The 141,482-nt window shown below is 48.9% G+C and overlaps 2 long non-coding RNA genes, 24 other non-coding genes and 1 pseudogene across 26 annotated transcripts; 15 read left to right on the forward strand and 12 right to left on the reverse strand.

Moving 5' to 3' along the window:
- The first annotated feature begins 2,424 nt into the window (after positions 1 to 2,424).
- TRNAL-UAA lies at positions 2,425 to 2,507 on the forward strand. The gene has a single exon. It is a non-coding gene; the product is annotated as a tRNA-Leu (tRNA).
- A 5,142-nt stretch (positions 2,508 to 7,649) lies between these two features.
- Positions 7,650 to 8,918, reverse strand: LOC122489138. The gene is made up of 2 exons (XR_006298837.1): positions 8,769 to 8,918; positions 7,650 to 8,395 (listed from the first exon to the last, which is right to left on the reverse strand). It is a non-coding gene; the product is annotated as an uncharacterized LOC122489138 (long non-coding RNA).
- Positions 8,919 to 13,336: 4,418 nt separating this feature from the next.
- LOC122489139 lies at positions 13,337 to 14,740 on the forward strand. The gene is made up of 2 exons (XR_006298838.1): positions 13,337 to 13,445; positions 14,480 to 14,740. It is a non-coding gene; the product is annotated as an uncharacterized LOC122489139 (long non-coding RNA).
- Positions 14,741 to 27,654: 12,914 nt separating this feature from the next.
- Positions 27,655 to 27,728, reverse strand: TRNAI-AAU. The gene has a single exon. It is a non-coding gene; the product is annotated as a tRNA-Ile (tRNA).
- A 2,072-nt stretch (positions 27,729 to 29,800) lies between these two features.
- On the forward strand, positions 29,801 to 29,874 carry TRNAT-AGU. Its single transcript has one exon. It is a non-coding gene; the product is annotated as a tRNA-Thr (tRNA).
- Positions 29,875 to 33,296: 3,422 nt separating this feature from the next.
- On the forward strand, positions 33,297 to 33,369 carry TRNAV-AAC. The gene has a single exon. It is a non-coding gene; the product is annotated as a tRNA-Val (tRNA).
- A 1,602-nt stretch (positions 33,370 to 34,971) lies between these two features.
- Positions 34,972 to 35,053, forward strand: TRNAS-CGA. Its single transcript has one exon. It is a non-coding gene; the product is annotated as a tRNA-Ser (tRNA).
- Positions 35,054 to 35,860: 807 nt separating this feature from the next.
- Positions 35,861 to 35,933, forward strand: TRNAR-ACG. The gene has a single exon. It is a non-coding gene; the product is annotated as a tRNA-Arg (tRNA).
- A 1,448-nt stretch (positions 35,934 to 37,381) lies between these two features.
- On the reverse strand, positions 37,382 to 37,455 carry TRNAI-AAU. Its single transcript has one exon. It is a non-coding gene; the product is annotated as a tRNA-Ile (tRNA).
- Positions 37,456 to 39,865: 2,410 nt separating this feature from the next.
- On the reverse strand, positions 39,866 to 39,938 carry TRNAF-GAA. The gene has a single exon. It is a non-coding gene; the product is annotated as a tRNA-Phe (tRNA).
- Positions 39,939 to 47,934: 7,996 nt separating this feature from the next.
- On the forward strand, positions 47,935 to 86,561 carry LOC122490253 (annotated as a pseudogene).
- Positions 50,189 to 50,282, reverse strand: TRNAI-UAU. The gene is made up of 2 exons: positions 50,245 to 50,282; positions 50,189 to 50,224 (listed from the first exon to the last, which is right to left on the reverse strand). It is a non-coding gene; the product is annotated as a tRNA-Ile (tRNA).
- TRNAT-CGU lies at positions 69,249 to 69,321 on the reverse strand. Its single transcript has one exon. It is a non-coding gene; the product is annotated as a tRNA-Thr (tRNA).
- Positions 77,193 to 77,298, forward strand: TRNAL-CAA. The gene is made up of 2 exons: positions 77,193 to 77,230; positions 77,253 to 77,298. It is a non-coding gene; the product is annotated as a tRNA-Leu (tRNA).
- TRNAL-CAA lies at positions 79,035 to 79,140 on the reverse strand. Its single transcript is given in 2 exon segments — positions 79,035 to 79,089; positions 79,103 to 79,140. It is a non-coding gene; the product is annotated as a tRNA-Leu (tRNA).
- Positions 86,562 to 88,036: 1,475 nt separating the features above from the next.
- TRNAM-CAU lies at positions 88,037 to 88,108 on the forward strand. The gene has a single exon. It is a non-coding gene; the product is annotated as a tRNA-Met (tRNA).
- Positions 88,109 to 89,227: 1,119 nt separating this feature from the next.
- TRNAK-UUU lies at positions 89,228 to 89,300 on the forward strand. The gene has a single exon. It is a non-coding gene; the product is annotated as a tRNA-Lys (tRNA).
- An 8,422-nt stretch (positions 89,301 to 97,722) lies between these two features.
- Positions 97,723 to 97,794, forward strand: TRNAD-GUC. Its single transcript has one exon. It is a non-coding gene; the product is annotated as a tRNA-Asp (tRNA).
- Positions 97,795 to 101,326: 3,532 nt separating this feature from the next.
- TRNAK-UUU lies at positions 101,327 to 101,399 on the reverse strand. Its single transcript has one exon. It is a non-coding gene; the product is annotated as a tRNA-Lys (tRNA).
- A 1,434-nt stretch (positions 101,400 to 102,833) lies between these two features.
- On the forward strand, positions 102,834 to 102,939 carry TRNAL-CAA. The gene is made up of 2 exons: positions 102,834 to 102,871; positions 102,894 to 102,939. It is a non-coding gene; the product is annotated as a tRNA-Leu (tRNA).
- Positions 102,940 to 108,660: 5,721 nt separating this feature from the next.
- Positions 108,661 to 108,752, reverse strand: TRNAR-UCU. The gene is given in 2 exon segments: positions 108,661 to 108,696; positions 108,716 to 108,752. It is a non-coding gene; the product is annotated as a tRNA-Arg (tRNA).
- Positions 108,753 to 115,722: 6,970 nt separating this feature from the next.
- TRNAS-AGA lies at positions 115,723 to 115,804 on the forward strand. The gene has a single exon. It is a non-coding gene; the product is annotated as a tRNA-Ser (tRNA).
- Positions 115,805 to 121,658: 5,854 nt separating this feature from the next.
- TRNAQ-CUG lies at positions 121,659 to 121,730 on the forward strand. The gene has a single exon. It is a non-coding gene; the product is annotated as a tRNA-Gln (tRNA).
- Positions 121,731 to 127,678: 5,948 nt separating this feature from the next.
- TRNAS-UGA lies at positions 127,679 to 127,760 on the reverse strand. The gene has a single exon. It is a non-coding gene; the product is annotated as a tRNA-Ser (tRNA).
- Positions 127,761 to 130,359: 2,599 nt separating this feature from the next.
- On the forward strand, positions 130,360 to 130,441 carry TRNAS-AGA. Its single transcript has one exon. It is a non-coding gene; the product is annotated as a tRNA-Ser (tRNA).
- A 1,409-nt stretch (positions 130,442 to 131,850) lies between these two features.
- On the reverse strand, positions 131,851 to 131,922 carry TRNAM-CAU. Its single transcript has one exon. It is a non-coding gene; the product is annotated as a tRNA-Met (tRNA).
- A 4,952-nt stretch (positions 131,923 to 136,874) lies between these two features.
- On the reverse strand, positions 136,875 to 136,956 carry TRNAS-AGA. The gene has a single exon. It is a non-coding gene; the product is annotated as a tRNA-Ser (tRNA).
- Positions 136,957 to 141,482: the final 4,526 nt, after the last annotated feature.

Here is a 141,482-nt window from a genome sequence, read left to right on the forward strand (position 1 = left end):
TTGTCCTTCAAGCCCTCTGAGTTGTGGCCGAGTTTGTGTCTGAGTTTGTGTCTGACAGTCCTCCCCTTCACTGAAACCTGAGCAGCACCTTCCCAGTTCCGCCTGGAAACCTCTCTAGCTAAACTGGTCCGTCGGACTGGTTTCCATTCCATGACACTGCAGGCCCTGGCGTTTCTAAATCCCCAACTGCTTCACGATGAATCCCTTTTCCTCCAGGTTCAAGTAACATTTTCCGCAGGATCCATTTGTGCCTCCTGTGGCTTACCGGGATACTTTATGGGGGGGGGGGGATCCAAACCTAAGGTTATGCCTTGTTATGGACCCCACCTGATGCCCCATAAGTTAGGATGTCTCCTCAGGAGAGCTGGTGGGAACCATCTTCAGGGCTTTGTAAGCAGCTTACTCTTTTCCAGTGGCTCCTTTCCCAGCCTCCTGGAGTTTTAACCTCCCCTCGAGAGCGTGAATCAACATTCCGCCCCGAAGGCACAGGAGGGCCCCTCAGCCAGCCGGGGAGCCCTCTCCGTGCGCGGCTTTCTCCTCTCCGGTGTCCTGTGCCCCCTGTATCCTGACCGCTTTGGCCTCCTTGAAATGCTGTTTGTGCTCCCAATGCGGGCACCCCGCCTGGCTCTGAATCACCCTCGGCCCTCGCCCCCCGCCGTGCTGGGGCTAGCAGCTGCCTCTAGGCCCTAAGCTAAAACCTTTGTGAGACTCGCCTCTTCCGTCCCCCGCTGCCAGGGATGGGGGCCCTGCACTGACAGCAAACGTCACAACTCCTGTCGGGCCCCCTTGTGGCCCACGAGCGGAGCGCGGCTCCCACAGGCACGCATCCTTCACGGGTGGAGGCGGAAGCCTGCGTCCGGTCGCCCCACTTGCCCACTTCCTTCTGGCCTTGCTGCCGTTTGAGGCTTTTCGCTGCGGTACCATCTATCTCTGTGGCCCTTGCTCCTTTGGGACAACTTAAATACACGCACCCATCATCCCGTTTATCTATCTATATTCCTCTCGTGTCCTTTATTTCACACATTCTCCATTGTAATGGAAGCAGATGCTAGAGTCTTATGTCTTTATCGACTGTGCTCTGGAAGTGGTTTAAGGTTCTTCTCCTCATAGACTTCTGGTAGCTTTATTCTTTACTTTCACATTTGGGAACTAAACTTCCCAGCTGATTCTACTGGGTAGCCCGTGTTCAGAACAACAGTAATGGAATGTTCTGGGAACCTCTGTGTCTGTCTGTCCATCCCTGTAGGATGCTCTCTCTGATCTGTGTTTTTGTGGAACCAGCAGTCGTGTCCAACCCCGGCCTCAGCCCAGTTCTCACCCCAGCGCTGAGACGTCTGGGTTTCCTTCTGGGCTTGTTAAGTGCAGGACCCTTGGGCCCCGTCTCCTTTCTAGGAGTTGAACCTTGATCTGGCCGGAGACAGAACCCAGAGCCGGCCAACCGGAGGACTTGAGGGGGCCACTCCTTGTGGGTGAATTTATCAGCCAGAGAGAAAGATCTGAATGTGGATCCGGTCAGTCTGAACACTCAAAACGAGGGTTGGGTCCATCAACGGAGATTCTGGAAGAGTCATCTCTGCTTGTCCGGCAGGGCAGACACGACCCCCTCACACTGTGGTGCCTCCCTTTGGCTCCCTGAGGGCCGTGTCACACGCTAGGTGTTGGGTAGCGCCTTCCAGATCTCATTTCAGCTCAGGAGACCCCAAATGTCCCATCGGATGCGTACATTCCCCGCCACGACTTGTAGCGCCCTTGACGGAGTGTGGTCCGCAGACGGAGGGCGGTGGTCACCCGAGTGTGCCCGGTGGGGTTGGCAGTCTTGGGGCCCACCCTACACCCTACACCCCGCTCCTTCGGGGACACACTGGGCTGGCAGTTACAGCCCCTTGCCATTAAAATCGGAGTCACGCATGTGAACTGTGTCCGCCAGGGATTTCCAAATCTACCGCCGGGGCGAGCTCGTTTAACCTCACGTCCCTTGGGCCCCAGCCCCGCTGCCCAGACCCTGGTTGGGGAGGGGGGAGGGGGGAGGGGGACGGGAGAGGGAGGGGGACGGGAGGTCTGGGACGAGCTCAGGAAAACCGCGGCCTCTCAAGCGAGTCCGGATGAGTCCGGATGGCGGCGGCGGGGAGCGGAGGGAGCAGGTGCACCGGGGCAGGGGGAGGGCGGGGGCTCTTGCTCTCCGTCCCTCCCCCGTTCGTTTTTCTTTTCGTACCACACAGAAAGAGCTACTTCTCTGAGGCACAGGCAGTGAGCTCGGGGGGGGGGGGGGGCGCTCCCCGAAAGCAGGCGGCCGGCTGCTTCCTCTGCGACGACCCGCCTCACGTCCGATGCAACCCCCAAAATCAGAAACCCGGGCTTCCTTCCTGCGCGGCGCGAATACCGTGCTTGCAACAAAAAACAGTTGCCGGGGGCAGAAGCCCAGCCACCGGGATGGCCGAGTGGTTAAGGCGTTGGACTTAAGATCCAATGGGCAGGTGCCCGCGTGGGTTCGAACCCCACTCCCGGTAGGGCGAGTTTCTGAAGGCTGGAGGCCCCCCTGGGCCGGCGAACGCGGCCTGACCCCGCGCCTGCTTTTCTTGTCCCCCCTACGCTGTCCTCGACCGAACCAATTTTTGCTCGGACCCCCTCAGAGGGCCGGCGTGAGGCCCTCCTCCCCCCTCCCCCCCACGCGCCGCCCCAAGTCCACAGTCTTCCTAAGGAGCTGCTCCTCCTGCGGGCCTTTCCGTTCCAAGGGGGACGGAGGCCTGGGGCCCCGCCGCACGACCACCCGCCAGGTGCCACTCGCCCCCTGCGGCTGGCTCCGAAACACGGCTGACCCCGCGCCAGCGGAAGGTGGGTGTCTGCACATGGAAAGACGCTCCCGCAGGGGGGTGTTAGCTTGCCTTCCGGTCAGTGTTGTTGGGCATCTTTTCAAGTGGATGAACCCCCTGGGTCTCCTCTCGTGTGAACTTATTATATCCTGTACTCATCTCTCCTTCCCTGTCAGGTCTTCCTCTTGGGGGAAACAGGAGTCCGGCCGGCCTTCTGTCGGTAGGTCACAGGTTTATTTGCCTTGGAACTTGGCAGGGATTTTGGAGGCGGACACTTTGGACTGTGCGCCCCCACAGTGATCAGCCTTCTGGTTCAATGTCTGACTTGCATGTGCCTTTTCCTGCTACAAGAGCGAGAGTGACAGAGGAACGCCATTTCTTCTACAATGTTCATGATTTTTTTTGTATCTAGATCTCTGAGGTATCTGATCTTTCCGTGTTTTAATATGAGAGATACAGATCTAACTCTACCTTGTTTCCAAAGGATTCCCAGTGCTCTCAACACCATATTATTGAATGTCCATATTCTCCCCATCCGTTGAAATGCCGGACTACTAAATTCTGTTCTCTAAAATGCATAGGACCAGATGATTGGAAAGACCATGAACCTTGGAACTCAACAACCAATGTTCTAATTCTGGCTTTCCCATGGCCTCTCTGAGCCTTCATTTCTTCCTTTGTTAAACGGAGACAATAACCCTTATCTCACGTAAATGCCTGCTGAATTAAGAAGTCTCTTTGCCTCGGTATAGATTAGTCATCTTTCCCCTAAGAAGAAACTCACACACTTCTTTTGTAGCAGTCCTTAACAGAAACCCCGAAATCAGATTTAACATCAGATAAAATTTGTCCTGATGGCTAAATTGCTTCTATGTTTTGAGATCAAACATCGAGATTCCACATTTGAACGTTCTCTGATCCTGGGGCAGCTCAGTGCATCATTTTCATGAGCGGCCTTGAATTTCAAGTGTGAACGTTGAGTTTCACGTTTGCTCCTGGCCATCCCCGGCAGAAGGAAGGAACTTCCTGTGTCTTCACGGTCAGAAATAAGTCGGTTTGAGAAAGACTAACATTCCATGGAGAGGCAAGACTCCTCCCTACCAAAGGTGGTTTCTGTCACCTTTTTTCTTTCCCATGAATGAGGTAGAGAAGTGGAAGATTTATTTTTTTCTGAAATGAGATTCCAGATGGCAAAGATTTTACCCCAACTGAAATCTGCTAAAGAGACAACACTGCAGTCTCTCAGTGGTCGGTTAGCGATGTCGTGCAGACTGGCGCCCAATGACACCGACGTCCAGGTTCTGTCACTGCACAAGTTCTCTTATGTCACATCTCCCCACCAGAGAGTCAACTCATCTAAAATTACCATCCCAAACCCCTCTCTGCCACCAGGAAGATCTGAACCTGTTGTGTCAGGCACTTGACTGTATTAACTTCCTCCCGATCATCAGTGACGCTGGCGACTTCCACGCAGCCCCAACCTCTCCTGTTGTTCCTCGAGGCAGGTAGAATTCCGTGATGGCCTCCAAGTTGCCCTCCCACGGTGTATAAGCCCTGTACAATCCTTCACAGATACTAGTCTTTCATCTAATACATAATTAATAGCTAACAATTCATCCCTTAAACTAGTTTATATACATAGTTTATAAATATATATATATATACCATATATGGCACATATATATGTGGTGTATATATATATGGTATATATATATATATATATGGTGTATATATATATATGATGCATGGTGTATATATGGTGTGTATATATATATATATAAGATGCATGGTGTATATGTGGTGTATATATATATGGTATATATATATATATATGGTGTGTGTGTATATATATATATAAGATGCATGGTGTATATATGGTGTATATATATATATAAGATGCATGTTGCAAAAAATATATATATACACCATATATATATATATATTTTGCAACATGCATCTTGATATTGGGAATGCAACACTGAGGGAAAAACAAACTAAGTTTCCTCCCTCCCACCCAGGCTTTCTGGGTAAAGGAAGAGACACACAGGTGGCTTTTATTTTCAACAGGAAACTGACTCCAGGAGGAAACTGAGGCTTTCTGGATCGGTTTTGTCTTTGGACAGAAATCGTCAAGCCAGCCACACTCCTACCGCCTCACCCTGGGCCATCCTCTCCTTACTGCTTGTGCCAGCCTTCTCCAGAGAAACAGAACGAGTAGGGTGGAATATATAGGTTGGCTCCTGTGGATATAGAGGCTGAGAAGTCATCAGATCTGCAGGCAGCAAGTGGGAGGCCCAGGAGAGCCAATGGTGTGGTTCCGGTCCAAAGACCAGCAGGCTCGGGATTCAGGAAGAGCCCATGTTTCAGACCGAGTCCGAGGGCAGGAAGAAACGGCTGTCCCGGCTCAAAGGCCGTCTGGCAAGAGGAGTTCCATCTTCTTCAGGGGAGGGAGACCCATTTTTTCTATTCAGACCTTCAACTGATTGAAGGAGGCCCACCCACATTGGGGGGGCAAGGTGGTTTACTGTCTACTGATTTAAATGTTAAACTCACCCCAAAACACCCTCATGGAAACATCCAGAATATGTGACCAAGTATCTGGGAACCCCATGGCCCAGTCAAGTTGACCCATACAATTAACCATCACACCAGTTCAGTGTAAGCAAAACCATGATTAAAAAACAAGGAAGGACAATTTGCACTAATCTCAGCACAGTAAGAATTTAAGAAACAATGCAGTATATACAGTTTTTGCATGAGTAATATATTCACTTGGCTGAAAAATGAGAGAGTATTAGAAGGTTCCTGAAGTCTGTGGTCCCTCCTTCCCCATCTCTGCGGGTCTCACCAACACCTTTACCTCAGTTTCTTATACAACCTTCCTTTTCTTAATGATGCTTGCAAATATGAACGTAGTCTTACCTTCCCTAACTTTTTACATAAAGGAGAAAATATTTACCCACTGTTCTGCAGCTCAAATTTTCAGGTAATGGGACAACGAGATCTCGATTTCATCAGTACTTGGCTTACCAGTAACACTTCCCGTTTTGCACGCGGCCCAAGTGTGGCTTTTTTTCAGATGAGTTTATCCAACCAGGAAGGAGTTGGATCTGAAAATTTCTTTCCCACTGCACCTCTAGAGAAGGGAATGAAAGCAAAGCGTAGGAGCTAGAAGGGAGGAGGAGAAAATGAGATCCCTATTACTTTTTGTTTTGCTCTCAGGGACAAAGTACTTTTTGTCAGACGCAATATAGTGTTCAAAGATACCTGAAGTAGGGGTTTGGAAGCAGCTAGTGATCAGGGAAATTATATATTCATCCAAGAAATATTTATTGACCTTCACTCTTCAGAATGTAATAATTATTATTTTTTAGCAAAGAGGCTTAAGAAATAGCATTAAGTTGGGGCGCCTGGGTGGTGCAGTCGGTTAAGCATCCGACTTCAGCCAGGTCGCGATCTCGCGGTCCGGGAGTTCGAGCCCCGCGTCGGGCTCTGGGCTGATGGCTCGGAGCCTGGAGCCTGTTTCCGATTCTGTGTCTCCCTCTCTCTCTGCCCCTCCCCCGTTCGTGCTCTGTCTCTCTCTGTCCCAAAAATAAATAAACGTTGAAAAAAAAAATTAAAAAAAAATGGATAATCCTTTTAAAAAATGCATGTATGTATACGTATGTATATAATGTCCAGCAGTATCTATACTATAAAATGTGCTTAAGTGTTTACTTAATGTGGGAATATATATGTATATTTTTGTAGCCGTGTTTTTTATGTGTTTTGGCAACAATCCTCCGTAATACTTGTATAATTAAAAAGGAGAAAAGTAAATGCAGAAATAGTGAAAAAAAAAAAACCACAACAACCAATCCTTTGGATCTTTATACGTGGAGAAAGGATGAAATACTTAAAAAAAATAAAACTTTATGAAGAATCTTTCGTCCTGACAGTGTAAGGTGGACGCTCAGGGTTCCTTACCCAGGATGGGAGTCGTCTGACCTACAGTCTGTATCAGGGTTAGTGATGAGGAAGGTTGAAACGATAGAAACTTAGAACAGTGAACACTCCTGTTGGTTATCGGGATTCCACTATGAATTCAGTTATCCAGATCAGGGGATTCCTACAAAGGTGGTCACTCCCTGATCAAAAGATAAATGTGCTTTTAAGAGACCATGGAGTAGACTAGTTCGGAAGGAAGACTTCGGAGCAGATTCCCCAGATCTAGAGAAGCCGACCCCTTAGTGAGACCCTGAGAAGAGAGGGGTTCACGGACACGTGGACACCGCAGCAGAGCGATCTTGTCTCCCAGTTGTGCCTCCGCCACGTAACCCCCCAGCCACAGTGTCTCAGGTTCCAGTGGAGATAACCCCTACGTCACCGAGTTGTGAGGACACACACACACACACACACACTGCGGGTACCACAGCAAGTAGGGAGTGCTCAGTAATCACTAGTTCCTGTGCCCCATAAAAGAAAACCATTCCCTTCCTTGATAAGCTGTCCTGATGAAAATGTTCCTGATTAATTTCTGTGGCTTTTAAAACATTCTAGACGTTCACTTCTCACTTCTCTAACGCTGTCATCTCATCCACACTTTTATAGGCCGAACACCTGAGTCAGGTGTTCCCAACACATCACCCTGGGCCTGGCCGCGAGCCTCCGGCCTGGCGATCTGACTCCAGTCTCCAGGACCCTCTGCGGTCCCACAGCAGCGGTGTCGTGAGTAGGGCCAAACGGTCACTGCCCTTCCACCAGACTGAGGAAGACGGCTCCACCAGCCGCAGACGCTGTGCCCGCCAGCAGCATTTGCCGAAACGACACTGTGGGGAAAAATGATCAGTCACAACGCTCCCAGAGGGAGGAAGATTTTTATTAAAACTTCAGCTTCACAGATGGAGGAAGAGCTTTGTTAAAGACAATGAAATACTGTTACGAAACAGCGCAGTAAGTGCACATTTGTAGAGAAAATGGAGAAGAGGCATCTGTGTGATTTAGGAACCAGAATACAAGACTGCCTCTCTGCTTCTTCACACGCAATTCTACCCCTTCACTTCCTCCACCATGAAACACACCTCTGATCCAGGGCTCTACAAAGACACCTGAACAGAACAAGGGGGAGAGTCGGGGACACTGCCTTTGGGGTGGGTGGCTGAGAAATCGCCAGCTGCGGGTAGGGAGCCCTCTTCGTTCAGTTCACTCTCTCTGCTTGGTTTTCGGCTCAGTTTTGGGTCTTCTGATGAGACGGTGTCCATGTGGCTTGGTTGAGATTTTAACACTCCAACAGCTCCCAAACCCTGGGAACTGTGAAGGCAGAGGGCTCCTGAGAAAACAACTATACTGATGACTCTGGTGGAGACAGTCTCTAATTTTCAAGGAGTGGAACAGGCCCAGAGACTAAGGTGTGGTTTTGCGATCACCCCGTAACACAACGTCCAAGCTGACAGCGTCCAGCTGTGTGACTGGGACCGAGACACGGGGCCCTGCACCCAGAGGGGCCTCCTGCTCTGCCATCGCTATCTTGAAATGGTTGATGACCTTCGGCCAAGAGACCCCACAGCTGCATTTTGCACTGGGCCTCACAAAGTCTGTAGCTTGTCCTACGTGTTATGTTCTACACTCTGCTGTCAAGAAAAGGAAGTAATTCTTCCCCGTATTCTGCATTCTACCCCTTGTCCAAAGTGTGTTTGGTGCAGAGAGTGCTTCTTGATCCCACTTCTGGGGTTTATACTGCAAAACCGAATTGCAGGAAGAAATCAAGTAAGAACAAAATTTTTAACATACATCCCAAAACCATGGGCAAGCACCATAAGGGACACTAATGCTCAGAACCAAAGAGGAAAAGGAGAAAGTGAGGAAAGTGACTACTGATGGAACTTGAGACTAAGGAAAAGGAAGACCAAAGAAACAAGCTTTATCCACTTCCCGGGAGGCTGACTGACCTTCCTCAATCAGAACCCGATGACCACTCACCAGACAGGAGAAAGATGGCCGAGCCGGACAGGTGTATGAAGTAAGGACACTTTTGGTGATTTCTGGCGGATCAGGTCCCCGAGCCACTTCCAAAGTTTGCAGATAGTGCGTAGATACCGAGAGGAACACAAGAGCCCGCGCCCACCCGAGACGGCGGAGAGACAGACCTTCTGATCAGCCTGTGCTGACACTTCACGGCTCCACTGCAGAAACGTGATCCGTGAGCCAAACCGTCCTCCACACTGCCCCTCATTTGCCTTCTGTCTCCTGGGAGACCACTGTTTTCCCCTAGATTTTTCTTTTCCTTGGCACTCTCCTCAACGTTTTTCTGAAAAGCTCATCAAGCTAAAACCTTCCCTCTGACCCAAGGGCAAGACGTTCAGAGTTCACTCCTGCCTGTCCTTACCCCTGGCGGTGAAGATAAACGCATAGGAAACACCGTTTCTGGGCCTCAGGGAATAACCAGCAACAGAAAGTTCAAGCAGAACGAGCGAGCCGAGAAGGGCGCTGACCATGAAAATCCCACCCAGTGTTAAGGAGGCTAGAACCAGGGACGAATGGCAGAGTCTGAGAAGCCCTCCCTCTCTAGGACCCACTCCCCGGCTGTCCAGGCCCCAGGTGAGGGGAGCCCATGAATGTGGGTGGGTGTCGGGCGGGCAGGAGCGGCTGTGGGGGAGCTGGGGAGGAGGGGACCTGAGGCTGCAGGTCGAACCTCGTCTCACCTGGCTTGTGCCGGGCGCCCAGACTTCGAAGAGCGTGCCGACAAGGCTCTATTTCCAGGCAGCTCTATTTCCACCCAGGACACCAGGAAAGACCACCACACCAAGGAGGTGGCCAGGAAATGACAGCTGAGGACCATGTCTCTGCTCGGTGTCTTCATGCTAAACCACCGCTGGAAAGGCATCACCTTTCCAGGTGGAAAGGGAAGGGGCAGGGGGGAGTTTCCCCAGACTCTCCAGATTAACTCCTTATCCTTCAAAAACAATTCCTAATGATCCCTCATTCCTAAAACTTTCTTGAATCTCCCATCCTGGCCCCAATAACCCTTCCACAGTTTAATTCCCTATTTAACAAATACCGTATGCCCATGTCATGCCCGACATTCTGTAATACTGCCTTCTAACACCTCTCCCGGGCCGGCTGTCATCCCCGCCAATCCAGACCGCAGACTAACAGCCTCTCCCCCCATAACTTTATCAGGTCCTTCTGCTGAGAAGGCTCCTAAAATCTCCCCAGCACATGTGATGTAATCCTCTGAGTAGCATCCAAGCCCTTCCTTAATCTAGCTTCACCCTATCTTTCCAGCTTTATTTCTACTTCCTCCAAAAATTCAACCTCTCTGCCAAAAAAAGTTCACCATACTGTCTCCCAAATCCTGCATAGGCAAGAGTTCCCGGTATGGGCTCCATTTAAACCTTCTGTCCCATTGCCCACTAAGTACCATCCAAGTATCTCATTCACTTAGTAAGCGGATATGTCTTGACTACCCACTGCGGTGCCTACACTGTTCCAGATGCCTGGTATTGGTCTGCAAACAAATATGGTTACCATAGGGAGATCTCCCAAGAGTGGTGCAGCCCCTGGGCTCTGCTCATCCCCATCTACCCGGTCCCCCTGCTTCTCTTCCCTCATCAGCCAGTGTGAATCTATCCTTCAAGGCCCAAGCTTCGGTTGGAAGCTTACCCAACCCCCACGTCCAAACTGTGTGCAGCCTGTGTGAATGCATATGACAATGAAGTCATGTATCACTTCCAGCAGGGAGGCCAGCATGCCTCCCATGGAGACAGAGAGTACATCACCAAGGTGACGAGGGCCAGACTGTAGGATCCAGCTGTAACATTAAAGAATTTGGTTTTTATTCCGAGAAGCCATTGCAGCAGAGAAATAAGGTCGGACTCACATTTCTATGGATTCACTCAGTTGCTGTTTTATGATTAGACTACTGGGCAAGGTTTAAGCAAGGGACTCAGGGAGCCACTGCGATAGTGACACCATATGACATCATGGAGGTTTGGAGCATGTGCTTATTGAGGAGGGCACTGCCAGTCTCCCACTGGGTTTACTTGGCAGGTAGAGCCACTGGGCTTAGTGATGGATTAGACATGTGAGTCAGGAATGAGCTCAAGTTTTGGATTCAGATCTGTAAGGACCACGTTGCTTTTTGCTGACATGGGTGAGATCAAGTTGCAGGCACAAGGGGGTGAGAAGCAGTTTGATTTCGGACATGTTACATCAGATATACCTTTTAGACGTCCAAGGATGTTAGGCGATGGTATATACTCGCATGGGGATTAAGAAGGAGGTCCAGGGTAGAGACACGGGGATTTAAATCTGAGAAATGTCAGGAGACGTGGGAATTTTTTTTTTTATAATTTTTTTTTTAACGTTTATTTATTTTTGAGACAGAGAGAGAGACAGAGCATGAACGGGGGAGGGTCAGAGAGAGGGAGACACAGTATCTGAAACAGGCTCCAGGCTCTGAGCTGTCAGCACAGAGCCCGACGCGGGGCTCGAACTCACGGACTATGAAATCATGACCTGAGCCGAAGTCGGCCGCTTAACCGACTGAGCCACCCAGGGGCCCCAGGAGACATGGGAATTAAAACCATCGCGAGTGAGTGAGTTTCAGTGTGGCCCAAGGAGAGAAGTGATCCTAGGACTGAGCTCAAAGGCTTTCCAGGATTTAGAGACCCAGGGACAGAAGTACCCAACAAAGATGACTGGGAAGAAGTAGCCAGTGGAATAGGAAGAGACCAAATGAGAGAGGTGTCCCTGAAGCCATACGAAAATGTTTCAAGAAGGAGGAAATGTCTGTGCCAAATGTCATCGATAAGACAAATAGGTGAGGAATGAAAACGGATCCTCAATTCATCAATGAAGGTCATTGCGACCTTGACAGACGCTGTTTGAATGGAACGACAGAGCTCATCAGAAAGACGGATGGAAGAGGAGGCCCCCTGGAAGAACCGACAGAGGACGGACGGACACAATAACAATAGACAAGTCTTTGAAGAGCTTGTGGGATCAAAAGGTCTTTTGTTTTTTAACACGCAGAAGAGAGACCCTGGTAACCTGAGGGAGACGGCAATATTCCCGAGGCTAGCCCCAGATGAGAGGATGAGCAAATTACCCACGGTAACTAGGAAGAAAGGCAGAACACACACCCGTGAGGTCATAGATGAGGTCATGAGACTGTGTGGAAAACGTCTTCTATTTTCTCAGAGGAAGAGACGGCAAGGTCCTGGCCGAGGTGAGCACGGGGCAGGAGGTTCTGGAGACGGTGACAGGTGAGAAGTTACCTAGAAGAGAGGGCTGGGGAATGGTGTGGGGTCGCGGGGCGGCACGAAGGGCTCACTCAAGGTTTATGGTCATGAGTTTACAACCGGACAAGTCAGCCTGCTTTTTTCCAGTTTCATTCACTGTATGGGTGTAGGCAGTGAATAAACAGAAATGCAGATTTTTGATGGGTTGGCATTGCATACGAGTGTTGATGAGGCAGGTGGGTTGAGGGGGTGTGCAAGAGAGTGGCTCTAATGGCGTCGGGTAAGGCGGAAGTGAGGACGTGACAAGGGGGGTGGGCAACACGGGGGGAGGGGGGAGTGGACACAGGTGCCCTGGGGTCAGGGGGCTGACAGAGCTGAGGCCTGAGAGGGGATGAGTGGGAAGAGGTCACGGACAGAGCGAGACGCTTGAGGGTCTAACCATGTCTAAGGCAGTTTTAAACCTGCAGCTCTCCGCAGCAAGACACTGTGGACGGACAGATCGGCTCTGGAGGTCACAACGAACCTTTCTGACTTTGTGCTTCCATTGTTCGTTTTGAGTTTTTAAAATTTATTTAAATATGAGTAAACACACATTTGGTACTTTCTACCTTTTACTTGTAAGTAGCAAAGGCAAGCAGTGGAATACAAAACGTCCACACTATGCACACGCACACGTACAGTCTGCACGCAAGACAGATTTATGGCCGTGAGCCGAGGCGCAGGTTGGAAAGCCCTGGTCTGAGCCTGGGCCGTATGGGGGGCTGCGAGGAAGGGGCGGAGACAAGATCACGGGATGAGCGACCAGGGAGCTGGGAGGCCAGGAGAACTGGGAACGGCCTTCCCGGGTACTAACCTCACCAAGAATCACACCAGGGGTCGTATCAGAGTGAGAGTACTCCAAGGGCTTACATTTTCAAAAAATGGGAGGACTTACCCCAACAGGCTGTAGATGACAGCAAAAATAAGAAGGTGTGGCCAAGTCCTGGGGAAAAGCTTCCAGGCTAGGAGTTTTTACGGAGGGGGAGAGAACAGTCTGGAAGAGGTGAGGAGGAGCAAGGGGCTAACACACTGGGGAGGAGCCAGCAGGAGGAGCGGGGTCACCAGGAGAGAACCCGGCTCTGGTGAGGAAGTGGACAGAAGGACCAGTCGGAGACTGAGAACACAGGCCACTGTGCCTGCTCATCGGTGGCCCACGGGGTGACATCATAAAGTGGGGAAATCCTTACGGACCCAGCATTACGATCTAACCTGCCTCTGCCAGCACAGTGCATGTTCTCATGTTCTCTTTCTCGGGCACTCGCTCAACACAAAGCCATCCTTTGTCAGTGTCCCTTTTTCTGCTCTGCAAGTAGGAAGAGACCCCACGCTTGTGAACAAGTCCAGACGCGACTGAGAGCGACGTCAGGGTCACTGAGTAAGTGCCGAGCAGCTGACAGATTCGGGGCTGGGGGCGGGGGAGGTGTCACGACACCCGAGCGCGGGGAAGACTTCTGGATCCCGCCCCCCCCCCCCCCCCGGCCACCCTTCCTGGCTTCTCTGTCCCCACTAAGCAACTAAGATCCAGGCCTCCAAAATACAAGGCCAAGGCAATGATGGAGTCTCTTAAGTGCCCACCTCCCCGCATTAGCACTTTCGCGTGAGTGTTGTTTGATTGACATTCAGTCCTTTGCTCAGGGGCCTTTGCCATCCTTCCTCCTCCTCCGTCCGCTGACTCCACTTTATGTTGCTTCATGGCTCTTTTCCAGTGGAAAGGTTACTTTTTGTTTCCTCCCACCAGCCCGTAAGGTCACCGGGCGCAGGGACCTCGTCTGGGTCCCCCTCGCCTAGAACAGTCTGGCACGCAGTCACCTGTGATACCGGGTGAATGAACGAGCCCATCACAGAATGACTGCACCAGCGCTCAGAAATGACAAATCACAAGTGGGATCGCCAAAACTGGACCCGTCGAGAGGCAGAGCTCCTTTGCGAGGAACTGGCTGAGCTTCCGGGATGGCCACGGCACTAGCAGGGGGCGTCCCTGGAGCTAGGTGGCCAGCGGGGATAAAAGTCCACCACGAGCACCTGAGCCGCACTCCAGGAGCTGGCTGACTTGGTCAAGGCACACGAAGAAAGATGGTGTTTCTGGAGCAAGAAACCCTGGATCCCTTCTCCCCACAAACCCACCCACTAGCGACAATGCAAGGACAACGCCCCCGCCGCCCCCGACTTTCTCTTTTGAGAGACAGAGCACGAGTGAGTGGAGGAGGGCAGAGGGAGAGAGAGCATCTCATGCAGGCCCCATGCTCAGTGCACAGACCTGCGCGGGGCTCGATCCACCATCCCCGGCTGGGATCATGACCTCAGCCAAAATCAAGAGTTGGACAGTCAACTGACTGAGTCCCCACCCCCCCCCACCCCACCAAATTCCCTTTTTAAGAAATCAAAAACTAAAAGGTTTCTTCATCCTAGGGGAACCCAGAACTCGACTCACCAAAACTGGTAGATTTGGGACACACTCTTGCTGGGTTTGCAAGGATATTCATCATCATCGACAGACCGGAGTCAGTGAATACCTGATACACCACGTTAACCGAATAAAGGACTAATCAAGAGGTGTAGAAAAAGCATCTGACAAGACTCAACAACCTCTCATGATAAAACCTCTCGACAAACTAGGTTTAGAAGGATGTGCCTAAACGTAATAAAGATCAAATATGAGCCCACAGCTAACATCATTCTCAAAGGTGAATAAATGAAAGATTCCCTCTAAGATCAGGAACAGGGCAAGGATGGCCACTCTTGCCACCTCTGCTCATCACAGTACCGGAAGCCCCAGTCAGAGCCATTAGGCAAGAAAGAGAAAGAAAAGGCATACGGATCAGAAACGAAGAAGTAAAGTGATCCCTGTTTACAGCAGACACGATCTAATATAGAGAAAAATCTTAAAGACTCCATTTTAAAAAGTGTTAGAATAGGGGCCCCTGGGTGGCTCAGTCAGTTAAGTGTCCGACGTCGGCTCAGGTCACGATCTCACGGTTTGTGGGTTTGAGCCCCACATCAGGCTCTGGGCTGACAGCTCGGAGCCTGGAGCCTGCTTCGGATTCTGTGTCTCCCTCCCTCCCTCTCTCTGCTCCCCCCACCCCCTCTGCTCTCTCTCTCAAAAATGAATAAACATTAAAAAAAACTTTAAACTGTTAGAACAGATCAGTTCAATAAAATTACAGGATATGATATCAGCCCACAAAACTCATGTGTGCTACTAGACACGAATAACAAACTCTACAAAAAGGAAATTAGGTAAACAATCCCGCTTATTACAAAAAAGAATACTCAGGAAAAAACTTAACTGAGGAGATAAAACACCTGTACACTGAACACTACAAAACAAAGATAAAACAAAGAACTTACAAACAGACTTCCTATTGGGTGGAAACCTTAATATTGTTCCAATGTCCACACTTCCTAAGAGATCTACAGAATCGATGTAATCCCTATCAAAATCCCAAAGGCATTTTTCACAGAAACTGAAAAAACAATTCTGTAATTCATACAGAAGCACAAAGGACCCTAAAGAGTCAGACCGATCTTGAGAAGAACAAAGCCAGAGGCATCACACTTCCTGGTTTCAAAAATACTACAGAGATACAGTCATCAAGAGTACAGTAATGGCATAAAAACAGACATATAGACCAAAGAACAGAGTGGAGGATCCAGGAATAAAGCCATGCGTCTACGGTCAGCCGATCTTCAGCAAGAATACAAGATGGAGAAAGGATAGTATAGTCTCTTCGACAAATGGCGATGGAGAACTGAATATTCACATGCAAAAGAATGAAACTGGACCCTTATCTTACACCACATATAAAAAACAAACAATATACAGTAAAAACTTATATGTAAGGCCTGAGATTTTAAAACTGCTACAAAAAAAAAACACGGGAGAAAGCTTCATGACATTGGTTTTGGCAAGGATTTCATCGATAAGGCACCAAAGGCTCAGGCAACAAAAGCCAAAGCTGACAAGTGGGACTACATCAACTTAAAACGCCCTGCACAGCAAAGGAAACAACCAACACAGCAAAAAGACAACCTACAGAATGGGAGAAAATATTTGCAAACCATGTATCTGATAAGGGGTAATTCTTTAAATACGTAAGGAACTGCTACAGCTCAATAGCAATAAATAAAACAAAAAACTAATAGTCCAATTAAAAAATGGGCTGAAGACTTGAAAAGACATTTCTCCAAAGAAGATAGATAAATGGCCCACAAGTATATGAAAAGATGCTTAATGGCATTAATCATCAGGGGAATGCAAATCGAAACCACACACACAGACACACACACACACACACACACACACACACACACACACAAACACACACAACCACAATGAGATGCTACCTCATACCTGTCAGGATGGCTATCATCAAAAAAACAAGACAAAAAAAATGGACAACGGTGCTGGTGAAGATGTGGGGAAAACAGAACACCCGCACCCTGTTGGTAGGAAGAAAATGATGCAGCTGCTATGAAAACAGGAAGGCGTCTTCTCAAAATATTAGAAGCAGAACTATCATGCGGTAGCCACCCCACTTCTGGGATTTCTCCGAAAGAGACGAAATCAGGGTCTGGAAGAGAGATTAGCACTCCCGTGTCCACTGCAACAATGATCAGAGTAGCCCAGATGTGAACACCACCTAGACTTTCAAGCAGATAAAGAAAACCTGGTCTCTGCAGACAACGCGAGGTTATCCAGCCCTAAAACAGTGGCATTGCGCACTATTCCACCACACGGATGAACCCTGAGGATAGCATTCCAAGTGAAATAAGCCACTTCAGGACAAATACTGCATGATTCCGCAATTTGAGGAATATAGTCTAGTCAAATTCACAGAATCAGAGTGGAACGGGGGTTGCCGGGGGTCATACGGAGTTACCAGACACGGTTCCTGTCAAGGAAGATACCAAGCTCCGGAAATGCGCTGTGCAACACGGACCTCCGGCCAACGGCCATCTATTGTACGTTGAAGAGGGTAGAGTTCACGTTAAGTGTTCTTTCCACAATAAAAAAAGAGAAATGAATCAGTTAGTGACGGATGAGAGAAAACCAAGTTCGTACAGACACAGGAGAAACTACACAAGGGTGTGGGGCCGGCAAAGAATGAAACAGGCTGAACACCTGGGATTCTCAACTCACTTCCCCTCGTGCTGAGTCCACAGAAACCCCCTTCGGAGGTGAGGCCAGAAGTCCTAAGTGACGCAAAGGTTACTCCCTCAGAACTCAAGAACTGGTCTGTGACTGCTGCTACCGGGACAAGAGGTCTGCAGAATTTAGGACGTACTCAGACCATTTGAATATTTACCTAAAATATGTGAAGGTTAAAGATGCCCCCGAGATACTCAAATGAGAACAATCACCTCTCAGCAGTGTATTGACGCCGCGAGCACAATTCGCGATTTGCAGGCTGGCTCCTGGCTCCGTGTTGTTCTTTGCAGAAACGCGTACTTCCCAAGTGAGAGACTTCAAACCTGAAGGGATCTATCCATTTAAACTCTGTAGAACATAACAGTGATGATTCCGAGAGCTATCTCTCAGCTCCCGTAGTTGTCAAACCCGGACACACGTGCCCCCCTGGGAACACGTGGACGCAGACACTGTAAAGGAACCAGCTTGTGACCGTGGATTCCCACGAGACTCGTGACCGATCTGCCCGCAACCTGCTGTTTTCCCACCTTCCCTTTCGTCACAGCCCTCTCCACCCAGCCGTCCCAAGTCACACCCTTCACACTGACCCAAGAGGCACAGCCTCCTCGAGACGTCTCGTGAGAGGACCCTGAGATAACGGCGTCAGTGAGCAAGTGAGCCTTACAGGACTTGTAACAAAATGGTTTCTACTCTATTGCTTTGCACAGAAGTGAGGAGGGTCTAACCCAGCTGTCAGAATCAGAGTAACAAACATTTTTATGACGCATAATGTGATCTGGGCATGTAATGCAGGTGTCGGAAAAATTAGAATAGCATTCCTACTTCAAAATCCTTGAATTCCTACCTACTGATTCACATAAACTGATACAGTCTCTCATCTACAGTAATGAAAATAGACATAAAATTGATACTGAACTTGTCCCATTCTTGCAATGAGGAATATTCATCCACAGATACATGCATTAATTAGAAAATCTTAGCCACATCCATCTCATTAAGAGTGAATTTGCAACTCAATTTTACTTTATTAACCTATCAAATACGTTAATAATCAAATATATCCACAATGACTTGATTTTACACTAATAAAAATTATAACTTAATGCTGAAAGCAAATGAACTCTTAAAGTTATTAGGGTCAATGGAACTTTAAAAAAAAAATTAAGTTCACTGTTCATACTATTTTGTTGCAGAGAAGACAGGGTAGACCAAAAACAGCCATGTTACAGTAGAATTTATTTTTGTGGGCTGGCGAATGAGAATACAAGTCCCGGCACAAAAGACGAGGCGCCTGGGTGGCTCGGTCGGTCAGGCATCTGACTCTTGACTCCTCTCAGGTCACGATCTCGTGGTTCGTGGGATCAGCCCAAGCCGCCTCTACACTGAGAGCGCGGAGCCTCCTTGGGATTCTCTCTCCCCCTCCCCCGCTGGTGCCAGCAAAATATATAAACTTAAATAAATAAATAAATGGAGGATAGTTCACTTAAAATAGTCACCACTATGGTATTTAGATTCCACTAGATAAATTTAGGAGAGTGTCAGGGGAGCCCGGGCGGCTCAGTCGGTTAAGCGTCCGGCTTCGGCTCAGGTCATGATCTCACAGCTTGTGAGTTCAAGCCCCGCATCGGGCTCTGTGCTGACAGCTCGGAGCCTGGAGCCTGCTTCTGCTTCTGTGTCTCCCTCTCTCTCTGCCCTCCCCCACTTGTGCTCTCTCTCTCTCAAAAATAAGTAAACATTAAAAAAAAATTTTTTTTTAATTTAGGAGAGTGTCAGAACACATTTTAAAATGTCATCATTTACAATCTACTGGCAATCATATTCTTTACCATCGTTTAAACTTATGATGGAGAATTTTATATGTCAATGTAAAAATGTTCAAGGGGGTGCACTATCTATTATCTTTCAAAGGGGTATGCTTTCAAATTCTGGAGATCACTTCTCTAGAATAGGAGTTCTTAACGTGGGGTGTAACGTAGTCATTATAGAAACACTAGTAGTTCGCCTTACTAGTTTTAGGACGCTGGCAAGTCACTTAAGTTTGGCTCCGTCTACTTATGTGTAAAATGCGGACAATACTCTATCTACAGAGATGAATCTGTCGAACTTCAGTATGCATTAGAATCACCTGGAAGGCTTGTTAAAACAGATTGCTGGACCCTTGCTCCCAGAGTCTCATTCAGAAGGTCTGGGGTCAGGCACCCAAATTTGCATCTCCAACGAGTTTCCAGGTCATGCTAACGCTGTTGGCTCGGGGACCGCGCTTGGAGAACGTCCGGTCTATCTCGTGCGATCATTACGAGGACTTTCGGGGTTAGTACGTAGCGTGGTGACAAGTGCAGTGGCACACAGCAGGGGCTACTACTTACCCGCCGGGTGGTCAGTTAGAACGGGACTCGCTGCAACAGAAAAGTCTAGTTTTTCTCTGGGGTAAGTATGTCATTTATCAAGAAGTCCTCAGGTAAATCATCTAGGGCTGGCACCACTGTTCAAGAGAGTCACGAAGTTCCCAACCACCTTCTGTCTTCTTGCTCAACCGCCGTCGTCCTGTGGCTTTCGTCGTCACAGACCCGTGAGCGCTTCTGTTCCTCCCGGAATCCTGTCTGCATTCCAGATAGAGAGCAAAGCACAGGCTAAGGAGGTGATGGAGCATGACGGCCAAGTCACCCTCCACCTTTGCAAAGACTTCACTCTCTTTAGAGAAGTCACTCCCTTTAAATTTTTTTTTTTTCCAACGTTTATTTATTTTTGGGACAGAGAGAGACAGAGCATGAACGGGCGAGGGGCAGAGAGAGAGGGAGACACAGAATCGGAAACTGGCTCCAGGCTCTGAGCCATCAGCCCAGAGCCCGACGCGGGGCTCGAACTCATGGACCGTGAGATCATGACCTGAGCCGAAGTCGGCCGCTTAACCGACTGAGCCACCCAGGCGCCCCGAAGTCACTCCCTTTAAAGAAATGTTTCTAGAAGCCCCTCGCAAGTGATTTCCCCTTGAATCTCAACCGTCAGACCCAGGTCACATGCCAGCTACTCCAACTACAAGGGAGTTGGGGAAGGAAAGACTTTCTGGCTCTCTAGCTATTAAGGTGGCGGAAACCAAAGGAGAAACAAATTTGGATACAAGACAGACAGCACAGCATGTAGGCGTTGGCCACCGGTGGTCGATTCAACTTCCAGCCCCATTCCCTTCCTGTAGGTCAGGGGGTAGAGCTGAAAGTTCCAATACTCTAATCTCAAAATCCGGTTCCTAGAGCTTTCCAAAAAAGTCACTTCACTAACATAGGCTCAGGTGTGGCTGAAAGAAGTTCGTGATGAGTAACAAAAGCTACTCTTTTCGCATTTAGCACTCAAAAGCTACTTCAGGAACCAAGTGTAACACCAAATATTATGACCAAAGATGCCCCTCTTACTCTAGTCTCTTAGGAAACGACAAAGGTTTTGGGAGCTACGAGCCAAGAACCATGGAGGAAGACCAAAATATATACCTAACGTGTCATAATAGTTTATTCATAAATAAATAAGCTGTCTTTACTAATATGGAAAAAAGCGAGTGTCACATGACATATAAGAAAGAGTGAAAATAACATATCTTTGTATTTGCTTGTATTTCCACAAAGGAATTCTGGAGAGACAGCTAAAAACACTAACAACAACGGTTCCCTGTTTGCTGTGCTGGGGAAGGGAGTGGCGTGGATGGGAGGGAGGGTAGGAGTGAGACTTTACTGTGTACCTTCTTTATTATTTTCATTTTGAAACACATGAATAAATTGGGTTTTCAAAAACAAATATATAAAGGGCGCCTGTGGCTCAGTCGATTAAGCCTCCGACTTCGGCTCAGGTCATGATCTCACGGTTCGTGAGTTCGAGCCCCGCGTCGGGATCTGTGCTGACAGCTCAGAGCCTGGAGCCTGCTTCACATTCTGTGACTCCCTCTCTCTCTGCCCCTCCCTCGCTCACTCTGTCCCTCTCAAAAAGTAAATTTAAAAAAAAACGTTTAAAAAATTAAAAAAAAAAAAGAGAGCCTATAGCAGAAGCACCCCACTGGCTTAACAGTAAAAAACCACAGGCTTTGGGGCGCCTGGGTGGTGCAGTCGGTTGAGCGTCCGACTTCAGCCAGGTCACGATCTCGCGGCCCGTGAGTTCGAGCCCCTCGTCAGGCTCTGGGCTGATGGCTCGGAGCCTGGAGCCTGTTTCCGATTCTGTGTCTCCCTCTCTCTGCCCCTCCCCCGTTCATGCTCTGTCTCTCTCTGTCCCAAAAATGAATAAACATTGAAAAAAAAAATTAAAAAAAAAAAAACAAAACACAGGCTTTGATGTCAGACGGACATGAATTCAAACCCTTGGTTCTGCCACTTACTAGCGATGGGATCTTGAACTACTCACCGAGTTAAACTCTGGGCCTTGGCTACACCAGCGTGAAAATGGATTTAACAAAAGCATCGCTCGCTCAGGGTTGTGAGGATGAAGTAACACACGTGTAAACCGGTTCAGCAGCAGCTGGCATACAATTCCTCCACCTGTTGTTGTAATTACTGCAACAGAACAAAGGTCATTTTTCCCCCCCCAATCACTAGAGCTTTCAAGAACATCGCTGGATTTCCACATTAACTCCTGACAGAAAAGATACTAACATTCCATCACCGAGCTCCTAACAGTGCCAGGAAATCCTTATACGGATTCCACCCTTGCTGAAGAAAACTCTGGTTAAACCGAGAAAAATATCGCGGCGTTCTTCAAATTCGATAAAAAGAGGTAAGATTCTTTCCCTCTACTCGTCGCTTGTAGGACCCAAGTTTGTGACTCAGTACCGTGCTGGTAAATTTCCCTGGGCCAACGGATTAAGTGCCGGTTAAGCCACAACGTCTCCACCAGGCACCGCGTCAAAGAAGGGTTTCTGCCCGGAATAAAGAGGGGGCTCGGACAGCAGCCAGGCGTGACCACCACCGTCCGCACACGGACACTTCAGATGATCTCAAGGTCGAGGCCGGCTGTTGAGACAGAGGGGCTGCAGTAGTGATGACCACCTGTCCCCCCAACCCCCGCCCCATAGCTACCATCTCGTACTCATCTGATGCCCAGAATCGTCGGTCCCTGAACGCAGCCACATTTCCGCCTCCCACGGCATACTCTTCCGGAAGATGCTGTTATCTGGGGCAGTAAACTCCAGCACCTGCCGCTCAAGACCCCGAACCCTCCTCCGCAGGGAAAAGGCCACACTGCTCCGGAGGGACCTCCCCTGGTGGGGCGGGGAGGTGCCTTCGGCTCCCGGGCCAGGGTCGCCTCTCGGCCCGGTCATCCGCGCACTCGGTTCCCTCCCAAAGGCCGAGGAGAGGCCCTTCCGTGCCTTGCCCCGCGCCGGCCGCTTCCCAAGCGAGGAAAGGGACCGAGGGGGCCAGCTCGTGTCCCAGACCCACGTCCACGACAGTTGCCCCCACGTCCCGCCCTCGTCAGGTTGTAGGCTGCGAAGCCCGGCCCTCCTCGAGCAGCCTCGAAGCGCAGAAGGGGTCCTGCTGGGGCCCCGGGATCGAAGAACTGGCGTCCAACTCCGCTGGAGCACCCCGCCGAACAGCCACCTCCGCGTCCACCGCCGAGCGGGACGGCTAGGCTTCCCTCTGCGGCGTCACTTCCGGTCCTCTCTAGGAACCCGGGAGGAGTCTGCGCCTCTATGGTTAGTTGCTCCGCCTGCCTTTCTCTCTCCTCCTTACCTTCAACCTGGGCCCGGAGGGGTTGGATTTGCCAGAAATTGTTTGGAAAACTTCAGAAGTATGCATACAAAGAGAGAATCGTATAATGAATCCGATAACCATATCTAACCCTTTCAATAATTATCAATTGATGGCAATTTTAGTAATCTATAACCCCAACCCTCATTCCCCCAACACTTTGCAGTAAATCTCAGACATGAATCTTCCATAAATTTAGCACAGCCGGGGCTAGGGTGAGGCAAGTGAGCTCTGCCTTGGGCACAAAATTTGCAAGGCTACCAAAAAGCTTACCAATCGAGATAATATTTTAAAGCAATATTTTAAAAATCAAAATTAATGCAAAAGATCCATAATGAATACAATATCAAAATTCTTAATAGAGAATCAGTATTACTGATTTTCCTTTTGTCTCAGGCTCCACTATGACTGGCACAAGGCTAATACTTATGTATCTCTAAAAGATAAGGACTCTTAAAAAACATAATCACAGTTTAATGATCACATCTAAATATAACAAAAATAAGATCAAGCATTCAATTATTGTTCCAATTTTGCCACGTTTGATATATCTTATAAATGTGTTGTATAATATAATTATATAGAGGTATTAAAATTATAATATTCTATATGATATAGACTATAAGAAGCATGTATATAAGATACACATACACATTTTAAAAAACAAGTGATTGGACATATATGTCTCTTCAGTTCTTTGAATCTATAGTTTCTCTCCCCCCCACCCCCCTTTTATTTGTAGAAGAAACTTGAGGTTTTCCAGTCTGGGTTTTGTTTCCCAAGGACTTTTAAGAATGCACACATCAGAAAACCAGTCTCTCACTTCAATGAAGAGAAGGAAAATAATCTTTCCTTCTGCCCTTCTGAGTTCTCGATGTGGGCCCCTATAATGTAAAGACAATGAACAACGCACTTTATTTAACATGATTTATGTGACACGGGAGGCCTCACAGGGAATGTCCCAAAGCTAGAGTTGCACACGCTTACACGAAATTGGACCAAGAGCAGTAAAATTAAGAAAATGTGATGAGGCAAGGTGGCAGGGGCTAGGGAGTTAACTGGGTGAAGTGACCAGAAGATAAGGGTGAATTTAACAAGGTTTGTTTGTACGGATTTCCCTCAGCCTCAACTTTCTATCCTTGAGAATCAGAATGTCACTGTTCTCTTGGTAAAAGGATTCAAGATAATTACCAATCGAGATAATATTTTAAAGCAATATTTAAAGACATCTTTCACAGGAGAATTTTATCTCCTACCTTTAAGAATAAGAAGAAAGGCTGGAGTGTTTTTCTTGCATCTGCTGCTTTTCAAAAGCGTTTCGCTCAAAATGACCATTGCGCCCCAGGGGCATGTTTCGGGCTGGCATTGTCTGCCACCCTTCACCAGCTTCTTCCTTATTTCCTAATGCCAAAACCCATAGATCAGCCAACCTACCTCACAAAAGGAGAATATTCAGCTGGACCACCTGAAGCTAGAGATCGAGCAGAGACTGGAATGGGCAGGGCAGGCCAGAGACCCAGCCCCTTTCCCTCACCAGCCACACTGGTCATCTGGCTCTACAGTACGGCCTATTCACTTGGTTTCATGGCCTTTGAGTTGCTGTGCTGACGGAGGGGAAGGATTTCCCCTACCCTTCAAGTTTCTTCTAGCTGGTCTAAGAATTAAGTTTACACGAGACAGATCAACAGGAGGAGAAACCCCAAAGTTTAATTACGTACATATGGGGGCCCAATAATGAGCAAAATTAAAAGCTTCCTTCCACAAGGAAATAATGCAAATCAAATGTCAATGATAAATGAGACACGTGACTACGATAATGCACCTGAGCTAGAAAAAAAGTTAACATGAAAAGTTTTTTAAAAGAACCCAGGAAATAGGAATGGACAAAACTTTGTGCGAGCAAACGGGGAAGTCAGATCTGAGATGAAACAACCAGTGATTCTTAGGACAGGTAGAGAAGAACATAAATTGAATTTGGAAGTGAATGCGGTTGAAGGTGAGCAGAATATCACACCCCAAAATATGTCATTTTAACATACTGGTTATTTGTAACTAAAGGTGTTTGAGAAACAATTCATGCACGAACAACACTCTGACCCTCCTTTGTCCTGCCAAAAGCTGGAGCGAAGTCTCCCATGTGAAGGGTCCCCTCCCTGTACCAGAAAGGTAGAGGACATCCTTAGCGCTAGAGATGAGGATCCGGGGTCTACAAGATTCTGTTTGAGAAGCCTGTACAAATAGACCTTGTCACTTCTCCACCATTAATTATCCCAAGTCCAAACCCCTTTGTGCTGTCAGTTCTTCACAAATTGATTATTTATTTGCCTACACGGTAGGAAAGCTTCCTGCTTTGGTCACATTTTTGAGTTTCCTTTCTCTATGGGGTTCTCACATGTATAAAATTAAATTTATCTTCCTCCTGTGGATCAGTCTTATCTCAATTTAATTACTAGACCAGCCAAAGAACCGAGATGGGAAGAAGGCAAACATTTTTCTGATCCTACACAGTGTTATAGGAATAAAATGGACCAGCAGTTTTGGGTTGATCCCAGAGTTGCTACAGTATACTTCAGCTCCAGTCTTTCAGTATCTTACAGTTTAAAATAACAGTTGTAACTAAAATCTTATATAACAGTTATTATGTATCAAGCACTATTTATGTGTTTTAAATGAGTTAACGTATTGAAACATAACAACAAACCTATGAGGTAGATATTATAATCATGCTCGTTTTACGATAAAAAACTGAGTCAGCATTCTGATCAGATAGCTCTACAGAACTTCCTTTTAACGAAGTCACTATGCTGTTTCTCAAAGGCACGTTTGTCATTTTGTTAGTGGATGATCATATTCCAACGAATCGTCCTATTCAAATAACCAAGTTCACAGCATCTTGAATTGTACCTTAGAATATTAATTGCTCCAATTTTAAATTAATATTAATCTCATCATTACTACTGAATATGAACTGTGGACTTGAAAACTCCTGTCTACATAAGAAACTCTGAGCATATGTGAGCCATGTACCCTGCACTATTGGCATGGGGATTCTTTCTGGGAATTTCACTTTAATTACTTAGTAGGTTACTTCCTTTTATTTAGTTTCCCAATAAGGAAAAGAAGTATAGTGAGTGTAAACATCCTACAGATTGATGATTCTTTTTTTTTCTCTTTCTTTGTTTTTTTCTACATTTTTTGGTTATTGTTTGTTTTACATTATATAAGTATATATAGGGGCTCATTGCAGAAAATGTGGCTAAGCAAAAGAAAAAACTAAACATAGTTCATAACTCCACCATCTAAAGGGAATGACTAGTTAGCACATTTAATAATGTCCTGAGACATGTGTGAAACATTCTTATTGATTCTTTAGTTTTAAAGTTTTAAAAAATCTATATGTCACACTTACAGAAACAAAAAAAAAAAAAAAAGCAAAAGTAATACAAAGAACTCCTATATACTCTTCATCCAATTTCAACAATTGGGAACACATTTTCCACGTTTGCCCCTTGTCTTACGTTACCCATTTCCCCCCAAACCACATGAGAAGTAGTCGCAGGATAGTTTTAAAGAGATCATAGTCATGCACACACAGTCTTTCGGACTCCAGTCTGTCACTTCATATTTCCTTCACATCTTTTCATGAAGGACAACACAGTGCCATACAGAAGAGTGAAAGATCGATACACGTTTGTCAAAATTGTAATTTTGTTCGATAATTGAGCAGCTTAGGAGTGCCTATTCAAGTGTCTAAATGTGATATGGCTTGAGAAAGAAAGCGCTTTGTTCACATTAGAGAAAATTAACGATATCATTTCCACTACCTCCTTCCCTGTGTTGGAAAACCCGACACTTTGAATGATGTTGAGAAATTTCTAGATTCAACTCCTGGCTGGCAGGACCAACTCATTTGAAAATAAGCTTTAATTTTTGACTGTGGACAAAGTGGAGAGTGCAATTAGAAACACTCAAGATATACTAAGAGAAAAGTGCAAACAATGGGTAAATGATTACGAATCTTTTGCGGGGAAAAGAAGAAAAAAGCATAATAAATACAAATATTTGTATCTATGAAAACCAGTAAGGATAAATGAGAAGTTAAGAACAGAGTTGACCTACAGAAGGTGATGGTGAGAAGTGGGCTCAGGAAGAATACCGCTGAAAGGGAAACGTTTGCATTTATCTTTTTAAAGTTTCTTTCTTCAAAACCATCAATGTATGTATCATTAACGCAAAAACAGAAACCTCAAATAACGTTTCAAGTTACGTAACCCTTTCGTGTCAGAATAAGTGTGAGTGTAGGAAACAGAGATCTTTGTCAATCCTTACTATTAAAGTTTTGGAAAATTTTTCTCATTTTGTAGTCCTTTCTGTCTTTCAGACTGAACCGGGGCATGCAGAATGACCCACGGTGAGCGGTAGGAAGGGCGATTCCACAACTGGTTTTCAGAGGAAACAAACAATTCAGGTTTTTCTCCCTCCAGAAGAGTTTCGTCACAGGAAAACAAAGCCCTCTGCTCTGTCGCCCCCGCTAGTGTGCGAGAGCGCGGGGGGGCCGAGACAGGTGCAGGGCACCGGCAAGCTGGGGGCGGGGACTGTGCCCACCTTGGGGGCCAGCACCGCAGCAGAGAAGTTCGGAGACTCGCTCACCCAGCAAAACCCGCACCCAGAGGGTGTGCAGGCCCGCGGGTACCCTCCGCGTGTAGCGCAAAAGTTGGCCCGTACGGGGATCGAACCCGCGACCTTGGCGTTATTAGCACCACGCTCTAACCAACTGAGCTAACCGGCCAGGACACGTGCGGGCCTTTTCCCACAGTAAACGGCACTCAAACGGCATTGCCTCCTCGAGGCTAATCTCGGGAAGAAGAGAGGATCGCTCCTATTCCTCGCGTCCTTCCCGTGTGGAGGGGCCGAGGGGGGAGAAGGGAGGGGGAAAGCTCCATAGTCGGCCTCAAGGGATCGGGCTTCTTCCGGGAAAACCCGAGAAGATTCAGGCCAACGTCAGGGAGCGGGATCCAGGCGCCTCGGCGCTCCCGGGGACCGTCGAGACAGGCCGGCTCCGCCCGGACCCTGGGGACGCCGCACCTCGGACCCCGCGCAGCGCCGCGCGGAGTCCGCCCCTCAGTGTCGCCGAGCTGGAGCTGCAGTGTGGCTCCCGGACGCGTGGTGGCGCCCGAGAGCGCGGCTGGGGTCTGCGGGGCTGCTGACCCACCGGGACCCGGAGCGCGACCTGAGCTCCCGAACCCAGCCGGAGGGAAGGGGGAGGCGGGGCGCGTCCTGGGCCTGGGAGCAGCGCCGGGACCGACACCGGAGGAGGAGCCGAGGCCCCGGTCGGGCGACTCCGGAGGAAGGAGGGAAACCTCGGAGCAGGTGCGCCCTTCCCAGCACGGCCTGATGCACCTGCCGGGACGCGCCCACGCGGGAGGGGCCGGCAGGGGGCGCGGGACGCGGAGTCTTGCCATCCTCCGCTCTCTGCTAGGTCCCGCTTCCCCCTGGCTTCCCACCACGGCGCTTTCTAAGCCAGGGGTACTAATATTTTCAGAAGTTCACCGGTCTGTGCACATTCTCAAAGCCTTCTTTCCCCTCCATTTATAAGTACCTGTGAGCACGTGTATGTATTATATGGGCTTCTCTCGGATATGCACTATAGTATGTAAGGTGTTTAGGACTTGATATGCGCTATTTCTCCCTAGAAATGAGAACCATACCCTTTGACCAGCTAACTTTGCCTTTTCTTTTCTAATTTCCATTTCAAGCATTTGCGTTTAATATCATACATATAAATCATTCTTCTGGCCATTTAGCACTCTTTTGGCAACTTTGTATACCGTTTGAAGCAACTAGCAGGTATCTTCATACTTTTTGTTGTTATTCTGTGGTGGGAATTCTGAAAGGTTGTAGAGTAGAAGATTAATATCATTATCATTCTTGTTTTCCCGGGGCACTTGCTATGGTAAATGATTTCTGAAAGTCTGGACCCCATTCAGACTTCACTTTGACCTCTAGAGACCAAAGTACGCATCAGTCGTTACTTGCCTTTTGTCAAGGGTCAGTTCCCTGGGAAACGCTCTGAGTTCATGGGGAAGGCTCTCAGAATCAGTAAATACGAGAGGGTGAGGGAAGCTGGATTGGGAAGAGGCAGAAGCTGAGCTGCGTGTAGTTTAACGGAGGCCTCAAGCTGACGTCTCAGGGGGATTTGAGCTTGGAATGGCGCTTCAGGGACGCCCTGCGTTGAGGCGGAGGAGGGTGAGGGGAAGATTTGTACTCTAACACCACCCAGTCTTGGATGTGAGCACCCCTCGAAGGTGGGTGTAACTTTGAGCAAGGTGCCTCTTCTGTGGAGGAAGTTCCCAGAGACCAACCCAGCCGCGAGTGAACCATGGGCAGTCAACATCTGTGAGTGGAGAAAGGAGTGCCACCATTTTGGAGGGCCATCTGACAGGCGCAAACAACTCCTCACAGTTCTTTCAGAGCCATGTGTCAGACACGTGCTAATCTTTGACCAGCGACCTCTCCTTTTCCACACTAATAGAGGAGAGAGCAGGTGTGGTTAAGAGAAAAGGATGGTTAGTAGAAAGTCAAGTCATTTTTCCTTTAGGGTTCAACAAAGGTCTGTGTCCCCAACAGACTTCAGTGGGTCTAGTGGTGTCCACCTTGAAACAGTGATCCACAAAGAGACAATCACTTCAATCCACTTCAATCTGTTCATCCTTCCAAGAGAACATTCTTCTTTGGTTTTGACTGAGACATGTCTGTTCTTTCGTTTCTGAAACATCTGGTGAACTAGTTACTAAGTTCATTACAGTTGAGGTGTGTGAAATCATACTGAAATAATATGTAATTTAGGGGCCCACTGCACCTGGTTCCGTGGCTTAGCTGGTTAAAGCGCCTGTCTAGTAAACAGGAGATCCTGGGTTCGAATCCCAGCGGGGCCTGTGCCTCAGCTTTCTTTCTGGCTTTTGTGATTTAACCTCCCATGTTTTCTCCGAGTGGGTAGGTACCAACTTGAATTTACCTGGGGAATACTCACGCCTTTGAGACGCATATCCTATACATCGTAAGAGTAATTTAAAGACTCAGAATATCTGTTCTAGGGGTGATATATCAGGAAAAGGCAAGGAGCCTCACCTAGCCTAGCTGAGGTTTGCCCCTCTGCCCTGCCATTTGAGATCAAGTGGCAGAGATTCAACCACTGTGAAAATACCCTTTCAAATATTGTATTACTAAGAAATTACTGATGACTAAGAAAGGATTGATTACTTTCTTGTTGATTTTTGAGCATCAGGAAATGCAAAGGTGTTAGAAGACTAACATTTTATTAAAACTCCTTAAAGTGGATTTGAATCTAATGGACTCCATAAGAGTTGAGCGGTTAACAGGCCTAGAAAATAAAAGGTAGTTCCTCTATAAGATAATTTGAATCAAGTCCCGAACATTCAAAATTGTGTCTTTGCTGAAGAGAGTTCTAACTAAATACCATTTATTTCCTGACATAAGTTATTCTTTATTCAAACCTCCTCCCCTATTAAATGTTCCCTGGCTTGGGATCCTCAAACAGACAGCTCTCTTCTGTGCTCTTACAGGAGGCATGGTGGTGTTTTAGGTCAGCTGTGTGCTTCTTTCTTCTTCGTGTTCAGGTATTCGTTGCTAAAATTGGGCACTGGAGAGGTTGGTGAATTCATCTGAATGAAATGTCCATTAAAAGGTGAAAGGTAAAGTATGGTGATGATGAAAACTGTTGGAGAAAGGGAAATGTTTGGGAAGGATGTCCAGCTTTCACCAGGAAAGCTTAGGTGTGAAATGAATGCGGTAATGACCACCCTGTAGATAATTACTTGCGCAAATCATTACTCAGCAGACTCAGCTGAGATCTTCTGGATTCATCTGTCCCTGTTCCCTGTTGTCACACTTTCTTCTCTGTGTTAGTATTGTTTAATGCTGAGTCTGTGTCTACAATTCCACATAAACAGCACATCAAACTTCGGAGTGTCGAACACTCTCAGATGGCTAAGTTTTAAGTTCTTGAGCCTTGTACCTACACCATGATTACACCTGGAAAAAATCTCAAGCACCTTGGCGCTTTCCAGGGCTGATGTCCCCAGCGCTGACCCATTGCAGAATCTCTGGAGTTGATCCTTCATCCTTTAGAATTTCTTCATCAACCCTACCTAAGCATCTTGGCGGCCTGCCTGGAGCTGATCCCCCCAAATATCCACATCCAAAACAGATCTCACCCAAGCTTGAAACTCATTATTTCCATCTGCACTTAGATTTCACATAGGCACTATTAGCACAGTGCGCCCTAAACTCAACTGACATCAATCCCATTGGAAACCTGTGGCTAAAATTAACCTCGATTCCTCCCATTGCCTTTCCCACCATGAAGTCACCACAAAGTCTTGTTGATTGTGCCTTCGACACGCGTAAGATGTCCTTGCCATCTGTCCTTCTATTGGTCCCTCTTTGGGTCTTCAACATCTCTTAGCTGTCCCTGTCTTCCAGATTAGCCATCGAAAGCCATTCTCGACACACCAAAGTCTCTGTCTTAAAATACAAGACACCACTTCCTTCTTAAAATTTCCCAATTTTAACCCTCTCTTCTTTTTCTAATATATGCATGTAAACCTGTATATTTTCCACTAAGTATTGTTCTAGTTGCTTTTAGTTAGAATTACCTTCTGGTTTCCATTATACCTTGACTTTGACTTGTGGCTTATATAGAAGAGCCATGCTGAAGTTTCACGATATCTGGGCATTTTCTACTTTTCTGCTACTGACTTCCTGTTTAATTCTGTTGTCAGAAAATATCTGAAGGTTTATTTTAGTCCTTTAAAAATTGGGGGGACTTGTTCGATGGCCCTGTTTTGGTGAATTTTTCAGGTGCACCTGAAAATAATGTGTATTCCGCAAGAGTTAGGCGTAGTGTCTTAAAAGTGCTAATTAGGTCAAATTGCTAAGTTACTAGCCGTGGCCTAAATCTTCTATATCCTACGTATTTCCCGTTTTCTTTCAGCTTCTCACCAGCTACTCCAAGGGGTCTTTTGAATCACCAACCATGGTCGTGGTTGTTCTATTTCTTGTTTTAATTTTCTCAGTTTCGCTTCATCCAAGAATTAACAAGTGTCCTTGGCGAATTGATCATTTAATTGTTGCTGAACGTTTCTCTTTAACCTTGGTCTTGCTTTTTACCTTCAGGTCTACTCGGTCCGATATTCGTATGGCCACACCAGCTTTCTGATGCCTAGTGATCTCAAGGTAAGCTTTCCCTCGTCACTCTACCTTCAACCTGTCATCATTAGTCATCTTGCGCGTCTCTTGTAAGCAGGGAGCAGTTGGCTCCGGTTTTTCCAATTTTGCTATTCTGCCAGCCGATCTCTGCCACTTAATTACGTGTTTATCCCACTTACATGATATGAAGTTATTTATATTTGGATTTAAGTCCATCGTCAAGTTATTTTTCTGTCCATTTGTCCCCCCTTTTTATGTTCCTCTTTTTCTGTGTTTCTTTGAATAGTTATTATTCCATTTAACCTTTGTTTAACCTAAAATGTATTATCTTTTCTCTCCACCTCCTTTTTAAGATTTTTTAAATCTTTGGTTTCCAAGCATTTCAATATAATTTAGGTGGTTATGATTTCCCTTATGATTATCCTGGCTGTCATTTGCTGGGCTTCTTGAATCAATGAGGTGATGTGACTTTTATTTTTTTCATTGAGCTGTATCCTTAAGATTAGTGCATTTTAATAGTGTAAAGTACACCTTGATTTTTTTTTTTTTTTAAGGAAATCTTCACTGATGACATCTACACTCCAAGAATTAAAGCTTAGGCTCCAACCTGTCTCATCACATTCAGATTAAATTATACCTTCCCCTCTGTGGAAGGCACACACCTCATCTTCTCTGGTCTGGCCCACATATTCCCATTTAATCTCATTTCTTTCCATGCCCTCCTTCAAATCCTTGGATATCCACCGACCTGCCTCCTGACCTTTCCCCCCCGCCCCGCCTCCATCCCCGCCCACCCACCATTCCCCGCCTCCCAAGGTCATGCCCACTCCACTCAGTTCCCAATGCCGAGACCCCCCTTTCTGACGTCTCTGCATCATGCTTCATAGTCTTTTCATCTATGAAGTCTCAGATCAAGGGTCATTTTCTGTAGAAAGCCTTCATGGGCACTGGGGTAGTTGCCAATTTTTTTGGCTAAACAGGCTTCTCTGAACATTATGGTAGATACATTTGGTGAGCGCATTTCTCCTGGGATTGGACATTGTTAATTTTGTAAAGGGGAAACTCCCCTACGAAAAAGACCTGGGGGCATCAAGAAATATTTACTTTTACTAAGCTCTCCCGTCACGGGGTTTCCGTAGTGTAGTGGTTATCACGTTCGCCTAACACGCGAAAGGTCCCCGGTTCGAAACCGGGCGGAAACAGCTGCTGGCCTTTGTTTTGCTCCTGAGCCTACATCCTTTTAGACGTGAGCCTGCACTTCCTTTCTGGGGTCTCAGACTTAAAAACACACGCGAACATTTGCTACGCCCAAATACGTCAGTTTAGTATAAGGATGATCTTGAGCTGAGAGCAACTGAGAAAAAGCAAACAGGAAGAGCCCTCTGTCCTCCTGTGTGCCTGAAACAGGACATAAGTGTCCCTTGGTGAAGGTTCCCCCCACCCCCCATGTCCTGCCAGAGAGAGAACCACCCCGATGACTGGAGGTAGGAAGTCAGCGCCAAGAGGAGCCTGAGGAAATAAACTGCGAACCAACCCGGTCTTCTTCCATTCTTTCCCCGCTGTTTTCCTTCCCACAACTGTTGCCCCTTGGAGCCCACGCTCCCCTTTTCTGGGTCTACCCGCTTCCCTACAACGTATCACCCTTTGTTAAAATGGCATAAAAGCTTTCCAGTCTAACTGCTTCTTTGGGTTCTCACTTCTTTTACGTGAAGCCTTCACGCCTGTAAAATTAAAATAAGAAAGAAAAAAAAACAACGTCAACAAACTTTGTAAACCTTTTCTCCGGTTCGGCTGTCTTTTGTCAGTTGCATTCGTAGGCCCCAGCCCCCAGCCTAAGAGAAGAGAGGGAACATTCTTCTTCCCTACATATGGAAATTGTGAACATCGGGGCCTTGGGAATTTGAAGAAAATACACGCATATCCAAAAGGATGTGAAGGGATAAGCGTGTAATGGGGAGCCAGGAGTACTCACATTTCAACACACGGTCCCATGGTCCCATGAACTAACTCACATGGTCCCACCCAAAACAAATAAGTTATACAGTGTGTTACAGTGATTATGAGTGACATGGGGGAAAATAAAGCAGAGAATGAGGAGAAGCACTGGAAAGAGGGGAGGTGAAAGTTTCAGGTGTGAGTTTCAGGTGTTATTTGAGGAAACGCCTGCCGTAGGTAAGGGGCTGGGACCGGGCAGGGCAAAGCACGGGACAGCGAGGAGCCTGATGCTTCCAGCGAAGAGCAAGGCTGACAGCGACTGCAGCCGGGTGAGCAGGGGCGCAGGGTGACACCCGAGGTCTTCAGGGGCCCGGAAACCCAGGTGGGGACTTGGGCGCTTACTCCGATGAAAGGAGGAGACGCCACTGAGTTGTGAGCACAGCTGGGCCATCCAGTGGAGTAGGTTCAGAAAGATCCCCTGGCCGCTCATGGTGGAGTGTTCGGTGAGGGCTGGAAAGGCCGGATGCGGGACCCGTTAGGAGATGCTTGCAGCATATTCCGCGTGAGACGTGCAGGCGCTGTGCACCAGGCCGCTAGCAGCTGGGTGGTGAGAGCGTTTTCGGATCTAGGTGCTTCTGAGGGCAGAGGGAAAGAGAATTCCCGCACCTGTGTGGAATGAAAGAATAATTGAAGTCAAGCGTGTTGCCAAGATTTTTGCCTAAATACCTGAAAAGTTGAAAGAGCCATGAAGCTGAAGAAGGTTTTGAGGGGACCCTCCGGCATCAGCCACCCCTATCTCTTCTGCCACGCCGCCCGGTCAACGACAGACACTTGTCTTCAGTCCAGCGAGTGAGGCCTTCTCCACGGGGGCTGTGATGGCCGAGTGGTTAAGGCGTTGGACTCGAAATCCAATGGGGTCTCCCCGCGCAGGTTCAAATCCTGCTCACAGCGTTGCAGCTTTTTGGTGAGGGTCCCAACCGGCCCCCTCCCTTCAGCCACGGTCCCGATTCATAGCCCTGAATGTTTGAGGTGCCTGGGCCACCAGCCCGGTCTGACTTCCACCCTCCCCTTCCCTGGTCTGGGCGCCTGAGAACCTCCAGATTTCCGCGTCTCCACCGTCCACGCCGAGATCCCGCCTTGGAGAGCTCAAAAACACCGGCTGCCTGATCGTGAGGCTGTGAAACCTGACGAACGCCTGCTCACGCTGGCGACTATCCTGCCTCCCTCGAAGAGCCAAGCACAATTTAAGCCAATTTTGTGTTTGTTAGTAAATGAGTTCCTGGTTTCCAAGCTTCTCCGTCAAATGCGAATCTTAAAATGTATATTTCCACTGAATTCTCGCCTCCTTGTTGCATCCGGTGTTTCTTGCAGTTTGTGGGCGACGTCTGCGGGCGGGGCGGTGAGGAAGAGCCCCAAAGCCAGGCACCAGGATAAGCTGGAGTGAAGACAGAGTCCAGAGGGAACGTGAACCCTGCGTCCGTGGAGATTTGTTCAAGCAGAAGCCAAACCAAAACGAAGCAAAGCAAACAGCCCCGAAGCACCAAACAAGCGTCCCATGGGGACAGTCAGAGAAGTGCAGGTCGCCCTCTGTCTTCAATGAAAACATTTTATGTAAATGTGTTGTGCAAGCAAGTCATAAAATCAATTATGCTTTCCCAGAATTGGTACAGATTTTGTTCCTAGTCAACCACTTCCTCGTCTGGTGTGAATTGTGTAAAGTAACGAAAATATTAACACTGAGGCCACCTGAGCAGGCGCGGGCCAGTGGCGCAATGGATAACGCGTCTGACTACGGATCAGAAGATTCTAGGTTCGACTCCTGGCTGGCTCGTCGGGCTCACTTTTTTCTCTTCACGCTCTCTAGGTACCTATAAAAAAAAGAAAAAGAAAAAAGAAAGATTGGAACAATCCTCACAGTCCTCCGAACACATTTTCCTGGAACATGATCCTTCCCCCTGGCGATGCTATCCCACATCGGCTGTGGGTTGGGTCTGAAAGAGACGCGGCAGAAGCAACGAAGGAACCATCCTCTAAGCTTTTTCTGCCTTCATCTCTTGAACTTGAGACAGGAGATTGGCCGAAAAAGACCGTTAGAAGGAAGGTTTTAAAATCAAAGAAGCTCTAAAAAATAAAAGCTGTTCTTCCAGTATCTTCTCCACCCACGTTTTTCCCCGTGGGAAGGGTCCTCACCCCAGAGGTCTCTCCTGCGAGCTGCTTCCTCCCATGGCTACCAGCCAAGAAAGGGAACCCCTCCTGGGGAACCCCTCAAGGAAGGTTGGGCTGTGGGGACACGGGTGCCAGCGGCTCTTTGCCTCAGTGGGGCCCCTTAGAGCTTGGCCCTGATGGACGGCCGCAGTCCCCACTCCTCCCCGACATGTCCCCACGTGCCCGGCCAGGCCATCGTGGGGACAGACGCCGCTGCCCCCGAGGGACGAAGAGCCGACAGGAATCCCTTCTCTTACAAAAGTAAACAGCGGGAGAAGATGAGGAAGACCTGGGAGGTGGCAGCTCCCGGGGGTGGGGGAGGGGTGGGGAGGGGGCTCTCAACAGACCTGCCTCCTCCCTGTGCGTCGGGGCCCAGCAGAGAGGCTGGGGGGGGGGGGGGGGAATCACTGCCAAGTGGGGGAAATTCTTCAAACCAGCCCAGAAGATCATCCTCATACGTGGACCGATTTCCCAATGTGTGGCTTGTCTCCTCGCTGGGCCTGGCAGGTGAATTGCGGTCAGCGCGTGCGCCTTGGCGGGCGGGGACGGGACCGAGGAAAGCGGGTGCGCAGCCCCGCCGGGTGCGGGCAGGTGCAGGGGCGGGGACCGAGCCGGAGAAAGCGGGTGCAGCCTGGCCGGGGACCCGCAGGTGCAGGGGCGGAGACCCGACCGGAGCAAAGCCCGTGTGTCGCTGCCCCAGCCAACCGGGTCGCCGCCAGCCTCCGCCTGCCTCCTTTTCTCTCTAGCAGCTTCTCTTACGCGCCCGGATGATACCGTCTCCTGGAGTTTCACCGAAAACCGAGCAGGCGCATTGCTACAACGGTCCTTGACGCCCCCCTTTCCTAAGACACAGCCGCCTCGTTCCCACACCACTCCCTCGGGTTGCTTCAGGAGACTTCGCAGCGGGTGTGGTTACTTTTAATTAAGAACAAGCGAAGCGAAGCAAAAATACACAGCCTTCTCGTCGGGAGGAGGAAGGTCCGAACTTCGGATTCTGATTAGCGGCGATTTGGGGTCCGACGAGTGAGTTGGCCAAGTCCACGCGGCGGGAAGGCCAAAAGAGGTCACGCTGCGTGGCCCGTACGGGGATCGAACCCGCGACCTTGGCGTTATTAGCACCACGCTCTAACCAACTGAGCTAACCGGCCACCCGACGGGGGATGCTTTCTAAAAGAATAAGTTCATCCACAGTTTTGTTTGCCCAAAACTAAGGGGAAGGCCTTCTTTTTCTCCTCTCGCTGCTAAGGACCGTTTTGAACCGTATCCATAGCCTGTAATGAGAAGTCTACACTCTCAGCTCTTCGGATTGGGACTAGGAAATCCACGGAGAGACTTGTGCAGACGCTGGGTCCAGCCTATTTGTGGAGAGGGCACCGGGCCGGGATTTTCGGTTGTGGTGAAGGCAGTGTCCCCTGTTTAGAGGCGAGTCGGAAGCTCCGGATCACACGTCGCAAACTTCTCTCCCAGGACTTGGACCTTAGTGACGCGTCCAGTTCGGGTCGGTTCCAGGCAAGGAAACGCAGACGAGCGCGACGCAGGAAAGGCGCTGTGCCCCGGTCTCTGAAGCCCCGCAGACACCTGCCCCGACGTCAGGAGCCGGGACGGCGGCCCCCAGCAGCACGGGTCACCACCGTGAGTTGTCCTGCTTGGGGGCGGGAGAGCAGGGCCGCGGAGGTTTGCAGAGGGCGAGGGGCAGGCGGCGCCCGGCTGTTAATTCTCCGCCGACGGCACCTGCCGGGTGTCCCTCGGATCGCGGCGTGCGAGCCGGGGGCGGGGGGGACCCCGGAGTCAGCCAGCTGCGCGCTGGGCGTCCCACGAGCCTCCTGGCCGGTCCCCCGAAGACAGGTCGAAGGTGTTCCCGGCGTGAGTTACTCCCCACCTATTTGTCGACCTTTCGTGCTGAGAATACTTGTCCGAGAATACTTTTATTTAGAGCTAAGAGAATCAACAGGTGATGACGACTGTTGGGTTCAAAGCCGACGCTGGCGCAGGACAGAAGCACGCGCCTCCAGGGTCCGCTCTGGAAGTGTGCAGGGTCGACGGATAGAGGCTGGGGGCCCAGGCCTTCCGAGTCCCCGAGGTGGCCTCCGCGGTCTGCGTCCTCCTCGTCGTCGCGGGGAGCCGCGCGCCCCGCCGCGACCTGACCCCGGGGTCCGCACGGCAGCCGCGCCCCCCGACCGCGTCCCGGGCTCCGGGCTCGGCAGGCAAAGCCGCCGCGACGCACGTCGCTGGTTTCCGGGCCTTGGAACGCCGAAGGGATTACCCTGGACTCCTTCCTCCGGGAAGAACGGAGTTTCCAGGGCGGCCCGGCCCCCTGACTTTTCCGACCCCGCCCTTGGGTCTCCGGGACCACCGCGGGCCCCGCCCTCGCTCCCCTGCAGACCCAGCCCCTCCCAGCTGGGGAAACCTAGGGTGTGGGTCAGCTGTCCTCACCCCACCTCAGTCACCTGCCCACGTGGACCGAAGGTCCCACGCCCACAACTGTATTTTTCCGTGCCTGCTTTTAAGTGAAATATTGCGTGTGAACGTAGCGATTCCGGATCAGAAGAGGGGCTCGTGAAAAGACCCGTCCTTTAACATGATGGTATAGAACGAATCCATCGATCCTAGACTCTACCCTCAGATCGTCCTCGGAGACCACCAGAGCGCTCGTCTGCTTCCTTTCCCCCCCCCCCCAAAATATCCTACCCCTAGTCAAGCCTTCCTTTAACGTCCCCACCTACAGCCTCGGCCATATGTTGTAGCGTGTGCAGCAAATGTCTTGTAAGAGAATTTCACACGATGCGCGTTATGTTCCAGATTAGATTCCGTTAAGAATCCAGCACTGTCTTGGGAAAAATGATAGATCAATGTTCACAATTCCTGTGATATTTTATAGCATATATATAGTCACGTATAATCTTAATAAATACTAGTGAAATTGAGTTCATGTGTGGGGGGGGAGAGGGGAAAGTGGGTGATGGGCATGGAGGAGGGCACTTGTTGGGATGAGCATTGGGCGTTGTACAGAAGCCAATTTGACAATAAATTATATTTTAAAAAATAAACCAGAGGTTCTTTAAAAATAAATAAAATTCAATTTATGCTTAAACTATCATTCTCGCCTTTCTGCACAGCAAAATGACGCACTAGGACTGTCCCTAGAGCTGAAACCCAAAATGCTGTATAAAGTAAGCAAAACTTCTTACGGGATTCAAAGTGCTGACCGTGTAAGGACCCTAAGTGAAAGCAGAAACAGAGGTAATTAAGTGAAGAACTCAAAGTGCGCATGCCCTGATTCTTATAGATGCATTTAATAACACCCCAGTGCTCTGAAAAAGGCACTGAGCTCTCTTTACCTGAAGGAACCGGAGGAACTTAGTGTATAGATGTAGAACTGCGTTTTGCCAGAGTTTACAAAAGCCCTTTCCAATAAAGTAAGGGTGAGTGTATGCAGTTCCTTTCCACATAAATGGTGCTGTGGACTGAACTTAATTTGAGGGTGACTGACATTTGCTACGGGTTCACGGTTTCCGAGGCCCATCAGTAATAGGAAAGTCAACATTTGCAAAAGAGACCTGCCGAGACCCGGGATCGAACCAGGGACCTTTAGATCTTCAGTCTAACGCTCTCCCAACTGAGCTATCTCGGCGAGCCCTAAGAGCATTTCTTGTCAATTACTCCTTAAATAAGCTTTTCTGAACAGGCTATTTGCTTTTTAGGATGATACGTTTCAGGAAAGTCAGCAAATTTTTTGTGTTGTTTTCTGAAAATGTAACTCAAAAATAATCTTCTGAAAATGTTACATTTTGCCCATTTCAAAACTAATCCTACGGACATAGAAATCAGACCGGCGGGGGGAGGGTCACTATATTGTACACCTGAAACTAATACAATACTGTATGTTAACTATACAAAAAAAAAAGTTTAACAAATTTACACAATGTGTGAACATATTCAAGGTTTCCTGAGTATTGTAGGAAGAACAAAAGGTGATAAAGAAAATTTTGTACAGGGTTTCTAATGTATGAATTAGATAGCCGTGGGAGTGTAGGGATTCAAAGCTTCCTGCTGGAAGAATTCAAGAAAACGCCATTTGGGGTGATTTCTAGTTTGGACCCCCCCCCCCCAATTTTTTTATTCTTTCAGTTGTTTTTATTCCTTTCCCCTTTCATTTTATGAAAGTATAAATTACATAGCGTAAAGTATGCACATCTTAAGTGCACAGCTTGATGATTTTTACACACCCTGTGTAAGCACCTGAGCACTGTCAGACTCCCTCTCATTTGCTGTCCTCCCAAAGTCAGCCCCTGGTCCGGGCTCTCACTGTATGTGCTGTCCTTTACTGTGTCTTCATACACATTAAAACAAATTGAATCTGCATTCTTATGTCCGGTTTCTTTCACTCAATATTGACTTTGAGATTCATCTGTGTTTTTATCTGTGACGACAGTTTGTTCCTTTACATCAACTTCCATTTGGTTACACCACAACTCACTGGTTCATTCTAATGCTGATGATGGCATTTGGTTTCCAGTTCTAGGCTACAAAAGCCACTGAACCGTCTTGTGCATGGTTTCAGGTGAACATGAGCACTCATTCATCATATAAATAGATACAGACACAGATAGATACATAGATAGATACAAAGGTATATGGATAGATACATAGATAAATACCTAGATACATAAATACACAGATAGAATATGAAATTGCTGGGTCACAGGATATATGTATGTTTAACTTTATTAGATGTTGCTAAACAGTTTTCCAAAATGCACGTAGTAAGTGTATACACTCTTAACCGCGATGTGTGAGGCTTCTGGTTACTTCATAGACTAGCCAGTACTGGATATTGTCAGCCATTCTAATTTTGGCTATTCAGGCCAGGATGTCGTGCAGTTTCTTTGTGATTTTCACTTGTACTTTTTTTTGATGACTAATGATATTAATTATTAACAGAGGGGAGAATAAGATATTTTTGGTGTTTCTCTGTATTGTTTAAAATAGTTACACTATGGGGGTATCTGTTATTTGGATAACTGAAAAAAATAAATTTAGCATACCCTGTATCAAAAATTATACGAGCAACTTGCAGTCAACAAACCCCACCTCCTATATAATGCAAAACATCATCATAGTATTTAAGCGCGGACAAGCCCAAACACAAATCTTTCCTCTTTTGCCCAAACCTGCTGGTAAGACCAAACACAGACCCTTCCCCTGTCACTCCTCGCCAAGTTCTTGTCCTTTGTGACATGAGTGATTGACCAAGATGAGAACTGTTTGTCCCTCTGTCGCCCCACCCCCACCCCCCGTTCAATGATTCGAGAAAGACTCACGAGACTCAGCATATAGGTGTCCTCATAGCTATGATTTATCACAGCAAAATTCAGCAAAGGAAAAAGGCACCAGGCGCAAAATCTGGGGGATACCAGGGGCGAGTCACAGAGGACAGGCTTAATTCCCACAGCCGAAAATTGTGACAAGACACGGAAAATGTCCACCAGGGAAGTTCGTCAGAGACCCGGTGCCCAAATACTTGGGGGTGGGGGGAGACTGCCTAGCGTATATCGAAACTGCAGACCCAGGAAGAAGGCAGGTGTTCGGCAGAACTGTATGCGTTGCATGAACAGCTCAGGCACAGTGAGGCGCTCCCGCCATTTGGGAAACGGTCGGAATCTCTTAAAATCTAAGTTCCCAGATGCCAGCCACAGGCCCATCCTGCAAGCAGGCCCTTCTAAGGACAGCAGCCCCAGGCCTGCTGTGTGAACTCTGTACAATCCCCTTGAAAGTAGCCAGACACACAACTGAACACTTCCCACTCATCTGATTGAAACTTCCCCAATTGCTAAACGATTCCACACAACCTCATGTGGACGCTGTGTATATTCCCTATAACAGTCTAAGGCAAACCACCCTGCAGAGAACGCCGCGATCCCGCATTCTGGGGCACTCTCCCCATCACGAGGGCCTAAAGAAAGTCGGTGTCCTCATCTCTCTGGCTTTTGTCTTTGGCCGTTTGGTGTCCTGGGTCACACGGGAGTAAAAGCCCACCTGGGACACCCGTCTCATCCACCCAGACGCTCAGGGCTCCCAGCCTGCTGTCGTCCTTTCCTGACGGTGGCTCTGGGATCGATCCCAGTGAGACCACCTGCTGATACAGGTGCTCCAGACATTCGTCTGGGGCAGCTCGGTAAGGATCTAATTTTGCTTCTTTGTTTGACAGTTATTTTGCTCTGGCTTTTCACCTTGATATTATGGGTAACTCTAAATGCACCCCAAGCCTCCTTCAAAAGCTCCCGCCATTCCATGCTTTGGCACAACGGTGACAATTCAGTTCATTTCCTCCCCCAAATGGCAGAATTTAACCCCTACAACTATCTGTTTTTAGTATGCCCTTGATTATGTAAGATAACAAAGTCTTTCCACCTTTGGCACAGCTACGGTTATTTATAATGACATTACCTTCTATGTTGACTTTTTAAAATAGGCTATTCTTCAGAGCTTTTCTAGGTTTACCAAAAAAATTGTGCAGAAAGTTCAGGGAGTTCCCAGATTCCCTATTCCCCCAAGTTCAGAGCTTGTTCTCTTAGTAGCATCTTGCATTAGTATGATACATTTGTTACAATGGATAAACCAAGAGTGATACATTGTTGGCAGCCGAGGCCCATAGTTTCCTAGGATTTACTCTTTGTGTTGTACAGGCCCATACGCTTTGAAACATGCAGTGGTTGAATGAGGCAGCCACTGCGATGTAGGCGTTAGGCTGCTCTTGACCTTCTGATGACATGTCACAAGGAGGGTCGTCTGCCTCCAGACCTCAGCTGACCGCGGGCAGCGGAAACTGTCAAAAGTGGAACCACGCGTACGGAGGGAGTACCGCACAGACAGTCCCCATTTATGATGGTTCCGTTTACGTTGGTGCAAGAGCCATACACGTTCAGGAGGAAGCGGACTTTGGATTTCGATCTTTTTCCAGGCTGTGACGTGGGTGAGGTCCTCTCTCGTGATGCTGGGAAGCATCACGATCATTCTGACCCCGTTCTGCTGGTCACTTTCAGCACAGCATTGAGTGAATTACATGAGACATTCAACACTTTAGTATAAAATAAGCTGGGTGTTAGATGATTTTGCCCAACTGTAGGCTGATGGGAGCATTCTGAACACATTTGAGGCGAGCGAAACTGATGTCCTGTAGGAAGTGCGTTAAATGCATTTGTAACTTATATTTTCCATTTATGATGGGTTTAGCAGGACGTAACCCCACTGCAAGTCAAGGACATCCGTATTTGTAAACATTTTCCATTCATTTCCCTTGTTCTTTGTTTTGTTAGTTGTCTCCCGCTCCGTTTCCACCTTCTGGGGCTTCCTTGAGCATTGGCTGTGATTCCACCTTCTGTGATTCTCACGGACTGTGATCAGTGACCGTGACTCCCTCTGCCCCTCTCCTTCCTCTCCAGGTTTTGGGTTACCAGGTCGCCCTGTGACCTCAATATCCTGATACATCTAGGGAGAAGTATTGATTTTCAGCTTTTCTCTTGTGGTGAGGATGAGAGTGATGGCTCCCAAACTGTTTACACGTTGGAGCAGAAACTGAAAGTCCCCTGTGTTTACCTTTAAGATCTTATCGTCACTTGGTTAAATAGGTAGCCAAGTATGAACTTGCGAACCTATTTAATTAGGTGTTACTACCTGGAAACTTTTGACATTTTTTTCTCCTCGCTTCAACTCCCGACGCAGTTTGCACCTAACACTGACTGAGACTTCCCAGAGGGCTCCTAGAGAATCAGCCACGATTTGCTCCTTAATATTGTAAAAAGAGGGTGTTAGAAATAATTAAGCTTATTCCCTATGTTACTATTGATACGTTTCATGGGAAGCACTGTCAGATCCGGGGGGAGATTTCTACCTGACTCCTCTACCTGGAGTTGGCCAAACAGCAAAGTGTGAGGGCACAGTCCCTAGGTTTCTCTCACTTCTGACACACATTTGCAAGTTTTCGTTCTGCAAAACACCATTGGGCTCGATAATTTGCTAAAAGGGGTCCCGGAGCTCATCAGAGCTATTATACTCATTGGTTACAGTGTATTAAAGGGAGAGGACACAAATTAAAATCAGCCAAAAGGAGACACCCATCCAGTAGACTCTGGCAGAGTTCCAAATGAAATTGCTGTCATCCTCAGGATAAGCGATCGTTCTGCATCGACGTGTGACAATGCACAGGGTATTTATTGTTAGCTCAGGAAATTCACCTGAGTTTCTGTGCCCAGAGTTTTTACCGGGCTTCATTGTACAGGCATAAGTGATCGATTACGCATGTGCTTGAACTCACTCTCCAGGCTGCCTGAGAGCATGACCTAAAGCCCCCACCCTAGATCACATGGTTGGTCTTTCTGACATAGCTGTGGTATGTGGCCAGACCCATCCTAAAATACATATACGGTAAAACCTGGGATTGCAAGTATCTTGTTCCGCAAACGTTTCACAAGACAAGCAAACGTTTCTGATAAATTTTCACTTGATACATGAGCGATGTCTTACAAAACGAGTTGTACGTGACCCCGAACGTCAGGTGATCACAACTGAGCCAATGGTTTTGAAATTCGCTTGAATATACAAATACACATTGGATATATTTGCAATGAAGTGCTTTAGATCACAAGCATGTTTCTGAAACGAATTAGGCTCACAGACCAAGGTTTCACTGCTACTATTGGGTATGACATAGATTAGCTTCCAATATCTGAAGCAAAGGACAGACCTCTCTGGCCGTTTTCGCTACCTGGGAAGGGGTAGGGTCCTCTCCACATGTTCACCTCGAATGGTATCTGGCAAAGAAGAGAATGTGAGTCACTCTAGTTTTTGAAGAAACTAACAACATTCGTAAAACAAAGAAAATTGTCAACTTTTCATGTTTATGGGCCCTGCTTCTGGGCTTCCGGGGAAGCCATGCTTTAACATTTACCAAGGTCAAAATGACTCAACAAAACCTCAAAGCAGGGGCTCTATTTCTGCCTTGAACACACACGGTGCATCTGCTTTATTTAAAAAAATAATAATAACCAAAAAGGAGCATTCCTAACATAAAGGTAAGTTTCAAAACCTCCCTGGTTCCTGTAAGATCAAAGTCACGCAGCGTTGCACATACTAAAAATGTAAGATAAAGTCTAACTTTCTAGAGTGTTCTTCATCATCATGATTTGTAACATTAAAATTTTTTTAAATGTTTATTTATTTTTGAGAGAGAGAGACAGAGCATGAGTAGGGGAGGGGCAGAGAGAGAGGGAGACACAGAATCTGAAGCGGGCCCCAGGCTCTGAGCTGTCAGCACAGAACCTGACAGGGCTTGAATCCATGAACCGCGAGACCCTGACCTGAGCCAAAGTCTGGTGCTTAACTGAATGAGCCACCCAGGCGCCCCCGTAACTTTTTAAAATGTAAAAAACATATATAACTGCACCAAATGTCCCTTCCTAAGAGCTCTCTCTTCTTTGCAAGGTTTGTGTATCCCAGGCACCTGAACTAACTTGCGCTCAAATGAAACTCTTTTCCTTTCTCTTCAAAGATTTTTAAAAAGCTTATTCAATCTGCGTCCACAATGTAAAGCAACAGCCTGTGCTCGGGGACCTGGGGGCTGGGAGATAGGACCAGGGAGGACCTCGATACTCACGAATATTCAGAGGCAAGGAAATGTGTTATCCAGGCAAAATAAATAAATAAGTAAAAATTCACAAAATTGTTACATGAACCATAACTTGGTTGTGACAGAAGACGCAAGAGTGGGCCGTATTTAAGTTATGGATAAAATCACTTACAGGGCTTTTTAAGGATATGGATCTTTTCAGTTTGCACCAGAAATAGAAATGGAAACTGGGGAGAAACAAGCAAATAGTGAAGAGACCCACAGGTCAAAATTGTGAGAAAGTTTCTTGTTCAACTATTTAAAATTCTATCACTCCATAAATGGTCACAAAATTTTACTGGACACAATGAAGAGGAAAATTTTTGAAGTAGGATATTTGGCTGTTTCTTCTCCTCCTCCTCCTCCTCCTCCTCCTCCCCCGCCTTCTTTTTAATTTTAGAGAGAGTGCACACAGGCTGGGGAAAGGGGCAGAGGGAGAGAGAGAATCTTAAGCAGCCTCCACGCCCAGTGCCCAGTGTGGAACCCAACATGGGGCCCAACACGGGCTGGATCCCACGACCCCAGGATCATGACCTGAGCCCAAATGAAGAGTCGGACACTCAATGGACTGAGCCACCCAGGCGCCCCTATGTGGCCTTTTCTGATGGCACAGAGGTCTCACGGTGGCTAAAACAAACTCATTACCAGTTCTATTTCTCAGCCAAGCATGTAAATCAATCCTCGTTTGGTGGAAGTGTGTGTCAACTCTAGAAAAACCTCGAGTTATAGTGTTTAGAATATCTGATGTTTTCACCTGGAACAGCCAACCGAAACCCTTTTTTTGTTTTCCTTCTCATCATTCCCATCCAAGCCACCTTACTTTTTCCTCCTTCCTTTTTTATCTTCCTTTTCTCTTCAAAGTTCTGCATTTCTTCTCCTGTACCATTTTGAGACTCTATAGATATTTTTGAGCATTTTGAGCATTTTTGAGCAAAAAGTCATGGTAATTGCCCTTAATAAGCAAACTCGTTAGGAAAGACGGCTGTGTATGTAAACACATCGTTTTTACCATGAGATAAATGTGAATTTAGCACTACAAATTATCTATCAGGAAGAGGGAAGAAACCATCAGGTCTGTTTCTGGGCCACGAAGAGGGAGCAGGAATCTGGCATGTGGACCAGATGAAGAGAATCTCGTAGGCAGAGAAAGGACTCAAACAGGCCGTGGTCACCGCTGCTTTTTTTTGTTTTTGTTTTTGTTTTTTTACCTGAGCTGGCATATCCCTGCTCTGACCTTTGACTCCACATTCTTCACTGAAAGACACTGCAAGACAAAACAAAACTCCCTTGTTAATATTGTTCATCTCTCAGGGTCTGCGTTTCAACGTTTATCTTGCTGAAATAAATAAATTATATCAATAAAACAAAATAAAGTCTCACCATAAGGGGTTAAGGGGGAGACAGAGGGGGCAAAGGTGCAGAGCCCTCTGAGACACCACAGGTGCAGAAAGCTTACCTAGGGGGACACTCTACTCAGAGTCAGGAGTTGAGCGGGTGCTAAAGAAATCAGAGCAGCTAAAATACAGTCCTTGTCCCCCCCCCAGGAGCTTATGATCCACGGAGTGAGGGAGGGAAGCAAAGAGAAGCCTGAGCTAATCCACCCGGGGCCCGGCAGAGCAGGGGAGGCTCGCAGGGCAGTGCACCGTGGACACCGGGGAGGTACGGGAGTGTGGTCACCAGCAGACACATGGATGCAAAGGAAGAAAAAAGGGCCAGGACACAACGAGGGTACTTATCAAGGCACAGCGGTCTGTAGGAGCACGGACTATGAACAGGGGAATAGACAGAGACGTTAGGAGGTAAGGTAGAATCAAGAAGACCGCGTGACAGACAAATACGAGGAATCAAACGTGAGTCTCGGCCACAGACATCAGCACAGCACGATGCCAAGTAGAAGAGGTCGCACCAAAACCCCACAAGTTGTATGATCTCACTTACACGAAATTCTAGAAGAGGCAACCGGATGGCAGTGGAGAGCAGGTGAGTGGTGGCCAGGGGGACGTGCAGGGGAAGTAGGCTACACCAGGGAAGGAGGAGATGCTGGGGGAAGGCGCTGCTCCCCGTCGACGGTAGTGGAGTTTACCCCTGAGATACGATCATCCTGCTGGGCAGAGTAAGGCCTCCGTGAAGATGTCCACACCACCACCCCCAGATCCTGGGAATGTGCTGCCTCACACAGCAAATGGAATTTTGCAGATGTGCCTAAATTCAGGATCTTAAAATAGGGAGATTATCCTGGATTATCCAGGGGCTCCAATACAATCATAAGGGTCCTTAAAAGATGGAAGAGGAGAAACATTAGAGTCGGGAAAGGAGAGGTGACCACAGAAGCAGCGATCAGGGTCATTCCGTGGCTGGCTCTGGAGATGGAATGGCCCAGGGCCAAGGCGCCGGCGGGCTCTAGAAGGCCGAAGGCCGAGCAGGCAAGAAGAAGGATGCTCCCCCAGAACTTCCAGGAGGTCCCAGCCTGGCCAGCAGCCTGATCTCAGGGCAGTGAGAGCCACCGTGGACTCGCGGCCCAAGGAGCTGCAACGCAATGATCCTGCGCTCTTTTAAGCTACTAAGTTGGTGAGAATCTCACGAAAAAGGAGATGCTAGAAAACTGCATGGCTGTCTTCTGTTTTGAACAGCCCGCGGCAGTGCCCTAAAGTCAAGCCTCGGAAGCCAGGGACAGCCCAGCCTCGGACAGCACGCGGGAAAGCCCTGGGGACACTGCTCTGTGCCTCTGGGATTCTGCTTCCACACCGTCTCCTCGAACATCCTTTGGCCTCGGTCCTAACTGGTACCGTATAAAACATCACGTCACGTATCAGCTTTTCAAAAATTATCGCAGAGGCTCTTCTGTGGAAAAATACACAGCAGTGAGCTTCCGGGGACATCCCACAGCTAGGCCGCGTGTTTGTTCTTCCCTGGGCCTGGGCAGGACTTCCGCGGTGGAGACCTGAGACTTGCTTCCTTGCTTCCTTCAGGCCTCTGCCTACAGGCCACTGGCTTAGCGAGCCTTCTGGTCACAACCCTATACGATACAGCACTCCCAGCACATACTCTGGTGCCTCCTGTCCCTTGTGGCCTGTCTTTGTTTTTCTCCAGGAAACACTCCGCCACTCTACTTGGATGTTTATTTTTAATTGGTCACTGCGGATTCCTCCCTCCTAGAACTCAGGATCCAGAGCACAGAGGCTTCATCTTTTTACTTCAGTGGGTAACCTCAGCACGAGGCACGGACCCAGTAAAACCGCAGGCATTCCATATTTGTTAAATGACCGCCTTTGAAGTAAAGAGCCCAGGAGAGGGAGTGGGTTTAAGGTTGATAATCTTCCCACGTGTCGATGTTACAGACCCGACGGGGTTAAGGTCAGAACAGCGCAGAGGTCAGCAGGATGCTGGGCTCTGCGTTCAAACGAGAGGGCTGGGTGCGACAGAAAGGGTAGACCTCGGTTCTTACCGAGAGGCTGTAATCAAGGGAACGAATGCCACACAAAGAATGCGTATGTCCTTAGCCGAGAGCAAAGCGGAGGGCGGAACTGTAGGGAATGTCGTATTTAAGGAACAGAAGAGGAGGAGGCCCTGAGACAGAATAAATCCAGGAGCGCCTGGACAAAAAAACAGGCAACCTTGAATCATTTATTTCAGACACAGCGTCAGAATGACAGCAGCTCTGCAAACAGGCCTTGTCTGTTTATTTTCTGATGAAATTAGGAAGAAGGACGTACCCAGCCACCTGTGCCCGGTGCCTCACTGCTGGAGGCTGGCCGAGGCGACTCAAATCCCACGAAGATTTCACAGGTGGAATCCGGCCACCAGACGGCGCCCTGCGGCTTCAGAACTAAGATGCGGGAGCGCCCCCCCCCCCCGCCCCCATCCGCACCCCCCGAGCTGACAGCAGAGAGCACGCCCCGGCGCTCCGCTCCCCCGCCCACTTCCCAAAGAGCTGCGGAATCCTTTAAGGAAAGGAGCGGAGAAAGGATGGGGCCTCCTCCGCCGATATGCAATGGCTGTGAGGTCCCCTGACCCGGGAGAAGCGCCTCTGCCTGGACAAATTCAAGTTGCCTCCTTCTGGTGTGCGGTTTCGTCCCGTTCGAAAACCACCAAATGCCCTCCATATCCGCGGTCTCGCCACGGAAAAGAACACAGGCTCCCTCCAGCGCTTTGTCCGGAGGAGGAGGGGGAAACGCACCCGAAGAAAAGGAGTGTGAAACCGCAAAGGGAAGAAAACATGCTCCAGGTGAGGCTCGAACTCACAACCTCGGCATCACCCGCACATATACTGCTGTATAAGTACCGCGCGCTAACCGATTGCGCCACTGGAGCATGCTTTCCCCGCACCGCCAGCGCGCGCTCTACAGAGCCTGGGGCCGGCGCGCGGGCACGCGGACGCGCGGGGACCCGCCCGCACCCGCCGCCCCGCTGCGAGCCGACGCACGCCGCCGTCCCGACGCCTGCCCCTCCCCCGCGGCACGCGCGCGCGCTCCGCCCTCCCGGCTCCGCCCCCTCCACCCCCACCGCCCCCGCGGGGCGGGGCCCGGGTCCGCGGGCGGGAGCCGTGGGGCCGCCCCGCCCGCAGCTCCGAGAGGCTCCCACCGCGCCCGGGGCGCCGACGAGCCGAGTCCCCGGCCCCGGCTCCGCGCGCCCCCTGGAGTCCGCGCCCGCCGGCTCCTCGAGCCCGGGTCCCAGCCCGCCGCTCCGGCAGCTCCCGCGGGAACCGCTGGAGTCGAGACCCCTCCCCGCTGGTGCTGCGCGTCACGGCGGCCAAGGCCGGGTCCACACACCCCCACCCCATTCCTCCACCCCCCTCCTCCACCCCCCTCCCTCCACCACCCTTCCTTCACACTCCCACCCGCATCCTCACCCTGCTCCTCCCCCCCACCCCTCCAACCCCCCCACCTCAACACCGCAACCCCATCGCACCTCCACACCCCCCAAACCCCTCCACCTCCCCACCCCACTCTCCTCCACCCCACTCCGCCCCCCCATACCCCCTTCTACCCCCCACCTCCCTCTCCACCCCACTCTATTCCACTCCCCACCCGCATTCCTCCACCCCCCCACCCCCCCTCCTCCACCCCGCTGGGTCTTGCAGGTTCCTGGCTGTTTGCCTCCGTGATGTCATGCCCACCCACAACCCTCGTCCCCTCCATGTGGCCTTTAATCATAAAAGCCCCTTGTGTGCATTGGTCTGCTGGCTTATTCGTTTGATTTGGGCCCGCGGAAACTGCAACCATTAAAGTGTAAGCACACACGAGATACGAGGCCTTTTTGCTTTTGTGGAACAATTCCTGTGCAGGAGAAGTGGAATCGCGTAAAGAAGAGAATAGCCTGCCCAGTATTCTTGACCACACACTGCCTCACAGTCGGGGCTGAGAGGAATAGACCGGCGACCAGGTTCCTCCTCTCAGACACACGCACGGCGGGGGAGGGGAGCGCAGACCATCGCTGGGCCGCTGTCATTCCACGTGTGTGACACCCGAACACGAGAGGTGAGAAGCAACACTAGATCTTCGGTAGATGACCCTCAACCGGAGAAGTCCTCCCCCCCCCCCCCCCCCCCCCCCCGCCACGGCCTCCAGAGACCAAGTTGGCCTGACCTCTAGAGACCATCCCATCTGAACAGCAGCCGTCGGCAGGCACTGTTCTACGGCCTCGTGTAAATCCCAGGGCAGCGTCCATGGGGCCGTGTCCCGGATCCGGATCCAGATAAGAGCCCGCATCTTGGGAATTACTGTTCTTAAGAGGTGGAAACTTACAAGACTTGGGGCGCCACCGGATCTTAAGCTGATTTTCATCAGAGAAGCCAAATCTGTGACACAACATAGGCCTTAAAGCATAAAATCGTGTGCGTGGGGAAAAGTAGGAAGCTAAATGCTTAGAATCGTTAATGGTAAAAAAAAAATAATAATAACCGTCTTCTGATCTCCACCTTCTGTCGTGTGGAAGGCTGGCCCGTCTGGACGACATCACGGGCTCCCCACCAGCCGCTGACATCAGCTGCAGTTTCACAGTGGGGGCACCAGCGGGAGGCCAGAGAGGACACAGAGGTGGGGGTATCTATCTCTCTGCACTCCTTTCTGGGCCGCACCTCCGTCTAGCTCATCCAAGTGGACCTTTCCTTCATCTCCAATAATGGCTTCTTCCCTGCTGCTTCAGGCCCTAGGGATGCTAACCACCCGTCAGCAGTAGCTGTGTTCTCTGTCCTTCCCCTCAACCTGCCCACACCTTTGTCAAATAGCCTGTTTATGAACCCCTTCTAAGACTATCCATTGTGAAGGTTCCCTCCGCACCTGAGTTCCTGGGTGATAGGAGCCGTGATATAACTGGCAGTGTTCGGAATGACTGGCCATGGTTTGGGAGGTAGTGTGTGATATTATGTTTTGAAGGGGGGGGCACCAACGTGGAAATAGGCATATTGTTGTGATTGATGGGGTTCAGAACACGCTAGCCCAAAATATGGCAAGTTGGCAAATCAACTATTTCAAGCGGAAGGAGCTTGAGAAAATGTGAGAAGCAGGAAGGTCACTCTGACCCGCCCCCTGCCCGTCTGCCCCGAAGCAGGTCATAAAACTCCTGTGTCAGAGGTACCCTGAGGAAAACAGCATCCTTATCTCCAAAGACAAAGGGACCCCGGGACCCCCGGGAAGAATCCAAACAGTGTCTCCCGGTTTACCTTTCGGCCTGTCACGGGTCTGCAGGCTCGTCCATTCTTCATCAAGCTCGGCGTAAAAATAATCAGGCTTAACCCTGTCTTCAGGTCCTATTTCCTTATGAAGGCTCCCGGGTCATGTACACCTTATGTCAAATAAACTTGTGTGCTTTCCTCCTGTGAATCTGCCTTTGTCAGTTTAATTTTGAGACCCGGCCGGGGGACCCTACGAGGGTCAAGGAAAACCTTTTTCCCTCCCTTGCATAATAGCAATACAAATAAAGGGCAACCACTGGGTCTTTAACCCACTTTTCAAGAAGACAATGGACATATGGTAGCAACTGAAATGTCCCATTAAAGTCATCTCAGCCAGTAACTCTAGGAAATACTCAAATTCTGACTCAAAAAGATAATTCTATAGAGTCCATGATTCAAGGTCCTCATTATTCTGCGTCTGCAAGAGGCAGATGCGGCTGGACTTCATTTGCCATTTGAGAAAAGTGGTGTCTTTTTATAACCCGGGGAAAATGCCATTTACCTTTGGGTGTATCTTCTCTTCACAAGTCTTTAAGACCATATTAATAATGCGGAAATGTTGAAATAGCATTTGAAACACCTCAGAGCCTGGCTGCTATGTGCTTTGGGGGCACAAAACATTCCAACCCCTCTGAATCTGTATTTTTAGAATAGTGATTCCTCCCCCTGGAGGAACTGAAAAATTGCCTAGCACCATACCCGCGAACAGTCCTCACCCTCAGAGACTGAGTTTATTGGTTTGGGCTAGATCCCCAAAATCAACAGTTTTAAAAAGCTCCCAGTTGACCCTAATAATTATAAACCCTCCCTGTCTCTAAATCTAAGAAAATAAATAAAAATAAGAGAAAGTGTTTGGATCCCTAGCAAGTATCCAGAGCGGAGAAAAGGCTAAAGTTATATGTCCATTTTTTAAAGGTCACCCGAAGAATGAACAGTTACGAGCACCAATCTAAAAGAAGAGAACTGAGCAGGTTCTCTGTACACACTGCCAGGTACTTCATAGAATGAATCAATTACGTAAGAGCTGAAAGCAAACAGTAGTATCCTCCAATTTGGAAACACGTAGATTGTCGGTGGGAGGTGGGGGCTGCAACCTGGGCAAAGGTTGCACAACATCCTTCCAGACCGAAGACTCATCTCCCCCAACACCGATCAGGGGAACGTCCCTCAAGATGAAAGAAGTGCCAAACCTCAGTCTGTTGGCGTCTTCCCTGTAGGATGACGTTAGGAGAGTCTTCGAGGAAGAGTTATCCAGAATGACTAACCTCCAAGAATAAACCATGTCTTGGCAGGTCACAAAGGAACGAAGGAAATTAATGTGGAAAAATGGGTCGATTACTGAAAAGATGCCCAAAAGGTCTGTAGCCCCCTCCAGCCCTGTGGAGAAATCGGCATTGTGTACAAGACCCAAAGAACCCTGAGATTCTGTGTGTGTGTGTGTGTGTGTGTGTGTGTCTTTTTCTCTCTCTCTCTATCCCCCCATCTCAATTCCTCTCTCTTCCCCCCTCTCTCCCTCTGTCCCCGCTCTCTCTGTCTCTGTCTCTGTTTCTTTCTGTGTGTCCCCCTCTCTCTCTTCCCACCTCCTCTCTCTTTCCCCAGAAGGGCGGTGAGGATGGGGGTAGGGAGAGATAGGATTAGTGGAGGTCTATGGTCCGAAGGCTCACTTTCTCTGATAACCTCAAACCAACGCTTTCACCCAAATCAGAAGAACTATCCAAAACTGACATGTTAGAATGCGTCTCTTATGGCCCTTTAAACAACGTTTCAAAGACTCATCGTACCAATCAGAGTTCTTACCTGTATATGGCCAACCCAACCGTGCAACAAGTGGGTAAGAAATCCACCAGAATTCCTGAGGAGGCCAGAGGGCCAGGCGTAGACGCTGTGCAACCAGCAATAACGCCCCATCCACCCACCACCGCCCTCCCAGCACAGCTGCACCGCCAGGCAGTGGTGCAAGGTTCTTCTGAAAAATGAACACATCTTCTGCCCCTCTCAGCGGAGCCGATGCTCGCACTCCCTGCTTTTCCACGTCCACAGCGCCTGAACCGAAGCCGGACGTGGGTCAGGGGGCCGGTGGCAGCTGGGTCACATGCTTATGCTCTGGCTGCGAAGCAAAATGAGTTTAAAGACGTCAAAACTGAATGAAAACAGAGCCTGAAGAGCAAATAAAATGCGCTACAGCATTTACAAAGTAGAGACAGCGAGTAACCCTAACAAACTGAGTCTGTGACAAAACAAGATTAGGGAAAAATTCATGAAATTCAAAGGAAAACGACAAACACGGAAACAGAATCACATAGGTTTTACCGAAACACGATGGAGATCTAAACAATCTGGTGGCCGGTGTCTGAAGTAGAGAAAAATGAATTGAAACAAGAAATAAAACCTCAACAAAAATGTTTGCAAATATTTATAAAGAAAGTCATCTTCCAGGAAAAACAAATATTGAATCCGTCAAAACTGAGATATCTTGTCATTGTTACCAAACTTCATAAACAGAAAGACAGCAAATGACCTACAAAGGGAGGGACATCAGGTCACGTGTCTCCGGCGATGTTAAGTGCGATTAAAACACATCATAACCTTAGGAGCACCTTGCTTGGGTCCTACGGAGCCTGGGAGTGCAAGCGGGCATCCAACAGCTTGAAAAGTTATCACCTTCACAGTAAATCTACTGAGCATCCCCTTTGGGCCAAGTAACTGGCTAAAGGGTAAAACCAGGAACAAGGTGACGGTTGGCCCATGCGGGGAGATGATCCTCCCAGAATAAAGAAACTATAGGTAGGTGGGCCATGTCGTGGTTTTCAACGTGCTTTCATGGTTTGTACTGTATAGATTAAATAAAGTCAAGTATGAGGTAAGGGAGACATTATTCTAGATATCCTTCGTGTGTGTGTGTGTGTGTGTGTGTACGCGTGTGTTTCTTGCACGTGTGTTTTGAGAACGTTTAGGTACAGCTCAATGTGGGCTCAGAGCCTAAAACCTTCACATCATTAAACAAGAATAAAGAAAATAAGTAAGTGTTTGAGACATGATAGTGGGAAAGGAACAATTAAAGAAGCAAGGGAAGCATAAGAAATTAATTTAAAAAGCTAAAGGAAAAAAAGCAGGACCCCAAAGATTATTTTTAGGAAAAAACAAAAGGGAAAAATATATAGATAACATGAAGAGAAATAAAATAGATAATAATTAGGTTATTAAAAACAGGAACATAAAATTGGGAATTACAACAAGGATGCAGAAGAAATGTACAAATATAATTTTAAAAGAGTATTTTGTACACCTCAACCAAAAAAATGAGAACCTGGACAAAATTGGTGATTTTCCAGGACAACGGGCATTACTAATGTGGCTAATACCCACGGAGACAGTTAAGTGACTTGTCAGAGCAAAGCCAGGCGTGTGATGACATTGCAGGAGAGGGACACTGACTGGGTTCTGCGAGTGGCACAAGAATTAAGTTGACACAAAACATTGACAGGAGGAAAAAAGCTATCTTAATTACGTACGCACACAGAGGCATCTCACAGATGATCGAGACCTCCGTGCCATCCTGGGAGACGCACAGGAATCGAGATGTGGAGCTTCTGAGTTGGAAGAGGCAACTTATGGGAAGGTAAAGGAGGAAATGCATGGTAAATAAAGTTGCCTTTCTGTGCAGCTAAGAGTGTCTCCTGGATAAATTTGTCTCTGGGAATAGCTCTCTTCTTGGTACAGATGCTTTTTCTAGTGGAAGTTTCCCTTATAAATGTAAATTCCTTTACAAAATTTACAGGAGTTTACAAATTCCTTTACAAGATTCCTTTACAAAATACACTGTATTTTAGACATTTAAGCAGCTGGCAAATTCCTTTACAAAATTCCTTTACAAAATACACTGTATTTTAGGCATTTAAGCAGCTGGCGGGGGGGGGGGGCAGTAAAGAGCTTGTCTCTGCTGGTCTTCCGTTGCCTAAAAATAATGCCTTTCCCAAAGTGGCATATTTTGGAGTGGAATGCTTTGAACCTTTTTAATATTTAAATACTGAAAATAGCATAGTGTAGGAAGAAGTGACTTTGTTTTTGATTTTATAACACCAGGATTACTCTGATACCAGCAACAAATAAAAGTAACACAATTAAAGAGTTCCAATACAGGAATTCTCTGTACTTTCTGCTCATTTTTCTGAAAATCTATTCTAAAAAATAAAGCTTGCTAACTAAAAAAAACGAACACCGATTCATTTTGCTTTGCAGAGTAGGAAAAATAATTTGCCCTCTGTCCCTCTGGGTTCTTGCCTGAGATCCCTGTCGTGAACAATTAGCACAAGAAAAACACAGAAGCTCACTAACATGGAACCTCCGGTACATATGAAAGACGCCCAGGGGAAAATGAGTAACTCTTCAAAGTGACTTCCAACTCCAGCTGAAATACCATCCTAGTTAAAGACGAAGAAGAGAAAGGTATGGGGCGCCAGTTTGAGGTTATCAGGAAAAGCAAGGTAAACACAGGTAATGTTTGTCACGCAGCGTAAAGTCAGAGCCTTTTCCATTGATGATGTTACCAAACCCAAGTTTAGCTGAGCGTCATCGACTGAAAGACCCAGACTCAAGTTTTGACTGGAAAGGAATCGACCTTTATTCTGGAGCCCAGCAAACTGAGGAGAAGGCGGACTCTTGTCCAAAAGCCAACTCCCAGGTTTCTGCCCGGCCCAGGGGTTTTTAAAGGGACTTCGGGGGTTAATCGGCAAAGGAAGTAAAGGGGCCTGCAACATTTCTTGATTATGCGCAGACCCCTTGGTGCCAGCCGCTGATGTTATCTCAGTGCTGGGATGTGTGAGGGAGTTGGGTTCCTGTTTCATGGTACCTAGGAGGACTCCGTTCTTTCTGCAAAGGAGAACAAGGTCTGCAGACACCCACAGGGAGATTAGTAAAATCATTTGTGTGACCTGAAAAAGAAAAACATTTTGCTAGAAAATTGCTAGGCTAATCGAAAAGCTAAGGTGGCTTTAAACCCGCTTGCTGGCCTCCATGGCCTGGAAACATTCTGGTCCTTCACTCCTCAAGGCCAGTGCTCTGCAAATCTCAGACAGAGCACATTAGTTCTGTTACAATGAAGGGCCTTGGGTCAGCAAGTAAGGGGTGTGTTAGCTTGAAGCAAGTGAACCCTTAAGACTGACCGGAGGGGGGGGTCCCTGGGTGGCTCAGTGGGTTGAGGCTCAGACTCCAGCTCAGGTCATGGTCTTGCAGTTTGAGGGTTCGAGCCCCACACTGGGCTCTGTGCTGACAGTCTGGAGCCTGCTTCGGATTTTGTGTCTCCCTCTCTCTCTGCCCCTCCCTGGCTCATGCTCTGCCTCTCTCTGTCTCTCAAAAATAAGCAAACGTCTAAAAATTTAAAAAAAAAAACAAACAGACTGGAGGGCTGTTACAAAAAGATGCTCTTGTGATTTAGAGTACAGAGAAGGAAAGCCTCACCCATAGAGAGTTCCTTTATAAACTGTCCTTACAAACGGGTAACTTCTACTCTGTTTTTAGAGCTTCTTCTGTGTCTGCTTTTTCTCAGAACCAACCAGCTCAAAACAACCCTTATGGCGAACAGGCACACCGTGGGGTGGAACAGTCCGATCTTCAGCTAACTAACACCACTGCGGAAGGTGTTCACGAACAGAATCGAGCAGTACCCGTTTTAAGCGTACTTGCAAAAAACAGAAGGTGGTCATTTAAACAATTTAAAGTTGGTTCCGTACTACATAATTAATGAATGTAATTCACCAACTATAGGTCAAATGAAAAAAAAAATGACATAATCTTGAGTAGGCCAAATAGGAAGTACATAAATTCGGCACACGTTCCCTAATAAAAATACGCTCTCAATACTTAGGCATGGATATGTCGGGGCCCAGGGCAGGCCGCCCCAAGATGGGTCCCTTTGGCATAAAGATTATTTTGTGTTAAAAGCTATCAAAACCGAGCAGATCCAGGAAAAGCTCTTTACCTCCCCCTTGACTGTCTAAAAAGAATTTAGATTGAGAACCTGCTCCAGGAAGAGAGCGGTCACCATGGACGACGACACTCCGGGGTGAACTAGGCAGGGCACACGGGGGGGGGGGGGGGGGAGCCTGGCAAGGCCTGTTGGACGAATGTCCTCCCTGCATCCCAACGTTTCTGGGTGGCCCAGCAAACATTTGTTTACCAGACGTTTACTCATTTCTATCTTCCTGAGGATTCCATTCCTTCCATTTGAAGTCCCAGACCCTGACCCCCAAGGTTGATGAGGACGTGTGTGCCTCATCTGTCTTTGCCTGACTGTCTTTGGAATTTCCCTGTCTGTGTGGATTCCCCAGACACAGGCTTTAAATTTTATTTTCTCTGCTAATCTAGTTCACGTCCATTTGATTCTTTGTCCAGCTAGGAGGACCTTGAAGGGGACAGGAGATTCTCGCTCCCCAACGGATCCCTGACTGAAATATCACGTAGGCGCCCAGCAGAGGGCCCTGTCTCGCGTCCTGGGGGATGTGATGCAGCGTTGGGGTATCTTCTGGCCTCGGAGTGTCCCTTCGCAGAGCCTGGGGCCCCTGGGCCCCAACGGGTATTGCCTTGCCTGGCTGATTCCCGTGGGACGGTCCTCCTATGCCATGGTTTTGTGCGAGTCTAGAGGCATCAGGCTCAAACACTCTGGTTCCCACAAATTTTCCCGTTTGTGACAGCCTCTCTCTCTCCGTTTGGTGGCTTGCAGAGCAAAACGCCAAAGACACACTTCCAGACGACAGTTGCCAGAAGCTTCCTCTACACTTTGACATTCATCTTCGCTGGGGTTTGGGGGTGTTGGGTTTACTCGATCTTTGTATCTTCCAGAAATGTAAGATGCTCTAGTCATTCACGATTCTCTCGGGCGCTCTGGTCGAGCTGACTCGACGGTGGGAAAGCCGTTGAGCTTCCGGATTCTGCAGACTGACCGGCTTGGCGGAGCGTTTCCCGCCACCTTCCTGGGCCCCGCAGCACTGCGGTGGGTGCCCTTTCCATCGTCTGGTGTAAGCCGTGCACTGAGGTTTCTTGTTGGTATAACTTCGCTCCCGCCTTCGGACTAAAACACCTTGTCCGAACCACCCCATTTTCAAGCTCTCCTTTCCCCCGATGTTTTCCACGTTTCCGAAACAAGGCCGAGGGACATTTCGCGACACATCACTCCCACGCACGCTAGGCACCCGTGAGGCAGGATCTTATGCCCTCGGACTTCCATCTCTCACCCACGGGGAAAGTAGGAAGATCAGCAGGCGGGTGGGAGGGGCCAGGCCGAGCGGGAACAGACGCACGAAGGACACGCGAGGCGACACCAGCACAGGGCTGCGGCGTGCCTGCTCTGCTCCCGCGGGCCACACCCGGGGACACGGCGCTCTGGCGTGCAGGGGTGTGGGGACACTGCTCCCCGCTCAGGATCGCATCTTAGCTTTGTTTTGTTTCTCCCCGGCACCTGTCCCATTGCCTTGCACCCGGGGGTCCCGTCTGTGTTTCTGAACAAAGGGCGAGAATTCTCATTTAACTTTCCACCTGTTCAGTATCTTTCCAGCTGTTACAGGAAAACACGGCCCACTCGGGGTATCCTGTTGTCGGAGAGAAGCGCAGGGCCGCCCTGACTGGTACGTGTCTATGGGTCCCCAGGTAGGAAACCTGGGCCATTTCCACACTTGTGGGCCTGCTCTAGTGACCTTCTCCGGACTCTGCAACGTGTCCCTCCGGCTCGGTCTTTCCTCACACACGCATTCCTGAGCTAGAGGCCCGCCCCTTCCATTCACCTGATTAGACGTTTTTACCGCTGATTGGTTAGGGCAGGAGGGACATCGATGCTGTCCCCTGACCTTGGCAGAATGACTCTGTCACCAAGGAGCCATTACGAAACTGGAGGACCACCTGCCTTGTTCTCTAGGGACTATACCTTCTTTTCCTTCTGTGATGCAGTCAGGCGTGTTATCTTATGACAGACAGCCCCCTCCTCAAAACAAACAAACAAACAAACAAACAAACAAACAAACAAAAAAGACCCAAGTAAAGTACAAGATTTTTACAGATTGTCCAGACTGTGAACTGCTTCTGGTGGAGACCAATTTCTACAACTACATCTTAGTCTTTCCCGTTTCTCTTGTGATTAAGGGGTTGCCTCTTGGTAAGGAAAAAGATTTTTAATCATGGAGCTAGCCATCCATGGAGTCCAACCAGATTTTAAAAAATTTTTTTAGTGTTTATTTGTTTTGGAGAGACAGACAGGGCAGAATGGGAGAGGAAGAGGCAGACGCAGACTCCGAGGCAGGCTCCAGGCTCTGAGTGGTCAGCACAGAGCTCGACGCGGGGCTCGAACTCAAGGACCATGAGATCATGACCTGAGCCGAAGTTGGTCTATTGACTGAGCCCCCCAGGAGCCCCCTGGATTTTTTAAAAGCCTGGTCCTCTCAAACGAGAAATAGCAATGACAATGCTGATGGTGACAGCAACAACATAGCAGATTATTAAATGAAATGGATTAACGTGAGCAACACGTTGTGAACTGTCAAAAAGTCAAATAAAATATTGTGTATATTTTGAACACTTCTTTTGAGTAGCCCATCTATGCTATTAACAGCCCCACTTATCTCAAGGCAGAAGTTAGAAACTCCATTTTGTGGTCTCCCTGGAATCCAGAGTGCAGAGACAGATCTAGATTTTTCTCCAATAGACACACCCATACGGGAATAGATTTAGAAGAGACTAATGTTCGGAAGAAGCATTGGACAGGCTTTGTGGAGACACATTGTGTCAGTGGAGACACATTGGTTGTTAGAGTGGGCGGTGCGTTAGGCTCTAAGAGGAAGCCTGGAAGCCAGCACGGAGGAGGCTGTGCCCAGCTTCAGGGAAGGTCAGAGGCCTGTGTGGGCCGCACTCCCGAGAAACCGGGTCACACGCACACCGGTTGGCCCAGAAGGCCACTATGGCAAGCCCCCGAGCACGTGAGGAGGACAAGTGGGAGACCAGCCCCAAGCAATGAACATTCTGTCCCCTAGTTCACAACCGTCAGTAACAGAGGGAAACCTGACCCCAGGGCACCAGCTCTCTCTCTAGCTCACCTGCTCTCACATCTAAAGAGCGTACTCTCACTTCAATAAACTTTGCTGCTTGGATCACTGCACACCGCATCGTGTGTCCTTGAATGTTTTCTCTTGAGGAGACCAAGAGCCTTCAGCGACATATTCGGGGCGGGCTGGGGCGAGGCCTCGGGGCCTGGGGTCACCCCAGTTCTCCGGGCAGCCACGTGGCTCGGGAACAGCAGGTGCTCCATCGGGTTTAGCAGAGGAGGTGGCAGGGATGCCCGGTGCACTGGTACCTGGCTATCTGCATCTGCAGCCCCCTGGCTTGGACATTGTCTCCGGGCCCGACTCTCCGGACATCCGTGTATTTGGAACATCGGAGAAGAATTGTGGAGCATTAAAGGACAAATCGGCTCTCGTATAACCATGACGTGAACATGTGTCTGTAGACGTGAAAAAAGTTCTCCTTGCTCCCCTGGGGGTCCTTGGCTGAGTCTGAAAATTAAACTGGCAAAGACTGAGGGGAGAAAAGCATACAGACCCTACCGGATTTTTACGTGTACGTGGAAGTCTGCACCAGAGCACGAAGACTCCAAGAAGTGACCAGACCAGGAAGCTTGTATGCCGTTGGGACAAAGGGACAATAATTTGCGAGGAATTGACAATACGAGGGGGTTTGGGGTGGGGGTGGTAAATGGTTAGTTTAACAAGATTTGTTTGCACAGATCTCTTGGCCCCCGGTTGCCCACCCCGTGGGGGTAAGAATGTCTTCATCCTCCCGGCACAGACCTGCTGCACGGGATTTTGCGACCTGCTTCAGGGAAGGAGGGCTAGGGCAGGTCAGCGTGACCTTCCTGCTTCTGGATCTTCTCCAGTTCCTTCAGCTTAAGACTGTCAATATGTCAAGGTGCCGCATTTTGGGGCAAAGTTTTCGGAATCCTATCATTTCAAGTATTTTAATAAACTCAGTAATTTACGAGTGAAACGTTAGCTAATCAGTAAGATATTATCGTTGGTTCAAAAGAGAATTCAAAGCAACGCACATACGTAGTCGGGTGAGAAATACAGAAATGAATTTACAACCCGATGCCAGCCCCACAGCCGGTGAGCACCGCAGCTGACTGGCCTGGCGTTGCACCCGCTGTAATTTGGACTCTCCACACACAGGATTCGCATACTGTCAGTTTTCTACGGGTTAGCTTCCTTCTCCACAGTTGTAAGAGTCACCCACAGACCAACCCTCTCTAGGATCAGCAAATCCCCAGAGGCCCCAGCATCCCGTTGAAGGGGAACCCACAAGTCCCTTTTGCCCATCTGAAAATCTCCTATGAGATGCTCAGTTAAAAAAATAAGTTTATTGATTTATTCTCAGGAAGAGAGAGAGCACGCGGGCGCGCACACATACACGTGGGGAAGGGGCAGAAAGAAGGAGAGACAGAATCCCCAAATGGCTCCAGGCTCTAAGCTGTTAACACAGAACCCTACGCGGGGCTCGAACGTTGGAACCGTGAGATCATGACCTGAGTTGAGATCAAGAGTTGGATGCTTAAGCGACTGCACCACCCAGGCGCCCCAAGTTGTTCAGTGAAAAAAAAAATTTTTAATGTTTATTTATTTTTGAGAGGGAGACAGAGACAGAGCGTGAGCAGGGGTCAGGCAGAGAGAGGGAGAGAGGGAGACACAGAATCCGAAGCAGGCTCCAGGCTCTGAGCCATCAGCACAGAGCCCAATGAGGGGCTTGAACCCACGAACGGTACGATCATGATCTGAGCGAAGTCAGACGCTCAACCGGCTGAGCCGCCCAGGTGTTCCTCAACTTTAAAAATAAATTCCATTTCAGGGACACCTGGGCGGCTCAGTCGGTTGAGACTCTGACTCCTGATTTTGGCTCAGGTCATGATCTCATGGCTCATGAGTTTAAGCCCCTCAGAGCCTACCTGGGACTCTCTCTGCCCCTGCTCTGCTCACGTGCTCTCTAAATACATACATACATACATTCCATTCCATTTTAAACTAACTAGAGCAGCTTCTGATTTTTGCAACCCCCAACTCCGGTTTACAAAATTCCTTCAAACAAACGCCAACTTTACAGGAAAATACCATCCATGCATTAAGCACCGGTGCAACCCCGCATGCCAGATTTACTGGCTGAGCTGAGCTCAGCTCGTAGGGAACGAGCAGGAAGAAACTTCACTCTCTCTCAACTGCCTCTTTCAGCCGGCTCTGCAGACCTTCCTCCTCACTTCTCGGTGAAAATTCCAGTAGATCCAGCTTTTCTGGATTCTTGCTCAGGTCGACAAAGACTCCAGGGAGGCCTTGGCCCCCGGGGCCTGCTTCCCCCCCTTCCCCCCCCCCCGTTTATTTTTTCCTTTTATTTGAAGTTTATTTATTTTTGACCAAGACAGAGACAGTGTAAGCAGGGGAGGGGCAGGGTAGGAGAGAGAGAATCCTAAGCAGGCTCCATGCTGTCAGCACAGAACCTGATGCGGGGCTCGAACTCAGGAAACCGTGAGATCATGACCTGAGCCGAGATCAAGAGTCTTTAGGGGCACTAAGGAATCTACTCCTGAAATCATTGTTGCACTATATGCTAACTAATTTGAATGTAAATTTTAAAAAAATAAAAAATAATACAAGTTAAAAAAAAAAAAAAGTCTTCCGCTTAAGGGACTGAGCCACCCAGGCACCCCTGTCTCACCCAGGTTAGCAAGAATCCTGCAAAGTCCACTGCGTAACAATTCTCCCAGTCGTGACATGGGATCAGATTCCTCGGCCTCTACCCTTGAGCTGTGGCCCCGTCTTTCACAAGAATCCCGGTGTCGGAAGTCTCTCCTCTTAGCCATCCTCAGGGCGGTAACTCTCCAACGATCTGCGCTGTGTTTGGAGTTGGGTTCGGTCCCTCCCCCCATGACAATGGTCTTGAGTAAAATCTCACCATTTTTAATGATGGAGGCAGGTTGGGTGGGAGGACCCACAGGGGCTGCCGGAGGAGCAGCCAAGAGGGTCTTTGGCTTCAAGCAGGATCGAAATCAAACAGGAGCCAGAAGGAAGCGAAACCAGTTCGGTGAATAGTGTAAGTGTTAAGAGTGTCGCAGACGCAGAGTCTGGAAGACTCGGGAAGACTCGGGAAGGAAAGGAGAGTGAGTCTTGTCGCTTGCAGTTAAGAGTTTCTATCGGAGGGAGGTCCAGAGTACTTGCTCCTTAAGGAATCCGGGCAGGGGCCAATCCAGGGCGAGCGACAGGTGGACAGGAAGTGTTATTTCACAGATCACCGTGGGTAAGGGGTACTGACGCAGCACCAGCCGGGTTTGCTGGAAGCCAGTGTCCCGAACACGCTCGGGATCCGGTGTCCGGGGGGGGGGGGGGGGGGGGGGGCTAGGAGGAAACTCAGAGAAAGACTGACTTTCTCCCCTCCCCCCTCGGAATGGGCACAGAACCTCTTTGGTTTACTCCGAGGCAGGTGAACAGAACAGGAGTACGCGGGGCCTAGCGGAGAAACAGCAGGACCGCGCCGTTCTGAAAGAGAGGCCCTCCGGTCTCCCCACGTCACCGACAAGCGTCGGAACAAGCTCTCTGTACCAATGCTAAGGAACACTCTCGTTTTCCGGTACAGCGTGATATCACCTCTTAAAATTCTCACCCAGCGTAAAGCTTTCTCCTTTCCCGGCTCGGGCCTTTTCACGATGCTGACGCTGCAGTGGGCAAGGAGCTACGTTTGGTCTCCTGAACTCTCCCTCCTCACTCAAGCCGCCCGGTCTGGCTGCTGTGAGGTTGGGCCGCGTGGGGCAGACTGTGTCTTCCAAGCCCCCCACCCGGCACCCCTCCCCACAGCACACGTCCCCCCAGGCACCCCTCCCTACAGGAAAGAAGCCTCAGTCCCTTAGAGGAGGAGACACATACCCATCACCAAGAAACACCCGCCTTTTTCTGAGATCCGCGGAAGAATGGCTCACCCTCTCTGTCCCTCCGTCCGCACTCAGCCATCAGAGCAGCCACTCAGGCTCGCGCTTCTAGATGCTTTTAGCCATAAACCCAGAAGTTTTCTGAACCCTGTCCTTCTGGGATTTTTAGGGAGACTCATCACATAGGCCTGAGGCTCAGTAACTCAATCTCTAGTCCCTCTTCCCTTCCTGGAGGATGGGGGTGGGGGCAGCCGAACATTCCAAGCTCCTGATGGTGGCTCCGTCTTCCGGTGACCAGCCCCCACCCAGGACCCCACGCGGAGTCGCCCCTTTCGAACAAAAGACGCCCCTGTCACCGAGGACATTCCGAAGGATTTAGCAGCTCTGCGCCAGGAACTGAGGTCAAAGACCGAGTATTAGAACAAAAGACGCTCCTAGTGCTCTTGTCACTCGGGGAAACTACAAGGGACTTGGGAGCTCTGGGCCAGGAACCGGGGACAGAGGCCGCTGTGTACCTACACACTGTCTAAACTGAACAGCACGGTCTAAACTGCTGGGTCCATTCATATGCAGATTTTTCAGTAACTATAGCACGGTATTGTAAATGTATCTTTCCTTCCTTGTGATTTCTTTCTTTTTTTTTTTTTTTTTTTTTTGTTTTTTTGTTTTAAGTGATCTCTGTGCCCCACGGGGAGCTTCAGAGTCACATGCCCTCCTCACTGAGCCAGTCAGTCCCTGGGATTTTCTTAATAACATTTCTTTAGCTTACTTCGTTAGAAGAATACAGTATACAAAATGGTGTCAATTCTTATAGATAAGGGTTCCGGTCAACAATAGGCTATTAGTAGTTAAGTTTGGGGGGAATCAAAAGTTATCTCTGGATCTTTGACTGCATGGGGATCCAGGCCCTAATCTCCCACATTGTTCAAGGTCAACTCTCTCTCTCTCTCTGTATATAATGCTGTACTGTATATGAAATATCACACAGCAGGCCTCTACTGTACCCAATCTCGAAAATACGACACCCCATAATGAAAACCCAGGGAATTCACCATCATGCTATTCTTCGGGTCCCAAGTTCTCTTCTTTCTTCTCCACACCTTTCAGGGTCTCCTTACATTTGGTTTACACCTAACGCCTGGGATTCTTAGCTGTGCTCAGTGGACGGGATAAGGAGACGTGACATGTGTGTTCCGTCTATAGAGGTCAGCCTCCTTTCAGTCGATTTAGGGTTTTTTTTATTTTTTTAAATTTACATTTATTTACTTTTGAGAAACAGAGTGAGACAGAGCATGAGCGGGGGAGGGGCAGACAGAGGAGACACAGAATCTGAAGCAGGCTCCAGGCTCTGAGCAAGCAGTCAGCACAGAGCCCGATGAGGGGCTTGAACCCGCCAACTGTGAGATCGTGACCTGAGCCAAAGTCTCTCAACCGACTGAGCCACCCAGGCGCCCCTCAGCCTATTTAGTTTTTATAGTTTCACTTTCATCAGCCCCACAAGTAAGAGCGTGTTGTGAGGTGGATTCTAGAAGTCAGGGAATCATCAGAGTAACGGATTTTACATTTGGCCTCAAGCACCACGAAGTCGGGGTGGGTATTGCGACATCCAGATTTGGCCAGTGGACATGTCTCCAAAGTCTGTTCTTTTGGCCTCATTATCTTTCACACTTCTTCACACCTTGATTGACCGTGCATGAGGTTACAAATTTTATCTTGCAATTTCTTGGGCCTTGACCCTGGCTACACACACACACACACACACACACACACACCCCAAACAGTGGAAGCCGTTGGCTTATATAATCCCAAACGAGGGGAAACAGTAACCTTGGGGACTAAAACGAGACGCCCTCAAGTCATCTGCTTCATACACACAGAGGCTAAAAGGAATTCATGTGAAAAAAGAAAAGTTCAGTCTTTCATTTGGATTTCTGGGCTATCATTCCACCAGAGATGTTTTTTGGAGGCTCACTTCATTTCTCTCTAGTTCTGTGGCAAGTGAGATGGCTCGGAGTTTCAGAATCATAATGAGAAGCCGTGTTTTAGGTTTTTTTCTTATTCTGCCAGGCAGTTTTTCTTGTCACCCTCTGCTCTCCTTTCTGCCCCTTCCCTCTGCTCCCCCAGGTCCCTCAGGAGACCGCCAGAGCGCGCTGAGGCCCAGCCAGCAAAGTGTAGCTTCCCGTTTACAAAGCAACTTTGGAACAGAGGCTATTTCTGAATCGGGAAAGGAACGCACTGGCGTATTATTTTCGACAGAGAAGTTAAAGATCATTAATAGTGCTTGTTATATTTAGCAAGAAAGTTTTGCTTTTTCCCCTAAAGTGCTGAATTATACTAGTTTCCTTAGGACCGATAACTACGCACACGGAATTTCCTGTCTACTACCAAGAAGTGCCATTTTAGTAAGAAAAAGAGAAAAAAAGCCATCAGTTATTTAGCGGGCCTTATACATATGCTGTAATAAAGGTGTACAAATGGTGTTAGAAAAAGCACCACTCGCCTAGATTGAGGGTAAAGCGACCCACGAGCTGAATCCTGAAAGATGGGGAGGACTTTGCCAGAACAAGGGTTGGGGGTGTATTTCGAGCAGAGAGAGCAGCGTCCACAAGGTCACGAAAGCACAACGAAGCCCGGAGACTCTGAGGAACAGCCAGAGTCCTTAGCTGGGAGCAGCAGAAAGCTGACTGATTTTAACGAAAATGAATCGAATGTGCCTTTCAGAGTTTACAGTACCCTTTCCAAACACCTTGCAAAGGGAGGTGTGTTGGATGGTTTTCAAAACTCCAAAGTACTTTCTGGAGAAATATGTCTGTGGCTTATACACTTATAATTACTATATTATTAATTATTTAATACAAGCGTGGTGTAGGGAGATTCCATCAGTTGAACCTCTGGTGTGGATTATTGGTTTTAGCAACATACGGAAGCCATTCAGCTGATATCCGGTGTTCACGTTGGGGGCAGCCAATCCCAATCATGAGACAACAAAATGAGGCCAGAAGGAGGAGTCCCAGATTTGGCAGAATCGTTATCAGGGCTGAGTTGCTCTTTGGTCTTCTCGGTTTGCTGCCCTTGGCTCCTTGACCTTCAGATCGTTTTTATGCCTCCTAAGGTATCTGCAGAGTCGCCGCACTCCGGGTACAGTCTTTAGCTGGGCTTCACTCAACAAACCTTTGCTGAGCACACACTAGGGTCCCCACTTGGCCAGGCTCTGAGATACAAGAGTAAATCGGATGTGACTCCTGTCTGTGGGGGAGTTTAGCGTCCACTGGGTAAGTTCGATAAGATCCATGATTATAACACAATTCCTTTAGGCCTCCAGGGGCTGAACGAGGCAGGATCCCAGGGTGGGGTTGAAGCTCCATACAAATCAGCTTCCCCGCTGGCTTATATCGGCAGTAGTGACACTGGTGGCTCTTCAGGTTTTTTCTGCACCTGAATTTCAGGTGTTACCAGTAATGCAGGTGGCGCAGCGGCTCAATTTCCATTTGTTAGGAGAAATTTCCATTTTAGAATCGTCTCCTTTTGTTCGCAGCAATTTTCTGAGAATACAGAATAGAGATGCAGTCGGTTCATTTCTAGTTCTTGATTCCGGTGTCAATGAAACATTCCTTTTGAAATCATCTACCAAAGATGAAGAAAAAAAAAAAAAGGCAGCTCTTGGAGGCCCCAGTGAGATTCGAACTCACGACCCCTGGTTTACGAGACCAGTGCTCTAACCCCTGAGCTACGGAGCCTCGGTGAGTCCCTCTTTGACTCCTTGTCCTAAGGTTGATTATATATTCAAATGTCTGGGTTCCTGTTTCTCAAGTTTCTGGAAATTTCATGTTCCACCCTCATCCCCTTTCCTACTTTCTCCGTGACAGTTTCAATATCAGAAGGGCTGTCTGGGGACCGGGCTCGGACCAGCAGCGCCTCAAAGTAACGAGACCGGGGTCAGGGAGGAAACGCGCCCGGAAGCTGCGGGCCCCCGAGCCACGCCCGCAACAGGTGCGCCTGGAGCTGGCAGGGACCGCTTCCCTCCGTACTCTCGCGGCTCGGTCGCTGGCTTACACGGAAACAGGAGGAACCAAACCCAAACACACCTCGACTGCTGGCCAGGCCAAAGGAGTCATGAAAACGACCCGGAAAAGCAAGATTCCGGCGCTGGGAAGCGGGGGGCCGCGCGGCGCTTCCGCCCGGGACTCCGGAATGCGCGCTCCACGCGGCAGGGGAGAGGCCGTGCGACCCTTGCCTGCAGGGCCGGCGGCCAGCCGGGCAGAGGGACCCACAGGCTGGGACAACCACCGTGCGCAGGCGCAGCACTGCCTGCGTGCCCTGGGGCCTCACGAACGCACGCGATCGATGGGAAACCTAACAAGGGGTGGGCGTGTCCATGAAGGTGAGAGCGAGGTCAGTGGAGGGGGTTCAATGTTACCACTTACTCTTAGGCGCCGTGCTGACCCCGCTAGGATTAGCGGTCCGCCCCCCGCTTCCGGGAGCGGCCAGTGTGTTCACATTCTCCCAAATCCTCGACTTGCCTGCGCAGAAGGGCCCTGTCTTCCGAAGCTTCGCGTCGTCGCCAGAGTATCGGAGAAGGGGGTGCAGGTCCGAGGAGGGTCAGAAAGTCCCAGCCGGCCTGTGATTTGCAGGTTTGTGTACAATGTTCACTTCCTGCTTCTAGCACCTAAAGAAATGTATAACGTCGGTGAAACAGGCCTGTTAGGGTCAGAGAAATCACTTGAACTTTTTTGGGGGGGGGTTGTTTTATTTTTTAATGATCTTAAGTTATCTCAGTGGGCTCTCTGCCCTTCCCTGTCTGCAGAGACAAAGACTGAAATGCGTTCATTCGATGAGCCCTTGGGCTGGATTCTGTGCAGGCTCCTGGTCTTTCGGCAAGTCCTCAGTAGGTAGAGACCCCGCGGCGTGCGTGCAAATCTCGACCACGCGGCGTGTGTGACAGACTGTTTCACCTGCAGATACAGTTATATTGAGAGCGTTTTTGCAGCTCTGCGAGGGCCTGCAAGAAACTACAGTTCTCGAAGGGGACGAGCCCAGATAGCGCTCTTCTCCCAGCTTGAGTCTCCAAAAGTCAGCCTGGAACTCAAGACCTCAGGGGCAGGAAGACAGACGCTCCAGGTTCTGATCATGGAGGCATGGCCCCCTCATAAGAATTAAAGAACTCTCTTTAAGAAAACGGGAAAGGAAGCAGAGAACACAGTCGGGAGGGAGACGGGAGGGACGGAAGTAGGAGATAGACACCCGCCTCCATCAAGTCCCCAGATCTGTTGGCAATACTCCCAAGGGGTCCCGAACCACCCCTCTCCCCGGCCCGAGTCTCCAGGTGGGACTCTGAATTTTGGTCCACTTCCACTAACACCGCACTAAGGTACTATATAGCCACACAGGATATCAGGGGGCTCTTACAGATTTTTAGAAGAAAACTATATTCAATATGGGGAAAGGCCATAAAATACCAGTAAGTGAAAAAGGCTGAGTGCAAAACTACATGATACGATCACAGTTTTATTCTAAACGCCTTGCACCTTCACTTAGAAGGAAATAAGTCAGCACAGTGGGGACTCTCCGTTGGCTTTCGAATTTATGTGTAAAGCCCTCTATAATTAGCTTGTAATGCTTGTTCAATTATACAAATTAAAAGATACTTGAGTAATATTTCTCTGTGTTTGGTTGAGCCTTACTTACGGTAAATGTGATTTGTGGAGCCAAAGATTCAGAATTCCATAAATGTAGGACCCAGCCCTTTGACTCTGATGCTAACCTTGACAATTCACTTTTCCCTACTGTTGTTATTAATTTTTACCTCCTTCTGATGTAGGAAATCTTTGCCTAACTGGAATTTGGTTTTCATTTTTTAAGTTTATTTATTTATTTTGAGAGAGAGAGAGAGAAAGAGCATGAACAGGGGAGGGACAGAGGGAGAGAGAGAGGGAGAGAGAGAATCCCAACCAGGCTCTGCACTGTCAGCACAGAGCCGGACATGGGGCCTGACCTCATGAACCGTGAGATCATGACCTGGGCCGAAACCAAGGGTCAGATGCTTAACCGACTGAGCCACCCAGGCACCCCTAGAATTTGTTTTAACGGGTGTTTTCGGAGAGCCGTTGGATTGATCTCCAAATTTAGGGTTAGGTTCAAGAGAGGAAATCGGGGACCTCTACTTCTCTCTTGGCATCTCACATCTGCCAGTAGCTTCCACGGGCTGAATCCACATAGGAGCTAGCGGGGCAGGAGAGCCCAACGGGACACAGCCTTCCAGGGAAGAAACGCAGGCCAGAGAATGGGTCTGGATGAGCAAAGGAAGGATGAGCAGCACCCTAATGTAACTGCAGTGATAGGGTTAGGGTAGGGTTGGTCGAGTCGTGAAATTCTTGGACGGACCTCGGGTAATAGGGTAGGTTGACGCTTGAGCAGCGGATACATAATATTTACTTCTAAACAGCTTGAATTGGCCCATATAGGGAGTACAGCCATTGCAGTATGTTGGCCACTCACCGCCATCGGGTGAGGAGGAAGGCAGGAAGTCTAGTCCTTTCTGGCAGACGCCTCCCAGGGAGACTGGTCTGCGAAAGGCAGCTCTCCTGTGAAATAAGGCTGGTTCTGGAGAACATGCCGTGGGGCTTCTGGTTTCATTCCAAACACCACCTAAGGCTGCAGTGATATCTCCTGCTCGAGAGGCGGTCAAGTCTGTTTCTCTTGGGGACCCCATGAGCTACATAAATAACGTTTTGGAAATCTCGTTCTGATCATACTGGTCGCGTGGATTATCTTTTTAAAACGCACGATCCTGCCCTACACTTGAGTGTGGGAACACTCCCCTGATACCAGGGATGTGCAAAGTTGCAGGTCAGGAAACATCCGTTGCTGGTCCACAGAGAGGTAAGCTTGTTCCAGAATGTAATTAAACGCACTCCTACCTTCCCTGAGGCACTTTCACTACAAACAGTCCGTCAACAGAATTAAACAAGATGCTCACCGATACAACTGATTTCTTTCTGGCACGAGCTCCCTATCGTGGGACAGAGAAGACTGGTGTAGACATTTAGGGACTGTGGTGGTCTGCCGACCGTACGCTGAGTGGCTGTGTTCGGTTTTATGTCCTTCTTGTCACTTGCCCTCAACAGGCTCTCCGCAGACAGTAGCCACGCACCTTTGTGTGCCGTTGGGCTGATGGGTAGCTGGTTAGTTCCATTGGACATGAAGCAGAGAGAAGACCCTGGTTTTGCAATAGCTCCTTTCCGGCCGACAGGACTCAACTGGGATCCGTAACACCTTTTCTTACAACTAATACCCAGTGTGGCTTCTGTTGGCCTTTGGAATCCCTCATGGGTAAGATTTAGTGAGACAAATGCTCTTGCCTCCTCTTTTACAGGGTGAGAAAGGGGGCAGCAGGAGCCAAGAAGGTGCGCACACATTTCTAGCTAGGCGTAAATAAGTGTCACTGGGTCCCAAAGGGGCCTGGGAGAGAAGGTCACGGGCAAGAATGTCGGGGGCTCCATAAGTGAGACACCCTGTTCTGGTTCCGGGAAGAGACAGAACAGAAGAGCGTATCTGGTCCACCGAGCCCACCTGTATGGGGAACGTAGAGATAGATTTTTCGCTCTCTGCAGTGGAGAAAGGGGATAAAGCACACTCCAGTGCGGAGAAGGTGATGGTGACGCCAGCACGAGACCGGGGGAAGGAACGTGCCTACGTCTCTGCCTTTCACAAACCTCTGCGCCCCAGACGTACCCCCCACCCACCCTAGGTCACGCTTGTCCCTGAGCGGCAGCTAATCTAGAGTAGAGAGAAATTGTTAGCCCGAGAAGCCTGGAGTCGGGCCACTCCTCTGAAAGGACGTGAGCAACAGATAACAGAAAAGAAACGGAGGCCCTAAGCTTCCCCCAGAAGAATAACAAAGAACCCAGAGTTGCCAGTGCACTCAGAATAAAAACCACGGAACGACAGATTCGCGAGAGAGTCGGCAAACTCTTCCCGGAAAGGGCCAGATGGTAAACATTTTAGGCTCTGCGGGCATATGGTCTCTGTCGCCACTACTCAGCTCCAGACTGTGGCTCAAAACTCGTCTCAGATAAATAAGACATAAGCGAGGAAGCGGGGCTGTGTTCTTACAGCACTTCATTCACAACACTGAAATTAGAATTTCATACAATGTTCACAGGTCACGAAATATTCCCTTGATGTTTTCAACTACTCTAAAATGTCAGTTTTAGCTCACAGGCCCTGTACAAACGGGCCTCGGGCGGGATTTGGCTCCCGGGGCTGGTTCCCTGACCCCAGAATAGCATACACTACGGAATGTCAAATACAGGTAAAGACCAGCTCTCAAAGTCCGCTCTGCGGTGGGAGCTCCATTATCTGGATTTCTTGTCTTTTCCTTTTTGTCTTGTTCCTTTAATTGTCCTGTGATTGCATTTGCCATTACTATGGTTTCAGTTACCATGGCTACAGAACAAATTACCCCTCAAATCAAGGGCTTAAAGCAAGTATGACATAGGTTTTGACTTAAAAATACATATATGTAATTTGTGTAGGGCCCTGATAGATAGTCCACCTGCGTGCGGCTCAGCAGAGATCTTTCTGGGATCTGACCCAAGGCTTCACAATTGCATCCTTGGCTTTCTCTTTAGACCGTGTTTTCCCAGAAGACTTTTCTTAATTGTAACATCGTCTGTCATCTGGAGAAGCTGGCAATGGGGAACAGTTTTACTGCTGAATATTCACCAAGTCCTGGCTCCTTTATAATTAGCCATTCTTTCCTTAGTGTGTCTGTCTCTCGTAGTGTGTCCCTCTCGTGTCTCATTTCACCGTAGGCATCTAGGAAAAGCCAGGCGACACCTTCAGAACATTGCCCGGAAACGTCCTTCGCTGAATCTCCAAATTCATTAGGTACATTTTCTATTTTTTCACATTTACCATAGTAACAGTCCTGCTAAGCTTTCTGCCATTAGATAATAATGCTCTCCTTTCCTCCAGCCTTTTCGAAAAGGATTTTATTAAAATCTACAGCCAATGTGGGGCTTGAACTTGCAACCCTGAGACCAAAACTCACATGCTTTACTGAGTGTGCCAGCCGGGCGCCCTTCTCCGGGCTCATTTTTCCTCACCCTCCTTGAAACGTCCCTGACTCTGGGATCGCAAGTTCTGCCAAGTTCTGCCAGCACAACACCACGGTGATTTCTCTGGTCTTTAGTGAGCCACGGCTGTGTCCCCCACAGCAAGGCTGGATCTTAGCTAGGGGTGCGGAGGGGCAGAGGGCTCACCCTTCCAGGCTTTATCTCGGCCGTCTCTTCCGGCCGTGCTTTCTCGGCCCTAGGGGTGGTGACTGCTCCCTGGGTCGCTCTTCTTAAAGTCTTCCCAGTTCTCTTTACTTGTTCCTAGCCAATTCCTTGTTCCTCCGACCCTCCCTTTAGTTAACAGTTCTTGACATTAAAACTTGCCCTGTTCGTTATAAGATAAACAAGTTCTGGGGATATCGTGTAAAACATGTCAACCATAGTTAGCAATACTGAAATATGTACTTGAAAATTGCTGAGAGAGTGGATCTTAAAAGTCTTCATCACAAGGAAAAAATTGTCACCATGCGAGGTGACAGATGTTGGCTCAAGTTGCTGTGGTGATCGTTTTGCGATACGTTCCTATATCAGATCCTTACGTTGCCCATCTTAAACTTACAGTGTTCTAGGTCAATCATATCTCAATACAACGTGAAAAATAAGTAAATAAATAAACAACCAAACACCTTTTCCTGTCAAATTACTGCGCGGTGTCTCTCTCCTGATTGGACGGATGCCCCCGACCCATTGCCACGTAAAAAACCACATTAAAACGTGATGGCTTAACTGACACAACAGCTCTCGTTTATTCTCTCCCAGACTTGGTTGGGAATCTGGGCAGAGCACCGAGGACACGGCTTGTCTCTGCTCCTGGTTTCGGGAGAGCCCACTGGAGGACTGTGAGGCTGGGGGCAGGAAATCATGCGAAGGACCATTTCCCCGCGTGTCAGGCAGCCGCTGCTGGTGCGGGCTGGAGACCTCAGTTCCCCCCTGCAGGGTCTCCTGTGGCCCAGGTCGGGCTTCCTTGCAGCGTGGTGGCTGGGTTCTGAGGACAAATGCCCTGAGAGAAGGCTGTTGGAAGCGGTGGCGAGCTAACACTGGGAGCCCAGCAGCATCGGTTCCAAGCATCGCAGATCTACCTGGATCCAATGCGACGCGACACAGTCCCCCACCCTCGGGCGGAAATGTGTCAAAATCGCATTACAGGAAGAACCCGTGGCATGACATCTCTCAGTAGGGCCATCTTTGGAAAATACCATCTGTCACAGGCGTTCTTATGGCTGCACTCAGAAGCCGCTACTATTTGAGACTTCACTTACCCAATTTCCCCTGAACCGGTAAGGAAAAAATGGGTAAAATACAATATAACAAAGAGGTGTCAGGAAATGTACTGTCCACGAGTTCATGACATATTGACTGTGCTGTGAGGAATCCATCTATGAAAGACAGTTGGATCATGGCATATTTTCTGCTGCAATTCCATATGACGGGGCATTCAAAATAATATCTATGGGGTGCCTGGGGGGCGCAGTCGGTTAAGCGGCCGACTTCAGCCAGGTCACAATCTCGCGGTCTGTGAGTTCGAGCCCCGCGTCGGGCTCTGGGCTGATGGCTCAGAGCCTGGAGCCTGTTTCCGATTCTGTGTCTCCCTCTCTCTCTGCCCTTCCCCCGTTCATGCTCTGTCTCTCTCTGTCCCAAAAATAAATAAAACGTTGAAAAAAAAATTTTTTTTAAATAATATCTACTTTCAAGTATCTCCGATATTTTAAACCTGTATGCGGAAGTTTTCATTCCACAGAAAATATATACATAGACTTCAAACCGGTATAGGCCGAGTGCAAAAATTCAACATATGCATACATTAAGATAGGCACTTAATTTTCGATACTGTTGTCATTGCCCTGCTGAAACATAATCACACTAAAAAGAGTCAAATCTACAAATAATAACCCACCTTTTAAAAAAGGTATTTCCCACGCAGCTTTAGAGTAATAGATGAAGAAATCACAGATTTAAAAGTGATGTCTTACAAATTTAAATGTGCTGTATGGATCTAGACCCTTGCGGTCTGATTACAGGAACCTGTCCATACTCCTGTTTATCGGAATTTTAAAGTGCTTCTCTCTTTCACGGCTTAGTCCCAGAACGGTAGTTGCACCAAGGTTACTTCGTTTCCTTCTTGGCTATTTCATTTTCACCGTCAGCTGGTGTTTTTCCAGCCACCGAAGGCAAACATGTTTCAGACTAGCTGCTGCCGCCCAAGGTGGGTCATTTTTACTGAAAAGCACCCGAGAGCCGTGGAGAAAGGAGGGGCAGGACTGTCCTGCAGCGCCCGAGCGACCGCGCAGGGCGGAAGACAGCGCTGGGGAGTGAACCCGGGAGCGAGATGAAAGGTTAAGGGCGGCTCGGGCGCCGTACTCCCCCGCGGTCGCGTCTCTGGGTTCCGAACCCGCGCCTCGCCCAGTCTCTCCGCGAGACGCCGCGGGCGCTGAGCCCCGGGGCACGCGCGGAAGCACCTCAAGTAGCAGATTTGGCCGGCGTCGCGCCGCGGTGTCAGGATGGCCGAGTGGTCTAAGGCGCCAGACTCAAGCTTCCGCTTCCCGCTCTGGGGCTTCTGGTCTCCGCATGGAGGCGTGGGTTCGAATCCCACTTCTGACACTTCCGTTTTGTTCCTCTCTCCGTGGATTCAAAATTCTCCCGCGTAACCGCCTGCGACTAACTAACCGGCCACAAAGAGAGTACGGGGGTGTGTTCACGGACATTTGGACGCGACCCCTTCCCTCTTCCCAGAAACTGGAACCGCGTGCGCGGGTGGGCGAGTCATCCGCAGGCGGGAGGGGTTTTTACTGAGGAGAGAATTACTGAACCCGCGAGCGGAAAAGCACCTGTTCCCAAGTTCCGTCCCGAAGTGTGCAGTGCCGCCTGTGAACTCTGAGAGCGAAAACCTTTAAGTCAGCAATGGCGGAGAAGTGGCCTCGCTGTGCAAATACGCTCACTAACAGTAAGAGCTCCCTCTGAGATTGTATCTCAGGGTTATGTGATTTTTATGTGATTCATTTTTTGAAGGTAAAAAAAAAATGCATTCTATGAAGTTCTGCGTAGGCTAACATCTTGGTCTGAAACTGCAGATCTTAGATGTCTGCAGCTTTGCTATTGAATACGAGTTTGTCCCCCTGTTACTGAATTACTATCCAGCAACTTCTCCGGCAGGGATGTGTCTCGGTGGGATTCCAGCTCAGCTCCACCGCTGGCCTTGCCTAGGAAAGTCATTGTAGTAGTTTTTTTCTGTGTTCAAAATAGAGAGATATCTGACACACAATACTGTGTAAGCTCAATATCGTGTAACACTTAAGGTGTACAACAGAGTTCTTAGCTGGCCACATAATTATCATTTCTTCTAGTGCTGACAACAATCAGCATCTCGGTTCTTGACAAGTTTAATGTTCATAACACAGTTGTGTTGTTTATAATCACTGTGCTGTCTTTTAGGGTTCCAGGACTCATTTATCTACTAGTTGCAAATATACACCCTGGAGTGTCTCTCCCACCCACCCCCACCCCCAGCTCCTGGATTCCACCACTCCACTCTCTGCTGACACAATTTTGTTTTTAATTCCACATATCTCCTATATGTAGTATTTGTCTTTCTCTCTCTGACTCATGTCACTTAGCATAATATACTCAGGGTCTATCCATGTTGATTCAAATGGCAGAATTTCCCTTTTTTCTCCTGGCTGAATACTCTTCTATTATATACGTATAGATATATATCTCTCACATCTTGATCCATTCATGCATTGACAGACAAAGGTCACTTCCATATCTGGGCTATTATGCATAATACTGCACTAAACATGGGAGTGCCTATGTCTCTTCACTGCTGTTTTTATTTCCTTTGAATAAATACCCAGAAGTGGCATTTCTGTGTCATATGAGAGTTCTATTTTTATTTATTTCTTTTTTTGAGGAACCTCCACCCTGTTTCCGGCAGCGGCTGTCCCCGTTTGCACCCCCACCAGCAGTGAGCCAGGGCGCCCTTTTCTCCACATCCTTCCTTCCACAGCCTCTTCCTGAGGCTGGCTGTTCTAACAGGTGTGAGGTGATACCTCATTGTGGGTTGGATTCTCATTTCCTTGACAGCTAGTGATGTTGAGAACCTTTTCATTTGCCTGTTGTCCATTCGGACGTCGTCTTTGGGCAAATGTCTATTTAGTTCCTCCGCCCATTTTTAAATCAGATCGGTTGCTACTTTGTTATTAAGTTGTATGAATTCTTTACAAACTTTGAATATTAACCCCTTACCCAGTACATGGCTTGCAAAATTTTCTTCCCATTCTGAGTGAGCCCTGGGACCAAAGGGTGATGATGAGTGAGGCAAGAACCAAGACGAGCGCTGTCAGGAGTGGGATTCGAACCCACGCCTCCACGCGGAGACCAGAAGCCCCAGGGCGGGAAGCAGGTGCTTGAGCCTGGCGCCTTAGACCACTCGGCCATCCTGACGCACCGCGCACCGCTGGGGGTAAGGACCATTAATGACCGAGGCCCTTCCGTGCAGGAAGGGGGCGGGGCTGTGTTTCCAGAAGGTACGGGGCGAAGCACCCGCAAACCCGAAGGCACAAGCGGACGAGCGGTGCGTGCGGGGAGTTGCGCGCTGGCGGCGGGGTGAAGGCGCGCGTCCCGGGGGCCTGCCTGCAAGACCCGTCTAGGGCGTGGGGTGCGGCTGCGGGTGCTACCGGGGCCGGGGTGCGCCCGCCGTGCCTCGGGGGCTTCCCTGGACGGTCACGGACCCTCCCGCGCCTTCATCTGCACGAGCTTTCCCGCGGGGAGCCGGCCCCGGGGCGCAGCGGTGTTTTCGCGTCTCACCGGCTCCGGCCAGGGCGCGCGGGGGCCTTGAACGTCCCTGCGCGGCCCTCGGGTTCCCTCCCCAGGGTCCCCTGGCGCCACCTCCTGGCTCCCCTCGCTTCTCCCCTTCCATTCCTTCGGCCTGCAGGGCGAGAAGGGATGTGATGCGGGGCGCGCGCCTCATCATAGGGCGCAGAATGAGAGAAATAGGAGGGCACGGGCGGACGGCTGGCTTCACAATCTCTCCTGAGTTGAAAAAGACGTTGTCTTTTAAATCCCTCCTGCCTCGACCAATGTTCCCTTTTCCTGCCGCCCCATAGGAGCGTTCTCGGTCAGTTCCCTCAGTTAATGGCCTGCAGAAACCTTTCGTTTCCCACGAGGACCCCTGAAACATGCAGGCCCCGACTGGCAGACAGCTGTGCCAGGATCCTAGTCTGTGCGCACGGCCGTGGGGGGCCGGGGCGGGGGGGGGGGGGGGATAGTTGTCTGGTTTGGGTTGGTGTCCGTCTTCACAGAGAGCACCCCAAATACTGTCTCCAAGGCAACGCAAAGAGGTGGAAAACGTGAAGGTCTTGAATCAGATGTGTGTGCCTGAAGCCCCGTGACTCACAAAAGTGTGGTGTGGGATCGCTCTGCATGAGTCGGGCCATCTGTGAACGTGTCCTCCATCCCTACATTTAGGGAACAAGTGCTCCCTGGAGATCCTCTGGGGATTAAGGAGACTTCATGTAGGGCCCCCACCCCCACCCCACCCCAGCAAACCATGTGACAAGTGGCCGCTGCTCAAGACCCCGGCCACCTTCACTTTTCTATTGGCTAACGTGGCTGGTGTAGCAACAACGCCAATCCCCTGCTCCATTGCCCTTTCTGAACTGTGGTGTTCTATCTGCCAAACACTTAGAAAATGTGCTGCGAGTCCTCCTTTCTGCCAATGAACTTGTTTTCAGACTTCGCCTGCCCACCTTGGGCGGTGTGCTCTCTCAAGATGCCCTTGACATCTCAGTCAGGACTTCTTCCTCCTTCTCTCTCGGAAACTCTCCCAATGTATCGGTGTTATCAATCAGATGAAAAAGCAAGGCCTTGGGGTGCCAGGCTGGCTCAGTCGGTAGAGCCTGTGACTCTTGATCTTGAGGTTGTGGGTTTGAGCCCGATGTGGGGTGTGGAGGGTACTTGGCAAATAAAGTCTTTTTTTAAAAACCTGAAAACTTGGGGGCACCTAGGTGGCGGAGTCGGTTAAGCGTCTGACTTCAGCCTGGTCACGATCTCGAGGTCCGTGAGTTTGAACCCCGCGTCAGGCGCTGGGCTGATGGCTCGGAGCCTGGAGCTTGTTTCCGATTCTGTGTCTCCCTCTCTCTCTGCCCCTCCCCCGTTCATGCTCTGTCTCTCTCTGTCCCAAAAATAAATAAAAAACGTTGAAAAAAATTTTTTTAAAACCTGAAAACTTGACTTCTAAACATATCATATGAACACAATGTCAAAGGTTTCCTATGTCTCACTAGTTAATGAGTAAACAGTTAGAAATGTTTCCAAGGAGAATGGGAAGAACAGACCACACACAATCAGAAAGGCTGAAGTCAATTTGCTAACAGGTGCAAAACTGGTTAATATCCTATAGCACAATAAAGCTCAGTGTTTGGGGTCCTCTCTTCTCCTGGACAGAATTGTATTCCAAGCGTGCAAAATCCTTTGCAGGGATGTAGACAAGAGGCACTTGCAAAATTATTTGTTTTAATAAGTTAACCTCTACCACCATAGAGTTCTAGAATAGCCTCGTGAATGGAAAGTCAGCCCAAGGTGCCCATTCCTATAAAACTGGATAATTCCCAGAGGGGCTGCTAGACCATGCCCAGCACTTCACTAAGGCAAGGACCCAATAATTTCTGTTGTCCATTTTTACGTCTCTGATGATTTTTTGACGCATGCGAAATCTTATACAAGCTGATTAACAGTGAGCTAATTAGGAGAGTGGAGAGGGAGACGTGTTTGATCAGGTCACTGTGTTCTGACTCTTGTCTCAGTTTACCTATGTATAAAATGGGATATAGGTATTTAATTTCAGTACTGTGGTCAGGCAGAACACTTTAAAATCTTTTATGCTTTCCTTAGTTTACATGCTTTTCCAGGGGAGCAGAATAGGCCACCCCAGGGTGTGCCACTTTGGCATTTGACTCAACTGCCTGAAAAATGTAGATAGAAGACCTGGCCCAGGAAGGGAGCAATTAGCAGAAAAGACTGTAAAAAGTGTGGAACAGGGGTGGTGAGCTGGGGGGAGCTCACAGGGCCTGTTTGTTCTAAGTCCTTCCTGTGTCCCATTGTCTTTGCACCACATGACACATATTTGTTTACCAAACGTTTACTCTGCCCATCTTCCTGTGAGTCGTCTTCCTTCTTGTTGAAGCCCCGACCCCTGTCCCATTCCTTAGCTCAGAATGGCATATAAATCAACTTGCCCCCGAGTCTCTTGTCTTTGGGGCTCCCATATGTATGAAATTAAGTGTGTTTTCTCCTATTGATCTGTCCTATGTCAATTTAATTAACAGACCAGCCAAAAGAACCTAGAGGATAGAAGGAAAAATTTTCCTTCCCTACACTTTCTAATGGACTCATGTGTTCCCAAAATTAATAAAAACAAATGTATTCTTCTTCTTTTGTTCTGCATCTTTTTTTTTCCTATCCGTCCCTATTTGATTATTTAAACTATCAGATGTATGTAGTGTTGATGATGTTTTGGGGTGATGGTGGGATGGTCCGGAGCCGACAATCAAGAAAAAACTCTTGAAGACACATCCTTGGTGCAAAAAAAGGTGATTTTATTAAAGCATGGGGACAGGACCCATGGGCAGGAAGAGCTGCATGGGGTTGTGACAGGTAACTCATTATATACCCTCAGGCTGGGAGGGGGTCAGGGATAGGTTAAGTCTCTAAGGAATTTTGGAAGCAAGGTTTCTAGGACTTTGAGGGACTGGCTGTTGCCAAGGAAATGCCACTAACTGCCGTTTAATAAAACCTCAGTCATGAGACCCTTCAGATGTATACCAGGGGCCATAAGCTTGGAGTCTGATCGCCAGCATCTATCTAGGGGCAGTTGAGATCAAGGAAGTAGACTCACAGCATCCTAGAGGTTGGGATAATGTTAAGCTAAGGTTCTCTTTTGCCCCCAGCAAAGTGTCATCATCGAGGCAGCTGAGCTCCTAGCGGGAGGTCACTCTACCAGTTTCAAGGAATGTTAGTGGGCTGTAGGCAGTAAGGGAATTTAATTTTTCATCTGCCTTAGTTTCCCACATCACCGTGGCCAGCACTTACACCCCTTTCCTTTGTTCTTGGGTAGCCAGGAGTGTCCTGGGAATATCACCCATATCCCACCTGGGGGTGGGGGTGTGCCAGCCTGTACTTTGCCCTCAGCTTGCCCCACGCTCCCCCATCAGTGTGAAGGGAATTCAAAATCAGCATGTAATATTTGTTTCTCAAGCCCAATACAATGTACAAGTCAACTGAAACAGTCAAAACCTAGCAGACCAGAGATTTGGCCAAGGTCATGAAAGACTCCACGATTTGACTGATTGACAAACTAACTCCATACTGGTAGAGTAAGCAGTCAGTTAGGTTCTAACAGGATGTCTGGAGGCCAGCAGCAAGGAAGTCAGAGGCCGGTCCTGGTAACACTCCAAAACAAAGCCACGAGAAGCCAGATGGCACCAGACAGGCCAGAAACCCTCACCAAATAAGGGAGACAAGGCCCCCCAAACCCTACCCCCCACCAAAAAAATCCTACATATTCCATCCCCTAGTTAACAACTCTCAGTAAAAGCTAGACACCCAGCCCCTGACGGCGGCTCTCCCCTGAGCTCACTCGCTCTCACATCTCTAGTGTGCTCCCACTTTAATGAACTTCCTATTTGCACCCCTCAACCGTTGTGTCTGGTCTGTCCTTGAATGCTTTCTTGTGACAAGACCGAGAGCCTTCGGGGACGTCCTGGAGATGGGCTCCCCAGTCTACCCGGGACCACTTTCAGCCCAACCATGCCAACTGCAGCCCCAACGGAAAGGCAGGGACTTAACCTTGCACAGACTCGACCTTGCAAATGGACACCACTCTACTATTCCAGCCCCGGGAAGACACGTTCTTCCTGTCCACCCCCCCACCCCAGCCCAGCCAATGAGAAGCCACCATGCTTCAACTTCCGGTTTGCTCCAACAAACCTTTGGTTTGGAACTGCCTTCCCAGCTCACCCCTTTTCTGCTTAAAAAAGCACGTTTCTCCTTTGTTCCCTGGACTTGCCTATGGTTTTGCCAGATTGCAATTCTCTTTTATTCCCAAATAAACCCATCTTTCGCTGGTAAAAATAATAGGCAGCTTTTGTTTTTAAGGTTAATAGGCTAATTCAATACTGAGACAATAAATATCTTCATTGATGTAAAAGGTCTTATAGAATAATTGTTCAACACTTACTTTATGTGTCACTAGAAAATAAGCTCTCTGAAGACAAAAGTTTAGTTTCTTATTCTCACTGCTTAGAACTGTCTCTGGCACATAGTAGGGAAAAGATGAATTTCAATAAAAGTAAAGCCATAACTCAGACAGATATAAGAACCACCGTACGTTAAAGGCTTTACTTAACTCATAATACAGGAATCCAGCAGATTTTATCAGTTTAAAAGAGAATCCAAAGAGTAGGTATATTTATAGCTCAGGAATACTGAAATAAATGTGAAAATGTGACCCCAGCTTTTGCCACAGCAGGGAAGGGAAGTCATCTGAACCTCTCCTGTCCAAGACAGAGTGTGTACGTCTATAGACAAGAATTATTTTCCATTGCTCCCAGGTATTCGCAATTACCGAATTGTCGAGTGAATCAGAATTAGATAACCCAGAGGGGATTCTTTGAGAGAATGCGGTTTTCCGTTGACTCAAGACATTTTCCCCTATTGTACTTGTTGAATGTTTGTTGATTAAAACAACGACCCGCAGTATCTGCCCCTCCCTCACTTGTGCTGTCTCTGTCTCTCTCAACATGAATAAAAAACTTAAAAAAAAAAAAAAACAATTACCACGATGAAATATCAATAATACCTCCAGTGCCAAAGAAAGTTTGCTTTATGGTAATTGGAGGCAAAATTTCACTGGCTTGTAATTCTACTATTCTTCCTTTCATTATCTTGTCTTTTTGTTGCATAAAATTATGTTAACATACGTCCTATTTCACTTTTAGCTTTTAATATGTAACTTTCTGGAGATTATATTTTTTTCTTTCTTTTAAGAGGCATCGCGCTATCTTCTTATCCTAACAGAAAGAATACCTATTATGAAATATTTTAATCTCAGGATCTGTCGACTAACATTAAACCATCACTGGCTGGTTCTACAATCAAAGCACAGCTGTTCTCTTTCTTGTTTGAACCTTTTAATCTGTTTTCCATGCCTCTTTATTAGTCTTTCATATTTTCCACCTCTTAAACTCTGTCATACTGCTTCCGGAATATTCACTTAGATTTAGTCTAGTTTTTCTCTCTTTATTCGTATATTTCTGTTTACCCTTAGAGTGTTGAGCGTGATTTTTAAAAGAACACTTCTCAACTTTCATGTAGTCAAAATTGTCAACCTCTGTCTTCACCGTTGAGTTATATTTTGTCTTCACTCTGGAACGAAATTCACTTCGAGGTCAGTTCCGTACACTTCCATGTAGATGGCCACGTTAAAAAAAAAAATCTACCGCGGGTGGTGTTTACACAGCCTTCAGCAGTGGGATTTCAAAATGAAGACTCCGCACTCTCCCCTTGAAAACACCAGGCTCCCTCGTTGAAAATTCAGGTCCTGACTTTCCAAAAGTGAGAGCAAGATAGCAAAGAAGGCCATGGAGAGGCCAGGAAAGAGAACGGGAGCCCTGGGAAACTGGGGGAGATGGACCAGCTACATAATTTACGGGACCCAATGACAAAGGAAAATGGGGACCCCTGGCTCAAAGAGCGGGAGAAACGTGCTGTTCAAATTACTAAAATATACCCGCATGGGGGTGGGCTAGAGGCTCACTCCCACCAAGACTCCCACCCAGCGTCCCCTGGTAATGCCAGCTGCGAGACTACAACCTTTCCCCCCAGATCTCCTAGGGAGCTTACTGCTGGAGGGAGGGGGTCAGGAAGGGGAGTGGGAAGGGCAAATTGGCACAAACCCTTCTCTGGGAGGGAAGAGCCAGGAGAGCCCAGGCTTCAACGAAAGCCCCAGCCTCAACACGCTCCGTGCCCCAGTGAGCATCACGAAACATATTTAAAGGGAAAACTCTTAAGAATTTCAAGACGGCATCCGCAGAGCATAAACCCCAAGACAGAGCCCTTCTAAGTGTGGGTTTGGGGGTGACGGTGCGCTGTGTGACTGCATAGGTTCAGGTCCATAAATCCGGCCCTCTTGGGAATCACACACTATATTCAGAACCTTGAGAGAAATAATGGCTGAGTCCCTCTGGGGGTGAAGTATCACCTGCAGTTCTAGCGGCTTCCAGCTGGAGCTGAACTGTGATTGTGACTTGGGCCTTCTCAATCAGACCTTTCTAAGTAACTGAATAGAAACTGCAAGACAGTTCTGAAGCTGATGATGAGGCAGTAAGGAGTGGGCGATAGAAACGGTTCCTTAAGAAGCCTGAAGTATCTATCCTCTGTCCGCCGTCTTGGAACCTGTGGCGGCCTGCTAGGAACTGGACTCCCGAAACGACAAACACGTCTGGAAGGCCGTGATCCAAAGCCATTTTTGCTGGCTGTAGGCGAGGTCTGCGGAACCAGAGGGAGCACACAGCTCTTCTTAAAATTGAAGGTGTTTATGCTCGAGATGAAACTGAATTCTATCTAGGCAAGAGATGTGCTTATGTGTACAAAGCAAAGAACAGCACAGTGACTCCCTCTGGCAAACCGAATAAAACCAGGGTAATCTGGGGAAAAGTGACTCATGCTCATGGAAACAGTGGCATGGTTCGTGCCAAATTCCGAAGCAACCTTCCTGCTAAAGCCATTGGCCACAAAATCCGTGTGATGCTGTACCCCTCAAGGATTTAAACTAACTGAAAAGTAAATAAATAAAGGTGTAGATTTGTTGTCTTGTATTTTTGTTAAAAAATTAAAGGCTGAAGTATCGATAACTTGCCTTTGTAAAAATCCACTTACAAATGTGACCTCTCCCCAGGAGAACCACAAAGTTACCTTGGCTTCCACTCAAAACGAAACGTGGGGGACCTGCTACCTCTCCAGTAGCAGGCGCCTTCTATGTTCCAGACTTTTTTTTTTTTTTTTTTTGCTTTTTAACTTTGGAGCAATTCAAATCATAGGAACGAATATAACATTTAACCATGAAGCTGAAAGGAGAGAAGTCTGGTTTTGAATAAGTACGCAGCAGGTGGCCATGGGCTCAGATGTGAGCGAAGATCCCAGCAAGGTAGGATCCCCTTGGGCTCTGTAGCTCCAAGGCCAAGAGCCTGGAGGAAAGACGGAAACACCTGCGCGAACTGAGAGGCGGCTTCATATACTTCTGCGTAGGAGACAGTCTTTCAACGACGCTCTCGGGGCATCCCTGGAGGGTGGGAGAAAGAAGAGACGGTCGATGAGAGGGACAAGAAAGAAGAGCGAAAGGGTGTCAGGTAAGAAATGAGGACATGGAAACGTTTGGAAACAGCTTGGCAGGAGTCTTTGTCGGGAAGAACCAGGCCTCGCTGGCAGAAACGGGTCCAGACATAACTAGAAAGCGATCCGGGCCTCGCTTTCTGCTCCAAGGTCACAACATACGTACAGACTCTCTCCCGAACACCGACTCAGTGTCGGGACCAGAGATTGGAGATTCCGTGTAGGCCGGACGTCCCGCTGCAGGGGAGGAGGGCACGGAGCCTCCTGCGAGTCCTGCGCTCGCCCCTTCCCTGCAACCCCGGTAGTGGAGGTTCTGCAAGTAGCGCTTGTGGCTCCTCCCTCTGCCCCGCCCTCTGCCCCCGACCCTCCCTCCGCTCTCGCCCCCCACCCCGGCATGCCCCGCCCACTTCCCCCTCGCTCCGCCCCGCCCCCTCCCTCCGCCTTCGCTCCGCCCCCGCCTCGCGCGCCCCTCCCTCTACCCCGCCCAGCCCCCCTCCCTCCCCTCCCTCCGCTCTCGCCCCGCCCCCGTCCCAGCCTGCCCTTCTCTCTGCCCTAGCCGGGTCCCCACCCCATCCTTCCCCTCCCTCTGCCCCGCCCCTCCCCTCTAGCGAGTCCAGGCTCTGCCCCACGCCCCTGCCCCCTCCTGGGTGGCGGAGGTGCAGGGCGACCTAGTTTCGGGTCCACGAGCGCGCAGGTTATGGCGCGAGAGCTCCGAGCTTTGAACCCCCCGCCAGAACTCCACGCGGGCTCCCGAGAAAGGGCTGCGGACCCTGGGTTTTCTGAGTGTGTACAAAGGCGCGGACGTGGGAGGGATTCCCTGTGGTCACAGGTCTGAGAAGGAAATGTGCTGTGGACCCCGAGTGGAAGGCGGTAGAAGAGCCGGCGGAGAAGAGTGTAGACACCCGAAAAGACGTACTAATTAGTGAGAGTCTAGGCCACTGGCACTGCAGGTAGCAGAGTGGCGCAGCGGAAGCGTGCTGGGCCCATAACCCAGAGGTCGATGGATCGAAACCATCCTCTGCTAGTGTGTTTTTATTCAATCCGCACACTGCCCTCTCCAGCTCCAAGATCCGCACGAACACCAAGGCCGCTCGTGACAGTGACCCTACTACCTTACCTTTCTTGATCTCTTTTGGATCTTGTTGGAAATTGGCCATTATCAAAAGCGTGTCTCTATCAACATTTTTGACGCTCACCCCATACTGGGAAGGGACGCGTCATCCCGTTTATGGTCCCCGCGTCTTGGCCCCTGCCGAGGTGCGACCACGTGTCGTGCACGCACGAAGACCTGCGGTGACGCAGCGCACGCGCTCGCATCTGCCTGGTCCGTCCCTCCCGTACACAGGACGGAGCTCAGGACCCAACGTGGAGGTAAAAACAGCAGGGCGAGGACGCAAGCGGACTCCCGAGCGTCGCTGGGGAGGGGGCGGTGCACTGCCCCGGATTCACGTCCCTGCCGGGTCGGACGAGTGGGCGCAAGAATGGCAGAACTGGCAAAGGGAGGTCGGACAGGTGTGGGGGAGACCTGGAGGGGTGGAGGGAAGGAACGTGACGGAAGGCGAGGAACGACTTGGACACTGCGGCGCGTCCCGGACAGAAGCCAGTCTTAGAAGAGGCGGTCGCGTGTTTGCCCGCTGTTCCACCCTCACAGCCCAGGAACCCCGACGCCAAAGGAAAACACTGCTGGAAGCAACGGGAATTAAACCTCTGCCCTGTGCCGCAACCTTCGTTCTTTACCCAACGTTTGGCTCTCCTAAGTTTCCTCCCATTTTCGGAAGTCGCTGGTGGAACCCGCGCTTCCTCCTCGCGGTGAGCCGTGGGGACACCTGCGCGTCCACGCCCAGGCCGGCTCCGGGGGCTCTGCCTGCAGTCCTCTCCTGCAGGAATATTCCTTCCCACCAGACGGATCCCCCCGGTTCCCAAGCGACTTTCCTCCCACGCCCCCTGCAGTAAATACACCCAATACTTGTGTCGCGAAGAAATGCAGCGCTCAATGCCGTCGAGCTCAGTGGCAGCGCTGAGGCCCGGACTGTGTGAGCGGCGCAGCTGGGGGACGCCAGTGATCTCTGGAGTCACGGGCATCACGCGCACTTCTTGGAGCCCATAGTCATTATAGGCAGTGAATGAGGGCTCCTGTCGTGAAGCCTGGGTAGCTCAGTCGGTAGAGCATCAGACTTTTAATCTGAGGGTCCAGGGTTCAAGTCCCTGTTCAGGCGGGCAATTGCTGTTTTATTTCAGTTAGGCCTACAACATCTCTGGAGCGGGGTCTCCGCAACAGCCGAAACAGACGAAGGCATATCCTTGCAAGAGTTTACGTTTTTGGTCTTTCATTAATCACATTTGTCTGTTTTCACGTTCCTTTGACACGACTCATTAATCTTGGAGCGAAGCCTGTCAGGAAGGGAAGAGAGTCTTTGCGGTCTGTCTCCGAGGTGACACAGTTTGGGCCAACTCTTCCTACACGGACAGTTTGTGGCACCTTAAAAGCGCCTGGCTGAAAAGCCATATGCGAACACATTTTGAAATGGTCTTAGCTGCTTTTTTGTCTTTACATTAAAAAGTTTCGGTTCTTATCCAGGGATTTGGATTATGGTTAAAGGCCCTGATCATGGGCTTTTAAGTGCATGGTGTGTGTGCGTTAAACCACGGCCCTGGGAACCCAAGGTACTGAGAATTTACTGGTTTTCTAATGTTTTATGTTTTTAGCCTGACGACAGGTAGTATAAATACTGCACTTAAGTTCATTGTGTTGGGTCTCTCCTTTTTTCGTTGTTATATTATTCATTTGAAATAATCAGGTGCGTGCCATGTTGCTTCTCTACCCTATCCTTGTTTATTTTATTATTTTTGTAGGCACAGGGACGATATCGTTCTAAAAGTCAAAACCATGCAGAGATACTCGGAGAAATGTCACTCGCCTCAGCGGTTCTTTGGTTTTCCTTCCCTCTCTCTGCTCACTCCCACCTTCTCTCTGTGGGCAATCAGTCCCCACTCGGTTTATCCTTCCTGTACCTTTTCCTGAACAAACAAGCAGATACACAATTTTAAAATTCCCTCTTCTTTCCTAAAGAAACTATACCACAGATGTTGATTGGCACTTCATCTTTTCACTTACCAAAAGACCCTAGAGATCACTCTATGTCAGTTCATCGAGATCTTCCCCGGTCTTACATTGTTAGAGCCGCAGACGTACCCCGTTGTGTGAAAGTAATGCTTTATTTAACCACGTTCTTCTGTTTGGGCATTTAGGTTGTTCGCAGTTACAAATAATATGCGCACGTGTGTTTTCATTCTGTTGAAGGTAAGTTTTCAGGGGAGGTCATTAGGTTTGGGATTGTTGGGAGAAATGATGAATGCCTATGTGATCTTGTTAGATATGCCCCAATTCCCCTCCATAACGGTTCTATCAATTTGTATTCCCACCAGCAATAAGTAAGACTGCCTGTTCCCCATAGCTTTGACATACCTTTTAATTTTTGTAAATCTAATAGCAGAAAAATGGCATCTCAGTTTGGTGCGAATTTGCATTTCTTTATCTGTTAGAGTTCGGATATACTTTTATATGTATAAGGAACTTTAAAATTTTTTTTTTAACACTTGTTTATTTTTGAGAGAGAGAGAGACAGAGCGCAAGTAGGGGAGGGCAGAGAGAGAGGGAGACACAGAATCTGAAGCAGGCTCCGGGCTCCCAGCTGTCAGCACAGAGCCTGACATGGGAAACCACAAACCATGAGATCATGACCTGAGCCACCCAGGAGCCCCTAAGGACTTTTTTAATATCTTAAAAAATTGTCTATTAACATCTTTTTACTATTTTACTATAAAGTTTTGGCTTTTGTTTCAATTGTTAATTGTTAATTAATTGTTCATTGTTTATCTCTCTATCTTAGACATGTTAACACAACAAGAAAACACTACATAACAGAATGGGGGGGGTTCATTTAAAGTAGTGATAACAGGAAGATAGCGATCCTTGCAATGAACTGAATGTTTGTACCCCCCCCCCCCGCAAATTCATATGTTGAAATTCTAAACCGCAGTGTGATATATTGGGATGTGGGGTGTTTGGGAGGTAATTGGGTCAGGAGGGTGAAGTCCCTGTGAATGACATTAGTGACTTACAAAAGGAAGCCCTGAGTGCTCTCTAGCCCTCTTTGCCCTGTGAGGATACAAGAGAACAACCCGGAGGAGGGCTCTCACCAGACCCCAGCCACACTGGCACCACCAGTCTTGGACCTCCAACCTCTGGAACTGTGAAAAATGGATTTTTGTTGTTTATGAGCCCCTCAGTTCATGGTACTCTGTGAAACTCTTTGTCAATAAGAATGAAAACAAATACAATAAACGGTCAGTTGAAAAAGCCAGAATAATACCAACAAAATTAACAGACGAAAACACAAGGAAGAAAATGAGAAAAAATAAAGTGCAGAAAACAATGTGGTAGAAAATAGAATAAAATCAAAATCCTGAATTTCTGGAAGAAAATAACTTAAGGCAAACTAATGACTAATTTAATCATGAGAAAAGGGAGAAAACAGACCTAAGAAACACTGAAGGGAAATCAACATTGAAAACAAAGAGATGTTGTCAACATTATAAATGCTACATAAATTATTCTAGAACATAGAACATGAAGGAATACTTTCTAATTCTTTTTATGAAGCAATTATAGCATTAATGTCTGAACCTAACAGTAAAAAAATGTACATGTGATGATCATACATGAATATCAATCTGAAAATACTGACATTAGCAAACAGAGTCCAACACCATTCTGACAGAGTGAGATTTAGTCCAGGAATTCAAGATTGTCCCATTTTTACGAAGTCCATTAAAGGATAAGGATATATCACATTAATAGATGTAAAGGGAAAAGCCATATGATCTCTTCTGATACTGATGAAGGAGCATACGGCAAGGTGACACCCTCCAACCTCCCCCCCCCCACACCCCCACCTCTGCCCAGACAGGTGGGCTCTTTGTGACATTCCTCAGGCTCCCCTGGTTGCCCAAGAACCAAAGAAAGGGGAAAACAAATGGTTGACTGATAGAGATCACAGTCGTGCAGGACTTGAGTCTCCATCAGTTTTTAAGTGTTTTCATGATTTACGAGAAAAAAAGGCAATCTCCAGACACCTCTAGACTTAGTTTCCTGGAGCCCCAACATGCCCCTCCCCTCCACAGTGGTGTGGGGAACAAGGACAGAAGGAAATGGCAGAACTAAATTTCCTTAGAACCTGCAGCTCATTGACAAATTCTTGAGGCAGGCAGAGTATAACATTCCTCCGGGAACCCCTACGGTTTTAATGTTCATGCTTCGCTAGAGGGAAAACCACCTTAGCTTGACAATAGCCAGGCCTCTGGTATCTTCTGAGTCCTCTTTAGCATATGAAAGTCATTTTGGAAACTTCCCTTTTACCTTGAAGTCCCCCAACTCCCAAGTGTGCAATCAGTCCCTCCTCACGACCCCAGAGCCGCTCTTCCTGCCCAGGGGTCCTGTCCCCATGCCTTAATAAAACCATCTTTTTGCACAAAGACGTCTCAAGGATTCTTTCAAGGCCATCAGCTCTGGACCCCCCACCAGTCCAAAACCACATCGATACAGATACTGAAAAATTATTAGGTAAAATTCAACACCCGTTCCTGACTTAAAAGTTCAAGAAAATAGAAATTAATGAATACTTTCTCTGAACACACACACACACACACACACACACACACCCATCTTGAAACCAGCAGTTTAAGCAGCTTATTTAACAGGAAACCACTAAGGGCATTTCCACTAACAATACAGCTGGTCACTACTCCCACTGCTACTCAATATTGTCTACTGGCAGTATTGGGAATGCAGTTAGATGAGAAATATCAGAGACATAAAATTTGGAAGAGGAGTAAAATGATCCCTCTTTGCAGAGGACCTGAGTACGCTTAGAAGACCCCAACATTCAACGACAAGGCTTTAGCTTCAGGGAATGTTGGGGCTGGTTTGATCTTCTATGCAGACCGCTCGAACTGTCTCCACCATCAGCAATAAGGCTGTGTCACTTCTCATCATTTGTGTGTTCGCTGGAGCTACATTTTTCACTTTTCCTTTGCATTCACAACTTGGCCGACTGTTTGGCACAAGAGGCCTAGCTTTCGGCCTGCCGTGGCTCTCAACATGCCTTTCTCGCTGAGCTTAATCACATCCAGCTTTCGATTTAAAGTGAGGTGCCCCACTCCTCCTCCCCTTGAACACTTAGAGGCCGTTGTAGGGCTATCGATCGGCCTGATTTCGATATGGTTGTGTCTTGGGGAAAAGAAAGGCCCGAGAAGAGGGAAGGGGAGAGATGGGGAAAGGCCGGTCAATGGAGCTGCCAGAATATACACAATTATCGATTAATTTCGCTCTCGTATTTGGGCACGGTTCGTGGCACCCCAAAACAGTTACGATGGGAGCCTCAACGCTCATGGATCACAGATCACCACAACAAATATAATAATAATAAAAAAAGGTTGAAATATTGTGAGAATTACCAAAGTGTGACACAAGGACACGAAGTGAGCAAATGCCTTTGGAGAAATGGTGCCAGCAAATTTGCAGGACGCAGGGTTGCCACAAACCTACAGTTTATAAAAACAACAGTCATAAAAGCCATAAAGCAAAGCTCAAGAGAACAAAGTATGCCTATGTAACGTGTGAGTATGTTCCTAGGAGACAAAGTGTTGATTTGTCAGGTTACATAAATCTGTAACTATTGGAGGTAATGAGAACTGTTTTCCCAAAGTTGTAAAGACATACGCCTGTCTTAATCCCTTGCAGCTACTGTGACAATTTCCACAGACTGGGGGCTTCTAAACAACAGAAATTTACTCCTCAGTTTTAGAGCCTGGGAAGTCCAAGATCAAGGTGCTAGCAGCTTCAATTGTCTGATGAGAGAGAGCTTCCTCGAAGGAGCTCTTTGGGGTCTCCTGAAAAGGGCATTAATCCAATCCAGTAGGGACTAACTCAGGAATTAGTCACCTCTCAAAGGATCCACTTCTAAATACCATCACACTGGAGGGCAAGATTTCAACCTATGAATTTGGGGATAACCAAACATTCAACCCATAACGTCTGCCCCGTCATAATTCAACCTGAGTCCGAAGGCCTGAGAATCAGGGATCCAGAAGAAGATCCGTGTTCCAGCTTTGAGCAATTAGGCAGAGGGCCGAAGTCTTTCTCTGCCCTTTTGTCCTATTTAGGCTCTCAGCGGCTTGGATGGTGCTCACCCATATTGGGGAAGGCAAATGGCTTTACCGACCCCCCTAATTCAAGTGCTAATTTCATCCAGAAACACCCTCACAGACACACCTAGAAACAATGTTTAGCCAGATATCTGATCCGGGCAAGCTCACACATGAGGTTCACCACCACAGGCTCTTTGGGCAAAGTATAAAGGGTACTGTGTCTTCAAATCTTCTCCAACGGTTGTCACTTCTGTACATTTAATTTTTATCCTATCAAGTGGAAATAAGTTTGTTGAAGTAATGGCTTGCATTTTGGTATCGCAGTGAGGTTGAATATCTCTACACGTTTGGATTTATACACTTGAATTTTCTCCCCAATTCCGGTTTACTTATGTATTTATTTGACTGCCTGTTTTTCTATTGAGTTGACGTGCTTGACTTACTAACGTAAGGGAGGTCTTGGTGCATTTTTTTCTTTTTCTCTTTAGTTTCTTGCAATTCCATTATTTGAATGGCAGTTAACCTTTCTCCGCACAACTTGTGTTTTCATTTTAAGCTATAAATTCGGTTACAAGAAGCTATTAATTTCATATGCACAAACCGGTCAAAGTTGTCTTGACCCTGTAGCATTTCCGTGTCGTCTTTCACCAGTGTTTCCAATCTTTGCTGCTCGAATATACATTTTCATGATGGGGGTGGATCACTCACTCACTTGTGGGTGGATCCCCATCCTCTGAATTACTCTCTACATCAGCAGGGCTCAACTCCCCAGACTGTGTTTCCCAGGCCAACCTCCCACCTGTCTGCAGCTTAGTTGCGCTGGTGGGAGATTGGAGGCCAAAAAAAGATGGCGGAACCAGGTCACATCTACCCCTCTTTCTACCGCGGGCTCCGTAACCTGGAGTAGCTGCACGTTCTCCTTGCCTTCGGTTCACAGAGAACAGAGCTGGTGTGCTGAGATCTTGGGTCTGGAGAATTCCAATTCCCCTCTCTTTCCAAAAGGAGGATGGTGCTTTGCCTTTCTTTTTTTGGAAGGGTTTGAGGGCACCCTCATGCGTACAGAGCATTAGCTTTTTGAATGTAAGTTAAATTTTAGTCAAATGCTGAGACTGGATGGTGAGGAGCAGAAGGGGAGGCCTCGCATGTCTGTGCTCAGATTTATCCATGACCTGGGCTCGCTCGTGCTTTCTAACACGAAGATGCTGGACCACGTAAGCTGTAGTCCTCAACTTACCTCGTCAGGTGACTTCTGGTTGGGTTGAAATCAGTGTTGGGCACTGGATGGAGATTAGGGGAGAGAAGCCAGAGTGAAAGTATTATTCGCCACTGCTCGGTCTCAGCTGTATCTCCTCAGGGCATCAAATGCCTTCGAGGGCAAATCTGCCGGGGTTTCAAGTTCTCCCAGAGAGCCAGGCCTTTTAGCCTGTGTGGCTTCCTACATTGATAGTCTCTGTCCCATTGACCACATCAGCTCTTCCATCATTAACGGAATTTTACTATATTACTATATTTGCTATACAATTTACCGTATTACATTTCTATACAAATTATTAAATTCTATTAAATTTACTATATTAAATTTCTCCACATTATTCCCCGGGATAGCACCTACAGGTTCCCGGCTGACTCACATACTCTCTACTGAGAGCTTTAAATTTTGGTTGTGGCATTTATATCCTCGATCTTTCTAGTGTTCATCTTTATCCAATGTCATATTTCCCTCCATGAGAAAACTATATTTTTTTCCTCGCTCCACTTACTAAATAGCCTGAACTGTCCTCTGCCCTGAATGCCGCCCCTCCCAGTACACCAAATACTGATCTGAGCTCTCTGTCCTGTTTAACCAGTTTGAGGTTCTATGCCTGTGTCTGTGATGTGACAATATCTTCATTCCTGGAGTGTCTGATGAGTTCTGCAAGCTTTACAGGCGATCCTCTCCGTATTTGTAGTAAAAGTGGCCTTGCTCTTATGGGCCCGATACACTTACATACAATTTTACAAAAAGCTCTTGGAAATCTCTTCAAGCTCTTGAAAAAATTGTTGGGATTAATATTAGAATAATGTGGAATTCATAGATCGCTTTAGGGAGAAATGCTATTTTTGAGATACTAAGTCCCCCTATCCACAAAATTATATACTTCTCCATTTGTTTAGGTCTTTAATGTCTCTTTGGAAACGAGGCTATGTTGACATTTTGCCGTTTCTAATATTTTTGGAAAGTTTGTATGTTTGTGTTATCACCATCATTATGTCATTTAACAGCTTTGTCCTCTTCTTTTTACAATTTCCTTCCATTTTTACTGGAGCAACAGTATCGGACGACTGTATACTCTCCCTTCCCTTTCCCCACAACCAAACTTTCTCAGTGCCTTTCCAGCGCTTAGTGTATACTCTGGCGCAGTCAACGGAGTTTATGCATAAACGCTTTATCTTTCATTCTTAATTGCAGCGGGTTAAATAGCACCCCCTGGAAATGTGTCTGTCCAGAACCTCAGAGCGCGACCTTACTTAGAAATAGGTCTTTGCAGATGTCATTAGTTAAATTAAGATCGGGTCCTACTGGGCTGGGCTGGGCCCTACATCCAGTGGCTGGTGTCCCTATAAGGGAGGACCCACAGAGACACAGAGAGAGGCAGAGATTGGAACTTGGCAGCCAGAGGCCAAGGAGCAGGCAGGATGGCGCCGAGTCACAGGAGGCTGGGAAGAAGCCGGGAAAGAGTCTTCTCCAGAGCCCTCCTGGCGCTGGCATCTTGATCTCCCTCTGCTGGTCTCCAAAACTGAGAGGAACGCGTTTCTGTTGCCTTAAGCCAAACCTGTTTGTAGAGGTTTGTTCCGAGGTCGTACGACTCCTATTGCTTTTCTCTCCGGTCAGGACACACGTTCATTTCAGTCATGCTCATCCAGGAAGTGTGTCTTCGATTCTTTGCTCCCTAGAATTGCTACAAAGACCACCTGGGAAGCCCCCTCTGGCTCTGGGCTGGAATTTCACTGAGGAATATTCCTAACGGTGGGATTTCCACCGCTAAAAGGCTATTCACAAATAACCCACTCGATGCCAGTGCTGCAGAATCTGAGATTAGATTTTAAGAGTAAGCTCTTCTCCGTACTCCGTGTACAAATTCACGGACAACACAGACGATTCTCACCGTGGCGAACCGAAGCAGAGGAAGTGCGTCTAGCTCGGGGGTCCTGCTGTTAAGGAACATTTCTGTGCCAGAGTGATAACACTGTGCACGGCAACGTCTGATCTCCTGCGGGCTGTCGTGTTTGCATTTTCCAGGTCACACTGGGAAATCTGTTCTCTTGGATTTTATAACAAATCTTTCCTGTGAAGATGGGCGCATCTCTCAGGAATCCCGTGCGCAGGAAAGGTCAGGACCCAGCGTGTGAATTCCTCTATAGGAGAACTTTCCGGGAGGTAACGCGTCCTCCTCGTTAGTATAGTGGTGAGTATCCCCGCCTGTCACGCGGGAGACCGGGGTTCGATTCCCCGACGGGGAGACAGCAGGCGCAGCTTTTGGCCTCGCCCTTTTGAGAGCAGCAAACTTCCGGGGTGGGCTGGGCTCCCGGGGGGCTTCCTGCTTGGATTCCACCTCTCGTTTTAAGGCAATTTCCGTGTGGGGGCTGATCGTTGCACCGGGCCGCTTTCCCTGGATGCGAAGTGCGCCCCGGAAATGCTCCCGGATGTTGAGCTGAGAACTTTGAGCTGCAGACGTCGCAGGCGCGAGTGAGGTGTGTGTCCAGGCGGGCGGGGCGGGGCGGGGTGTTTGGGCGGAATGGGACGGGCACCTGCCGGGACAGGTGAGGTGAAGGAGGGGCCTCCTCGGAGCATCCAGGGCGTAGGGCCCGCGCTCGGGGACGAGGTGCAGGTGGAGTCGAAGGGGCAGGTGAAGGCGCCTGCGAACCGGTGGCGCACGGGCTCAAGCCCAGGTTTGCCGGCGGCGGGACTCGAACTCCCGGCTCCCTGCAGCAGCCGGAACCTGGGCCGCGGCAGGCAAGGATTGGGGTGCCTGGGGCCAGCCCCTTACCTGCCCCGGAATTATGTGTCCGTTGGTCTCAGCGCTGGGCGATAAACACCTGATCAAAATCGCTTTCAGACCGGATAGATTAGAAAAAAGAAAAACGGAAAGTCTACACGAAGTAGCAATTCCCAGCTGCTCCGAACTGAAACGGCGGGAAGGGACGAGCTTCGATGGAGCTGGCGAGAAAACGAAACAACCCAAAATATTGTTAAGACAGAGGAGCGCAAAACACAAGCTCCTTGAATCACCTAGAGATGTGCCTGAATTTAGGCCGCATCCCTCCACAGCGGGTGCTGTCTTAGGGTATTTGCCCCTCACGCCCCTCCCTGCACCTGTACATTTAGGATAACAAATTCTACCCCATGACTCTTGAGGAGATTAGTAAATGAGTAATTAATGGGAAACGGGTTAGCAATCTATAAGACAGTAATACTTGAGATTATCTTTCCTATGGGGCAAAATGTATTTGAATTTTTGCTATGGACAGACATCAGTTGCATTATGATCAACTATCTACAAGCCAGCCTCTATCATATAAAACTCTGTAATAGCTTAATAAATAGAAATTCAGTTAAAGGTGCACACTCAGAACCAAACAGTTTCCAAAAGTCCGGTAGACAATGTTCAACACTTCACTGAAAGGACACCCAGTAATTTTCTGTTGCCTATTTCCAAGACTTTGACGGTTTTTCCCGACACATGTGACTCTTCACACTCTAAGGGGCTTTGGGACTACCCGCGTATTTTGTCAAATGCAGATTCTCCTCCAGTAAACATAGTGTACGTCCGGGGGTTCTGGATTTTCTAACAAGGTCTCTGGCGATGGAGACCTTGGTCTTACACGAACCACCCTTGGCAAAGCTCTCAATGTACATAGAAGTTTGCTGTACATTAGAATCACCTGGAAGCTTCTAAAATCGCTGATGGGGGGGTGGGACCCAGTACCGATGAAATTAGAATGTCTGGAGGTAGGAACCAGCCCTCAGTAGGTGTTGGAAATTCCCGGGTGATCTCAACAGGCCTCGAAGTTAGGGAACCACTGCTCATTTCTCTGTCATTAGTTATTCCGGTTATGTTACTAACATAGTCACATTTTTATTGTATTTCATATAAAATGTAAACTATTTGTATGGCATTAAAAAAAAAAAAGCCCACTAGTGATGTAGCATAGATTCTGTTGTTACCACCCTTCATGTAACAACAATAACAACCTGGTGTTTCTCCTCCAAATCATGTAGTCACTACAGTGCGCAGTGGGGCCGGCGTGTTTTAATTCCGCCCCACTTTGCCTTTAGAGACTGGAAGTGACACGTGGGGGGAGACAGAGAAGAGAGCAGAGAAGAGACCAGAGAGAAAAGGAGGGGAGGCAGCGGCGAGGTGGAGAAAAGGAAGGAGGGGCGAGTGAGCAGGGAACACCTGCCAAAAGAGGGAAACGGTCTTTTCCAGCTGGAGAAGCCTCTGAGGTGGGCGCACCACCCTTCTTCCGGCTCCAAAGGACCTGGGAAATCCCAGTTACAAAGTGCAGGAAAAACTCGACAGGGGGCAGCAGACTCCCTGGCAGGTGCCCTGTCTTGTCAGCTCGACTCCAGCTCCTCCCGATCTCCTCCTGGGCTTCCTCCTTGGTCACCGCAGCCAGGGGACACCGCTGTCCCCGAGTTTCTGCGGGAACCTGGTGTCCTGCTCTGCCTGGCCTGTAGGAATACGTGATCTCCCAGGGCCCCTCTGCTCTACCCTACTGCCGGCTTCCGGCAGTCAGTGGCGGACTCCAGCGAAAACACCCCCAAATGGAGCCTGCTCTTCGAACTCGACTTTTCTGGTTCATTTCCCGTGTATGTGCACATAAATCAGCTTTCAGCAAATGCACAATGTGGAGGTTAAATGATCTGCTCAGTGATGATGGGCTGTGGCACCCGTCCAAGACTCTAGGAAATTGGTCCACACTCTGGGGAGAGCCCGAGTGTCCCAGAAGCTGTGGGTTCCTTCCGCTCATCTGGGAGATCTCAGCCTTTCTCCGACTGAATTAAGATTCAAGAGCAGGCCAGGAACTCAACCTGGAGAACAGCAGACTTTGGATCTTTTGATGAGGAGTTGTTTGACATCTTTACGTCAGGCACACCTAGATGGGGAGGCTCCCTGTCGCCCTGTCAGGTGTCCAGCCGAAGGAAGGGAAGCCGGTACCACTCCCCAGACACGTGTTCTCCTGCGGGGTATCACGCGGTGGAAACGAGGAACACAGTGATGAAGCAAATGCACTCTTGCTTTGCACACACAGTATCCACCAGGTGAAAACCTTGACTTTTTAATCAAAACGCCATCGAAGGACTTACCAAAGCCTATGGCACCCTACACAGAACAAATGGAAAGAACCTCCTTTCCAGAGCTTCTACAGATGATTTAAACCCCAGGAGAAGGGGAGTAGCTTTCCCTTTTTAAAGATTTTGAAAGTAATCTCCATACCGACATGGGGCTCGAGCGCACAACCAGGAGACCGAGAATCACACTTCCTACCAACCCGGCCGGCCGGGCACCCTGGGAGGGGCAGCTTTTCAACGAAAGCACAAAGCGGATGGCGAACACGATTTCAGGATGTGTCTGGACTTCAGTTCTTCACCTCCGTGTTGCAGAGCGGGGCAGTAGCCGTGCACTGGCGTCTGCTGAACAAGTTGGGGGCGCCCAGGGATCAAAGCGACCACAATGGTACCCGGGCAGGATCTAATCAAACTGCACCCCGCCTTCTAGACAGTCACCCCCACGTTGTGCAAGGGAATTTTAAAAGGGCACATCTCATAGCAATCCACTCAAAAGTTTTTTGTTGTCTTTCTTCCTATCACCCACAATTCTACATTCCCTTGCAAAATCTAGGAGTGGCTTAGTTCGCTCTTAGAAGGAATAATTAAATGAGGCTAGATTGGGCCTTCATGGCCCAATGGGCATGGACAACGGGTTCATGTGGACCACGTGCAGGTTCCTCTTCCACATGTGGCTGGGGGGGAAAGAAAAAGCTCAGCTGCCGCCTGAACAGGGACTTGAACCCTGGACCCTCAGATTAAAAGTCTGATGCTCTACCGACTGAGCTACCCAGGCCCTGGGAAGGCAGGGCTAACTTGTCTTATAAATAACTAAATTCCGTGCAGAATTCGAACTACCAGGAAGAGAAGTGATCTAAGGTTCCAGGAACTACCAGGGCCCCCCCAAGTGTGGCTCGGCGACCCGGGTCATCTCATCCTTAAGCAGACCGCGTAACCGCCACCCTGGACATTCTCTAAAGAGCCGGTTAACGCGCACAGCTACAGGGAGAGTGAAGGTTCTTCCTGGACCCAATTATTGCCGAAGGGGACTCGCGGTTTGGGGCAGAAGGACCCTCGGACACACTATTTCCTCTTCAGGTGCTTGCAGAGCGGACGCTGGGGCTCCCTCCCCTGCCGGTGGGGGAAACCGGGACGAGGCTTTTTAGGAACTAGAACGACTGAAGGGCATCCTCAAGAGAACGCAGGGAAGATGGAGAGGAGGAGGGTTTGACCCTGACACAACGCAGGGGGATTAAGCCTGGCTGTCCCCTGCGGGACTGTCCCCGTAGTTTCGGAAATGGAGGGTCTGTGTTCTTTGGGGCCGGGGGGGGGGGGGTGGTGCAGGGCCGCCTCCAGCTTTGTCCCTCACGTTGCATCGCGAGCCCCAACTCATCCCAAGACAGGAGGGAGCGGCGGGTGAGGAAACAGTGCTCGTGGTTCGTGATTTAGCGGCTCGCGAGCACCTGCAGAGAGACCGGGGTGGGGGGGCGGGGGGACAAATTCCCACCCACCCAAAGGAGGCGGCAGCGCCAGCCCCGGACTACTCACCTACTTCGAGTCAATACTTCCGTTATCATTAATTTAAGGCATAATGTTTGGGCTTTTCAATTCATGAAGACAAATGCCACTTTGACCAAATATGAGGAAAATCATGCGTCAAGTTCATGCAGTACCCACGATGCCAACTGCTACGAAGTCGTGTGTACGTGCTATTTTGTTACAGAAACGACACCGAATTTCAGGCATTAAAACTAACGCGACAAACCTATGCCTGGGGGAACAACATTTAATCATTTCGACTTGACCGAAAAAACAATCCAGCCGCCGCTTACTCTTAGGAGGACACTTCCAGGTGGGCCGGGGCAGGGGGCGCTAAGCCCTGCTCTCCGGGTCTCGCGGCACCTGTTACCTTGTGAACTTAACCGTGGGGGGAGGGGCGTGAGCCCCGCGGGAAGCCGGGGGGGGGGGGGGGGAGGGCTCTGCGGCCCGCGCTTTCCTCACCCCCACCCGGCGGGGCGGAGGCGTCCCCCGGGTCCTCCCGGGTCCCCCCGGGTCCCCCCGGGTGTCCCCGGGTCCCGGCTCCGGCTCCGCGCGCCTCAGCCCCCGGCTTCCGGCTAACTCGCCTTTCGCCTCCGGCATCGCGCAGGCGCACTGGGCTGGCGCTCGCCGCGCGGAGTCCCGTTCCCTCTGGTGCGTTTACAAGCCGGTTAGCGGCCCGCCCTTCGCGGGTGTCAGGATGGCCGAGTGGTCTAAGGCGCCAGACTCAAGCTTCGCTTCCCGCGCTCGGGGCTTCTGGTCTCCGCATGGAGGCGTGGGTTCGAATCCCACTTCTGACACGCTCCCGTTTTAGTTTCAAAGTCTGCAACTTTACGTAACCGCCGGTTCAGGCAGCAAGAGCGGATCTTCCCCTTTCTCCCTATTGCTGCCCGCACTTCACCCTTTTTAAGTCGGTGGGCTTGCATGTCTTTCTCCTCTGCCGGTGCTTCCTTCGTCCCTCCTTTCTGTTTCTTTCTTTCTCCTTCTGTGTGGAATCTCAGTAATACATCAGTATTAAAATGTAGGTCTTACAACATGGATGAGGTGAGAGTTCTAAGTTCCTGCCTCCAGTATCTGAACTGCTCTGTGAGGGGCAGGGGCACCCTCCACCCCTCCACCCTTCTCCTGCGTGTCCCTCCTCCCCGCTGCCCTCGCCTCAGCCTCTTTTTCTTCTCCGACCTTCCTCTTTCCTCCCCTGCACACCTTCTCCCCATCACTTCTCCCTGATGGTCAGGGCGTGGGCTGTGGCGTGAAGCGTCTGGATGTGATGTATTCTGTGGCATCAGATCAGCGAGACATGAGAGGCAAAAGGGTTAGAACAGTGATTCTCAACCAGGGGTGATTGGCACCCGGTGCCACCCTCCGTGGACCCCCGGTAATGTCCGCAGATACATCTGATGCTGTATGTGTGTATATTTAAATACATACATATAGAGATATAGTAAGGTTCATTTAAAAGGCAGTATACAGGGGCGCCTGGGTGGCTCAGTTGGTCAGGCGGCTGACTTCAGCTCAGGTCATGAACTCACACAGTTTGTGAGTTCGAGCCCCACGTCGGGCTCTGTGCTGACAGCTCCGAGCCTGGAGCCTGCTTCGGATCCTGTGTCTCCCTCTCTCTCTGCTCCTCCCCTGCTCACACTCTGTGTCCCTCTGTCCCTCGGTAGTAAATAAACATTTAAATTTTTAAAAATAAAAATAAAAAACAGTATACAAATGATCAAAATATGAGATAGTCATTTTTAATTGATTTATTTGTAGGAAAAGAATATACAATTGTGGGATGAAACTACGTGCAAAAGAGCAAAATTTGATTTTTTTCCTGCAGAATTATCAAGTTATTTGTACCAAGTTAACCGAAGTTCTTTCTGAATCGCCGAAATAGTCTGTTGCCTCTTTGTACTCCTGGTATATTTTTAAATAATTTGAAGACAATCTACATATTTTTAAGTTCCCAATAGTCATTGTTATTATTGCTGTGGATTTACATGTTATCTGTTTAAAAAAAAACAACAATTATGCCTCATTTTTACACAATTCTGACTTGTATTCATGTTTTGTCTCCCATGACAATTCCTCTTGACTTGATTTTCACAAATGTAGGGCCTAACTTCAGAATAGTAAAAACCCCGAAGATGTCTTTTGTGCCTAACTCCTTCAGGTTCTCTAGAATGGCCTCCAACTGACAGAAAGATTTGCTCTTCCACTTTAAAAAGGAAGAATGATAGAAATAATTAGGTTTGCTTTGTCATTTTTCAGACTTGGACTCAGAAGTATTGTGAGAATTCTCTATTTACCGAACTTAGGATTTAAAAAAAAAAAAGACTAACACTGAAAAGAGAACAGTCTTCCTGGGTTAATTGTGTATGAGGGTGTATTTTTATTTCATAAAAATAAAGTAAAATACATAAATATAAATACATATCAATGATCTTTTATTTCTCAGCTTATAGAAAACGTAGTCATGTTCAAACATAAAGATAGGTATAAAAATTGTGTATAAAGTGATTATCAGTCAGTCGGGGACAATTATAGTACATACACTTCACGATTAAAACAGAGGTCCTCAGTGTTTATGATAAGTTCCTACTCACAGGGGAATATTTAACTCCATGTCAGAAATTAGTTGTTATACAATAAGGAAGGATCCCACTTACCTACCATCCGTTCTGCTCGTGCTGATTAACCCATACGTTAGCTGGAGCTGGAGTCTCACTGCTATTCCAAAGAAAAATCGACTACACTCTTAAATGAGGATTCATACAAAAATGTTAAAGGTAAAGCCGAGGATGTTTCTGATGCTTACCTGACCTACCTAGTCTGTAATCCCCTCAAAACGATAAAGACACTGGGGTCAAGCCTCCAGACCCCTTTACACATTCAAAAATTAATTTTATTCCATTGTACCAAAAAAGATATAAAAATGTTTATAAAACCAATGTATATAAAAGTGTGTGTGTGTGTGTTATATGAAATGTGTATAAAAATGTATATAAAAGCAATTTTCATATGGGGAGCCTGGCTGGCTCAGTCAGAAGAGCATGTAAGTCTTGATCTTGGGGTCGTGAGTTCAAGCCCCATGTTGGGTGTAGAGATTACTTTAAAAAATAAAATCTTAAAAAAAAAACCAAAAAACAATTTTCATGTGGAACAAAGCTTTCTCTTGTCAAAAAGTCACAATTTTAGCAGAAGCACAAAATGTTGTTTGACTCTTATTTCCCACCTGGCAAAATCTGTGTTACTTATTTAGTGATGTACACTCAATTACCCAGAATTGTTACTAAAGAGCTTTGTAGGATATTAATGCTTACTCAGATTCTCCATTGCCCGTATCATCCTTTTTTTCCCCAGGTAAGACAGAGAGAATAAACGAAACTGTCAAACATAAGGGTGCCAAACTTTCAGAAATTCTTACACTTCCTTAGCTTGAAGTATTATTTTTGGCCTCACTAACAGTGAGAAAAACTCCCCCTGGGAGCCCTTTGACTTTCTGTCTATGAATCAATGACTGAATATCAGGAGCCTGAGAACGCTTTCTCCAGTCCTGGTCTCTGCCTTACTACATCCGCACGTCGCGAGAGACACACGTAGAACCCAGTCTCACGTTCAACAGGTACCAGCGATATTTCTACAACATCCTCGGTGAGTTTAAAATCCCACTCTGAAATCAAGAAATGGTCAGACTGGAAAAAAGAGAAGATCCAATCATTTGCTGTTTATGAAATAGGCATTTTACAAGAAAGACACCGAGAAGCTTGGAGAGCATGTCAATGACCTGTGAGGAAATGTATCCATTGGTTTGTTTCACCAAGTCCCATCTACAGCAAATGTTCTCATTTTATTGTTTTTTGAACCCCCGATCTTGTAAGTTTACTGACAATGTATTTATTTATGTAGTAAGATAGGATCTACCTTGAATATTTCCTTCCCTCACACACATTCACACCACTGCACCATCCGACCCAAGCCAGTTTCTAAGCCTGCTTCTTGACAGTTGGACCTTCATTTAGTAATCTCGTTATGATTTTATATGAAATGTATTATTATATAGCCAAACACAAATATGATATACTGGAAGGGAAGTCAGGACCGTCAGCAGTGACCGTATTTCTTTCACTTAGTACTATGTATTTGAAATGTAACTTACAGACCAGCACATCTGGATGGTATACGGTAGATGCCTTTCAAATGGATGCGAATGAGTATGTTTGCCTCAGGAACTAAAATGGGACCTTCTTAGAAGCATTTTTTAAAAAGGTAAAATATGGTAGATACACCCTATGAGATATTGCTCAGCATTTAAATCATGTATAAAGAAAGTAATGATGGTTATGGAAAAAAGTCAGGGGTGCCTGGGTAGCTCAGTTGGTTAAGTTTCTGACTTCAGCTCAGGTCATGATATCGCAGTTTGTGAGTTCAAGACCTGCATCGGGCTCTATGCTGACAGCTCAGAGCCTGGAGCCTGCTTCAGATTTTGTGTCTCCCTCTCTCTCTGCCCCTACCCGGCTCACATTCTGTCTCCCTCCCAAAATTAAATAAACATTTTTTTCAAATCCCAATTTATAAAAAAAGAAAAAGTCCGAAGTGGAATGATATGTATACCAAGTACGATTTTGTCATATGGAAAAGATATGCACAAAATATTACATATTCTGTATGAAAACATGTAATGTTTTAATGTAATAGCAATGTAAACAGTTAATACATTAAAATGGTTTCCTATGAAGAAAAATGATATAGGGAATAGAATATGCAGATAAAAAATCAATCAATTGATTAAGAGGGTCCTTAAACAGCTCCATGCATAGATCAAATAATCTAAAAATCTAAGAAAAGTACTATGAAATGGTGAAAGTAATTGGTGATCTCTGTGGTGTGTTATTATTATTTTTTTTTAATGAAAATTTTACTTCCACCCATGAAGGATTAACCACTAGGGGAGTTGTCCTCTGGCTATACAAAAATTAGAAAACCAGGAAATAAATCTATGAAATAACCATTAGAGAAAAGATGTCAGGAAGCAGGAAGTGTAGGACTGAGATCCTTGAGGGAAGGCAAAGAGAAAAGGTGAGTCTGTGACTGTGCTGGTCAGGAGACTTTTAAAGAAGAAAAAGACAGTGGTATTTAGCATACTAAGTATCAAGACTTAGTACAAAACTCATTTAATTAAGGGCATGCATTTTGGTGCAGGGATTAACAGATAAAACAGGCAATGGCATGGAGAATTCAGAAATCATCCATGTGTGGATTTAATATTAGACAAAAGTGGCATTGCAGCTATAGTAAGAACATGGTAATTTACTGAGAAATCTATGCAGGAATGAATAGGGGTCAGAGGCTGTGAAACTACCACCTCATTTCATTGCCTGGCCTGCTGGACATGCGATGTATATCATGGTATGAGGAGTGTGTAATTGGCAATATTCTGTAGGAGGTTAATTATTACCCTGGCTGACGGCAGTGAAACGCGCATCATGGCCAAATTGTTGTGCAAGTTGAAGAGCAGAAAACCCACCATGTCACAAGAGGTGGTTCAAGAAAATGCTTTATTGGAAGATAAATGACCCCATGCTCAACAAGCAAAGGTAGAGGTCAACCAGTTCTCCCTTTTCAGCGCACGGAAGCATGTCAGATGCAGGCTTTGCTGGGAATTCAGTGGGTCTGTGGTCCTGTTTCCCTAATGGCAAACACAAGACCACCCCCCCCCGGGGCCTTCAGTAAGGGGAGGGCTGGCCACGCGATGCCTTGCAACCTGGACTTAAGATGTGAGGTGTTTACGATACAATTGTACACCCCCTGCTATGGAATATTACATAGCTTATATAAAGAACACAACAACACTGCATATGTGAGATGATATTACACACGAAAGACGGGCACAGAGATCCATATGGTTATATATATATCTTATATAATATAGATATATTGTATAATATATGTTTATATAACATACACATGCATGTATACCTTCTGGAAGGATACTCGAAACTAAGCGCCAGTGGAGAGAACGAAGGAAGTGGTGTTCGAGGATGGAGAGCAGGCGTATTTTTCGGCTCTATCTCCATTTCCACAGTTAAGGGGGGAAGGGGATAATTGCTACTGATCTCACCCACCATTCATTTAAAAGCAAACTGAATTTTGGTTAAGTTTCCGGAGCTGGAACTTGGGTGCTTCCAAGGAGCGCTTTGGGGGCGCCGTGGGGGAAGGGGGAGTGCAGACCCGCGCTGCACGTCAGCAGCTGCAAACCCCCCGCGACTTCAATGTTCTGGAAGGAGCAGCGTGGAACCCCCACCCGCGACCCTCCAGCCAAGACCGGGAAAACAGCACGTTGGAAGACGTTTCTCATGACAGAGAAATAGCAGCATTTATGCAAATGTTGAAACTTCGCTACAAGCGTTCATTCCCTTTCGCTCTGTTTGGTCACTGAGCCCCTGTAGACACGAGTGGGACTGCTCATGACGAAGCTGCGGGGACCCAACACCACAAAGTTGAAACCAAGTGGCCACTGAGTGGCAAAACACTTCCGACTCTGGCGGGACTCGAACCCGCAACCTTTGAATTCCTCCACACCGCCTGCGCTAGAAGTCCAATGCGCTATCCATTGCGCCACAGAGCCTGCAGGGAGGCGCGCTGGGCCCGAGCCCTAAGGTCGTCTACTGTGCATTTGGTCAGCAATAAAGTATTTTTCTGGACATTTATTCCGTTCCAGTCACCAAGAAAAGTGCAAGAAACAAAAACAAGACAGTGCGAGGGACACACAGTACCCGACGCGGGTGTTTCTGATCCTTCCAGCGACCATTCTCATCTGTCTCTAGGAGATGAGGAACAGTTTGATCAAAGCTCAAAACCCCAGGCCATTTGCAACTCTGTGGACGGAACTGGACGGTATTATGCTAAGCGAAGTTAGTCAGAGAAGGACATACATCATGACTTCACTCATCTGAGGACTTGAAGACACAGAGCAGGTGAACACAAGGGAAGGGAAGCAAAAATAATATAAAAACAGGGAGGGGGGACAAAACATAAGAGACTCCTAAATATGGAGAACAGATGGTTACTGGAGGGATTGTGGGTGGGGGGTGGGCTAAATGGGTAAGGGGCATAAGGGAGGACGTTTGTTGGGATGAGCACTGGGTGTTACACAGAGGGGATGAATCACTGGAATCTACCCCTGAAACCATTGTTGCACTATATGCTAACCGACTGGGATGTAAAGGAAAAAGTAAATAAATAATCAAATAAATAAATACACAAACACAGATGTCATTTCAGCCGCACGATGCACGGATGTGCTCCCGGCCGCTGGCTCCGCGAATACAGAACTGGGGGGACTCCCAGCACGTGGCCTGGGCAGCCGGGGCTAACCCGTCCCCGACCCCCTCTCTCCTCCTCGCCCCCCTCACCCCGTCCCCTCCGGCCCCGGTCGGGGAGGCGCTTCCTGGCACCTGTGCTGTTGACCAGGACGGTGGCTTCCGCGCGCGGCCTGGTCCCGGGACTCGCGGAGCAAAGCACCGCACCGCCACGCAAGCCAGCGGAGCTTTGAGCGCATCCAGGCAGCTTGGGAAATACTGCAGGTTCCCAAGTCGGCAGTTTTCTTTGCTGCCTCTCTGCGGTGCGACCGGGCGGTCCAGCCGCCCCCGCTCCTTCGGCGACCCTCGGTCCAGTGGGTTGGGCGGGTTACAGGTGCGGCCAGTCCGGGATCTGCGGGCGCGAACGCGCGCGCTGCGGTGATCTGCGCATCGGGAGGGGGCTATCGGAAGAAGAGGGGACATCTCAGCTGTTCCCAATGGGCCACGACGTGATGTGCGGCGACCCGGACAGCGGGGGTCCAGCCCCGACCTGCAGGCGAGCGCGCACACGTGGAGGTCAGGGGCCCCAGGGCCCTGCACGCGCGCGCACGCGGGGGTCGTCAGTCCCCAGCCCCAGCCCCACCCCCACGTCCGGGCCGCACCCGGAAAGCCCAAAACGAGCTCCGAGGCTTGCAGGCCAAAACCCGAGCTCCCACCCCAGCGTCTGCGAAAGTGCAAAGCGGACAGGACGAGAGTGTTGGACGCGAGCGGGAGGCTAAGCCGGGTGGAACGTTCTCAGCCTCCAGAGGAGATGGGTCGTCCTATTTCCTGAGGGTCATTCCTGCGTGTCCGCTTACAAGATGAAATTCTTTTCTGACCGTGGAGTATCCGAGATGGGCACGAAGCACAGGTCAGTTGGGAAGATGGGATCCGGGAATCCGGAGATCTAACTAAGCACGCCTTAGGCTACTTAATTAGATACTTAAACCCACACGCTGTGCTTCGCAGAGAATGTTAAAGTTTTCAAATGAAAGGAAGTCTTTCCGGGTGGACAGCGGTAAAAATATATTTGTCGTTAGTTTGTGTCTGCCATCAACAGAATGGTCAGTTGCAAGGGCTCCTTCGCAGAAAATAAGACGCGTAGACTGCAGAGCAGTTAAATATTCCCAGCTGCTCGTGTGGCACAAATCGGCAGCAAGCCCCCAAATTAGTGGTCTGTGGAATGAAATAGTCTTCCGGACCTTATCTTAATCCCTCTTGCCTCAGCAGTCTTGACACCCCATCTGAGAACGCGTTTTCAAGTACACAATCTCATGCAGAGACGGTGCCTAAACATGATTTTCATTCTACGTTATAAAGTCCTCTAGGCCACTTATCCATCGTGGGCTACGCGATGCACCCACGTTCTCCAAATACTTTGTGGGCCTCTCCCGTATATGTCACGTGAAATCCCAACAGCGAAGTGCGGGGAAAGACCCTGTGATGTTTGGCACAGCTGTGACGGGCTCCCCCTGTGTCTTCCGACCTGTGCTGTCCATCCTGGGCGAACTAGGGTCTCCTGGAAACCCATCTGTCTCAGACCACAGATTGTGAGTGACAGCAGAGTTTGCTCCGGTCGGAGAATTCCCTCTCCTACGATTGCTGAGCCTGTGAATGGAGGGAGGCACTGGGCGGGGGCCAGGACGAAACCCCGTCATCCCCGTTCACAGGGAAGGATATTCTTTTTTTTTTTCCCCGGTGGCTCAGAAACTTGGTGTGCTGCTTCTAGACGGCTGTGATGACGGACTGAATGACAACGGGCATCTTTAAGATACACAGACTTTACAGCCACCCCTGCTCATGTCCCCGTTATCCACGATGGGTGATCCACCCTCCCGGACCTGAGCTCTGGAAAGTCTGGAAAGGCTGATGCCGTTGGTCGCGCGCATAGTCATCCTCAGCCCTTTACCCAAGTAAACATCTTGGGTGCTGGATCGCTCGCCCCGGCTCACCCCTCCACAGCCAGTCAGCAGAATTGCATGCCGTCTAGCCGCCCTCATAGCTAGTGGAATGTTAACTCCTAATGTGAGCGTGTGGTAGGCAGGCGGCTGGCCACTGGGCCAAGGTGTGCTGGCAGTGAGTGTGACAGAGGCCTGGTGTGGGGGACATGGGCACACACCGAGTTTTGCAACCATTTCCTGGCTGAGGCAAGGCGTCTTCCTCACAGATTAAAGAATGCGCCCCTAGTAATTCCAGAACCCATCGAGGCTGGTGAGTCGGAGCTTGCCCATGGTGCATTCTCCCGCCACTGACCTGCGAGGACACGTGGGGTCACTTCTAGATCTGGAGCACGGCAGGCAGGGGGGCTGGAACCGGGGCGCCAAAGCAGGGGGTGGGGGGGGGAGCGGCCAGGGAGGGGACCCACGTGCGTGACCCTCACAGCTGACACCTAACTGGGGCTCCTTAGAGGGCATCACACTGGCTGCCCTGGGCCCAGGGACACTTGGGGGGGTGCCGGCTGAGGCCGTGGGGAGCTGGGCAGCCCCCTCACAGCTGCAGGGGGAACCCCAGGACGGCCGCCACCGGCTCAGGAGCGTCCACGCCTCCGGCCTCCCCTCGGGATGCGAGCCCGGGTCCAGGAGGCGCCTCGGCGTCGGGGAGGCTGCGGCCCAGAGGCAGACGCGCAAAGCCGGAGGACACGGTGTCCAAGGAGCCGCACTGCGCGCCTCACGGTGGCGCACACAGCGGAAAGGCCAGGCAGGAACTCGTGAGTCCTGCGCAGAATTGAGCCGAATTACAGACGGGGCGGTTCTGGGCTCGGGGGCGCATGTGGTTCCCTCGAGCAGGGTGTCCAAGCGGCGTCCTTTCCAGGCTCCGGGTTCAGGCTCGCAATCCTGGGAACAGAAGGGCCCTTGCGGGGGCGCGAGCAAGTAACAGACGCGTCCGATTTTCAGATTCCGAGGCAAAGGTGTCCTCCAGCCCTTGTCCGGGACACTCGTGTGGCGATCGACGCCCAGGGCTCCTGCCTCTGCGCTGCCTTCGTGTTCTCACAGGGTCGTGTTCTGCCCGCGAGCGCAGCACCCGGGACACGCGTTTCGGCTGATTTAAGCTTGATAACGCTTGAATCGGTCACCCGTTTTGCAGGACACTGTCCCGCGGAACGAGCCCCACCTGAAGAAGAACGTTTTGTGCGCAAAAGCAGAATATTGAATATCGAATTCTTTCCGGCCTCATCCGAAGAGCGAAACATCACCAAGCCACTACGATGACATCTGGGGAGTTCCTGCAAAAAGCGTTTGTGATGTGATATTCGACGAAACTCGTGACTTAGAAAACTGTGAGGCGGAGAAAAGCGGCACCCGTCATGGGGAGGTGACCCGGAGTCACCGGCCGGGCCTGGGCGCTCTCCTGCTGCGCACAGACAGCTTGGCCAAACACAGGTGCCAGACGGGGCCACTCAGTGACCTCGACGGAGCAAGACGAAAATGAGATCACTCTGTAGTTGTGTCTGAGCGCACTCACACACGCAAAACAAAAACAGAAACAAAAATACTGTGAAGCCACAAAAATGGCCCCAAGTCGCCCCAACTTGTCCAATATGAGTAACCACAGCTTCTCTAGTAATCATAGTTTCAGCTTTGCTCTACTCTTCCTTCAGGATGGGATGTTTCAAGCTATCACAGAATCGCTCCCTGCTTCCGGACAGCATCCAATCCAGAAAAGCCCCCCTCAGGGGGCGCCTGGGTGGCGCCGTCGGTGAAGCGTCCGACTTCGGCCAGGTCACGATCTCGCGGTCCGGGAGTTCGAGCCCCGCGTCGGGCTCTGGGCTGATGGCTCGGAGCCTGGAGCCTGTTTTGGATTCTGGGTCTCCCTCTGTCTTTGCCCCTCCCCTGCTCACGCTCTGTCTCTTGCTCTCTCAAAAATAAATAAACATTGGGGCGCCTGGGTGGCGCAGTCGGTTAAGCGTCCGACTTCAGCCAGGTCACGATCTCGCGGTCCGGGAGTTCGAGCCCCGCGTCAGGCTCTGGGCTGATGGCTCAGAGCCTGGAGCCTGTTTCCGATTCTGTGTCTCCCTCTCTCTCTGCCCCTCCCCCGTTCATGCTCTGTCTCTCTCTGTCCCAAAAATAAAATAAACGTTGGAAAAAAAAAAAGAAAAAAAAGAAAAGCCCTCCTCTTGAAATCCTCCCCCAAATCACCTCACGCAAGACTCAACCCTGTAGGAACTTGAACTTTCTAATAGGCTCTTCCTCGTGAGATGCACCCACCACTCCCCATGGTGCGTGGTCTGTGGTTCTTACCACAGGAGTCATAACCCAACTTTTCAACTGCTTACGTATTCCTGCTGGGTTTTGTTTGCATTTAAGTTCTGGGGGACTTCAACTATTCACTTTTTTTTTTTTTTTTTTTTGCATTCAAAGTAGTGGGGGAGGGGGCCAAGCTCTCTCTTAAGCTCACCCCATCTCATATCTCAAGAGTGCACTTTTCACTTTAATAAACTTTTCCCCTTGTGTTACAGAGAAAGAAAGAAAGAAAAGAAAGAAAGAAAGAAAGAAAAGAAAAAAAGAAAAGAAAGAGAAGAAAGAAAGAAAGAAAGAAAGAAAAGGAAAAAAGAAAGAAGAAAGAAAGAAAGAAAGAAAGAAAGAAAGAAAGAGAAAGAAAGAAAGGGAAGGACTGGGGTTGGGGGTGAGGGAAAGAAGTTATACCCAAGTCCTGCTGGTTTCTGGGAGGTAAGCTTGTGGGTTGTTTTCTCCACCTCCCTCACCCCGTGTGAGACAGCCATCACAGATTTCCTTTTTTTTTTTTTCTTGTTTATTTATTTATTTTTAATACGAAATTTATTGTCAAATTGGTTTCCATACATCACAGATTTTCCAATCAAGGAAGAGAAACATCTATTCTTCTGGGCACCGAAAGAGGAACTCTAAGTATAGACTCGAGGACTTTGGTGTTGAATGTTCCCCAGCAGTTCTCAGTTCAATCATCTGTCTTTTCCAATGCGGGTCACTATTTCTGAGTTTGTTCTTGACTAATTGAATTCCTGGGGGCCTCTCTACCTCTCTGACCTGCTGATTGAATTAGACCTTAAGAATTATTTTGTGTGCATACTTTGGTGAAGGACTCTTTGGGGGTTATTATATTAATAACAAAAAATTGAGACTTTATTTTTTTTAAGTTTTTTTAAATGTTTTTATTTATTTTTGAGACAGAGAGAGACAGAGCATGAGCAGGGGAGGGGCAGAGAGAGAGGGAGACACAGAATCTGAAAGCAGGCTCCAGGCTCTGAGCTGTCAGCACAGAGCCCGACACGGGGCTCGAACTCACAGACTGTGAGATCATGACCTGAGCTGAAGCCGGACGCTTAACCGACCGAGCCACACAGGCGCCCCTAAAAAATTGAGACTTTAAAAAATGTTTTAGGAAAGTTCAAGACAACGGTCTGCCACACCCCCCCCCCAATATTCTTATGGGGAGACGCAGAAAATAAAGATGGAAAATATGTCTCACAGTCTTTTAAAGCAAATAGCTGGGAATTTTTCCAAGATTGCCAGTGATGCGTGCTTACTTACCATGACCATATGCCTTCTGGTTATTAGCGACAGCACAGTTTATCTTTTCTGGATGTAAATAGAAGGAAAATATTTTATCTTTGATTAGATCTAGCCCTCTCAGATTCCCAGTGGCATCTGAATTGAACTCTATTTAAAGAACACGTTGTTACTTCTGATTAAATACAATGTATTAAATCCAAGCAGTTACCTCAGCTTTCTCAAGACGCATCAAATCCTTCAGCTGTCGCCTCTTACCCACTGGTCATAAAATGGGGACCGATCTACCTGGCACCCACACTCAAGCGTTTTGTTCTGAATCGTCCCTGTGGAGCATCTGGAAATCCTGCCGAAGGAAGCAGTGCGTTGCAAAAGTGAACAGGAGAGCAGGAAACTGTCGTGTTGGTTACATTTTGCACTGGCAAAAACCAAACCACACCAGCTAATCCATTTCTTCAGAAAGCAGCCAGGATCTCAGGGGAAATGAAACTCCTGGACCGTCTATACCTATAGGTTTCTTCTAATCCGCGTGGAAAGTGATAGCGCATTGGTATTTGCCAAGCACTTTCCCGAACGCCGCGAGACGAGTATGTTAGGTGTCAGCCTCGGAGCTTGGGGACCCCGAGTGAGGGGACCCAGGGCGGTTTTCAGCGTCGCGTCTCTCTCCCTGCACCTTGCCCAGCTCCCTAAACACGCTTTTGTCTACACAGGCATCCTACCTGTAAACCTACCACGTTTCCTCCTAGAATTTGAAGAAGGTCGGCTCGTGCCTGTAGTCGTGGCCGAGTGGTTAAGGCGATGGACTAGAAATCCATTGGGGTCTCCCCGCGCAGGTTCGAATCCTGCCGACTACGAGTGAGCTTTTGCCCCGCGATTCGCGGAGAGGCTGCTCTCACCGTTCTCCCCAGTCTGATCCCACCTGCGGGGGGTGCGCGTTCCTGGCGCGGACGCGTCTCGGGCCTGGCGAAAACCCACCGCCTCCGCCCTCCCCAAGTGCCGCCCGGAAAAAACCGGAGTCGGTACGCTCGTTGCCGCAGAAAGTTCGCGCCAACAGGCCTGTGCCCGGCGACGTGCAAAAGCTAAGGGTACTTTCGAATTTTCTCTCCCCCGGACTCTGCTCGAAGTAAGCTATTTCTCAAAGAGACCACTGGGTGAAGGGTATTTAGTCTGCCACAAGAGGCTATTTTTATGATACTTTAAAAATTTATTGAAGAGTAAAATGGACCTTTTGAAAGCATATGCACGTTTGTGTAATCAGCTACCGTAATCAGGATCCAGGCGGTTTTATCAATCCAGAAACTGCCTTGTGTTCCCCTTTGTAGACACCTCCCAGCCCCGCAGGCAACAGCCCATACCCACACACGTTTTCTGTCCCTGTAGTTTGGCCTTTCTGAGAATGTGATAGAAATTGAACACGATTTTTATACGGGTGGAAATGCAAGACGGCAGTTTCTTATAAAATAAAACAGGAAAATGCTGTATGATTCGTCCACTGCACTCTCATTCCGAAAGATGGAAACTTGTGTTTGCACAAAAACCTACAGATGAAGGACCACAGGGTTCTTCTTTGCAACAGCCGAAAACTGAACACCACCAAAGTGTCCTTCAGCAGGTGCGTGACGACACAAAGTGTGTCGATAGGAACTCTAGGCAGGAAAGAGTGGAGGGCACTAGTGACGAATCAACAGTTTGGAAGCCGTTCAGGGGGGCACTAGGCTCAGTGAAGAAGTAATCCTGATGGGTCGCCCAGTGCATGATTCCAACTACGTGACTCTACCGAGTGACAAAATCGTAGAGATTAGAACAGAGTAGCGGTTGCCAGAGGTTTCCGGATGGTGGGAACAGGGTGTGAGCGTGATTGGAAGGGGCGGGTGGAGATGATCCCAGCGATGTTCTGTGGTGTATCTGGTGCAGGAATGCGCACGGTATGTAACGTTTTGAGATTGGCTGCTTTCACCAGAGACAGGATTACATACAAACACTGAGACAATATTAATCTCCTGCTTTTAATATGGTACTTTGATTATGTCACAAGTAACCCATCAGGGAAATGGGTGAAGGAAACATGGGGTACATGGAACCTCTCTGTACTATATTTGCAACTTGCTATGTATCTGTAACCATTAAAAACAGAAGCTTTTTTAAGTTAAAAACATGAACAGGGACTGTATTTTGTCAAACACTTTCTACACGTGTATTTTGATGACTGTATAATTATTCTTTTACTTATTAATATTATCGATGCAAAAGATTTACTTTTATAGATTGCGTTTTGAATGTTAAATCAGATTGCATTTCTGAAATAAATCACACAATCAATACAAAATTGAAACTCTGTGAGGTAATACGTACATATCAACCACGTACATATCAAATTATTCTGTCTTGTGCCTTAAACTCACACAGCGTCAGGTGTCAGTTAGATCTCAACGAGGCTGAAAAAAGTTGAAAATACGATGGCCATATGACCCAGCAATTGTACTTCTGTGCATGCACCCAAAAGAATCGAAAGCATAGTCTCGAACAGATATTTGTACACTCATTATTCACAACAGTCAAAAGGTAGAAACAGCTCAAGTGTCCATCAGTGGGCGAGTGCTTAAACAAAATGGGGTCTATGCATGTGATGGGGTATTATCCAGCCTGAGAAAGGAATGACATTCTGATGCACTCGTCAACACGGATGGAGCTTGGAGACACCGTGCTGAGTGAAATGTGCCACAAAAGGACAAAAACTGATTCCACTTCCATGAGATACCTAGAGTGAACGCATATAGACAGAAAGTGATGCGGTGGTTTCCAGGGCCCGGGAGGAGGGGGATATAGGGAAGTATTGACTAGTGGGTACAGAATTTCAGCTTCAGAAAAGGTGCATAAAGTTCAGGAGAGACGTGGGAAGGGCTGCAGGACAAGGTGAACGTGCGTGATGCTACTGAACTGTGCACTGAGAAATGGTAAAACGGTCAGTTTTTATGTTGTGTGTATTTTATCACAAGAAAAATATCAAAAAAAGAAAAAAAAAGATTACCACTTTTGTTGGCTTTGTTGAGTGTCCCCATTTTGTACTTACTTTCTATTGCATTGTCTGCTCTTTGCTTCATTATTTCCTTCCCTGAAGCTTCTTTGGAAAGAAATTAGTGGTTGATTCCCAATTTCATGTGCTGAATGCTTAGATCATTACCTTTAAGTGTTTATTTTATTTATACATATGTACACAAGGGGGTCTCTCTATATACACTTCTAGCTGCACAGTATGTGTTCAGATATGCACTGTTTTTATCATTTATTTCAAAATAGTTTCTAATTTCATTTGGGATCTATCCTTTGAACCACAGGTTATTTAGAAGCACATTTACTCTTTTGTAAACAAATATAATATTTCATTTTCAGGTTTTGATTTCTGGTATAATTTTCTTGCCGTGAAATAATAGCATGTATCCAGCCCTGTTATGGTTTTGGAGCCTTGCTTTGTGGCCTGGTAAAATGTCAAATTTGAGACCATTTCATCTGTGTCTGAAAATGTTTGAGTCCTGGAGTTGATGTGTGCCCTGTTCTCTCTATATTGTATGGTCATATGAATAACAGTATTACGAATTATGGTTACTTTTTCCGTTTATGTTTTCTATTAGCTTTTCAGAGAGGTGTATTGTGTGAAAATACCCCACTACGACTGTGGCTGTATCGGTGTCTCTTTTTACTTCTGTCACTACCTGGAATTTTTTCTCCATTTCTCAATCTTCCAGAAGCAAGACCTCTGGATAAAGCATGGCTAATGAAATAGCTATGACTTGGAAATACAAGGCATTACCTCCAAGTGCAACAAGGAAAGCCTAGGGGGGGGGGAAATGTGTTCCTACAAGCTTCAGCATATCTATTGAGACTTAGGAGACACTTTATTAGAGACACTTTTACATGTTTCCTTTGCCAAAAGAAATGAGGAAAATGTAATTCAGGTATAACTGTTCTCATGCGAAACTCAAGGTAAAGGTTGAGCAGGAGCTGCGGGAGAGATTCTGATCTTCCTCTGCTTAGAAAGGAACCTGGTCCTATCCCCAGGGCCTGACCCAGATTTGTGTAACTCTGGTCTCCTACATCAGCTTGGTCAGGAAGCCACATCCCATAACCGCCCTGAGACGAGGGAGACAATCAGAACCAGTTTGACGAGCTTCTTAGCTCCAGGCCTGGGTGCACCTTGGGCTCCTAATTTGCAGTTTCGAGGTTAATGAATCATGCAGCCTGAACTTGAAGAGGCTGTTTCTCTAGGAGCTTTATGTTTGATTTTACTGGAGTGATTTCATTTCTTAAGAGTTACCGTTGGGCTCTATGAGATGCAGGAAAAACCTAGACGCGGGGGAGGGGGGGGGTCTTAGTTTTGGGCACAGACTGGGGTAATTTTGTGAACTCGCTGGGTGGTCTGTGGTCTGCACTCGTGGGGTGCTGGTGTCCAGGTTCCTCTGTGTGTGCCGGGCTGACACTTCCATTCCTTACGCCATGGGGTGCTTCACCCACAAAGGTTCTGGAAGTCTCCCTGGTAATTTCACAGTCCATTACAAAGAGACAGAAGGAATTGCCAGCTTCGTTTTCTTGTTTTCAGACATGCACGAAATGCCTCTCGATGGCCACGAGGCCCAGCGCCTTCTTTCTGACCGGTGTAAGCATCTCCCCTGAGCGGGCTCAGCACCTCTTTCCCTCATGACAGTGGGAGCTCCTGGGCTCGCTGGCTTTGCCCTTGTTGGGTTTTCCTGTTCACACCCCGGTGCGTGTACATGCCTCTGAAAGCGAACAGCACGGAGGCTCGTTTGAGCCAAAATTCTAAGTCCGTTGTGGAACTTACTCTTTATTTTCCCTTTTCTGTTTTACCGTCTCGTGGCTGCCAAAGACAAACCGTTCTGCTTTTATAAGCGGGACCCATGGGCTGAACTCTTACTGTGCACTTTCTCTATGGACGGTCGGTCTGCACAGTAGGTTATCAATTCTTGTGCAAACCAGTATTTTCCATTTTTGTTTGTATTTGAGCTTCCCATCTTGTCCGAGCCGTTACACTGCCAGCTACAAGCGCTTCTCCACTTGATCCCCGGTTACGGAACATCCTTCCCAGCAGAGAGCCCCTGTCTTATTCACCTCTACACCTCCAGCGCCTGACCTTCCAGAGTTCAATAAAACCGTTGAATGGTCTTGGGGAAAGGTGCTGATGACTTTTTTTCTACAATAAGAGCTTTAAAAAACGTATCTTTCTGTTTCAATCCTTTGATTTGGTCCTGTTCTAATGTCTTCTTTTCCCCGTTCTTCACTCCTGCTTTTCGGATATATACATATATGGGCCCCGGACCAAGAAGTGACTCTCCAGGGGACGTGGGCTAACCCCCAAGCCTGAGAAGGAGGAGAGGTTTCGCTCTGCATTTGGCAAGCTTAGCTCTACATTTCCTTTAAGATTATTTTCTGTGGCGATGTTTCTGCACCTGCTCCTGTGAGCTGCAGGGTGACACCTTCCTCCCGCGCGGGAGATGGCCGCAGACGTGTGGATGAGCAGGACCCAGATTGCGGAACCGGGTCCTAGTTCTCTAAGGGCTTTGCGCGAAACTGGTGCTTGCACGGAGTTGGCGTTTTGCAAGCTCCTTGAGTTTGGTTGGTCTTGCATCACAGACCATTGGAAGGAGAGGCGGGCCGCCCTTCCGACCTCGCTCGCCCCTGCTAGCAGGGGAGGCGCGTGCGCCACCTCCGCGTGGCGAGTGCCTGGGGCGGGGGGTGTCCGGGGTGCGCGACACGGAGACCCGGGTGCTGGCCTCGGACACAGTCCTGAGCGCGGGCAGTTTTCACCCGGATAGTCACCGCGCCGCCGGGCCCAGGCTCCTTCTCTCCGATGAGAAGTCGTTCTGCGGCCTCGGACGCGCGGGGCAGGCGGTCGGCACCCCCCGTTGTCCCGCGCTCCCCCCCAGGGTCCCGCACCCCCGGGGTCCCGCCCGCACAAATTCCGCGCCCAGAAACCTGTTCTTTAGCCGAAGGGGAGCGCGGGGCCCGAGAGAGGGTCTGTGCGGAGCAGCGGGAAAGCACGTCGTGGATAGAGTTCGGCAGCCTTCGCGGGCGCGCTCCTCTCGGGTCAGGCGGCGGGTGTAGACGGTGACTTGGCGGGTGTAGACAGTGACTTGCCGCGTGGCCCACGCGCTCCTTGCCGACGGCTGCAGGTGGCCGAGGTGCGCTCAAGCCCACCTGCGCCTTTTTCTCGCCAACACGCTTCTCCCGCGGGTTTTCTCCCGTGAACGTGCCAGAAACGGACACCTGGGTGTGTCTTCCTGGAGGCAGGAGACGCGATGATCAACAATCTGCGAGGAGAAAACACCGCGGGGCCGGGAGGCGAGACGCCAAGCCTGTGCCCCGTGTGTCCGGGGACTCAGCGGGCCGCTTCTCGGGGACCGTCGCCGCGTACAGTGACTGTGACGTCCGCCCAGCCCCGCTGCGGATCGGGTGCTCCCTCTTCCTCCCGAAGCCGGCAGGGTGAGGACCTCTGGGGGCGGGGATGGGGAGGAGCACTCTATGGCCGTCTAGGTGGCGGAACATAAAATAACACAAAAATGAAATCTCCTGGGGTTTGTTTTTAAGAGTGTCATGCGCGAGCGTGGACGAAGCATCTTGACTCACAAACTCCACTAAACGCTCAGTGGAGTCACTCAAACTCTTCATAGACGATTACCGGGACCAGCACCTGCGTGGGGTTCCATGGTGTAATGGTTAGCACTCTGGACTCTGAATCCAGCGATCCGAGTTCAAGTCTCGGTGGAACCTGCGAATCTTTTGGTCTCGCTTTGTTTTTTTCCTGGAAAGTGCTGTTCACCTCAATGACCCCGACCAGTTTTGCCCTGGGTACCCCCTGTGAGTCCCTGCAAGTCCGCACACGCCTGCATCTGGGCCAGGACGAAGGAACAGAATTTCCTTCTGGCTTAATGGGGTTTCTTTTTAAGGCGGGAAAGAACCATGAGACGGAAACACAGGAGGGAAACAGCAAAGCCCCTGTACTCTGCCGTGACCGGGAAACAACTCTAAATAAAAACCAAGAATCGACTCACATAACATTTATTTTTCTGTGCACATTAAAAAGAATGTTTGCACTTGCTAAATATTTCAAACGGGAAATAAATAATTCTAACGGTCCTCCTCCCCTCTCCCTATGGCCACTGAACCCAGTTTGTGTATACAATACACACACACACACACACACACACACACACGCAGAAACCAAAGGTGGAAATTCTGAAATTAGGGGACTCTAAGTAAGGGGTGCCTAAGACTCATTATCACATCGTAAAGATATCTACAGATTCAACATATTCCGAGGTAAAACTTGAGGGGAAATCCATAGTAACAATCTCACTGGGCCTTCATCGGGCCATTGTGCCGCCCCCAGAACGCCAGACTCCCCTCTTTCTCATCCAGCACGGCTAACTCCTGCTCTCCAGCTATTTCTTTACGAATTACATTATTTGTACAAGTTTCCTTTTTTCATTTGCTCTTGTGCTGTTGTGTATAGGCCTTCTTCTTTTTCTTCTTCTTCTTCTTCTTAACTTCTGGTTGGGCATCTGTGTTACATGCAGTGAGGTTGGAAATCTGCAGACGTTCCGCTACGGGCTGGAAGAGCCCACGCCAGCAAATAGTCTCATCACGACACCAGGCGGGTAGGAGATTGTTAGGCAATGGTCTCCCCCTCACAACCAACACCTATCACTAACTCCAAATGTGCTCGCCCTGCAAATTCTGTCCCCGTAGCCGGGTCTCGCTCACGCGGCCTGCTTCTTCTCCCGTTGTCGCTTGGTGCAAACTGTTTATCCAAACGTGCCTATCCAGATTGCCCTTCATAATAAATGAGTTCTGTGAAGTCTCTGCCACCACGAGTAAACACACACCCTCATTCAAAATTAGAGATCTTTGGTTTTCTCTCTCACGGTGTGTCACTGACTGTGGGATACGCACAATCCCGAGTGTTTTGCTAGGTCTGTGCTGGGGAAACACCAACTATGGCTTCGCCGCAGCCCCTCGCCCTTCAGAGTATGTGGGACCTACTCTTCATACACTCCGTCACCCATGGACACGGACTGCTCGTCGTGTGGTCAACACTGAAGTTTGCTTTATTCTTTCTTACCTTCCTAGGCACACAAATTTTCTTGTTCAGACAAACATGCAAGGAGTGTCTCTACCCTGCAAAAGTAAAACTCTAAGTCTTTCTTGTAAATATTTTGCCATCAGAAAATGGCCCACATGAATCAGAATCAGAAAACTTAAAGAGGATACGATCAACAGATATTTCCTCTACACCAAAAACTGACAGCCGTGGTTGACTCAAACCTGTAGCCATACGGATTCGCCTGATTGTTATAGAAGAGGGGAGGAAAGATTGTGGAATCTCTTTTCCTTTCTGTTGTTTCTTATTAAGTGTGAGAAGACTCAGCCTAATTGAAGAAGAAGGGAGGCATGCATAAAGTAGATGAATATATGTCCAGAGAATGTAGAAATTCAGTTTACCACAGTTGGTATCAACCAGTCATTATATATGTATATATATTTAAATATATATAGTTTTTATTTTTGAGAGAGTTTAACACGGGGGGGGTGCGTGCAGAAGGAGAGGGAGAGAGAATCTCAAGCAGGCCTCCTGTCCATCTCAGAGCCTGTTCCAAGGCTCCATGCGCCTTGGGCTTGGTGGGGGGTAGGGGGGCAATCGCACAGTTATGAGATCAGGACCGGAGTCAAATCAAGAGCTAGTTGTTCAACCAACTGAGCCACCCAGGTGCCCCCATCAGTCATTATATACTGAGGATGATGGTTTCAAGTGAAATCAGGGCCATTATTGTGATGCCCTCCCACCTACGATGATACCCTTGTGATATCTGTTTCCTGGGACGTTCTGTGAGGTCATTTTACTGTCTGAAAACTAAGCCCTTGCAGGTCAAGGTTTAGGGCTGGTACAGGGATTTCTAGTACACCAATGGTCTGAAGTGGAATTAATCATGCCAGTGACCTCTGATCACCTCAAAGTTTGTTCATCTCACACCCCATCCTGAAGGTGGCCCCATTCGAAATTGTTCTAATGTCCCTCATTACCCACATTAGATGCTAACTATGGTAAGATGGGCTCAAAGACTTTGGTCAAAGTCCATATTCCCCAATCGAATCCCCCAAGAACTTTGATATGTTGAATTTCAACTTTGAAATTAAGAGGCAAACAAGAATTTCGTCACAAGAGAAGTGTTGGATAGAGAAAGAAAGGAGAATAAAGTATCTTGTGACATCCAGAAGCTGACCCGGCACTCGGGTCAGGCCACGTCATTCTATTGAACATAATCGCCCAGAATACCGACATCAGACATGCCTCCTCCGAGACCATGATAGAATAAGTCAGACAGCTGATGGCCCAACTTTGTCTAAGGTCACTGTGGCACACACACAATACCAAACCTCTTCCTCATGCAAACAAGTGACTGCCACCTCTGACCAGTTACAGCTTTATCTTCTCTCCGATCTGCCTCCTTCTCACGAGATCAACTGCGATACCCAGTGAAGGAATAGCGCCTGCTTTCTGACAGTTTCTAATCCAGAGCAGAACCCTGCTACTCGGGAGCCTCCCCCAAAGCACCCGGCCAAAGCCCAAATCCTAAAAAAATTCTTTCCAGCATCCTTTCCCCCGAGACACCTCCTGATCCCTCTGGGGGGAGTTCTCCCTCCCTGCCACGGATGATGATCGGCCCAGCGTGCCCCACTACAGGTATGTTCCTGGGTCAGGCGGGAGGGCATAGACCCTATCCAGGTAACGTCAAAGAGTTGCAATTTGTTTTTGGATTTCCAAGCAGGCATTTAACTTAATTACGTTCCGCAGTTCAAAGCACATTACCGTTGTTGGTCTATATACAGCTCTTTTTTTTTTTTTTTTTTTTTTTAGCTGGATGGATTGATATTTCCCTTTCACGCTACAATATTCTATGCCTTCTGACTCCAGGAGCAACTATTTTGCTAGGTGCCCTGTGACATTTCCCCCCTCACCCCCACCCCCAGACTCTGCAACTTTTTGTCTGAATGTTTGTAGTTCTGTTTGCATGTGTTGTTTTGTTATTTTATACGAACAGTAAAGTGCTCCACACGTGTTGTTTACATTCACTGTGTAACTTCCTCTCACTGTCTCGGACCTCAGTGTGCGTCCACTCAGTTGTATTGACTCACCAAGTCGCAGACAGACTGATTAAAAATCCCACCCCTGTTAACGCCACTAAGCTGAACATAGTCATAGATACCTTCTACAGACTTGTGGGATATGTAGCATAAACACAAAGAAAAGTTGGATCCTGTGCTAAGTTTGTCTTTTATTTAATTACCCGGTGACAGATTTGTGTCCAAAATAGCTCCATAATTTCCAACTGTCAGCTCACAGGCCTTGGATAGCCCTGCAATACTGTCGACATTTTGAAGTTTCTGTCATTCTAACTTTGAGCCATTATTTTTCATCCATTAAATTTAATCTAATCTAATATATATGTACATGTACATAAACGTGTCTCAAAGATTACAATGATTTGAAACACCTGTCAGATTTTCAGACAATCTCGGTTGTAAATTAGTCTCTGTAAAGACCATGTCTTAATTGATTGATTGTTTTATCTCCATAATGGTCTCCCTCGAATCTACTCTACAAAGTGAACTTTTAAAAAAAAAATTTTAATGTTTATTTATTATTGAGAGACAATTGAGAGACAGAGCATGAGCAGGGGTGAGGCAGAGAGAGGAGACACAAAATCAAAGCAGGCTCCAGGCTCTGAGCTGTCAGCACAGAGCCTGACGTGGGGCTCAAACTCATGAACCATGAGATCATGACCAGAGCCAAAGCCGGATGCTCAACCAACTGAGCCACCCAGGCGCCCCTATAAGGCTAACTTTAAAAGCATCTAATGTTTACAGTTTTACTCAAATGCGTTCCTGCAAAACAGATGTCAGTATTTTTGCGTATTTGATTTTATTTTCCGTATCATATTTTGCTATATGTCTCATTCTGCTCCTGAAGCTTTCACTTTTTTTTTTTTTTTTTTGAGATTCATCCGTATAGTTATGTGTGGATGTATGCCTGTTAAATGCTGCCTAATCCTTTTTGGTGGGAATACACATTCTTAAATGACCCCAAATACGTCTCAGCTGATGTAAAATCCTGGACTTACATTATGCTTCCCTGAGGATCTTGTCGGTGTTCCCCCCACTGTCTCACACTGTTGGGTGTCATTCTGGGGAAGGCTGCTTCCAGGATGATTCTTGCCCTTAGCAATAAGGTGATCTTTTTAGTGACTCCCTAAATAATCATTTATCCTCAAAGCCATATAACTTTCAGTCACCTTCCCCCCCCCCCGCCACGGCTCCATCCCCCACCGGGTCTTCTCACCCACAAGTTCACTCCCATCCTTCTTCTGGACCTGAACTCATAAGCCTCTTAATCACTGTTTGTTTCTCCTAATCATCTCTGAAACCCGCCGCCGTAACACTTTCATCCCCTGAACGTGCTAGAGGAGAAGGGAGTGGGGACAGAAGAATCTGCTTTGGGGTCTCTCTCTGCAGCAGCATGGAAGCGTTAATTCTAAGGAATATGTCGATCGGGGCTTTGCAGAGTTTAAAAGTCTCCCTCCCTCCAATATATGTGCCTTAATTCCAATTCCTCCCCATCTCTGGGGCCAAAACAGCTCTCGCCTTTCTCTCAAACCAGTCTTCGACTCTACATCCAAATCCTGTGGGTTGGAAAAGTCTGTCCCGGCATCAGGTTCTGGGGTTCAGGAGCGGAAAAGGTCTGCTGGGTGGGAAACTCTTGGCGCGCTGTGAAGAAATGCCCTGCTCAGATATAGGCGAACTCCCCCCGCCCCACGTACAGAGGGGTGATGCTTCCGGCATCAGGGAAAACACGAGCACCGAACACTCAACGGGCAGCAATATTCCATCCCAGGCCAAATCCAGGATGTTAGGTCACACCACTCTTGTGGTCTTATCGCCGGAGAGGACGAGTCCAGAACAGTGAGCCGACTCAGCGGTGGAGGCAGGCGCGGGTCTGAAACCCCGGCAGGGGCAGGGGCAGGGGCGACGAACAGCTGCTGGGGGTTTGGGTGCGGGGCTCGCCCTCTGGCTTCCCAGTCCTGAGACCAGGATACAAACCTATTATGTCTGGCGGGATCTCTGACGACCTGGTGTAAACATCGACAAATAAGACGCGTCAAGTCCTTGGAACGCCGGGGTGCAGTAGGGGCCTGAAAAAGAGGACCTACTGTGATTTGGGGGCGCTAACAAATCTGCCCCTGAAGCTGCGAGCAACCTGAGCATCTTAGGAGTGTCTCCTGAGGACCTTGTGAGCGCCCCGGCCCATCAACCCACCCGGCAGTCCGCGACCATACCGCCTCACTGTGCGGCCCTGAGCAGTTTCTTCATCGATTAAGTGGAAATAAAAATCTCACGGGGCTCCTGCTTCGCTCCTGTCTTCTTGGCACAAAGTGATCGGTAGCGAGCTACCAGAGTCACTACTTTTCGGGGATCCTAACTCCCCACAGTGGGGGCTGGAGTCTGAGAAAGTCAGGTGCATCATGCCAACTTGGCGAGTGGAGCCGAGCAGGGCGCCGCCGGCACTTGAGGAAGCAGCCCCCGCGGGTGGGGAACGGGGTGCGTTACCTTCATCTGCGGGTGTGGGTACGCGGGAGAATAATCCAGACTGTTCCTGGTAAAACCGTAGTCGGCAGGATTCGAACCTGCGCGGGGAGACCCCAATGGATTTCAAGTCCATCGCCTTAACCACTCGGCCACGACTACCTGCTCGCCTGGGGTGAACTGAGAGTGGATGCGTGCCGCGCCCCAAGGAGTGGGGCCGGGCGACAGCCGGGAAGATCCGCGGACCTCGCCCTCCGGAACAAAGGAGCCCGCCCACCGTGCAGGGCAAACCGAGAACCTGCGGCCTCGTGGTGGGTCAGAAAAAGGCTCCGGCACAAACCACTCGAATGTCCGAGGCCCGCAGCACCGGAGCCGACCCACAGCTGCCGCCCTTCGCGGACACCGCGGTCACAGGGTCACAGGGTGCTTGGGAGCCCAGGAGGGAGCCCAGGAGGGAATCCAGGAGGGAACCCAGGATGGAGCCCAGGAGGGGGCACAGGACAGAGCCCAGGAGGGAGCCCAGGAGGGAATCCAGGAGGGACACAGGACAGAGCCCAGGAGGGAACCCAGGAGGGAGCCCTGGAGGGAGGACCTGATGCCCACTGAGCTTTGAGGAGCGCCGTCCTAGGGAAATGAGCTTAACAAAGAGCGTGTACTGCACACAAACCTTTTCATTTCCCATTGTGATAGGTTTAAAAAGGTATTAAAAATGGATGAAATGTTTAAATATTTTTGCTTCATCTGCCTAACAGATCAATAAAGGCCGCTAAACAGAAATTTGGGAGGTTTCTGTAATCGTCCTGGGAAAACGTTTATGACATAACACGTATTCACTGACAAGAGCAATGTGCAATTAACATGACCTCAGTGAGGCAACCTTTTCGCCTGTGAAACGCTGAGAGGAAGGGAGGGACACTTCACGATGTTTCCGCTGCTGGCTTCCCGCTTGCGGAGTCAGGAGCGAAACTTCTGTTTGCTTCCTGCAGCGCGAAGTGATCCAGTCTTACAATGAATAGCAGAGCGACGCATTGTATTGATTTGTTGGTTATTTATTGATACTACCCGAGAGTTGACATTTGCCTCAAAGGGTTCTTGGATTAATTATCTGCCTCGTTGCCTGCAATGCACAGTGAAAGTAATTACCTTGAACTTGTTTCTCAAAACATCGGCGCCAGTCGGCGATTGGCAAAATTAACGAATTTTTAAAAGATGATGTTGAAAGAACAGTGAGATGGGGAACAGTTTTAGAAGCCTCTTACATTTGTATACATGTTCATGTTTTGAAGGTTTGAGGAACGGCTTTATTGGAGGCCTGTGCCAGGGTGATCTCCGCACACGGGTGCAGCCAGTCTTTTAAATGAGATGGTTGTGGGTTTTCGGGGAGACGACCGCCGGATCTTCCACTATGTGCAGAACCCAACACTCGTCTTGAAAACGTTTGGTCACTTGGAGTTGTCCAGCCTCGCCGGAAGCCGAGCTATCCAACCAGCCTGATGGCAGGGCCCGGGCGGCCCACAAGTACAAGTGAAGCTTCTCGTGCTCCCGCTTTCATGTAATTTGGCCTTAGCGTTGGTCGGGGCAGCTCCCCTACCAATGAAAGTACCTGGGGAATTGTCAGTTGGGGAATTGCCCACACCAGGCCCCCCCCCCCGGGAAAAGAACCATTGGGGTGGGGAAAGAAATTGTCCGCGGGGAAATTGTGCGGCCCCACATCCAGCCCTTGCCACCCCCTATAAAGACTCCTCTACCTAAAGGAAGGATGGGCCCATATATTTCCCAGCCAAGGAGGGGGCAAATGGGTTAGAAATCCCCACTATGGCAACAAAGAAACATATCTATGGATACAAATTACTCCAACCCCTAGGCCCGCTTGGCCCCCAGGAGGCGTTCCAGATGATAACTGGACCTGGTGGGTTAAGGTACAGAATGGTTCATTAGTTCCTAGGCATACATTGTCCCTCATGAGCACATGAGGCGTGGGTTCCCAGGGCCCTCTTGGCTCCCTCCGCACCCCAGACCAAAGCAAAAACCTTTGTTCCTTATACTGCAAATGGTTCAAAGAAACAATTAAAAAGTCCTATCCCTGTAAACGTTCCACTTGAGGTGTCGAGAGCTAGATGACCTTGAAAGGGCAGGAGGGAACGTTACAAGAAAATAACTATGTTGTTCCTTTATGGGTGATCACACAAAGGAACATTTTTAGAATTAGGTAATGCCTAGAAACATAGATAATGCGGCTACAAGGAATTTGCTAACAAATATAATGCCACGTTTGCCACAATAAAGCGGCCGGTCGAACCCACTGCTGTTGTCTGCGTCCATGTGTTATTTTCGCCGACGCCGTTCATCCGTCGGGAACCCCTGGACCTGCTGGGGCTGGACCTCGACACAGCCTGTCGCTGTCCGCACGGAGCCGCGGCCCGATGCTACAGCCCGTGCGGGTTTGCTGCGCGTCTCCCGTGTCCCCTCGGCAGCTGGCCGCGCAGGGAGCTGGGCTCCCGGCAGGTGTCCTGCCCCAGCCCCTTCCGGCAGGCCGCCCGAGGCAGGGGTCCTCCCGAGCTCCCGACAAGGACGCGTGACTCCGCCAATTCGCCCCGCTGATGTCCAACGGGAAGAGACGGGAACAGCAGATGCGCTTCCTGGTGGAAGATGCGAGCCCCTGACGCCTGTCCCTGCCCCCTGCCCCTGGCGCCTGCCCCTGACACCTGCGGGCCTCACGGGCCTCACGGCTACTTATGCTAATGAGGCCCACGGCTCCCGTGTAGTCGTGGCCGAGTGGTTAAGGCGATGGACTAGAAATCCATTGGGGTCTCCCCGCGCAGGTTCGAATCCTGCCGACTACGGCGCCCCGCCCCCCACCTGGGGGCCATCCTATTGTCGCCGCCTGAGCCGGGAAGGCAGCGACCCGGTCCTTTCTGGGGCGGCGGCAAGACTCCGCGCTTGCCCGGACAGGAGGCGCGCGCGCCGTGTTTCCGTGCACTTTTGCACAAGTCACGCGGCCACAGTCCTGCAGGAGTGTCCCCGTCCCCGAGGAGGAGCCAGGCTTCGCGATGCTCCCGTGTCCGCCGCGGTCCCAGCCCCGCTCGGACGGCAGCGTGTCCGCCCGGGAGGTGGCCGCGGGGTCCGCAGGGGGCTTCTCCCCGAGCCGGGGAAGACGGTAGGTGCGGCGTCCCCCCGGGAGCCGGACCTGGAATTCACAGAGCCCTGAGCACAGAAGGGGTGCAACCACAGCCGGACCCGCAGCGCGTCCCGCTCCTCACCCTCCGGGGGCTGCGCCGCGGCTCGTGAACAGACACGGAAGGAAGACGCGGGAATTTGCCCCCTAGACTTCCGGCTGAAAGTCCGCCCCCTCCCGCCTCAACGGCGTGGCCGCTGCGGTGACGGAACAGCGCGTCCTTCCCGAGTCGGGAGACTTCACCCGGGCCCCGGGGAGCCGGGCTTCTCACCGAGACCGGGATCGGGCCGGTACGTGCGGGGAGGCGCGCGGGGAGGGGGTCCCGGAGTCAGGGGCCGCAGGGCGGGGGCGCGGCCGTCTGGGGCGCGCGCACGTCTCGGGTCCCGCGCGTCCCGGCCCGGAAGCGAGGCGGGCGCTGGGGTCCCTTCTGCGAGCGGTTCCCGCCCGCGAACCCCCCGCCCGCCCACCCGCGTCCCGGCCCTTTTCCGTCCGCTCCCGCCGCGCGGCCCCGCGTCCTCTTCTGCGGGCCCCGGTGTCCGCCGGCGCCCGCCCCACCCTCCCCCTGCCCTTTCCCGTCCCACCCGCCCCCCCAGCACCTCCTCCCCCGGGAGCCGCGGCACCGCGTCCCGCCGCCCGCTCCCCACGCGTACGGGTTCCGGCTATTGCGGGGGCTTCTCCTACGGGCGCCCCCCGGAGCGTCACCTCCCCTCCCTCCGCCCTGAACCCCCACTCTCTCCGAGGGTCACCTCCGCTCCGCCGAGGGTCAGCCCCGCTCCTCCCAGGGTCAGCTCCCTTTCCCCCGAGGGTCCCCTCCGCGGCGTCCCAAGCCCAGGCCGCCAGGGCCCGGCGGCCCGGGAAGTAGGGGCGCGGCCGAGCTCACGAGAGGCCCCTGTGACTCTTTAGGTTTGAGCCCGAGTCCGGCCGGCAGACCGGGAGTCGAGGTGCCAGAAAAATAAAAGGCTGGGAGGGTTTGCCGTTATTCCGTGAGCTTGGAGAAAGAGAGAGCAGGGCAGCCTGAGATCCTTCCCCGGGAGCGGGCTCCGCCCTGGGGGTGCCGCGGGCAGCAATAAGCGAGCTTAGCAGAGGATGGTTTCGATCCATCGACCTCTGGGTTATGGGCCCAGCACGCTCCCGCTGCGCCACTCTGCTCGTCTGGCGAGGCCGCCGCTGGCTTTCCTATCCCGATTCCTACCCGCTTGACCCGCGTGGTGCTACGCTCCGTCCCCCCACTCTCCCTCCCTCCCTCCCTCTGTCTCCGCTCCGCGTTTCACTCTCTTCCCAGCCCAACAGTCCACGCCACTCCCGACGTGTCCTCGCCGCGCAGACCCTCGGGGACCTCCAGTCCTCTCCCTGCGAGGTCGCCCGTCACCCGCCTGCGCTGGGAGTGATGATGGCGAGGATGTCAGCTCTCCACACCAGGGCTCGGGCAAAGCCCCTTCCTTGGGATTCGCTCCTGGTCCTCCAGCCCATCACCTTTCTCCTCTTCCTTCTCGCGCGCACTCGGATTTATCCGCTAACGTGGTCCCGGGCTCTGTTTTACCTTTCGTGACCCCTGCCCGCGCGTCCGCGCAGGTCTCATTCGCTCGGCCGCTCTCCCTTATTGGAGACCCCAAAGTCACCCCCCCCCCATTTCCAAGCCCCCATCGCGGGGTTCAGAGCCACCTGCACCCAGCTCTGGAAGCGCCCCCACCCCCACCCCCGCGCACCGCGCTCCGCGGTCAGACGTGGGGCTGCGCGACAGGTCCGTTTCTACCTGCGGGGTCTTGGCCCTCGGGCACCGACAGACGGATGACTTAGCCCAGAAGGCCCCTCTACAGGCTGCCAAGGCTGCGGGCGTTTGAAGAAACCCGACGGGCCAGCTCCCGGGGCAGAGACGGGCCCTCTCCGAGGCGATTTTACCCAAACCGGGGCCGCGCTTCCCCCGATACAGGCGCGGTGTGTGGCACCTGCAAACCCCTGAAGGCGCCGACTGGTTTCCTCCTTCACCCCCTTCGCTTCCCTTCCGAATTCTGCGGGGTGCGCACCTTCTCGGGCACATTCTCGTACTTTCTGCCCCGTTCCCTCTTGCCTGCCACAGAAGCGCAGACCCTGTGTGGACCGCCCGGGACAGAACGTTCCGTCACTTCTACGGCTGACCCCCGCCAGCAGGAACGGGACGCGGCCCCCTTCTGCCGGAAGAGGGTCACGCGGCCTCTGCACCTGTGCGTCGGTCACTTGGACTCCCGAATGCTCTCCCGGGAAATTGCAAGGGTCGAACCAAGACTTCAAAAAAAGATCGTGGAAATGCGGGACTTGGCCCGCGCTCCTCAATTCTGTCAAGCGAAGCCAGACTCCCGGCGCCTGTTCTTAGCTGGACTGGCCGCCCGTTTTTTGGCTTTGATTCAAAGTGCTAATTTCAAGCCTGTGACACTATTTCTGGACTGCACTAGAAGGGCTGAAACTTACATTTTTATGTCTAGAGGGAGCCCAGTTTTTCGCCCTCAGGATTGACAGTGCGAGTCAAGACGCTCCAGTTCTCCCTGACCTGACTGAGTTCTCTGGTCTGCTCCTCAGCCCCCACTCCAGCAGCAGTGGGGTGAGTGTATCTTAGACTCGAGGATCCTCTGTCTTGGTCTTTCTTCAACTTTTCAGGTGGAAAACTTAGCTGCAGGGAGAATCAGGCTCTAGCGGACTGCTTGTTTCCTATGTAACCCGGGAGATGGAAATTCCTGCAGCTAAATGAGAACTAGACTGAGATCCAGCAAGATCACTCACCGGGATGAAGCAATTGCCTTCAACTTTAACTCTCTCCCAGTGAGGTGAAAGAACACAGTAAAATGTACGTTCGAAGCCAAAACTTCTGACTCTTTGACATAATGGGTCCAATAGATGACCCTTTGCTCTCATGACAAATGGGCACGTTGTGCTTTGTCCCTGGGTTGACGAGACTCGGTTTGATTTAATCTCCAGCTTCCTGCTTTGTCAGCCTCTGAGGGCAACCAGGGAGCTACCCTCCAAACCAGGACAAACCCTGATGGAAGGTTCAGACGGACTCTGAATCAAACTCTGTGAGGAATGATGGACAACGCGAAGACATTGGCTGTGAAATCGTGTGCAATACAAAGATAAGGGGCACTAAGGAATCTACTCCTGAAATCGTTGCACTATATGCTAACTAATTTGGATGTAAATTTTAAAAAAGAAATAAAGAAATTAAATTTAAAAAATTACATGATACACACACACCGAAAAAAACCATTTCGAGGGAAATACAGACCGAAGAAGGTTAAACATGTAGCCTACGCTAATAAAACAGCAGAGCCAGAAGCTTCTGGATTCTTTACATTCTAGACCTACCTGGCAACTACACCTCTAATAAAAACCTCTTTTGTAATGATACAAAAAAAAAGATTTCAAAACTCTAAATGACATAGTTTTTGATTCTTTAAGCTGTGGAACGCATATATAATGGAATATTCTGCAGGTGATCGTGTGAATGAGGCATGTTCGTTTGTACTGATGTGAATTACACATGCATAATATATGTAAATCTATGTATTTACTCCATGTAACTGCAGACTCACTGAGTTGTAAGTAATGCTAGAGAGAGAACACGTTACCCGAGTTTCCCCCCATGGTAACATCCGGGCTCATCACATCACCAGCAGGATATCGACATTGATACAGCCCTCCAAGTCTTATTCTATCTCCCCAGTTGTAGTCACTTTTGTGTGAGTACGTTCACCTCTATACAGTTTATCACGTACAGATTCACGTAGCCAGCACCCCAAGCCCATGTGGCTTCGTGGCAGTGGGACCTCCCCCCCCCATCTTCTCCCAGCACTTCCCTCCCTAAGGCCAGAAAACCAGAAGCTGATTCTTCATCTAAGTGAGTCTTTCCCGGAATGTTGTAGAAGTGGAATCACACAAAATATAACTTTTTGAGATTGGCTTCTTTTCCACACAAGTCCCTGGAAATTCATCCAAGTGGCCACATGTGTCTGTAGTCTCTTCCTTTGTACTGGAAGCATATTTCACAGTGTGGATACATCATTAGCTGTTCAGACATTCACCTACCCGTGTTTCCAGTTTGGGGCTAGTCTGGATAAAGATTCTGTAAGAAAAACTACATACAGATCTTTGTAGGAACATAAGTTCCTATTTTTCTGGAATAAATACCCGAGAGTGTGATTACTGGATTATCTGAAAATTTCATGTTTACTTTTCTAAGAAGCTACCAAACCATTTTCCTGAGTCACTTTACCATTTTACGTTCCCACCATCAGTGTAGGAGGGATTTAGTTTCCCCACATCCTCGCCAGAATCGAGTGTTGTCATTATTTTTGGTTTAGCCATTCGGACAGGTGGAGGGTGATACCTTATTGTGGTTTTAATTTGTATTTCCCTGACAGCTAATGAAGCTGAACATTTTGTTCCTGTACTTAATTGCCATCCGTATATTATCATAGGTGTAATGTCTCTCATGTCTTTTATCGACTTTCTAACTAAAGTGTTGGTTTTCTTTCCTGGTCTGTCCGGTTTTGAGAATTCTGTGTAGATGTTCTATATACTGTCCTTGGCCAGATATGTGGGTTATAAATATTTCTCCCGATTTGTAGCTTGTTTTTTCAACTGCTTCGTAGCGTCTTTCTGCAGAGTAAAAGCTGTTAATTTTGAAGAGGTCTGATTTATCTCTTTTCCTTTTGAGGATTGAGCTTTGGTACCAAGTCGAAGGAGTCTGCCTGACCCTAGATCCTGAAAAATCTGCTATGTTGTTTTCTAAAAGCTTTAGAATTTTACATTTCAGTCTGTGATTCATTTTAAGTTAATTTTTGTGTACAGAATGAGATTTAGGTCGATGTGGGTTTTGGTTTTTGTTTTTGTTGGGGTTTTTGGCCTACGGATGCCAGCTACTCGAGGACCAAGTATTGAAGGCTCCCTCTTCTGTTGAATTTTTTCCCCTACGCTACTGTTCAGAAATCAGTTGGGCATATTTCCATGGGTCCGTATGTATTGTTAAGGGAAAGAAATAACCAAGATGAACACTGTACGAATTTGCTACCCTTCACTTAAGAGTATAGAGTGGACTGAACATTATACACACATGTAACTCTGGAAAGTTATACAAAAACTCATTCTACTGGGGAGGCAAATCGAAGAGCTCAAGCGATTAGATGGAAAACACTTTTTTTCACTGCGTGTATCCCAATATCATTTGAGATTCATATCGTGATTATTATTTTTAAAATATTTTAAATATTGAAATTCTTTTTTTTATTAAAAATTTTTTATGTTTACTTATTTTTGAGACAGAGACAGAGCATGAACGGGGGAGGGGCAGAAAGAGAGGGAGACACAGAATCCAAAGCAGGCTCCAGGCTCTGAGCTGTCAGCACAGAGCCCGACGTGGGGCTCGAACCCAGGGACCGCGAGATCACGCCCTGAGCTGAGAAGTCGGTCACTCAACCAACTGAGCCACCCAGGCGCCCCAATATTGGAATTCTTAATATGCAAAGAAAACATCCTTTCTGTCCGTTGATTACAGCTTTGTTCCAGACTTTATTTTCCAGTGACATGGAAGGAAATGATTTTACCGTCTCCGGATAGCATTTACTTCTGGCTGTTCTTCCCTTACCCCTTACCCAGGCTGGGGTTGTGGTAAGCCAGCCTGAAACTCCAGATCAGCCTGCACAGAGGCATGAAAACATGAGTGTATTGGGGGTTATTAATGATACAGCTGGTCTGCAAAAATTGCCAAACGGTGACAATTCCATGGAGAAGCAAGCACTCCCGCTAGCTTTTCATCTTTCTGAAAGAGGGACCTTCAAGCAGGAACCACCAAGGTATCCCTGAAATTTGGACTCTTCTGGGAGAAAAGAAAGCATTAGGACTCAGGTCAAACCTACTGGATAATACAGTAAGTATGATTTCTTTTTTTCTGGCCAGATTGAGAGGCTCTATCACAGGCCCGTTAATCCCAAGAACAAAACGGGGGGGGGGGTTAGTGAATGAGGATGCATTGTTTACAGTTTGGGTTCAGTTCCTGTTTCTCTTGAACTTGCAGCTGTGTAGGGTTTCAAAGTAACCTACAAGATGTCAAAATATTCCGGAGGGAGTCGTTCCGTAGTCGGCAGGATTCGAACCTGCGCGGGGAAACCCCAATGGATTTCTAGTCCATCGCCTTAACCACTCGGCCACGACTACATGACAGAGCTGTCCCTTGTTAAAGTAAATAGCCGTGCCGAAGCTTGGTTCTGTTGGTGAAGATCACGTTGCATACCAGAAAGTGCATTTGTAGCCAAATCCTTCCTAAGTAAGACTTTCTCCTCAGAACTGAAGGGACTCCTTGTTCTGATGAGTCGTCGGAACGAGTCAGCCTTTGGGGAGGCTGGACGGGCTACGTCCCACAACTGGAACGGCCTTCAACGTTCACTGCGGAATTGTATGTGATAGCTGCGATGTTTAAAAACCAGAAAAGGTGAAAAGGTGGTGCACGTGCATATATTTTCCCTCTGGAAGGTTCCACCAGACCTGGCTTCAGCTTGCTGCTGTGCGTAGAAATTGAAGAGCTGAACTCGTGGGTTGCAGAGAGCTTGTAGTTTTCACTACGTGTACTTCAAAATAACGTGAGTTTTGCCATCATTATTATTTGTGTACACGTTTTCCTGTATCTTGTTTATATACCTAGAATTGCTGGGTCATATGGTAGGTCGATGCTTAATCTTTTGAAGAGCGGCCAGACTTTTCCCACACGAATGCACCATTTTCATCCTCCCCTGTGTGTGATGGTTCAGATTTCTCCATATCCTCCCCAACACTTGTTATTACATGGCCTTTTCATTAAAGCTATCCTGATAGGTGTGAAATAGTATGTCACTGGGGTTTTGATTTGCATTTCCCAAACGACTAATGACAGCCAACATTTTCCCGTGTGCTTAATGGCCATCTGTATATCTTTCTTAGGGAAAAGTCTATTTGTGTACTTTGCTCATTTTCTCACGAACTATTTGTCTTTCCCTGGAGTTGTAAAGGTCTTTATACATTCTAGATGCAAGTCCCTTATCCGGTATATGATTTGCAAATCTTTTCCTCTAGCTGTTTGGTTGCATTTTTTATAGCGTCCTTGGAAGCACGATTGCTTTTGATGTTAACGAAGTCTACTTTATCTATTTTTTGTTGCTCGAGCCCTGGTGTCATACCTAACAATCCATTGCCAAATCTGAGGCCTTGAAGATTTCCCCAGTGTTTCCTTCTCAAAGGTTGATAATATTAGAGCTTGTATTATGCCTTTAACCCGTTTTGAGTTAATGTGTGTAAATTGTGTGAGGTAAGGACACAACTTCATTCTTTGGCAGGTGGTCATCTAGGTCTCCGAGCCACCGTTTGTTGAAAAGACCATTCCCACCCCCACCCCCACCCCCACCAATGGTCTTGGCACTTTTTAATAAAAAACCAGATGACTGTAGACATATGGCTTTATTTCTGGACTCTCAATTCTATCCCATTGATTTCACTGTCCTGATCATCATTGCCTTGCAGTTAGTCTTAAAGTTGGGAAGTGAGTCCTCCTGCTTTTTCTTCTTTTTCAAGATTGTTCTGGATATTCTGGGCCCCTTGAAATCCCATGTGAATTTTAGAATCAGCTCATCAATTTCTACAAAGAAGTCAGCTAGCATTCTGGGAGGGAAGATCAATTTGGGGGACACTTGCTATCATAACATTGTTCAGACGCAATCCATAAACATATCTATCTTCATTTATTTCAGTAATGTTTTGTAGTCTTCAGAGTGCAAGTTTTGCACTTCTTTGGTTGAACTTGTTCCTGAATAGTTTTTCTTTTTTCAGGCATTTTACGTAGAGGCATTTACTTTGCCCTTTTTTCCCTTCCTTATGAAACATGACGAAGCTGTCTGAAGCCTCCCAGATATAATATTAAGTGCTTAGTATAGCTTACGCAGACAAAACAAACAAACAAAAACCATCAAAAACAGAAAAGCAAACTGTGAAACACAGTGTATCTTTGATAAAACTCCATTTCTGAATGAATTTGATCTTATTGACTGGGGTGTAGTTAACACAAAGTGAAGGCGGAGGACGTGTCCCTGCTCTTGTGACTTGTGTCCAACTAGGAAGGCTACTCTCTGCACATGCAACAGAGCCCACACGGGAAGGGTTTGAATAGCTGTTAGAGACCTGAGTGTAGGGGCGCCTGGCTGGCTCAGTGGGTGGAGCTTGGGCCTCTTGATGTCAGGGTTGTGAGTTCAAGCTCCACACTGTGTGCAGAGATTACTTGAAAATAAAATCTCAACAACAACAAAAACCTCCTGAGGGTGTAATGGCAGCGATGAAGTGGAAGGCAAAAATACAATCACGCTCGTGTAATATACGAGGGGGGAGAGGAGAATAAGTTTGTCGATGCCGTTGGCAATACGGATCAGCCAAGTCCTTGAAAGTCATTTGCTTTAGATGGACACCCGCCTGTCTTGGTCTGAGTACGTCGTCAACACACGTGGGCATGGCAGTGAGCCTAGTGGTTTCCAAGAAAGCTTTTCCCTCCTGTGGTAGTGAGTGGGACTTTGTCTTTGAGAACACTCATGTTGGACTCACGTCAGACAAACCTAGTACAAGTTAGAAGGAACCTATTTGTGACCCACATATCTTCTCTTAGTCATCTTGTGTGCTTCCCAAAACAACAAAATCGAGGTAGCAAGCTCTTCTTCCCATTCAGTGGTCATGAAGCTATTAAGGAAGAAATTATTAACTTATTTTTTGGCTCAAAATCCCACGGCCCGGAAAATAACATTTACTCACCCTCTCACAGAGAGACGCCCACCCCCGGGGGCAAAACCAACAATTGTAGAGACCACGGTGGGGGGGGGGGTTCACAAACACTGTTAGAGGCCACAGACAGCAGACTGAGAAACCGTCTGCATTTTAGCCTCTCCTTTGTGTCTCCTTTTATTTTAACGAATAAGTTTCATCACTACTACACTGTAATTAAACACAAAGTTGCCAGAGAAATATCGTCTCTGAAACGCGTCTATGTGAGTCATTAAACTCAACTTTATAAACTAGGAGGCCAAGGCACACCCAGGCCCGAGGCTCAGGTCCTAGTCAAACCAGCTGTACGACTTCTCTCGCCTTTGCCAGGTGTGAGTTCCTCGATGCACACCCCTGAGACACTAAAATCAGACACACGCAGGCCCAACAGAGTGGAACAGAACTCTGTGCCCTTGTAACCAGAGGTCACAGGATCCTCTACTCCCCCTTCCGAACCCAACTCCATGGTCTCCACTGAGAAGAAGCCCCTGGTTTGTCCTTTTCTGCCTTTCTTTCCGGGAGTCACAGACACCTCGCAAGTAGCATTTTCCTGGCAGTGCTGTGTTCCTTCTGAAGGACTAGCACATGTAACAGAGGACACAGAGGTTTCTTAAGACATGTGAGGGGAGATGCTGGATTCATGCATCTACTTTCTGCGGACTCTCAGATGAAGCCAGGAAGACAGGAGAGAGCAAAGGACACTCCACGTAGGAATTTACTATTTAGAAAGGACACGACACCAGTTAGATTCGTAAGTGGGGTGATTTGCTACGACAGTGGCTGAAATAGTTTATCAGCTGGACTTTGAGGATTGAAACGGGACAGTCCATTGAGACACACGTTCTGCAGACACAATGAAGGAGAAGTACACCACCAGGCTGAAAGGAGATACATGTGCAAAAAGTGACTTGGGGGCGCTAGCGGTGATGTGCGTCTTCTCAAACCGTGTTTTGGCAAAGACACCAGGAGAGGCATAGAAGCCGGGGGTGGGGGATGAACTACTCTCTCAGTATGAACTCTCTCAGTATCCAAGCGGGAGCCGTGGGAAGGCAGCCTCCAAGATGCACGGGTGGCAGGAAGCGAGGGCGGAAGCTAACCATCAACTTGCACCCACGAGGAATTCTACCTTTGCTGTAAGGGCAAAGCAACTCAGCCCATCAGAGAGACGCGCCCCCCCACCCCCCCAGGAGAGGAGAGGGGGGAGCTGATGAGTGATGAAGGCGCACGGCTTCCTGGCCTCTGCCTTCTTCGAAATCGTCCCTGCAAGGGACGGACAGTGTCCTCGGTGCCCAAACAGCTGCATCCGCTGCCCGGACAGGCGCTCCCCGCCGGCCGCTCGGGGACAGGGGCTGCGAGCCTCGCTCACCGGCCGCCGCAGACACCCAGGGAGTCGGGAAGAGCTCCTGGAAATGCTGGGAGTCACAGAGACAGTAGTCCCCGAAGCGCCGCGAGGTGCGCGCCCGGGAGACTCCCAACTTAGACGTACCCGGTTGTTTCCCGCGTAGACCATCCTTGGCTTCGATGTCCTGCACGCTCAGTGTGGTGCTTTCTACACGCTGCGGATCTGTGGTGTCTTAGCCGCTTGCCTCGGGGAACCAGTGAGCCCTTGGACCCAAGGAAACGCGCTCCAAGTGCAAACTACACGCCAGACTTGGAAGATCGTGCCCGGAAAAAAAAAACAACAACAAAATATCTCGTCGACTCTCCAAATTGCGTACAGCTTGAAATGATAGGTTGGCTGTATTGGGTTAAATAAAACATTATTAAAATGAATTATACTTGTTTTACTTTTTAACATGACTGATAGAAATCTTTACATTACAGCTGTGGCCGTATTTCCACTGGAAATGCTACTACTCTCTGAATATCAAAACGATGGAGGAAAGTGAAGCGTGGCCCTATCGGGTCGT

Source organism: Prionailurus bengalensis, chromosome B2, assembly GCF_016509475.1.
Source record: "Prionailurus bengalensis isolate Pbe53 chromosome B2, Fcat_Pben_1.1_paternal_pri, whole genome shotgun sequence".
NCBI classification, from domain to species: Eukaryota; Metazoa; Chordata; class Mammalia; order Carnivora; family Felidae; genus Prionailurus; species Prionailurus bengalensis.